The sequence below is a fragment of the Xyrauchen texanus genome, chromosome 17 (assembly GCF_025860055.1).
Source record: "Xyrauchen texanus isolate HMW12.3.18 chromosome 17, RBS_HiC_50CHRs, whole genome shotgun sequence".
NCBI classification, from domain to species: Eukaryota; Metazoa; Chordata; class Actinopteri; order Cypriniformes; family Catostomidae; genus Xyrauchen; species Xyrauchen texanus.
Window position 1 is genome coordinate 21,267,650 of NC_068292.1, and position 119,361 is coordinate 21,387,010.

Genomic DNA, 119,361 nt, shown 5'->3' on the forward strand with positions numbered 1-119,361 from the left:
CATGGCAGTTGCTTCAATGCATTTAGGGGTCTGGTCCTGGTCAAGACAATCTCCTGAACTCCAAACTGAATATCAGAATGGGAAAGAAAGGTGATTTAAGCAATTTTGAGCGTGGCATGGTTGTTGGTGCCAGACGGGCCGGTCTGAGTATTTCACAATCTGCTCAGTTACTGGGATTTTTACGCACAACCATTTCTAGGGTTTACAAAGAATGGTGTGAAAAGGAAAAACATCCAGTATGCGGCAGTCCTGTGGGCTGAAAATGCCTTGTTGATGCTAGAGGTCAGAGGAGAATGGGCCGACTGATTCAAGCTGATAGAAGAGCAACTTTGCCTGAAATAACCACTCGTTACAACCGAGGTATGCAGCAAAGCATTTGTGAAGCCACAACACGCACAACCTTGAGGCGGATGGGCTACAACAGCAGAAGACCCCACCGGGTACCACTTCTCTCCACTACAAATAGGAAAAAGAGGCTACAATTTGCAAGAGCTCACCAAAATTGGACAGTTGAAGACTGGAAAAATGTTGCCTGGTCTGATGAGTCTCGATTTCTGTTGAGACATTCAGATGGTAGAGTCAGAATTTGGCGTAAACAGAATGAGAACATGGATCCATCATGCCTTGTTACCACTGTGCAGGCTGGTGGTGGTGGTGTAATGGTGTGGGGGATGTTTTCTTGGCACACTTTAGGCCCCTTAGTGCCAATTGGGCATCGTTTAAATGCCACGGCCTACCTGAGCATTGTTCCTGACCATGTCCATCCCTTTATAGCCACCATGTACCCATCCTCTGATGGCTACTTCCAGCAGGATAATGCACCATGTCACAAAGCTCGAATCATTTCAAATTGGTTTCTTGAACATGACAATGAGTTCACTGTACTAAAATGGCCCCCACAGTCACCAGATCTCAACCCAATAAAGCATCTTTGGGATGTGGTGGAACAAGAACTTCGTGCCCTGGATGTGCATCCCACAAATCTCCATCAACTACAAGATGCTATCCTATCAATATGGGCCAACATTTCTAAAGAATGCTTTCAGCACCTTGTTGAATCAATGCCACGTAGAATTAAGGCAGGTCTGAAGGCGAAAGGGGGTCAAACACAGTATTAGTATGGTGTTCCTAATAATCCTTTAGGTGAGTGTAAATACAAATGATAAACAATCATTTATATAACTATAATAACAATAAAATAAATGTGATTATTGTACATTATTATTTTTTATTATTAAAGGAATTATTAAAATAAAATAATAATAAAATGAGAGAAAAAAATTTCTCCTTGAGTTAAGTATCCCATTCACTTTTTCTTGATTCTTTAATAAAAAACACATATTTCAACACATCCAGCATGATAACACAGTGCCATACTGAAACAAACACCCACAGTACAGATTTTCACACTTCTAGAGACAACCAGATAAAAAAAAAATAAACTAGTGTTCATGAAAAGATGACAGGGCACATTGATAGCGTGATTCAATGTCCATGGGCACCAGAAAGATGCGTTGTCCGTCATCTGATTGGCTCATTCACCTGTCACTTTTACAATTCATCCCGTCTGCCTGTTACTCTTTCCCTCTCTTTGTTCCTCTCTCTGACTTGGCTTCTCCCACTACGGGCAGATGTTGAGGTGCTTTCTCCATCACCCTTCTCCTCTTTTACTACAATCTGTCCATCCGCTGCCCACAGGGCTTCAGCTTCTTCACGTTCCTGAGACAAAGTTAACATACTTTGTTACTGCACACATATAGCACTATTCCACATTTATTTCTTTGTTAGCCGATCACATTTCACTTTTTGTCCATAATGCCTGTTAACAGATCTGTTCAGCTTGTAATCCTAAAACATGGAAGGAAATTAGAATTGTTGAGCCATGGGTTTCCTCAGGAATTGGTTTTGTAAAACATCACTTTTTGATTTATAAGTAAAATAAGTTCTGATCTTGAAGAGACTTTCATGTTGTGTTATACAACATAAATTACAGCCATGCCCCAAATGTGAAGTTTCTGACAAGTTACTACATAAAAACTACAACTACCAGTGTTGAGGAGCAGGTAACTAAATGTAGTGATGCTACTAACTCAACATTTTTCAGTAGCATTTCATTAGTTCAACTTTTACAATAGTGTAGCTTATCCAGCAACTAGCAACATTTTCCTGGGAGTAGCACTGTAGCGTCACAAAACACTATATTTGTAATGTTGTATTGCGAATGCAATGGAGCTGAGAGAGTAAACACACACACTCACATAAACTGTCCTCTATCTCATGTAGAGCTGGGAAAACCAAATCATTTAAGTGACTCGGTTCTTTCAGACAGTTCATGTAAATTAACCAGTTAACATAAACTTTTCCCTTATATTTAGCATTGGGAAGTCCAATTCATTTTAGTGAGTCAGTACTTTTGGATGGTTCATGTGAGTGAACCTTTTCACAAAAGTGATTCACTGATTCTCTTGAGCCATGTGCAGATTTAAAAGGACCTTGCCTTCTTTTCCTTTCTGAAGCGAACTAGTTTTGCTCTTGTTTATCCCAATTTCAAATTCAGGTATACAAAACATTTTGTGTTTACTAGTTTAGTAGTGTATAAGAAGTCTAAAGTTATGTTCAAGTTGATGTTGTCATCCTACTGAAACATGGTTTTACTATAGTAACATTGTATTAAATATGAACGAGTATTGCGTAAGTAGTAAGTAGAAATATTGAAGTCTTTATGTAAAACGCACTGCAGCTGCACAGCAGACAGCAATGAGCGAGGCAGCTCGGTCATTGGCTGTGCTGCAGCAACTTGCTCGAACCAATGACGGGGTGAATCTGAACGCGTGACCAATGGGCGCGCTTCGCGCTCGCGCGCTCAGAGCCCGCCAAGATGGGCGTGGCTTAGGGCTATATATTAGGCTCCCTGTCATGAGAGTTCTTTAGGTTCAAGTGACTGAAGCGAACTGACCAAGCACTAGCACGGCAGCTTACGCAATACTCGTTCCCTCCTCTCAGGGAACCGAGGTTACGTTAGTAACCGAGTCGTTCCCTATCGAGAGGTCTCTCCTATTGCGTAAGTAGCTTACGCTATGGGAACACCATGCAAAACGCCGTGCGTGCTGACTTCGCTCTATAAAGCCAGAGGCAGATGCCTGAGCCTTAAAGCAAAGTGATTATTCCACGAGCCGGCCAACGGCGAGCTATATAATGGGAAAAATACAGAGCGCCTTTGCCCCAAGGAGGTCCATGGTGGGGCGCTCATAGTACAAACACAAGCACATATCTTATGTACTGAGTTTTCTATGTACTGATATGCATAAAAAAATCCTTTAAGTCAGTCAGAGACGGACCTATAAGGGAGGAGATAATGCTCAGCATATACATACTCCAGTCCATTCTATAGTCAGGCTGATAGAATGTTGGAATGCAATGAGGGGACCTGTAGGTTATAAAACCTGCTAAATGTCGAAGGTGAGGCCCAGCCTGCCGCCGCACAAATATCTTCAATGGGTATCCCACTCGTCCACGCCCACGAGGAGGCCATGCTCCTCGTAGAGTGAGCTCTGACGCCTAAGGGGCATTGAAGGCCCTTGGTTTCATAAGCCAGCTCTATAGCATCCACTATCCAGCGCGATATTCTTTGCTTTGAAACTGCGAGACCTTTAGTGCGGCCGCCAAAGCATACGAATAATTGTTCCGTCTGTCTGAACAGGGCAGAACGTTCCAAATATACTCTGAGCGCCCTGACCGGGCAGAGTAAATTAGCGTCGCTTTCGTCTGCTGGGGACGATAGTGCTGCCAGAGATATCACCTGTACTCTGAAGGGTGTGGAGAGCACTTTGGGAATATACCCGTGCTTTGGCCTAAGGACAACTCTGCAGTCGTTAGGTCCAAATTCCAGGCAAGCAGCGCTTGATGACAGCGCATGCAGGTCGCCCACTCTCTTGACTGAGGCGAGCGCCAGCAAGAGCGCAGTTTTGAGCGAGAGCTGTTTAAGGTGCACGGTTTGGAGAGGTTTGAACGGGGCACTCTTGAGTGCGTCCAGGACCGTGGCCAGGTCCCAGATCGGCACCGAGGGGGGGCGAGGAGGGTTCATCCTCCTAGCGTCTCTTAGGAAACGAATGATTAGGTCGTTTTTCCCTAATGAGCGTCCCTTGTCAGGATTGTGTGACGCCGCTATGGCAGCCACATAGACTTTGAGCGTGGAGGGTGTGCGGCCAGCCTCCAGCAGCTCTTGCAAGAAGGCGAGTACACTTGGTATCTCGCACGATTTGGGGTTCAAGCTCTTGGTATCACACCAGTCACTGAACACTTTCCACTTTTGGGCATATAAGCGCCTCGTAGAGGGCGCTCGCGCCTCAGTGATGGTCTCAAAACTCCACTGGGGAGGTTCTCGGGAACCCGTTGAGGGGCCATGCATGGAGGGCCCACAGATCGGGACGGGGATGAAGAATCATCCCGTTGGCCTGCCTGAGGAGGTCTAGATTGCATCATCTGCATCAGTTCTGGAAACCACGTCTGGTTTTTCCAGAGTGGGGCTACCAGGAGCACTGCACATTTCACTTCCCTGATCCGACTGATGACCTGAGGTAGCATCGCGATCGGGGGAAAAGCATACAAGGGGCGGCTCGGCCAGATTTGGGCGATCACGTCCGTGCTCTTTGAGAAGAAAAGGGGGCAGTGCGCATTTTCCCTGGAGGCGAAGAGGTCGACCTCTGCTTCGCCAAAGGTTTGCCATAACCACTGAACCGTCAGGGGGTGGAGAGACCATTCTCCTGGGAGAACCTTGTCTCTGGACAGCATGTCCGCTCCCTGGATCAGGGCGCCTGGCACATGCGCTGCTCTCAGAGAGCGCAGGTGGTGCTGTGACCATAAGATGAGCTCCCTGGCCATAGAGTGCAGGGAGCTTGACCTGAGTCCACCCTGGCGATTTATATACGAAACAACCGTCATGTTGTCCGTTCGGACCAGGACGTGTTCGTTTTTCAGGTACGGAAGCAGGGCTCTGAGAGCCAAGGCGACCGCTTTCATTTCCAGACAGTTTATATGTAGGCGCTTTTCCGGGTTTGACCAAAAGCCGGAAACAGGCCTGCCCTCGTAAAGGGCCCCCCATCCTATTTTGGAGGCATCTGTCGTGATCATTTTTCTCTGCGTATTTACACCCAGACTCACGCCGGTTTGATACCAGTTGACGGCTTTCCAGGGCGTCAGGGCTTTTGTACAGCCGTGATTCGCTCTGATCAAAAAGTGGCCCAAGCGCCACGCGTGAGTGGGGACAAGGCTCTTGAGCCAGCGCTGGAGAGGACGCATGTGCAACAATCCTAGCTGGAGTACAGCTGATGCCGAGGCCATGAGACCGAGCATTCTTTGAAATCGTTTGACGGGGGCGCGCGCGCCCGTTCTGAATGATGTTGCAAGGCGTAGAATAGAGAGTGCGCGCTCTGATCAGAGGCGCGCTGTCATCTGCACTGAGTCTAGCACTATTCCCAGAAAAGAGATATTCTGGCTGGGGGATAGCACGCTCTTTGCAAAATTGATTCTCAGACCCAGGCATTCTAGATGGCTGATAATCCAAGATCTGTGCGTTGTTAACTGACCCTCTGATTGTGCTATGATTAGCCAATCGTCGAGGTAATTCAGTATCCGCACTCCCCGCTGTCTCAGGGGGGAAAGTGCCGCGTCCATACATTTCGGTGAATGTACGGGGGCCAATGATAGGCCGAATGGTAGTACTGTGTACTGGTATGACTGTCCCTCGAGCGAATCTCAGAAAAGGCCTGTGATGAGCGCTATCGAATGTGAAAGTAAGCGTCTTTCAAATCCACTGATAGAAACCAATCCCGGGCGAACTTGCGCGAGGATATGTTCGGTTGTTAACATTCTGAACGAGCGAATCATTAAAGCTTTGTTCAGATGTCTGAGATCTAGGATGGGGCGGAGGCCACCGTCCTTTTTCGGGAGGAGAAAATAGCGGCTGTCCTGCCTCGCTCATAGAGGGAGGAACAGTTTCTATAGCGCCCTTCTCTATCAGTTTGAGCACCTCGGTGCATAGAACATGTGACACATCTTTCCTCACTTTCGTCTCGACCACCGCTGAAAAGCGGGGTGGTCTCGTGGCGAATTGAAGTGAGTAACCGTGTTTTATTATGTTCAAAACCCATTTCGGCATGTCGGGGATTTTTTCCCAGGCATTTGCTCGCACAGATATGGGCTGAATGCCGGCTGGGGGCATGTCGCAGTGACGTATGGGCCCCACCGGCAAATTGCCTTGTGCTAACACTGAGTTTACAGCTCTCAGAGGCGCAGGTGCGCGCTGAGCAGCCGTGTTGAGTGCCGAGTGCAGGGGTGCGTGTGAGAGTACAGGCACGCGCGCTGTCTCCGAAATGCTTGCAGCATGAGTTGGAGAAATGCTTGAAACTGTATGGACAGAGTTTTCGGGTGGGGGTGCATACATCGTAATAGGCACGCGCGCCACATTCATAAAGCTTCCTGCTCTTAGCGGGGAGTCTCTTGGCTCGTGCATCACATCTGTGATGCTTGCGGCATGAGACAGAGAGCTGTTTGAAACTGTATGGGCAGCGTTTATGGGTGGGGGTGCATATAATGTAGTAGGCACGCGCACCACTTTCATAAAGTCTTCCGCTCGCGGCGGGGTTTTTTTGGCTATGCATACAGTGTTTTTGTGTAGGGGTGCATGCAGGACAGCAGGCACGCGCGCTACATTTATAGTATTTCCCGCTTTTACTGGGGAAGTGTTTATAACTGTGGGAACAGTGCTTGTGTGTAGTGGTGCATACATGACAATAGGCACACGATCTACATTTATGGGACGTCCAGCTTGAGCTGGGGAAGTATTTGGCACTGTTTGGACAGTATTGATATGTGGGAATGCGCACTTTAGTGTGGACATGTGAACCCTTAGTGACACAGGCAGAAAATGACTCTTTTCGTGATTTCTGTGTGTCGCCGTTAAAACGGCGTTTGATTGCAGGTGAGCGAGTTCTGTGACTGGCCCATTGACTGCTGTACAGACATTTCCAGCCGCCTGTAAGGGGACTGGGTAATGTTTTACATGTTTTAGAGAGAGTGGTCCGGCCTTTGCGAGACACGTACTCTCTCTTTTCTTCCTATTGCTAGGAAGACTTACGAGGCTCGGGTTCAGCACGATCTTGGGCCGAGGACCTCGTTGCTCAGGCGGCTTTCTTCGACCAGCGGAATGCGGCGGTGTTGGCGTCCGTTTCAGGTCTGCTCTTTGGCTGGGAGACGGGAGGCGCCGCTCTGGCTCGCTGCTGCTGCTGAGGCAGTCTCTGGTGAGACGAGCTGGAGCGCTTGGGCAGGAAGTGACGCATAGCCTGCGAATCCTTCCGGGCCTCAGTAAAGCGTTCAGCGAATTCTTTTACCGCCGGTCCGAACAGGCCGCTTGGAGCGATAGGCGCGTCAAGGAATGGCGCCTTATCCGCGTCCTTCATCTCCGTTAGCGTCAGCCACAGATGACGCTCAAGGACAGTCAAGTTAGCCATGGCCCGACCGATGGATTGGGCGGTGGCCTTCGTGGCTCGCAGGGCTACGTCAGTGGCGCTCGCGCAGGTCCTGAAAGCCTCAGGTTCAGGTCCAGACTTCGTCCATGGTGCGGAGAAGTTTGGCCTGATAAACTTGTAAAACCGCCATTGAATGAAGCGCTGGCGCAGCTTGGCCGGGGGCGGCGTATGCGTGACCGGCGAGCGCTGAGGTGGATCTGCAGGGCTTCGAGGGATGAGAAGCTTTGGCTTTCCATCCAGCGGTGGAGGGTGGGCACAGATGGTTGGCCACGGCCTCCTCGAGGGGCGAGTTCCCTCGTAGCCTCTTTCTCTCGCGCCGTCCACTGTGGAGAGCGAGGAAGAAAAAGAAGGCTTGCGGGGCTTTCCACGACTTCGTGAGTTCGTCGTGAACCTCGGGGAAGAAAGGAGAGGGTCTCTGTCGAGGGGCCTGCCGGCGCCCCTGCAGGAACCACTCGTCCAGTCGGCTGCGGGCGGATTCTTCCGGAGAAGACCAGTCGAACCCGAGGTCTTCCACGGCCTTGGACAGGATGCGGACGATCTCAGAGTCCATGCTGGTGCCCGTGCTCGTGTCGCTGATGTCGATGGCGCGGGGTCGAAAGCCGAGCCCGGCCAGTCGGCGGATGCAGCGTCAATAGAGAGGCTGTCATCTTTTTCATCGTCATCCCCTGACGCGCCGAACGAGACGAGACCCACCGCTCTGTTGGAGGGGTGCTGGTCCGCCCTCGTGAAATGGACTGGCGGCGGGGAGATCTCTGGTAGCGGTGAAGCACGCGGGGAGGCCCAGGGAGTCAAATTCGGGGCATCCAACCTGAGTGAGAGCAGCTTCTGCGTGGTCCGGTCCCAGGCAGCGAGTGCAAATGATGTGACGATCCCCGTCAGGAAGAGGGCCTCTGCACGAGGCGCAGGCTGAAGGCATTTGCAACAACGCCTTGAAAATTGCTCTTTTACTAATCAAAAAGCGTCGCAGAGGCGAGCGCTTGTAGTAAAAGGATACAGCGTTGCGTGCCGGATGGCGTAGCAGAAGGCTTCGAAGGCGGCTGAAGGCGCCGGCGTCCTCTTAGCGGTCCTGCTGTAGGCTTTTTGACGGCGGGCGAAAGACTCCAACAATCCGGAGGATCCAGCGAAGAGAAGGTCTTTGCTGAAGGAGATTAAATCTAAAGAACTCATGACGGGGCGCCTAATATATAGCCCTAAGCCACGCCCATCTTGGCGGGCTCTGAGCACGCGAGCGCGAATCGCGCGCCCATTGGTCGCGCGTTCAGAGTCACCCCGTCATTGGTTTGAGCACGTTGCTGCAGCACAGCCAATGACCGAGCTGCCTCGCTCATTGCTGTCTGCTGTGCAGCTGCAATGCGTTTTACATAAAGACCTCAATATTTCTCGAGAAACTGAGTTTTCCCATAGCGTAAGCTACTTACGCAATAGGACAGACCTCTCGATAGGGAACCATAGTTTTCTGGCAGAAATCATTTATTTGAAAAGGTTAACCATTGTTGTACTACAGTAATACTGTAGTATCCATAAAGTAACCTTGGTTTTACTATAGTAATATTTTAGTTACCATGACTATAATAACAATGGTAATTTTGTGATAACTATGGTTTTACCACAAATATTGTTTAAATGGTTGTTACTGTTGTAAAACCATGTCCAATTTCCTGGGTTTGCCACTCTTATTAAATATATAACTACTAGTTGATGTTATTAAATAATAATTTTTACATATCTAAAAGAAATTCTTCCTAGCTTCAGAGTAGCTAGCTATCTTTTGTTAGTAGCTTGTAGTGTAGATCATTTTTTTTTTTTACAAGACTATAACACTGTACAAGACTGTAGTTTAACTATAATATGTAATGAGTAGCTTACAGCTTTAGAGGCTACAGTTTTAGCTAGTAGCTGTATGACAATTAGAACTAATGCTGTCTGAGGAACACAGCCATTACAGTTTCTTACCAAATCTCTGTGGTGCTTTTCAGTGGTGAACCAGAGTGCCAGTGCACATCGTCGACCAGCCGCAACTGCAGTAACACCATGAGGATTGACAGGTCCTGATGTAAAGCCAACAAGTCGTCCACAGCTTGGCTTAACCTTTGCCTGAAAGGGAGAGGCCAGTGTCAGTGAAACATTATTTATAAATAGAGTTAAGGCAGCTATATTAATTTGGTGAGAGCTCATGAAAATCTGCTGAATATGAATTTGAATGAAATAAAATTGTCAATATTGGGAAACAGTCCCTACGGTAACAGTTTTGGCATCTCGATCAGTGAAGAAGAATTCCCCTCCTTCAAAATCATCATTCAGGTAAAGAACAGCACTGCAAAGGCATTAATACATACAAATTATAGGGTATGTGCGTTACATAAAATTGAACAACTTAAAGGAAAAGTTCCCCCAAAAATAGAAATTGCCTCATCATTTACTCACCCTCATGCCATTCCAGATGTGAATGTGTTTTGTGGAAGAAAGAAAGTCAATCGAATATTTTTAGAATATTTCAGCTCTGTAGGTACAATGCAAGTGAATAGTGACCAGAGCTTTGAAGCTCCAAAAAGCACACAAAGGCAATCTATAAGACTCCTGTGGTTAAATCAATGTCTTCAAAAGTGCTATGATAAGTGTGGGTGGAAAGTTATAGTAAAAAAGGACTTAAATATTTATCCGTTTCTCATCCACACCTATTATATAAATTCTGAAGACCACTGGAGTCGTATGGATTACTTTATGCTGCATTTATATGCTTTTTGAGCTTCACAGTTTCAGACCCTGTTGACTTGCATTGTGTGAACCTACAGAGATGAGATGTTCCTCTAAAAATCTCTGTTTGTGTTCTGCAGCAGAAAGAAAGTCTGTCACATCTGGAATGTATGAGGGTGAGTAAATGATAAGAGAATTAAAATTTTTGGGTGAACTAATCCTTTAATGGGGCTTGCAAGACAGACTTGATCAGGCTTTATACAATTTGTTTATGTGCCGTTTGGTCTCTATATTTGAACAGATTGTTTTAGTAATTGACTAGATAGATGTCTATCAGGTCCATGTACCTGAGGTCTCGATGAGTGAAAGCAGGAGGTTCTTTCCAGCACTGCCTGGTTTCTGGGTCCAGGATGCAGTTGTCCACATGAACTGGATGAGAAAGATCTGAACGCCCCTCCTGGTGCCCTACACACACATACAGTCACATATATCCATGGAGCAAGAGGTCAAACTAGCATTCCTTATTAACCCTCACGGTCTATTAAAATCTTTACTGTTTTTATGTTTTTGACCCCAGAGACCCTAAAACAACTTTTAATATGTTCCTCTGACCTAATCAAAATGCAGTAGGCAGATATTATTAAAGCTTTAACACTCTTTAATAATAAAGTAGACATGTACTTTTCAGAACAGTGACTGGTATCCATTTTAATTATATTGTATCAGTTTGGGTTCACTTTTACCAAATATAAAAAATGAATACAAATACACAATTGAATTAACTTTAAAGTGATAGTTCACCCAAAAACAAAAATTCTCTCATGTTTTACTGACCCTTATGCCATCCCAGATTTGTATGACGTTTTTTCTTCTGCAGAACACAAAGATTGTGCAAGTGAATGGTGGCCAGAACTTTGATGCTCCCAAAAGCACATAAATGCAGCATAAAAGTAATTTACAGGACTCCAGTGGTTTATTTTCATGGCTTCAGAAGTGATCTAATTGGTTTTGGGTGAACAGACCTAATATACAATTACTTTTTACTGTACATCTCACCATTGCATTCTCTAGGCCTGATCATGATTTCAAGCTTGATTACAATTCTTGACACATGGGAAGAGTGCAAGATGACATTAGAAAGTGTAACTGAGCTTGAAATCATGATCTCCAAGGAGACTGCTGATGCCAAGTTTTATAGTGGGAAAGGAGTTATATTTTGGTCTGTTCTCAACCAAAACCGATAAGATTGCTTCAGAAGATATTGATTAAACCACTGGATTCTGTTATGCTGCCTTGTGTGCTTTTTGGAGCTTTAAAATTTTGGTCACCAAAATTTGCAATGTGTGGGCCTACAGAGCTAAAAAGCTCTGTTTGTGTTCTGCAAAAGAAAGATAGTCATAAACATCTGAGAAGGCATGAGGGTGAGTAAATGATCAAATAATTTGTATTTTTGTATGAACTGTCCTTTAAGAATTTGTACATTAATTATAAATCTTTGAATGAAAAATGTATTGCACTTATGTTTTATAATATTAACATAATTAATGTAACATTTTTCATGGAGGATGTTTGAAAAGTGTTATCAAGTTTTGTTAATAATCAGTTCTCATAGGATTATGAAAAGTCATGAAGCAGATCATTTTGAGCTAATAAAAGAGTGCAAATGACAGTACGTGTTACAGCACTACACATTTGTTATACCTGGGATGGCAGAGCGGCACACCAAGTGTGTGTAAGCAAAGTAGAGAGAAGAGTGACTTCTGAAGTACGAATGCATCAGAACCCTAGCAGTCTCCCCAAGCTCATGCAGCAGTCTGGCATCTGATTGGTTAACCAGCCCATCCTGAGCCAACTGGAAAACAGATGTATATTTTTGGTAAGCATTAATTTTATAAATCATTCTAGTTTATTTCATGAGTGAGTAATCTTCCACCTTAAGTGCTCTGAGAACAGTCAAACCCTCAAACTTCTCGTGTGGCGTGTGAGGAGAGCGTCGTCCCCGGTAACCATCACCCACAGACGCAGCAACCTATCACCAACACACGCAGAATGTGATTGGTAGGCTCTATATTGGTAGGCTGATGGGCCTTTCACAGAACAATACAGTAACTGACGGACAGATTTTTGGATGATTATTGAAAAGCTCACGGCAGCCAGCTGCATCACGCGATCACATTCAGATTTGGATAAAACTCCATCTAGCACAACACGATTGGTCCCATTCAGCACCTGATCATCCATAGTGATTGTTACACCAACCACAGGAACAGGACCACCTGGGGACAGACAGATAGATAGACAGACAGAATGCGTGAGAAAGACCAAGAGAAAGAGAGAGGAAGAGAATCAAATTCAGAATGAAGAAGAGAGAATTAGTTAATAAAAAGAATAAAGGAATGGCAGAAACAGTCCTTGTGCCTATGTCTGGGAAATCTTTTAGATTTTTCTGATAAATGTGATCTTTATTTGAACAACCTGACATCAATTCTTAATATATAGATTTTAGGATTTTAATCGATGCATCTTTTTCAGAGGATTTGTGGACACTTTTGCCAAAATTTATTTGGGAATCATCCTATAAGATTCCATTTGTTCAAATTAGTTAATTGGTTTACTTTTTTTTTACGTTAGTATATACAAATATAATTGTTCATTGTGCATTAACTAATGTTAACATATCCAATGTTTAGTTTTACAAAGGCATTAGTACATGCTGAAATTAACATTAACCAAGATTAATAAATGCTGAAAAAGTATTGTTCGTTATGACTAATGTAGTTAACAAATGGAACATCAGTATACATTTTTCCAATTATTTGCAGCATGCCTCCTGTCTTTTAGAGGTCTTTCAAAATAAATTGTGTCCACTGTTAACCTGTAATGGCCAAAGATATTTGAAGATATGCAAATGTAAAATTCAAGTCAACACTGAGCATGAGACTGCCACCCGTGGAGTCCCGAGTTTGAATCTAGGGTGTTCTGAGTGAATCCAGCCAGGTCTCCTAAGCAACCAAATTGGACAGGATGCTAGGGAGGGTGGAGTTACATGGGGTAATCTCCTTGTGGTCACGATTATTGGTTCTCGCTCTCAATGGGGTATGTGGTAAGTTGTGCGTGGATCGCAGAGAGTAGCATGAGCCTCCACATGCTGTGAGTCTCCATGGTGTCATAATAATAATAATACTAATTATAATGCGCTTTACTAGTACCCACAGCACTATAAACAGATGCCAATAAAACAAATAAAGAACAAAAGTACTGTAATAAGTACAAAACAATAAATCATTCTAAACAATACAACAGAACTAATCAATACAATAAAATACAAGTCATCTCAATCTATAAAAGCAATTTTAAAAAGATCGGTTTTTAAAAACTTCTTAAAACTGTCTAATGTGGGAGCATCTCTAACAGCAAGAGGAAGTGCATTCCATAATCTAGGTGCAGCAACTGAAAAAGCTCTCTCACCCATAGATTTAAGTCTATAAGGAGGCTGAAGAGTAAAAGAATCAGCAGAACGAAGAGAACAAGAAGGCATGTAAAGGGTAACTAAGTCACAGATATAAGAAGGGGCCGCTCCATGCACAGCATTGTAAGTTAGAGTGAGAGTTTTAAAATCAATACGTGACTGATCAGGAAGCCAATGCAAACTATAAATCACGCCTGTAATGTGCTGACATGATGGAGTAGAAGGACACGTGCTGCTGAATTGTGAATATACTGTAGCCGTTGGATAGATTTAGCAGGTAGACCTACAAATGCATTACAATAATCAATCCTGGAAGTAACAAATGTGTGAATAAGCCTTTCAGCATCAGGCAATGTAAGGAAAGGCCTAATTCTAGCAATGTTTCTAAGGTGATGGAATGCAGATTTTGCGATACTCTTAATGTGTGAATCTAATATCAAATGAGCATAAAAAATAAAAAAAAAAAATCACACCAAGGTTACAAACATGAGTAGATGGAACTACGGTACTATCATACATAATCAAATTGAAATTGCTACCTTTGTGAATAGCTACTGGTGTGCCAATGAGAAGAACCTCTGTCTTTGAACAATTCAGTTTTAAAAAATGATGGTGCATCCACATTTTTATTTCCTGAACGCACTGTTGAATTGTAGAGGTTGAATTGACTGTCTCAGAAGCGGAGGCAACTGAGACCTGTCCTCCGCCAACCCTGACTGAGGTAAATAAACGTGCCACCACTAAAACCTATTGAGCAGTGGGAATTGGGCACTCCAAATTGGGGAGAAATGGGGATAAATAATAAATAAATTATAATTTTTAAAAAACAGTGTGAGACACAATGTATTTTATGCACTGTAGCGATAAGGTGCTTATGTAATAATTGAAAAAGGCCGGGTTGTTGATGTAACTGAAATATATCAATAGGGAATCAAAAGGAATTCTGAATTGAAAGCTTGAGAATCAGAATTTAATCAAATCATGAAATCATCACAGATACCCAGCCATCCTTGTACCTGCATAAAATCCACTGTCATCCACTTCTTCCACTTTCTCTCCCTGCTTCAGTTTCTCATGAAGTTGTTCTTTCTCCACTCTGTGAGAAAGAAAAGGTATGAAGCTCCCAATTAATTTATCCCACTAATCTCCTTCCATAATTTTTGTCTTGCCTTGCCTTCTCACCTACAGGTTTCTCGCAGTGACTCGGGCACAACATCCTCGGGTGTCCACAGATCCTGCCAGGGACAGACAGTGAGACTGAGGCCTTTTAGAGTTAGTTTTATAAAGGAGAATGAAAGGTGAGGGGTGACACACTAAGAAAGAACACAGAGGCTTATACCGGGTCATTGAATTTAAAGTCCAAGTTTGCCATTCCAAAGTACAGCAATTTCTTCTCCTGCAGGGCTCTGCTGACATATATGGCAATTTCCTTTAAGAAAACAGATAACAAGTCTGTATTGATCTGCACCATTGACTCACCCATTCATCAATTAATCAAATAGACAGATCCATCTATAAATGCAAACCATATTCTTTCTAGCCATCTCCAATGTGCCATATTTACTCTCTCTGTTCATCCATCATCTCGTTTACCTGAATAGGACCTGTTTCCTGAGCCACAGTGTCGTCCTCTAGATTTTGGGTGTAAAGCTGCAGGTTACTTAGGGAGTCTGAATCTGTGGGGTAAAAGAGCAGCAAGGAGCGCAGGGTCTCCACTGCCCCCTTCAGGTCACCAGCTGTGGGACACCAAAGAGAAAGAATGAAAAGGGTTTTGTTGAATTAATAATAACTTACAAGACAGTGCAAATGCCCCTTCGCCTTAAAAACACTACTGACCAATACTACCTTAGCAAGTGTTGCCATCCGGCATATTACGAGACACATTTTTTCTAACGGAAGTCCTGCATGTTCTGATGGGTTAAAATTGAATTTTACAGAAATTATTCAAATAAATACTACAAAATACTGTTGCTGCAGAATTTATAATAGTGACACAAGGAACCCAGAGAGGATATATGCAGGTTTTATTTTACTTTTCCCACTTTATGAGCACCTTTTACTGAAAATCATCCATGAAAGAGAAACAATACAAAACAGTGTCCCCAAAAATGAACCCTGAAGAACATCACATTCATGAATTAAAAATGTAAATAAGCTCAAATAACAAAATCACTACCAACAACATCAGTGCTTACACCTTCATAACATCTCACCTTTGTACTGAGCAATATGAAGATGTTCCAGCTGCATTGGCAGGAAGTCCTCCAGAGCAGAAACCCGTCCAGGTCGAGTCGACACCAAGGACACACACATATGTTTGCATGACAGCAAGGAGAGAGAGAGGGCTGATGAGACAGAGAAAGACAGAATGTTTTCTGGTTTATGCCATCACAACAATTGGTTATGCAATTCAAAGAACATGGTGACAGACATGGCCAAAAATATGTAATGTAACTATTTACACTATTATGTGAATACATTTATTTGCAAATAAGTTAATATTATAGCACAAACAAAAACTATTTCTTAAACCAGATCCTAAATATTCAAATTCTCTGAACATTTACTCACCCTCATGCCATCCTAGATGTTTTTGACTTTCTTTTTTTTTCTACTGAACACAAATGGAGATTTTTAGAAGAATATCTCAGCCCTGTTGGTCCATATGATGCAAGTGAATGGTGGCCAGAACTTTGAAGCTCCAAAAAGCACACAAAATTTATACGCAATCTATATGACTCCTGTGGTCCACGACTCATTTTCCACAATCTTCTTCTTTTGTTTCTTGACGATTCACATTCTTCGTGTATACTGTCACCTACTGGTCGGGGATGGTCAAAGGTGGAGATTTATAGTAAAAAGGACTTAAATATTGATCTGTTTCTCACCCTCACCTATCATGTCACTTCCAAAGGTATTGATTAAACCACTGGAATCTTTTAAGCTTTTGGAGCTTCAAAGTTCTGGCCACCATTAATTTACATTGTATGGACCAACAGGGCTGAGATATTCTTCAAAAAAACATTTATTTTTATTCTGCAGAAGAAAAAAAAGTCACATCTGGGATGACTTGAGGGTGACTGATTCCTTTAATATTTCTTAAGAATGTCTTAGTCTTTATCACCTGCAGCTCTCTCGTAAGCCCCCTGTACAGAGTCTGTCTCTTCTGGAAGAACCTGTGATGCCATCACACATTGAGCTCTGCACTCTTCTGTCAGCTTAAGCATCTCATTCACACATTCTTTCCACATGTTCACTGCCTTCACCCAATCAGACGAGCTCTCAGCCAGGAGGGCTGCATCATACATCTCCTGAGAGAGATAAAGGAAGTTAGGAAGGATGAGAAGATAGGCAGATCCTACACCAACTGGTGTACAGTACAGCTGCTGTGGTTAAAGTGATGACTAATGACTGTGTGCTATGTAATAATAAAAAAAAATTGTGGAATTTGTGAATTCACAGAGATCAGAGAAAAGAGTGCAGAGAGTAAGGTTAAGGATAAGTATTTAATTGATACGAGTAGTCTCTGTTTAAATCTAGCACAGAGATAAAAGCCTGCTCAGCCAAGGTGACAGAAAATGGCCAAAATAACACCCTGCACAAGACACTAGAAACCACTACTTACACTACTTATGGTTAAAAGAGTTCTTCAGACCTCAGTAAAATGCACACAGAGAACATGAACTTCCATTTAAATTTTGCCAATTGTAATTATGTAGTGTGACTATACTCCTGTTAAAAAAATGAGTCTCTCTATCTATCTTTCCTTTCATCTTCTCTTGTTCTGCACTGACCCAGTGTTTCTCACGCTCTCTCTCTCTGTCCTGGAAGGATTCGTCTTTCACTCCTGTCATTCTCCTGTACTTCTCAATGTTGTTCCTCATCTCCAGATGACTCGGATTGGCCACAAAGAACGTGTGAGCAGCCGAAGCGGCTTTCTGCAGTTTATCCATCTGTACAGAATGGAAGGAGATACAAGAAGCTTTGATGAAAGGGTTTACAAACTTTCAAAACACTGACCTAATGACCTAGGGTCATCATGCACAAAGGCACTCTTTGCCAGTCTAAATGTTGCTCAGATTCAGTTATCCAGACTCATTCAAATATGTTAGGGATATGTGTATATTATTTTTGCATGATGACAAAAACTTAAAGGTGGGGTATGTGATTTGCAAAACGGCCAGCAGATTTTGAAAATACACAACTCATAAGGTCCTACCTTCTCTCCTCCAACGCTGGCCCTGACTCCACCCATTCGAAAAACATGGACGCGCAATCATGTACGAGCGAAAACTCAGATGCGCGAGAGCGAGCCAGGCTAGCATAGGTTGGAGTTTCTGCATGACGTCACCATTTACCTGCCAAGACCGTCAACATGGCACAACATTCAGCGGTAAGTTGCACCAGATATTATTAACATTCAACAGTCACATAAATCATTAGTATTGTTAGAAAATTGATGTTTTTGAAATGTAAATATATATTGTATAAATATAAAATATATAAAAATATATTGGACGTCCTGGTTGTCACCGAAGTTTATGGCTAAATATAGGGCTGACCGATATAACGTTATCAGATGACATTGTTATGCGCATCTCGTCAGTAAAACACATAACATAAAGTGCATTCATTGATTAGTAAATCGCCATCAGCTGCTTTCAGATGGAGCGGTGTATACTACACAGAGCCGTAGTTCACTAACAAGCTGGGCCGTGATAATGAAGGGTAAATTGCCCAGCTTGTCAGTGATGAACTACAGCTCTGTGTAGTAAATGCCGCTCCATCTGAAAGCAGCTGATGACGAACGGGACACGCGCGCCAGGGTGGTGGGGGGAGAGGGGCATGGTACGACCGTTTGATTGACACATTTTCTGTCCAATGATTCTAGATGGTCTTGAAAATGATCGGCTGGAGTTTTTCGAGTCCTGCCCGTTCCACAGATGATTAAATTGCTTAATTTTCATTTCAGTGCTTCTAATTTACAGCCAGTAAGTGGGTTAGGAATAGGATTTCAAGTTATTTTGAAAAAATGGTCAAAAAAGAAAATCACATACCCCACCTTTAATTTTCATACACAGACCTAATCATAATGATCAGTCATTGTACCTTGTAGTAGGTGACTTGCAGGAAGTTGTAGGGGTTGCGTGTTCCGAACTCGTACTCAATGTCTGAAGATACTGGGAGCAGGCCAGCAGGAGAGACGCTTTGACCCATGCAGAACCTAACACACTCAGCACGCAGCTGCATCCAGTCCAGTGTCCTCAGGTCCCAGAAACTACCCTCTACTGGGTCTACACACAAACAACAACAAACACTGTAACAAAGTCTTTGCATTCCAACTCAATGAAACACACTGTGATGTTGAAGCACAAAAACACTTTGTGCTGCTGTGAAAAGAATTGAGAATGACCCAAGTTGGAGAGCGTGTCATCTCCCGCTGTTAAACACTCGTCGTGACATTTTCGTCTAATTTGCAGGAGCATGTCTCGAGTGGAAATGGATTTCTCTATGAACTCCGCCGCTCGCTCCCAGTCCTCCATAAAATACGCCCGAACCCCTCGGTAATAGAGCTCGTCATAAGGGGGTAAAAGTCCGGATAAACTCCCTGAAGACAGTCCAATGTCTGCCGTGATAGTTGCATAGTTTAAAGTGAAGAAGAACGCTACTTTCAGCGCCACGTTTACAGCAGGGCATGTGTTTGAGCACAGCGCCATAATGTAGAGAATGTAGTTTGGATGAGAAGGAGGGCGGAGAGGAATGAGGGAAATACGTGCCTGGCAGCCAGAAATAAAAAGGGAAGAGGAAAACTTTTTTTTTTTTTTTTATTGAACAAAAAGCACAGGGGATACATGTATCAAGCACAGAAAAATAAAATAAAATAAAAATAAGACATTACACTCAAAATAAGCAAGGCAATAGGCTAGATAAGGGATAGTCCACTAAAAAAAATAAACACAATACACAAGACATGCATAGAAACAACAAATATACAAAATGAATACAAGTGGGAAGAGGAAAACTGAAGTCATACAGAAGTCAAAGAGAAGTCCCAAATTAAAGAAATAATTCACCCAAAAATGTAAATTCTCTCATCATATGCTCACGCTCAGGACATCCCAGATGTGTATGACTTTCTTTCTTCAGCAGAACACAAATACAAATTTTTTGTTGAATATCTCAGCTCTGTAGGTTCATACAATACAAGTGAATGGTGGCTAGCTCTGAAGGTACAAAAAGATATGAAGGCAGCATAAAAGTAATCCATAAGACTCCAGTGGTTAAACCCATGTCTTCAGATGTGATATAAGAGGTGTGATTGAGAAACCATCCAAAACAAGTAGGTGGTAATATGCACGAATAATGCGAAACACCAAAAAAAGAAAAGAAATAGAATATGAACGGGAAAGTGGACATTTATAGTAAAATATGGCTTAAATATCTATCTGTTTCTCACCCTCACCTATCAAAGTTCTTCAGAAGGCATGGATTAAACCGAGCAGAAAACGTGAACACCCAACAGAGCTGACATATTCTCCTAAAAATATTAATTTGTGTTCTGCAGAAGAAACAAAGTTATACACATCTGGGATGGCATGATGGTGAGTAAATATTTTGAGAGTTTTCATTAAAACTTAAATTTAGTGGAGTTTTGGGTTCCTTGCCACATTCTAAAGACAAATCATTTTAAGGTGAGTTTTTCAATGAAACTTCTCACTGAACAGGGCTCACTGGGAATTTGAAGACATCGCAGACGTACCATTATAATTTTCTGTAAAGGTGCATTGAAACGATTGTGACTGCATTGTGAAAAGTGCTATACAAATAAAAACGACTTGACTTGTCTGTGTGTGCTGATGGTAGGCTGTGTGGGGGGGAACAACTATTTTTTTTGCCTTTGCATGAATACCAAATACAACAATATATTTTGACATAATTTATATAGTGAGAAGGTTTGTTTTGGATCCAGAACATTTCATTTTATGAATGTGGAACTTCCCCATTGATTTTAACAATTGTTATAACAAAAGCTTTATCTTTTTTATCCCATGTCCAGTGAAGTATATCCAACACAACTGTAAAATAACAATACATTTCTGCATCCTTCTGAAGTTAAGTTCTAATGGCTCCAGGACATATATACCAGGCGGTGTGTGAAAAAAGCTCAGAGGGTCATCAGAGATATGAGTCATGTGCTGCTCTCACTGCTAGTATCAGGCAGGCAGTATCGCAGCATCAGGACCCACACCAGCCGACTACATGACAGCTTCTTCCACCAAGCAATCAGACTTTTGAACACTTGATCTCTCACGATCGATAATCAGCACTGCACTTTATTAATCATATATCTCACTCTGGACTGTCATAATTATATTCTCCACAATACAACTACTGTATATATATATATTTTTATATACTCTTTATTTTTATTGTTTTATTGTAGGCTATGTGTATTCTATATTGTGAATATTGTTTACTGTAATTGTATATTATTATTGTGTTGTGTAAGTATGTGTACATTTGATATGTTAATTGTGTTGTGTAAATATGTTGTTTATTGTAATTGGTATATGTCTTGTCACTGTCATGACTGCTATGTTGCTCGGAACTGCACACAAGACTTTCAACCACTGTTGCACTTGTGATTTGATTTGATTGATTTGATAATGCAGTAACATTTACCTGCTCGCAATTGCATTCCCAACCGCATGGGGCCAGTACTGTTATTTACCTGAGGACAAAATTTCCGCTTTCTCATGTTGAAAACTGTCATGGCGTCCTAGGTTACCGTCGTGCATCAAAAATAAGGTATCATACATTACAGATTGTCATTATAACTAACTGTTATGGTGAGAAAACAATTCTTTAACCCAATATTTATCTGAATCATGTAAACAATTAATTAATACTGGCAGGGCAGACGGCAACGTTTTGTATTTCAAAAAGTGCTCTGAATGAGAAAAAATATTTGCGCGCATTTTCTGTTTGTTACGATCAAACATTTGCTGCTAATGTGCAGTGTGAGAGTGTACAGCGCCCCTGGCCTCGAACACTCTGGATCATCAGCAGATTTTCATTGAGGGAAACAGAGAGAAAGAAGGGGACTGTCAGAGACTTTAACCGGACTGTATTCCAGGAGTGGGTGATCACAGACCGGGGGCCACAGAACCCAGGCGGGCAAGCGTGTGTAGGCAAGATCCGTTTAGCTAGAGATGACGGAGGTTAGCGAGATATTGATGTCGGTTCTGTCTACGATTCGGGTTCCGAGGCCCGGAGATCGCGTTCACAAAGACGAGTGCGCCTTCTCGTTCTCCAGCCCGGTGAGTACAGCAGCAGCAGCAACATGCGTCTTCACAATCACCGCACACTTTCTGTATTTTTGCTTGTTTGTATTTTAATTATATTACTGGTTTGCTTCATCAGCTTGCGAGCTGTGACATGCCGGGTGAAGTGCTAACTAACGTTCATTCAGTGCACGAGATATCGTCGATGTTGTCTCGGCACCAATTTTTGTTTACCATCTCAAATTATTCATTTCCTGTCATAACTTTAAATGACCCTTTAGCTATTCAATGTTCACTAGCTATAAACTAGATATTACGCTAACGTAAGCCAAGCCAGGAGCTTCAAAGTGTATTATTATCCTCTGCAAGTGGAAGTCTCTCTGTTTCCATAACATGCGCTTGGATGTTATTTGTGTTGCGTACATTGTGCGCGTGGTGATGACAAACAGTATTTTGTTGAAACAGCTCTTTCCATCTGTTTCAGGACAGTGAGGGCGGGTTGTATGTATGCATGAACAGCTTTCTCGGCTATGGAAGCAAGTATGTAGACCGACACCACGTCAAAACCGGTCAGAGGGCTTATCTGCACATCACACGGAGCCGAAAGACACAGGTAATCACACAGAAGTGCTGGGACAAGAGGATTCTTTCCCCATGCCATCATTCAAAAACATACGACGGACTATTCTGTGCATTTATGCCTAAAAACCATGTAAGGTAGACTGTCTAGTGTTACAGTAATTAATTAGCAATGTCATTGTTTCCTATAGGTTATCTATTATATTTGTTGTGAGATGTTACACTTACAGTAAAATGTCACCAATTGTGAACTAGACAAAATGTATTGCACAAGAGTTTGGCAGTTGTCTCCACTCTCATGGCATAAATACTTACCTTGTCTGGCTTTTTCTCAGGAGGATGATAACAATTCTGGATCAGATGATCCTCCAAAAAAGAAGCCCACACGACTGGCCATAGGTAAACCCATGCATTACTTTGCCATTTGTCCTTGATTCTTGTTTTATTATATTCTGCTTTCAACTTCATGGATTGTTTCTGCAGAATGGAAATTAAATGATTTGAAATGATTTAACCTTAAGGCTCTATGCTTTGTGCTCATTTTTTTTGCATGGTAAACAAAATTATAAGAGGACTGAGTCACTCAATTTATTTGTGAGACTGTTGTCTTCATTAAGATGTTAATCTTTTGTATTTTACAGAGACAGTAGGTAGTCTAACATCTCGTTCATTATATAGAGGTACTGGTATTTGGCAGTGTACAGGTGTTTTAGAAAGTGCAAGAGGAAAGCTATAAATGTTTATGGTCAAGATCTGTTACTTTTGAATAACAGTTAGTAATTCAGTTTAGTTCAGACTAAACCATATTTTATGAAACATTAGAAGCTTTAAAGCTTTGCATTTGTTCTCATGCATTTCAATTGAAGTCTTTTACCTTTCCCTTTATCAAATGTCATCTCCCAGGGATTGAGGGAGGATTTGATGTTGAGCAGGAGCATTATGAGGAGGAGGTCAAGGTGGTTCTCTTCCCAGACCGACAGGAAGTGACATCAGAGGATCTAGCCTCCATGGCAGATGTTGTTAAGGAGCGGGTGAGTTTCCTTGTATTTTCTTAAAACAATTTTACATAGTGTAAAAATACACTGTTCTAACAGTGATCCTTATATAGTTGATAAATATGGAGTTGATGTGTTTTAACCATCTTGTCAAACTGTTTACACTAGGGCTGGGCGATATGGCCAAAATTGTTATCATGATAATTTTTTTCATATTGTTCGATATCGATATTTATCACAATATACATTTACACATTGCACTTTCTTTTTTTTATTTCAAAGTTGATGGAAGAAAAGAAGAAAAAATAAATTCTAAACAATCAAAATAGTCTCTACAAAACTGCACAGGTGGTCCAGATGCGGCTAAAGCAGTGGTGTCTGTGGGATCTTTTACCAATTTTACCGTCTTTTACCGTTTATTAATTGAAAATGAATGTTAAAAGATCATCTGTGTGTTCTGAAGCATACTGACATCAGTCCAGTATTTGCTGGAATATTTTTAGATTAAAATGAAACTTTTGATTCAGATAACCAAGCATGGAGCATAGAAGCCCATGTGACTGTGGTATGATACTGAATGTGGGTTCAGGTGTGTCCCGAGAGAAAATATAGAAAGCGTTTAAATAAAAATGTAAAACACATTTGTATATTTTTATTAAAGCGAGAGACTAGTCTACCAACTAGTAATTTTTGTCTTTCCTTATCCATTCCAGACATCTAATTAATTTTCACAAAATTAGAACCGAAATAGATTTGTTTATTCGATTTGATTATTATTAAAGGCTCGTAACATGCTGATTAATAAAGATACATTTAGAAGGGAAAAATATTATGGCCTAAAAGGTGCTTTGACTCACGTTAACTCATGCGGTGCTTCATGTCTACACACATGCAGGGAAAAGAGGCAACGCATGCGGACCGCGACAGGGCATAAATGATGCATGTTTGGTGCTAGAGAACAATATTCAAGATTACAGCGCAGAAACATCAGAGCTGTTGTTCTGTTGCGCTCTTCACTAGAGACGATGAGAGGGCGCAACCGTTGTCATGAAGTCTTGCGGTGTGGATGGAATCAATCCGGTGTCCGACGTAACCTAATTGTTTGCAAGGCAGCTAGCATTAGCAAGTTCATCCAGTCTAACCCTACGTTACCACTGGTGCGTTGTGAGCGAAGCTGAGAGCGATTTCAATTCATTCCTATGAAAGCCGAGTTTCGTCCGCCCCAGTGGAAACGCAGCCTGAGAAAGCCAAACTGCTTGTGTTTTAGCGACACGGAGTAAATATCGAAAATTCCTCAAAAGCTTATCGTGGACTTTCTTTATCGTGATATATATCGATATCGTTTTATAGCCCAGCACTAGTTTACACCTTAAAGGAATAGTTCACCCAAAAATGAAAATTCTCTCATTTACTCACCCTCATGCCATCCCAGATGTTTATGATTTTTTTTTTCATCTGCTTAACTCAAATATATATTTTTAGAATATGTTCTCAGCTCTGCTGGTCCATACAATGCAAGTGAATGGGTGACAAAATGTTTATGCTCCAAATTCAGCATAAAAGTAATCCATAAGTCTCCAGTGGTTAAATCAATGTCTTCAGGAACGATATGATTGGTGTGGGTGAGTAACAGATCAATATTTAAGTCCTTTTTTACTATATATATTGATGATATTTTCTCCACTTTCACTTTCACATTCTTCTTCTTGTGTTTTTGGTGATTCACCCCCTACTTATAAAAATGTCTTGCAAAAAAGGACTAAAGTATTTATCTGTTTCTCAACCACACCTCTTATATCCCTTCTGAAGACATTTAATTAATCACTGGAGTCTTATGGATTACTTTTATGCTGATTTATGGGATTTTTGCAGCATCAAAATTTTGGCACCCATTCACTTCAAGAAAGTCATAAATTATCTGGGTAGCATGAGGGTGAGTAAAAGATGAGAGATTTTTCATTTTTGGGTGAACCGTCCCTTTAAAGTGTTTCTTTTTAGCGATTAAAAGCATGCAATAATAATTCTGTGTAGGCTATGTTTATAAGGAAGAGATGTTGATTCTCTCTGTTGTGTGTTGGTGGTGCTGTTGCGTGTTCAGGTTTCTCTGTCGATGGCGGGGCTGCTGGCAGCAGACTCTGTGTCACACACTCTGCAGGTGCAGCAGTGGGATGGAGAGGTACGACAGGAGTCTAAACATGCACCTGAACTCAAACAACTCGACAATGGCCTCAAAATCCCTCCCAGGTACACACAAACACACATTTAATATCTTTCTTGCGGGTTAGCAGTTCCTGCATTTAAAAGGCATTTATCTAATTGTCTCCTTTTTAGCACTTGGGCACAGCAATCTCAACATACTTGAAACAAACTTGTACATCGTTTATCAATTATGAAAGAAATGACATAATATGTTTATAAAACATTTACTTCCAGATTTATTACATATTCTGTGTAAACATCTCCAAAAATGGAGTTCCCAACCTTATGCTATGGGTGCGTATCAATCAGCTCCCTGTGTCGTGAATTAGTATATCGTCAACACAAATTCAGGTACTGCCAAGGGTGTTCATCCACTAAACATTTGGACACTTATGACTCAATCACCAGCGACGCATTTACGAGCTTGCATATTAAAACACAACTGGTATTAATCAACAGCATCACTTTATAAGCGACACTGTCATGTGTTTTTGTGGTAGAAAATAAAAAGTGTATTGTTATTATGAATGATAAATGACATAAATAAAATATAAAGAGGTGTATTATCTAACAACTCTTAATATTTAACAGATGGTCCTTTCATGGCTAGACCCTTTCATGGTCATTTTGGATGAAAGATGTTACAAACAACAACTCTTTTAAAGAGAAAATAAGGCTTTGACTTCTTGTGCTCATCTTCTTAAGACTTGAGAGACTTCAGAAGACTTGATGTCATTTCCGTTAAGGGAACATAGTGAGCAACGATACTCCTTGGTTTTTGCAGTGCATTCTGGTCATTTTTAGGGAGCGAACATTTCAGTGCACTGGAATGATTTTGCGATTGAGACAGCCCTAGAAATGGCTGCCTCCCTGATAAGTGCCCTGACTACTGAACTATATGTGTTGTGGCAACTTGTAATACTGAAAATATTTAACTTCAAAAGAATATTGTTAATTACATGTTTTACACTATTCAGTGTCTCCTCAACATTTGAAAACATATGCAATCAATCTTGATGTCCCTGATGTTCTGTCTTTTGATGTTTCTTTCTTTCAGTGGATGGAGATGTGAAGTCTGTGATCTACAGGAGAACTTGTGGATGAATCTTACAGATGGGAAGATTCTGTGTGGGCGGAGATATTTCGATGGCTCAGGGGGAAATAACCACGCCCTCTTGCACTTCCAGCAGACTGGATACCCATTGACTGTCAAACTTGGGACAATAACACCAGACGGAGCAGGTAACATCAGTAGAATCTACTGGAATTGAAACATCTGGTTGAATTATGTTGACTATTGTGAAGTATGTATTTATGATAACACTGTTTGTAATGTATATGTCTTTGCAGATGTCTATTCATATGATGAAGATGATATGGTATTGGATTCAAAGCTTCCAGAACATCTTGCTCACTTTGGCATTGATATGATGACTATGGAGAAGGTAAACTCGTTCAAATAAAGTAAAGTCAGTCATACTGCTTATGTACGGCCAACATGTTGTGTGTAAATAATTCACTTGGTAAATATGGTAATATGAAAAGATGTGTAAAATAGGCTTTGTCAACTGAAAAGTCTGGCTGTTCCTCTCTTTTAGACGGAACGGACCATGACTGAGCTGGAGATTGCGGTGAACCAGCGTGTGGGAGAGTGGGAGGTGATTCAAGAGTCAGGCACCACTCTTAGGCCCCTTTGGGGCCCGGGTCTCACTGGGATGAAGAACCTGGGAAACAGCTGCTACCTCAACTCTGTCATGCAAGTGCTATTCACCATCCCTGACTTCCAGACCAAGTGAGTTCCTCTTATTGTGTGTGTGTGTGTGTGTGTGTGTGTGTGTGTGTGTGTGTGTGTGTGTGTGTGTGTGTGTGTGTGTGTGTGTGTGTTAGTGTGTTAGTGTTGATGTCATGTTGGTTCATAGGGCTGCACAATTAAATGTATTTTAACCGAGATTATGGTTCCTGCCTCTCACGGTTAATAAGCATAACCATCTACGGTATTAGTGAGATAGCAAGCAGAAATGATCAGCCAGGTAAAGTTGCAAATTGTTGTTAATTTTCATTATAGGCTGTGTCTACGGATGATATACTAAATCACAAAATCTTTCAAAGTCCATTTCACCTCAACTGACCAACCACGCTCTCTTCAGAAGTTCGGCACTCACTAATCACTGTTTCACATTTGCACGTGCTGAAATACAGAACTGCAGATGTTTACAAAGTTTATCGTATGTGCGCTACTCAGTTGTTACAAATACTTTGAACACACATGAGGATAAGGGTACGGTGTTATAACAGTCTCAAATCGGTTCTGTGCTTGATGCGCATGAAATTAATTCCACCTCGTGCTCTGATTATGTGTCCTATCCAGCTGTCCTATGTGTTCGTGCATGTTGCAAATGTGTGCAGACCATGTTATATTTAAAGCGCTACAGATTTGCCTCAGTTGTACGTTTGCGTTATTCCAGAAATGTTTGGCGATTGCAAATGTCTAAACAAATCTAAAGTAATCACGTGGCACTGAGGTTTTGTGGAGGAGATGAGTAGGGCTGGGACGGTTACCGCATTACCGCAATACCGCGGTCACGTGACTCCAACCGCGGGTCTGAGCTTGTCAGCGTCGTCACCGCAAAAAACAAAAACAAAAAACATTGGCCTGCACATGTGTGCACGTTGTGTCTAATGACATGGATTCGTTGTGTCTAATGACATGGATTCGTTGTGTCTAATGACATGGATTCGTTGTGTCTAATGAGATGGATTATGTCTAATGATATTAGCCTACATGGATTCAAGGTTTTCTAAACAAAACTTATCAAAATATGGAGCAAATCCGACCTTTCGCGAGTTGGGGAGCGCAATGTTCCATGACACATAATAACATTCCATTTGTATTAGAGATGCGCAGATGGGCTATTATTATTTAATCCGCAACCGCATCACAAAACTCATCTGTCCGCACCAACGTTTTTTGATAAATTTTCAAAACCGCATCCGCGGCGCTGACTGTTTTAAGGTCTGAGCGATGCAAGGCGCTGCTGCCGCGAGGCTAGAAAGCTCTTGGCTGTTCTAGAAAGGAGACTTATCCAATGCAGCAAAGATATTTTAAAGGCTAAAGTCCCTAGTAGGCTATAGCCTATTGGCTATGTTGTATCCCCAGAATATCAGCAGTGAAGTCCGTTTCCGAAAATCCGTCCGTTTCTTCTCTGATCCAATGTAATGTATTTAATGCGGTTTACCGCTATACCGCGGGAATATCTTGCTTTTCAACCGCGGTTAGAAAACATCCATACTGCCCCAGCCCTAGAGATGAGGGCATTTCACCATGTATGGAAGAGGAGAACAAAACTGTTGTCACTGTCACCTCTGCTGGTAAGATACAGAAATAACAACACAGTCTTTCTTAAAGGGTAACTAAACCCTAAACCAACTTTTTTTAGTTAATGATCTGTAAGCATGGGGCTTTATTAGTACTGGTCATTGATTCAAGTAATTTTTTTGACATTTGTGTATAAAGTGTTTTAATTCTACAATATATGGTGTAAAAACATCTGAGTGCTGCCCTCTTCAGGTTGAACGGTGGCTACTGCAGTTGAGTTTTCCTATTGGCTGTTTGCGGTACTTCGTGATGTAAGCGGTGACAGCTGACGTCAGCAGGTTCCAGCTCACCACGGCAGATTCATGTACATGTCGTCTTGCGACCGTGTGAGGAATAATAATAACATAGATTCTGACAGCAGCTGTCAATTAATCCGTCACTACGAGTCTCAGGTGCCCCCCACCCCCCACCCCCGCTCAGCCCCGCACTCGGTTCGTTCCCTCTATCCCCGCCGGGGTCTGCCCACTTTTCCTGCATTTTCAAATATTTCTAGTGGGTGGAGTCAGACTCTGAGCAGGCTTGATAAATAATTAGGCTTCTGTCAAAATAAAGGCTTGAGACTGTATAGCAATGTTGCGTGCTAAATTATTTCTGAAATACAATATGTTACTAATGTATTACTAGTAGGGATGCACCGATCCGATACCTGGATCGGTATCAGCTCCGATACTGATGCTTTTAGATGGTTCGGGTATCGGCCCGACAAGCCCTATCCAAATCTGATGCTGTGTGTTAGTCATGTTCATTACTGTCGAGCTCCAAAAATTACATAAAAGAACCATAAAAACACAATTAAAGTAGTGTATATGACTCTTGCGTTTTATTCAAAGCCACTTGAAGATGTGCGATAGCACTTTGAATCATTAAAGACTGTGTTTAATAACTAAATATATAGTATGCACGTGCAGCGCTAGTGCGTTATTGAATGTCGCTGCTCTGAGACAAACACACTTGCAGCTATTTTTAGCCTTCACGTATTGCACAACGTTTGAGCACTACTCACGAACAACAATTTGAATAAGAAGCTAATTAAACTGCTATGAACTTGCCTATGAACAGACACATACACAATGTCCTGGAGAGTTCAGAATGTCAAAATAAAAAGCCAGAGGGTTTTAAAGTTAAAGGTGCACGATTTAAGTATATTACTGTTGTATTTAAAATTCTAAAAGTCAATAGTAATAATAACAAATTATAACAATATAAGTTTAATGGGTTCCAAAAAATAACTGTGAATGAAAAGTGAACTGATATATTTCAACTAAATTGAACTAAAAAAGAGATCTGATACAAGTTGAAGGTTTTTTGCAAAAAAAAAAAAGTTAAAAATACTTTTCTACTGAAGACTGGAATTACTGTTAATTTTGCTGCATCATTATCTATTCGACTAGTTAACTGAATATGAAGATTTTCTTGATAGTTTGTACATTTTATATTGAAATAATGTTTAGTTAAAGGTTTGTGTTTCTTTACATATAATTAGCATCACTCAGTAAGGTATAGATATTTCTAAACTGATTATGGAAAAAAACTTCACAGATATCAGATCGGTATCGTCTGATAAGGAGTTATCAGAATTGGATCGGAAGAGAAAAAGTGGTATCGGTGCATTCCTAATTACTATTGTGTATTGGAATATTATAATAATGTTAATAGTAATAATAGTATTTTAAAGAATGTATCTTAAAAGAGAACTCAAGTGTGAACACTCTACAGAGTAACTCTTTAATGACAGTAAAGCATGGGCAAAACATGACTTTATTTTGGTCAAAAGGAATCTTTTACTAGTTTGAGGTTTTAACACCTTGTTCAACATGAGAGCTACCGTATAATGTAATTTTGTTTATGTTTTTATTTTAGAATTATTATTTAAGCACTGGCAACTAATATTTTTTGTTCAAATTGTGCAGCCCTGTAACACATAATGTTTCTTAAAATAATCGTTATAAGTAATCGTGATTAAACTTTTGAGCAAATAATTGTGATTATTATTTTCACCATTATAGTGCAGCCCTTTTGGTCCATGAGTATTTCAGCCAGTGTTATGTTTATCTCAGGGAATGTCAGCCTCACTTGTGTCTTTTTAGTTTGCACATCTTTATATTTGTGCATTAGCTATGCCATGAATGTTGGGAATATGTACTGTACATGTTTTGGAAATGTTGCTGAAATAATGTTTTTTATATTCTGATGTCTCAGATACGTTTCCAACATTGATAAGATCTTTGATAAGGCACCTGCTGACCCCACCCAGGACTTCAAGACCCAAGTGTGAGTACCTGCAACACAGACTTTCAAATGCACACATACTTTAAAATATGAATGTGTTCAGTAGGGCTGCCCCCCGACCAAAGATTTTCCTATTCGACTAGTAGTCATTAGTTTAAGGCATTAGTAGGCTTCTTGTCACACGTTTATAATATAAATGTAATTACTTAAACATATATATATATATATATATATATATATATATATATATATATATATATATATACACATACTGACGATGGTCAGAGTGATCGGCAATAGCTGATGCCTTTGACGATGTCAAGACGATATTTGGCTCGTTTTCATTATTATTATTATTATTATTAGGCTATTATTAAATTAATATTACAAATAATTTGCCCGTAGACACAAAGACACTCATTTGAAGAAACGCACTTTATTGTGCCCTATTGTTCAGCTTTAGTCCTGTTGAAGACTCTGTAGTTGCAACATTCTCCCAGCAGAGGTCGATATATATCACTCCCTGATGTAACAATAGTTCTCACAAAAAATAAAGCATGGCATTTGTCATGTTACTTGTCTCTAATGCATATTGACTACCAAAGCATACCCCATTAGTAGAAAGTTGCTTTTATGATTTAATGTAGTAATCAAAAGATGCCTCTTCCCTATTTCAACTCTTCTCTGTCAGAGCAAAGCTGGGCTATGGACTTCTGTCAGGAGAGTACTCTAAGCCTGCCCCAGACCCTGGAGATGACCCCAATGCCTCCAATGAACCCAGGGTACACTCACACCTTATTCCAAGTTTTGACATTAGATTGTGGCTGAATGTAGAGTTTTCCTGCTAAGTCTTTCATAAAGGTTTCCCAACAATGTCTAGTTGCAAGTTGCATTATTTTGTTTGTACAGGGTGACCAGGTTGGTATAGCACCTCGCATGTTCAAAGCCCTGGTTGGACGAGGCCACCCTGAGTTCTCTACCAGTCGGCAACAGGATGCACAGGAGTTTCTTCTTCACTTCATAAATATGGTGGAGGTAATGGTGAAATAATTCTCTCATTGTCTCTGTCAATTATAATTTTTTTTCCCACTTTTTTGTGCATTTACAAGTTTTGTGTTTCTTTGATTTCGTCTATGTTGCCCAGAGGAACTGTCGGTCTGGCATGAATCCCTCAGAAGCTTTCCGCTTCCTGGTGGAGGAGAAAATCATATGCCAGCAGTCACAAATGGCCAAATATACTCAACGAGTTGACTATATTGTCCAGCTGCCTGTTCCCATGGACCAGGCAACCAACATGGGTTAGACATTCATTGGAATTTTTAGAAAAGTTTTTAAAAGTTTTTTTAAATAAAAAAATAATTTCTCTCATTTGTCACTTCCTGTTTATCAGAGGAGCTACATGAAGCAGAGCGTCGGCGTGAGGAGGCAGAGTCGTCGGGAGCCCCTCCCCCTTCTGCACCACGTGCTCAAATCCCATTTGCTGCCTGTATGGCTGCTCTCAGCGAACCAGAAACACTCACAGATTTCTGGAGCTCTGCGGTGCAGGCTAAAACCACTGCCACGAAGTAAGCAACATAAATTAATTTTCAGTCCTCCATAAATGTTATTGGCTGGGTTATTATAGTTTAAATTTTTGTTTTTTCAATTTGTCCTTTCATTTTTGTCCAATTTTTTTTGTTTATTTTTTTCATTAGTTTTTACTCCGTGTTTTTTAGATAAGTATATTTAGTTTTTGGGTTTGTCGAACTGATATCACAAAAATATGTTTAACACTGTTAACCCTCATATTGTGTTCAGGTCATTTTTGACACAATGGAGGTAATTCTTTTTTTTAAGTACCACATAGTTTTTAATACAGGAATCAAACTTTGCGACTTGTCAGGACTATAAAAATGAACAAAAAGATTGCATTTGCAGGTCAATTTTGACCCGGGCATCAACTGTGGCTTTACACAAAATGATATACAGATTTATTTTGTACATCTATGAATTAAATATTTCTTAAAAATACTTAACTTATATTTAGCTTCTTTAACCATACACACACTTTTATTGTGTCCCGATGGGACTGCATCATGTTTACAAACATGCAAACACACATACACTTACAGTTTCAAACAAACAAACAAACAGATGTAACAAACATAATAAATCAAATGTATCAAGCACACAGTCTAAATGGAAAAAATCCACATTTTACTCTTCAGCTGTCTGCAGACTGATCTGATGATGAACCAAATTACAGCACACTTGCATATTAATTATGTAAAAAATATATATATATATTTTAAATTGGCCCACTAATGTAAAAGGTATATGCAGATTCTGAATGCAAAAGAATGGGTACATTTCTCAAGGCCGTCTAGTGTTATTGCTATATTGTCGCATTTCCATGTTAAGTGAAGGCAAGTTGTAAAGATGTCAATTTTTATAATATACTGTGTATCACAATCAAATTATTTGTTCATTTTTATTTTAGCTAGTCATTTTATTTTAGTGGAGTCATGAAAATATATTCTATATTAGTTTTAAGTTTATATATAAAAGTTTTGTTTCACTTTACAACAATGTTTTCGGATATTTATTTTCTTCTTTATGTACTGTATGTAATGCTAAAGGAACCCTTGTCTTTTTTCTTTTCTTTTTTTAGTCATGTAGAGACTATTCAATAGACTTTTGTATTACTGGTGACTGTTTCTCCGCAGTCTCTCATCATCTATATATATATATATATATATATACATACATTCACCTAAAGGATTATTAGGAACACCATACTAATACTGTGTTTGACCCCCTTTCGCCTTCAGAACTGCCTTAATTCTACGTGGCATTGATTCAACAAGGTACTGAAAGCATTCTTTAGAAATGTTGGCCCATATTGATAGGATAGCATCTTGCAGTTGATGGAGATTTGTGGGATGCACATCCAGGGCACGAAGCTCCCGTTCCACCATATCCCAAAGATGCTCTATTGGGTTGAGATCTGGTGACTGTGGGGGCCATTTTAGTACAGTGAACTTATTGTCATGTTCAAGAAACCAATTTGAAATGATTCGAGCTTTGTGACATGGTGCATTATCCTGCTGGAAGTAGCCATCAGAGGATGGGTACATGGTGGCCATAAAGGGATGGACATGGTCAGAAAGAATGCTCAGGTAGGCCGTGGCATTTAAACGATGCCCAATTGGCACTAAGGGGCCTAAAGTGTGCCAAGAAAACATCCCCCACACCATTACACCACCACCACCAGCCTGCACAGTGGTAACAAGGCATAATGGATCCATGTTCTCATTCTGTTTACACCAAATTCTGACTCTACCATCTGAATGTCTCAACAGAAATCGAGACTCATCAGACCAGGCAACATTTTTCCAGTCTTCAACTGTCCAATTTTGGTGAGCTCTTGCAAATTGTAGCCTCTTTTTCCTATTTGTAGTGGAGATGAGTGGTACCCGGTGGGGTCTTCTGCTGTTGTAGCCCATCCGCCTCAAGGTTGTGCGTGTTGTGGCTTCACAAATGCTTTGCTGCATACCTCGGTTGTAACGAGTGGTTATTTCAGGCAAAGTTGCTCTTCTATCAGCTTGAATCAGTCGGCCCATTCTCCTCTGACCTCTAGCATCAACAAGGCATTTTCGCCCACAGGACTGCCGCATACTGGATGTTTTTCCCTTTTCACACCATTCTTTGTAAACCCTAGAAATGGTTGTGTGTGAAAATCCCAGTAACCGAGCAGATTGTGAAATACTCAGACCGGCCCATCTGGCACCAACAACCATGCCACGCTCAAAATTGCTTAAATCACCTTTCTTTCCCATTCTGACATTCAGTTTGGAGTTCAGGAGATTGTCTTGACCAGGACCACACCCCTAAATGCATTGAAGCAACTGCCATGTGATTGGTTGATTAGATAATTGCATTAATGAGAAATTGAACAGGTGTTCCTAATAATCCTTTAGGCGAGTGTGTGTGTGTGTGTGTGTGTGTGTGTTTAATATATATATATATATATATATTAAAAAAATTTTATATGATTGTCTCTCCATCTTAGGATCACTCGCTTTGCTTCATTTCCTGACCATCTTGTCATCCAAATCAAGAAATTCACATTTGGCTTGGATTGGGTCCCTAAAAAGCTGGGTAAATTACATTTTAATCAGCTATGTTCAATACTTATTCATTTCATTAGATTCTTACAATATTTGTTTTTAAAACTAATGCACTCAAACAGTTTGTTTTACTGATCAATGAATATACCTGATCACATTTTAGATGTGAGCATTGATGTTCCAGACACACTGGATCTGAGTGCGCTCCGTGCCATGGGACAGCAGCCAGGGGAAGAGCTTCTGCCAGAAGTGGCCCCACCTCCTCTCATGACCCCAGATGTGGAGGTTAAAGGTATCCTGGGTTTCTACGGCAACGAGGAGGACGACTCTCTCTACTCCCCACTGCTGTGTCAGTCTGTCTTTTCTCCTCTTTCCTACTATATTGGTCTTTTCATCTGTCTGTCACTTGAGCCTATCTTTCATCCCTTCTTCCTTTGCTTTCTTTCTGATTTGATTACCTTGCCTGCTTTTACTGTCCATTACATGCTTACTTAAAATACAATTAAGCTGTACTTTGTTTATAACAAAGTTAATATATATATATATTATACACTACTGGTAAAAAGCTTTGAAACACTTGACTGAGATGTTTCTCATGATCTTAAAAATCTTTTGATCTGAAGGTGTTTGCTTAAATGTTTGAAATTGTTTTGTAGACAAAAATATAATTGTGCCACAATATAAATGTATTTCTTATAAAACTAAAATTGTATAAAAAAAATACAAGTTTTTGAAATGTATTACTTGGACCAAATAATAAAGAAAAGCAGCCAATAAGTGCCCAACATAGATGGGAACTCTGTTTAAAAAGCATCCCAGGGTGAAACCTCAAGAAGTTGGTTGAGAAAATGTCAAGAGTGCATGTCTGCAAAATCTAGGCAAAGGGTGACTTTGAAGATGCTAAAATATAACACAGTTTTTATTTATTTTGGATTTTGTTTAGTCACAACATAACTCCCATAGTTCAATTTATGTTATTCCATAGTTCTGATGACTTTACTATCATTCTAAAATGTGAAAAAAAAATATAATAAAGAATGAGTAAGTGTTTCAAAAATTTTGAGTGGTGGTGGTGGCGGTGGTGGTGTGTGTGTGTGTGTGTGTGTGTGTGTGCGTGTATATATAAAAGCTCAAGCACAGTTAGTTTCAATAATTAATTTTCAATTTAATTTATATTATTTGATAATCATCAGATCATCCAATTGTGTCATTTTGGGTTGTGTCCAGTCTATGTAAATAATTCTTTTTACATCAAGACACATCTATAGATATCTCTCTGATTGTATGTTTCTCAGCTCCTGTGTTGGATGACTCTACAGTGTCTCAACTGTGTGAAATGGGCTTTCCTCTGGAGGCCTGTCGTAAGGCTGTGTATTACACGGGCAACACTGGCATTGATGCTGCCATGAACTGGGTGATGGGACACATGGATGACCCAGGTAAATACATGCATCATAGAGCAATGGTCTTATATAGTAGTGTGCAGATTTTCACTAACATTTCTCTGTGTATGATTGGCTGCAGATTTCTCTGCACCTTTAGTGTTGCCTGGCTCTAGTACCGGCCCTGGCACCACACCTACAGAAAGCGTACCTGAAGAACACCTAGCAACCATTGTTTCTATGGGATTCAGTCGAGACCAGGCGACTCGCGCCCTCAGAGCTACGGTGAGAGACATCAACTCTTTCTGAATCATAACGATGCACAATTTTGATGCACAGACTTAATTTTCAGCCCTATACACTGTTATTGATGATGATTAAATCATAAACTCCTTAATGTGACACTTTCAGATCATGTCTGTACTTTTTCAAAACGGTTCTGTTTTGGTAGAATAATGTTCTTGAGCGTGCTGTGGACTGGATCTTCTCTCATCTGGATGATATGGAGTCCATGGATGTGTCTGAGGGTGGTCGCTCTGAGGGAGGAAGTGAAGCCAGTCGGGAACCTCCTCCAGGACCACGTGTCCGTGATGGACCAGGAAGTAAGTTTATTGGTGTGGCCTCATTAAACAATGATTCTTTGTAAAGAGCTTAAAGAGATAGTTCACCCAAAAATGAAAATTCTCTCATCATTTACTCAACCTCATACCATCCCAGATTTGTATGACTTTCTTTCATCTGCTGAACACAAATTAAGATAACATAAGATTTTTAGAAGAATATTTCAGCTCTGTAGGTCCATACAATGCAAATGAATGGGTGCCATAAAATGTATGCTCCAAAAAGAACAAAAAGGCAGCATAAAAGGACTCCGTACTTCTTAAATGTCTACAGAAGTGATATTATAAGTGTGGGTGAGAAACAGATCAATATTGAAGTCATTTTTACAATATTTTTTATAGAAATTCTTCTCCCTGCCCTGTTGGGGGCAATATGCATGAAGAATGTGAATCACCAAAAACACACGAAGAAGAATGTTAAAGTTAAAGTGGAGATTGACTGAGCACTGTGGATAATTAATAGCAAAAAAGGACTTAAATATTGATCTGTTTCTCACACGCATCTATCATATCACTTCTGAAGACATAGATTTAACCAGAGGAGTCTTATGGATTACTTCTATGCTGATTTATGGGATTTTTGGAGCTTCAACATTTTGGTACCCATTCACTTGCAATGTATGGACAAGCAGAGCTGAGCAAAATCTTCATTTGAGTTCAGCAGATGAAAGAGTCACACATCTGGGTATATGAATATTAGTTTTTAGGGTAACCATTCCTTCAATAAAACTTTTCTAACCTACCCTAATTTATGCTCCTTATGTTTTTTCCTTTTATTTGTCCTGAAGAGTATGAGCTTTTCGCATTCATCAGTCACATGGGAACGAGCACAATGTGTGGTCATTATGTGTGCCACATCAAGAAGGACCAACAGTGAGTAAAGTCTCCTTTCGATCTGTGGGCTAGTCTCTCTGTTTCAGTATTCATACTGAATGCAGCTCTTCAACAATAACGTCTCCCTCACTATAAATGTGTCTCAATATCTCTGTCTCTTTTTGTGTTTCGTACAGGTGGGTTATCTTTAACGATCAAAAAGTTTGTGCCTCTGAGAAACCGCCTAAGGACCTGGGCTACCTGTACTTTTACAGGAGAGTGGTGGAATAGAGTAAACTCTAGTGTAGCATTTCTGTCTCACACACATATACACACACCAGAGCTACAAGGAAAGTAGGCCCAGACAGACACCTGCTTCTGATGGTGCATTTTAATTCAAAGCACTTCTCCCTCAAATATAATTACTACCCATGAGATCACAAGAAGCCAGAAGTAAAATAATGGAGGGAAACCTAAAAATAATGTGTGGATTAGTGTTCTTACTCAAAACGCTTATGTTGTACAACGCCTTACTGCACGCACACAAACTAGTCTCCTTCGTGCCTCCTCCTGATTGGATAGTGGCTGTTGTGACATCATTGCTTTTAGAGCTAAGCTCCACCTTCCTTCCCCTTATATGTTCCAGAATGGTTCTGCAAATGTTCAATGACAAGTAAATATCACTAAATCACCAAAAACAGCTAAATATTACATATTGGATATTTAAATAAAAATAAAAAAAATGCAAAAGGTATTGTGTGGTTTCTTGTTTTTCCTGTTGTTTTGTTCACCTTTTTTGTTCTTTTAAATAATAAAAATGTGTCTCTTTGCTTCTTTTGACTAAGTGTACTTTTACTGTAGTAGTGGATTAAGGATTTTTCAGCTAAATGCAATGTGAGCAATAAACTCTAGTATTGATAGTGGGATCATTCTATTGTTAAATCAAGGTTAAAGCAAGAAACTGGGGCACGAGTAAACAGCACCAATGACATTATATTTGGTTAATAAAGGAAAGTTTAAGTGTGACTTAACAGTCATATTTCACTGCTTGAAAGTTACCTGTTATAAACTGCAGTGTAGTAGCCAGAGCAATTGGTAGCTTATGTGAAAATGCATTTTATATGCACTGCAGCATGTATAACTGTATAATATATATATATATATATATATATATATATATATATATATATACACACACACTGTATATAATTATAGATACAAGATAAATTCTTGGAACGAACCCTAATTTTAAGGAGCTCCCATGGAGAACTGCAAGTGAGAAACAGGCGTTTTCTGCCATATATTGGCATGTGCTCTTCGTTCGAACAGCATTTTTTTTTTTGTCTTCTCTTCCGCTCTGCTCGTTTCTTCAGTTTCTGGTGCAGATTGTTTGCGTATTGGCATCTTTCTCACACACGCAGATTTGTAGTTTGCCAGCTGGACTAAAAGTGCGGAACGGCTTTTTCAAACGTTGACATAATTTTCAGCATCGTGAGTATAAACATCAGAACTCTGTAAGACCTTTCCATTTGGAAAAAATAATAGGCTGTTTAAGATAAACCAATCACTAAAATTAATTGAATTTGGACTAAAAACTATTAATTATGGTTTGTTGCATGTGGTGAAAATAACGATTCGTGAATGGCAATTTTAAACAACCAAAAGTATAAAAAACAATATATACAAATTCTCTGTCACGCTCGATGGACAAGTCGTGATCATTAATATTTATATAGTTTTGTATTTTCGTTAAGTTAACTTTAATGCTTTTTAATATACGTTCTCTCTCTTTCTCTCTCTCTCTCTGTGTGTGTGTGTGTGTGTGAATAACATTTTCAAAAATAATAACAGCAAACATTTTTACTTTGGGAATCGAATTTTTTAAATTACGAAATGCACAATTTTTTATAAAAAATAAGATTTTGCTGGATGTATTAAAATATTTTGTTTAGCTTGTTTATCCTTAAGATTTCAAAATTGGATTATGTTTTTTATCTCAATTTATTGAAATCAGTTTAATGTTAATCATTTAAAATTATGAGCATAATTTTCTACACAAAATGTTCACTTAAAAATGTGATCATGAAAGAACGAAGCAAAACTAAAGTGAAGGAAGTTGCTTTTGTGGCCTTTGCCACATAGATGTTTTACACTTTTTTTCTTAGTTGAAAAAAACAAAATAAAAAGAAACATGATGCATATCAAGCCTCACGCCTTTGTTTATGAACAGTAATTTATCAGCCATTGGAAATCATAACTCTGTTGTTTTGGTTTTAAAATATATAATTTTTTCATTTGGATTATTTTTCACATTTATGTTTTAGAAATAGGAACAGAATGTCTTCATTCAAGATCTTTATTCTCCTCTTTGGTGAGCATAAATTAATTAATTGAGCAAAATATAATACCTATGATTTGAAAACTGTCTGTAAATACTCTGCATGCACTCTTTCTGTTATATGTACAAGTCATTTATTCTAAATGAAACTGATAGTACGTCCTCTTTAGTTCTCTAGGTCTCCCTCTCTTTAAACCTCCCTTCCTCTTTATCCTTCTCTCTGTCAGCCCTGTGGATATCCTCTGGAGAATGTGATGATGTGTTTTATAAGCAAGCTGGGAGTGACATTTCCTTGTCTTGTGGTGTACCTTCAGACCGTGAAATAGAATGGAAATTTAATGATACTCGCATCTTTATCATTACTGGCAAAACAGGAGCTCGACGGAAGGGTATCAGTTTTTCTTTCCTCTGAATACAGTTTGTTGCAACATTTCATTCATCATCATTTACAACCATTGATATAACAATTTTATTTGCTTTGAATAAAATATAATGCAGTTATGTGAGTTGTCACACTATAAATGACTTTATTTGTTAAGGCACTTCCAAAGCTGTAGAACATATTATTTCTAAAGTGCATGTAAATGGAGACAAACTGAAACTACCCAAACTGGAGACACGTGACTCAGGAGTCTACTCATGCAGGCACATGCAGTCAGAGAAAAAATACACTGTGCATGTTGTATCAGGTGAGAGAGGACAGCAACAGAGAAACATATATATATATATATATATATATATATATATATATATATATATATATATATATATATATATATAAATGATATAATTTACTTGATTTTTCACATTTACCCCCTTTGTTCTTCCTCAGTCTTTGCTAAACCACCACTAGCATCTCCTGGGTCTGGTGTAGAGTTGCACTGTAACATTGAAGGAGAACAACAAGCCACAGTACAATGGCTGAGCCCCCTTGGCAAGCAATACAGTGATCAAGTAATTTCCCTGAAATCCGTGACCTCAAATGATGATGGCAAGTGGACATGTCAGGTCAAGGACTTGAAGATAAATGTAACATTGGCTGTTGTTGGTTGGTATTCCTCTTAACTATGTTGTTATTATACTACATTTATTAAACATAAAAGTGTTTTTGAATAATGTTAGACATGATCCATTTTATTATTGTTGCAAAACACTAAATTGCACATTTTGTGCTGTGAATAAAATGTGCGGGTCTCCAACAGGTCTCCAGACCAAAGATGTTGAAGTTCTTCAAGGGGGCAACATAGTGCTGCCCTGTTCTCTCTCTAACAGTATATCTTCTCCGCGTGTAGTGGGTGGGAATTGGAAGGCTGACCATTTCGCCACAGACTCTTTCCCAGCACTAGAAAACTCATATGACAAAGGCTTACACTGGAATGGCAAGAATACATCCAAAGTCAGATTTACAAGAGGACAGCTCACCACCAACTTTGATATCAACCTGATTAATGTGAATGCCCTATATGTTCATCTGTGTTAATGTTTGTTTATTTGATTGGCATGAACAATATCTGTTTTCATTTCATTTTGTGAGTCATTTATCCTCTGATTCGCTCTCTCTGTCAAATTCAGGTACAGCGTAGTGATGAAGGTATCTTTGTGTTTACAGTGGAGTTTGAGGGTGGATTGAAGCAAACTGCCAAGATGACTTTGAAGGTTATAGCTGCTCCTGCAGGTACATCACAGTGCAACAGCACTGCATAACATTGCAATCTGAACTATGAATCCCATTCCAGATTTGCAGGAAACAGTTCTGTCTGTTTGTAATGATTATTTAACAGTCCCCAGTGTGAATGGGCCTGGTCAGGGACCTTGGACCAAGGATGTGTTAGGTGTTAAGTTGTGGGTCTGGATTGCTGTAGGAGCAAGTTCTTTGGTTCTAATTGGACTTATCATCTTGACTGTTCTTGTCCAACGGAGGAACAAACAAATGCAGGTGAGAAAAAGAAACAAAGAAAAAAAGAAAGACAGAAAAGAATGAAGAGGCTTATTAAATGGGTTCTTTCTTTACTGTAGAGGAGGGTAAGAAAGCTGAGATCCATGCGCCAACCTCTTACAGCTAAAGAATACTGCCAATGCAACAGGTATCTCCTACAATTATTCTACAATGATACAGTGATTTGGTCACAGTGAATTTGCTGTGCATATTCTTTTTTCTTTTTGTGCACTATTGCACATCTGAGGTTGAGTTGATACAATGACACCCGGGACGGAGAGGTTTGGCGACCTTTGTGCTTGCACATGTTAAGTTTGTACATTTGTACAGAGATGATTTCACCTCTAAAGAACTAAATTACTAAAACAGCAATTGCGAGTGGGGTGGCCAATGGGGCCACGGCCAACCCTGGCCACCCCTTAGCTCCGCCACTGAGTATCAGGCACAATAGCGCCACTATAACACAGGCCGCCATCTTGATTGTTTTGGCCTCATTTACTTCCACTGTAAACGCCTCACTGTAACTTTGAGTTTTTTTATAGGGAAGGAGAGATGAGTCCAAATTAATATTTATGGTAATCAACATTATGCCACAAATGCGTTTGACGTGGCTTAGCTTGTATTGAACACAGAATATCACTTATATGGACATATTCCACTAAGTTTGACAACTAGAAAGTATCCAAATACATTTTGTCTAAATTTTATAAAATCTATATTATTTAATAATCTGAAATCTAACAAATTAATTTTTTAAATGTTTTGACTGATAATAATGCTTGTGCTATGTTTCTTTACAATACATGTCATTTGGTTTGGTATTTGGATATATAATGCAAAGATATGCATACATTTTTATTTGTGGCTTAAGTGTTCAAAAACCTTTTGGGGTCCCTATACTGTACCCTTAATAGTTCTGATGTTGTCATTTTCATTATATTCATAAAGAATTGATTTAATCTCACCTTATTCACACCCCATCATTTGACTGTTGAGGTAAAAAAGGGATGTTTTTTTTTTAGACTACTGTTTTAGATGTGTTATAATATGTGTTTCTTTTAAGATCTGAGAGAGAGGTGGTGTTGGGAAAGCAAGTGAGGCCAGTTCCAGTCTCCAGACAACAATGTAAAACACACACCAGTCCAAAACCATATAACTGATGTGTACTGGAGAGGGGAAGACTGCAGTCACTGAGATACACAAATTATGTGGCACACTGGGCCAGTGCTTTTAAAAATGCATATTGTATACAGACAAATTCTACTAACAAATGAGACATACACTTGTAAGCTTTGCTGTAAAATGCGAACACAGGCCTAATACCTAATGGTGTTGCACGTTTGATTGTTGCCTTTACAATATTGTGCTAAATATGTCATGTAAATGTTTCAGAACCATACTGTTGAATGATCATAATGTTGAATGTTTCAGTTTTTGTTTCATCAATAAAACTTTTAATACTCTTCAAACATGAATGTGTGCACTTATGGTTGTGTACATGGGCGGTCTCTATTTCCCCACATTTGCACTATGGCTTTATTGAGCAGATTATACCTTCTCCTAAACTGGTGCAGCTGGAATTGTTTGAGTTCACAGGTGTATACATAATTGTACACACACAGCTGTTCACAGACGTCAAAACAGATTGAACAAATGACAAAAAATATTCAGTATTTTGGTATGGCACACAAGCTTGACATGTAGCACTTAAAAGGATATTTATTCCCTGCTCCATCATTTTGAGTTATTTTGTACTAGAGACACATTTTGAGTTTTATGCATGAAAGGAAAGCATTTAAATGATTACATTTCAACAATGGTTTGGAGTAGAAACATTAAAATCATATTGTTATAAAGTGTAGACTTTCTTCTTTTAAGGTGAATAGAACTCAAACTGTTTCTGAAATGAGTAAATGTGTTTCTGGGTGAAAATGAATCCAAAGCCATCTTTTCAGTGTAAAGTTGGCACAGAAGCTGCATCTGAAGTGGCAAACTATATTAGAAAAGGTCTGTTTACACAGACTGCTTAATGCTGCTCAGAGGTGATGGAAATGCATTTACACAGCAATTACAATTGCATAAATAATGTTATGTCATGTTCTGAGAAAGAATGCATTATATATATATATATATATATATATATATGTTGGGAGGGTTAATTCTGAAATGTATTCCACTACAGATTACAGAATACATGCTGTAAAATGTTATTTGTAACGTATTGAGATTACTCAATGTCAGTAAAGTATTCTAAATACTTTGGATTACTTCTTCAGCACTGGTAGATTTTTTCACTTGTTTTGACTATAAAAACTGCCAGTACAGTAAGACAAAATGCAGATAAAAATACACTCTCTCCTAATATCAAAGGTCTTACTAGAATTTTTTTTATTATGATCTAACGTGAATTTTCTTGATAAAAAATATGATCGTGTCTGGTAACATGCATGTAAAATGGCTAGAAATAGCATTTTAGCTTAGCGAAAAGCTGACAAAAGGTTTATTTCTATTTCTTCTGCTTCAAACTTACTTCTCTGTCTGCTCGTATGAATGTAACACATCATAAGAAAGTGTTTCACCGCTGTTCAAATGCACTTTGGATCATATCATTTATATGTATACATTTTTCCATCCGAAAGCACTAAATATTAAATTAAACAAATGACACTAAAATGCAAAGTAATCTCTTCAGTAATCAAAATACTTTTTGAATGTAACTGTAATCTAATTACCAATTATTTAAATTGTAACTGTAGTGAAATATTTTTAAATACGTAATCCCGTTACATGTATTTCGTTACTCCCCAACCCAGTATAGATATACATACACATATATATATATATATATATATATATAAAATGTAAAAATAAATTATGAAATATTCTCTATCATGATAACAACAAAGTTTAATGTTGCTCTAATGCTGCATTTCATTTACACATAACCAAATTAGCATCAGAGCTGCCTACAGTATATGGACTGAGGTGAGAGCAAGCTTAATTTTAAGCTGGCTCAAAAGACGCTGTGTAAATGATGGAGAAGGTCACATTTTCATTAATACATTCAGATTATTTTAAGTATGAAAGTGTGCGTTCATGTGAATGTGTGTGCTAGCATAAAGGGTGACTTGAAAATGTGTTGCAGGCCTGTTAGAGGAAAAGCGAAGCTGTTTTTCAGGAGCTTTACAGATGGCTTGCTGCAGTGTGACAGACATGTAGAGGCAAGGCCAATGTAATAAAAAAGGAACAGTGACATTAGGAACAGAAGTACCAAACTAAACTAAAAACACTGGCACACAATACCACAGACAGACAGATGTGTGTAGAGCTGTGCGAATCACGTTGCAGTTTCCTGTCCTGTGTGTTTGACAGACTGTGTTTGGAAGAAAATGTCAGTGTAGCTCTCTGATCCTGAACAGAACACACACACACACACTCATCTCTTCAGCACTGTAAGTATTGCTCTGTAACTATTATCATCATAAACAATGTTACTTATTGTGAATTAGCCAGTATGCTACAGGTGTTCTTGTGTGCGGTCAAAGGTCTTTTGTTGCGACGCTTCTCTGACTGACACAAAATTTGAGTACTACAAATAACAAGCACATAACGATGAAAATGCAGTTTTGTTTGTTAATATGTTTTGAAGCAACTTCTTTGTTGAATTAAAATCATATGGCCTTAAGTTGTATTTGTGTGGGCTACTGTTTTATGGTGTTTTAGATGTTTCAGGTGTATAGCAATCATTGTACAGACTGATCAAAATTTAACAGCTGAATGATAAAATGAAAAACAATTTAATGAGGTTTATTTTGGGGGTGTGTTTGTGTACAGGTTATTTACACATAAATATTTGTTTTTGAGGATATCATATTGCACAATATTTTTGTGTGTTTTATTATCTGTGCTTGTTCATATGGATTCTTGTAACATGCTTTGTAGTTGGCGTAAACATGCAAAAGTTGAATGTGTCAAACTTCACTATGTGTAACATCAACATTAACAGTTAATAGATCTTTTTACGATCACTGGGGTCAAAACTTGCAAAGACATGTTCTGCAGGCCAAGGACTTAACATGTGCACTTGAATTCAGAAATGTGTTCAGTGTTGTTGATGACTCTTTTATGATTAGTGAAAATGTGTCCAACACTTCAAGTTTTATTGTATTTTCATATTAGAATTCTTTAGTTAAGTTTAGCTAAGCTAAGTTGTCTGTGTTTTTGAAGTTTCAAAAGTTATATGATGCGCCAATAGCTCACACGATCGTATAGAATCAGTGAAATAATACTTTCTAGTTTGTTACATTTCATTTAATTAAAAAAATATCATTTAGGCATAAAGTTATTATGAATTGAACAGTTAAATATTGTACATTAAGGAAAAAGTGAAGAACTGCTCATTTTGTCAGAAATACATTAAACATGATTCAGAAAATGAGATGATTAAATACAGCGATTAATTTGGAAGAGGTATTTTTCATGTTTAAGTCACTAACATAATCACCAAAATCGATTTATTGGTTCAGTAGTTTCTATGTAATGGACTGCTTTAGAAAGTTTTTCCTGTTGGCTGTTCTGGGTTTGGTGCTGTCTTTCGCACTAAACAGCAATGAATCCTTTTTATTTCATTTTTAGAGACACCATCTTCATCCCCCATCCAATATCACTGGTGACAATTCATCCATATTAATTGCAGCATTTATTCTGTTTTCACTGCAGAGAAAACCCATTTCTAATAGAGATACAAACAAGAATACGAATAGAATCGTGCTGTTTAGACATGGCCGTCATTAATGATAATGACTTGGTTTTGTTTGTGATTTTCTATGTGAGGATGAACAGGGAGAGATAAACACTGAGATTTAGCACATATGAAATGATGTTGGCTCTTTAGACTAAGACAAAAATTGTGTCAATCTTTGTGATTAAAATATTGAAAAAAGGCATGCACACCAATACATTTATAAATGTGGTTGCAGGATCCACAAATATATATATATATATAAAAAGTAAATAAAGGAATCACACACATGGGGACAACAACATGAAATTTGAGGAAGAGCAAAATAGCTCAAAAAAATCACTTAAAATCCTGAGTGGTGCTACCCTCAGGTGAATAAAACTGTCACAGTCATAATCCAATGTATAGTTTAGAGTCTCAGAATTACAAAGCAAAACATGCAAGCATGTCAAAGATATCATGTTGTCATTTTTGTTTACCAGGCTATAATACTCTGAAGTGAGTATGATTGCATATAACTGGAGAAAGTTATTTTATGGCTTTTCTATGTTTTTATTTATTTTTTGTCATGCTATTTTCATTTTGAAATCATTACAGCATTACAGACATTACGCAACAATAAATCCCATTAGAAGCATGTGGCAGAGAATTTTTATTGTTGGACTTTTATTACATTTTTGGTGACTTTGACTCGTTCTGTCCAGGCATGATGCACTTAGTGAAAAATAATCTAATTACATAATAAATCTACAAAAGTATCTTCCAAAAAGTCAAATCAACAAGAGAGATTTTAGCTACTGCGCACAGAGCATACGCGTCAAAATCATTGCCATATTTTTACTGACAGCTATTTTAGCTAGAGCAGTCTTAAATTTCACAATGTAAAACAATAGTCTATCAGCTTGACAGTTATTTTGTATCCAGCCATTTGCTCTTTAAAACAGCAGCCTGTTGATGAGCTGCTCTCGTTCGGTTAGAGAAACTTATCTCTGAATTGTAGGACATACACAGGTTGCATAAACAATGCCCTCTACACACACGGACACACACACACACACACACACACACACATATACATACATAATGAAGAAATTATGAATCAAATGTAGTATGAGTAAAGATCATCATGGTGCAATCATAAAATCCAGCATTAGCTGTTTGTGTATGCATTGTGTATACTAAATGCATTACACTGGATAATGCAACGCATTAGACACATGCACGGTTAGTGTCTCACACAAGCATTAAATTTGATCTCTGTCAAAAAATCCATCTAAACTATAAGTCTTCTGTGTTATCATGTAGTATATCTGCACAACGAGAAAACAACACGTTGTATTGTAACTTTTTGAGGATCATGATGCACATTCAGGGACAGAAAATATAGTATTTTTTATCAACTACACAAAAGTGTATACACCGCAACTTGCATTCTTCATAGGGAAATGTGGATTGTAATTAATACCACAGTTCCACCTAGCACATATACTGTATACATTTATATCTGCATAAGAAAGAGTAATTGGACAATGTAGATATGTAATATGCCACGTGAGTCACTAATGTAGTGTACAACAAGTCTCAACGCCCCCATAAGAAAAATGTGCCTTCTTGTCCAGTATGAATGATGATAAAAAGACATGTATTTTTATTAAATATTTAACAAGTAATAAAAAAAAATAAGTGGATTAATAAAGTAAAAATATATAAGAAGTTTGTTTTGATTTAATACCATGTAATAAATGCAAGCATACTGTATGACAAAAAGGCAACGGGTGAGCTATAATGATATAATGGTATATTGGTCAATATACAATATCATATAAGCAAATACTTTTAATATAGCACTTTATATTTTGAGTAACATTTAAGTGAAAATGACTCCTTTGGCGTTTTTGTAATATGTTTGTATTTTTAAAGACTGCTGCTGGTAGTAACAGAACTGTGAACATGTTGGAGGAACAATGTTAGTGCAGGCTTATTTCACAAGTGAATCTCTGTTGTGATTGGTAAACAGTCCATGTGGGCCCAATTAGCACATCATTAAAAACAAATCCATTCCTTATGGAAATCAAATTATCGCATTTTCAGGTATTCTGCATTTCCCCCCTCTGCTAACTTAACAGTGAGTTGTGTGGCCTTTTTATACAGAGCAGGTGTTTCTCCGACATGTTAGGTCAACGTACATCAAATCTATCTTGTGTGATCTACCTTTGGTCACCGCACACAATCATAGATCAGGAAAATGTCTCAGTGCACAGCAACAAAAAGGTGTTAAAGAAAGTACTGTAATGGTGTTTGTTGTTGTTTTGGGCCTTTTAGTCCATTGTACCCCTTCTGTGAAGGCTTTCTCTTCACAGGGGTGTAACATGTTTAGAGCATAAATGTAACCGAAATCTCAAGCGCATTAAGTTAGGACAGATCTTTTTCTTATTTCATATAGTCAGGTAGCTTGAACACTTATATGTAGCCTAAGAATATATTAGAGTGTAATTATATGTGTTAACAATTGATTTTAAATATATTTAGGGATCTGTAGATAAAATAATCAGACACCAAACGATCCTCGTTTAATTTAATGTGGCTGTAAATGATGTAAATTAAAGCAGCAATAGTTTTGGAATCATGAAGAAAGTTGAGGATTATAAAGCACATAGTAATATATCTGAGCGCTCAACCAAGGTGCAAAATTAAACAGTGTGATGTCGAGCATCCTGCTTCCAGAATACATAAATAAAAGTAGATTCTGCATATTTTCTCAAAGAGTGAAAAAATGTGTAATTAGACAAAAAAATTAAAGAACGAGAGTGTTTAATGGTTAAGGGGTGGTCAGAAAATGGTTCAGTGTCATATCACCATGGGTGTGACGCCTTCGTTTTTATTGGTGCAGTAGTTAAGGTGTTAATGGAACAGGCATTTTGAAAAGTTTAATAATTGGAGAGTTCAGCTGTGTTTTATCAGTTTATTCTTTGTGTTATTCCTTGTTTGAATACTGCAGTAATGCTTACAGAAAGAGTGAGTGATTTTCATAATGAGAGAAGGAATTCCTTCTTTCACATAATGTGTCATACAGACATGTTTCTCTTTTTCTCATCCTCTCACTTTAGTTAAGTCCCCCACACAAACACTACACAAGTGTTTTCCTATCTGACCTTTAGTTTCAGTCTGGATTGAATAGAAAATGTAATTAATGAGAAAGAAGCTAACAAACATCTCCAGAGCATGCAAATCAAATATGGCTCAATAGGTGTTCTGCTGTTATGGAAGAGGCTTTAAACACATTACATTTTCTATTACATTCTAGTCTGCTGTTTAAATATATATATATATATATATATATATATATATATATATATATATATATATATATAATCTTGTTTTTAAACCACATGTAAGGTGACTCATTCACCTCAATACACTAAACAGGCATCATCATGACCAGATGTCAACAATGAAAAGCTTTAGATAAAGTTTAAAGTTAAGTGTGATGTTTTTAGCCAAAAAACAAAAATCTCTTTACATTTTTAAATGTATATTTTGCAATCAGGAGAAGATATTCCTGAAAAGGAGAGCAAGTATTGATAGGAAATCACATTGCTGATGAAAAATTACAGAAAATAAGTATGACCTGGTTTTACAGGAATTTCAATGAAAATATTTTTCATAAAACGGCCATTTACAGATTTCAGCAGAAAAACAGTGAGAAAGCCTGAAACAAAATGACGTGAACGTAATAATTGTGTAATGGAAAATAATCATATTCTGTACAGTCAAGTTTCGAAAGTTGCTGACTACAATTTGATCTAATCTTCTGTGCATTAACCTAAAAATAAACATTTTCGTTAGCATCAGACCAAATGTCAGTAATCTCTCTCTTTCTCTCGACGACTCTTTCCACTGACATTTAGCCAGGCTTGAATTTTTAACCTGCAAGACTTACTTCATTAAATGGAGGAGGTTTGTTACTGAAAAGAAGCACAAAAGAGATTAAAACAATTTGTCTTTCTCTGTAATTTCCACAAACTTTTCCAAAACAGGGCATTTGTGTGTGAAAGCCTTACATTTGAAAATAAGCAGCTGTTGCATGCATCAGTGATCAGTCCCTCATGGCTTCCATCTTAACCCTCTTCAGTTCTCTGCATGCACGACGCCTCTGAGTTTTCACCATTTCCTACAGCCCACAGTCTAAGCAGATGTGTGTGAATCACTGAAAGTTTCTAAGGATTCGATTTGTGTGAGGGATCCCCTGTTAGTCAGACAGCAATACGAATCTCCCACTATACACACAATCTCTGGCCATGTGCGGTTGAGCTACTTCTAGCAGATTTTAGTTGTTCGCAAAATGAAAAAAGGGCAGATTGTTTGCCAAAAATATTATTAATACAAGGTAGGTAAGATGTATGGGTAAAGAACACATTAGCATGCTTAAGTTCTTGAGTCAAATACACAAGGAAATGACATACTGAAGGGGAAACACATAACGAAAACCTGTATGGGACATATTGAAATAAATCGCCCACAACCGCCTCTTTCCCTGCTTTCTATCTTTCTTTCTGTAATGATTATGTTTGCTGTCTTGACAACTTTCAGTCTATGTGAGTAATGAGGGATCCCTCTAAATTGGGTCTTTCCTTATAACACAGCACACAGAGGCAGAGAGGAAAGAGACAATCAAGAGATAGATAGATGCATGCTACTAAAGGCTAGCTAAATGAGCACCAAATGCTAGCTGAAGTCTAGTTACTATCCTGAGATTTGACTTTAAAAGACACCTAAAAATCCAATTGTGGTTTTATTCTATAGCAAATTCTGAAGTCATAAGAAACCTCAAAGCTACCAACATATTAACATATTAAGGTGAACAACGATCTAAACGACAAAGAGCTTTGTGACGTTTAACTTATTTATTTTTTATATGTGAAAAAGATGAGCAGAGCATGGCAGGAAGAGAGAGACTGACAGAGAGGTGAAACCTCAGACACAGATGTGAGGCAGGCAACTTGTTTGTTTCAACCTTCATGTGGTTCCCCTTTGCAAACCACCCCTGTCAAATATGCTCTTCACTACAGTCTCTCTCTCTCTCCCTCTCTCTCTCTCTCTCTCTCTCTCTCTCTCTCTCTGGAGAGGAATACTTTATTTACTCTTAAAAATAAAGGCTCCAATTCTACCCATAATTATTTTAAAGACTAATGCTACTGGAGAACCTTTAAGTTCCAAAGATAATTTGTTATTGTCTAGAGAACTCAATCAATGCACTTTTGCTTTAAAGAACCCAGAAAACAATACACTGATCTAAAGAGCCCATAATAGAACATGAAGAAATGTTTTATCTCCCAAAAACCTAATAACCAACTCAAGAGTCGTACAGCGGAAAATAGTTCTGTACTAGAGGAGGGTTATTCCGTCAAACCAATGGTGCTACAAAGAATGATTTAAGAGCCTTAAGATTGTAGCTTGTATAAATGTGTTTAAGGAAGACTTGCTCATGACTTATTTCGGGGATCTAAACTCTCTGAAACACATCTAGCACAATAATTAGAATAAGAATGAAAATGTTTGCAAGTGAGTTTGAGGAACTTGACTTGTGAAATTCATTTTTTGCTGACTTGACAATTGGGGATCATAAAAAACTGACATAATCAATTTTATATCTATATTTTGCCTCTAGCAAAAGCGTTCTCTTTTATGGACTATCCATCATGAAGCATGAGCTTCTATCTTTTAATTCTGTTTTTGTATTACTGAGTAATTTACTAGTGACACAGAAACGTTTTTTCAAACAATGAAATGTATGAAACTAGAAGAGATGTAGTGAGCACGAGCTATGTTATAAAATATGAAAAACATTAACTTCGATGTATGCAAGCCATTGCTTTGTCTAAAAGGAATAATCTATATTTGAAATACCCTTTTTATTGCATGCTACATGAGTATGTTTTAAATGAGAATCATTGGATTCACAGGATTCAGACGAAGTTATAAAAGTCTTACGTGTGTTTTCATGTCTTTTTCACATACTGTTCTTTTTTTCTATTTTCTAAGCATTTCCTAACAAATCACATTTAAATTCAGAAAATAAACAATACTGGTTTAATTTTTATGACTATATTTACTTTTCCCCTTAATATCTATTTGGGCTGTAGACAGTTGAGAACGTGATCCATTGTAAAGTCTGGATCTGTTCTTATATGTTGATTCAGCACATTGGAATAATTTGTACAAGTTATATAATTCAAGCATCTTTGACAGGATCCTGTGCAAAAGTACATGGAAATAGTTGTTTATTGTAAACAGTAGTTACATGCTGTTACTCCACCAGCATTTGCCAGAGCCGCACTTATGCACTCCGGTTCCGTGTGCCAGGTGAATATTAGACTGAAGCATTAAATCTCTTTAAACAGATGATTTACACAATCTAATGTAGTCATTTATGCAACAGAGAAAGGGCAATGGAACGATTTAATTTGAGAATAGAGGAATAGAGAGAAATTTCAGTTTTCATTAGATTATTCTGTTCTCGTAGGGTTAGGTGCTGAAACGGATGTTAATTTGCTGTGTTTTTTAAAAGCACTGTAAAAACAATGTATCAGGTAACCTAAAAATATGTTTCATTTGGCAACATCTAAATTATCTGGTTGTATTCAAGTCAAAAACATTATTTCAAATTAATAAATGAACCGGTTACACCCAGTGTGCAATGCGTTTCACGTTGGGTTAGATCTGGTAGAAAAAGCAGTAAAAACTACAGATTTTTTCAATGTGAAATTGAATTAAATAACTTATCAATTGCTCAATAACACTAATGGTTTCTAATAGGAAATTAACATATAAAAGCACATGGACCTGGTAAAAGTCAATTATACCACGTGTTGATGCAAAAAAATAAAAATCTACTTAAAAAAATTAAAAACATGCAAACAAAACATAAAATGAAACGATGGCCGTGTAAAATAAAGAAGAATTAATTGGGTTTCTGAGTATTTGTTAATCTCTGAATGTACATGCATAATATTTCTCTTTTCTTGTAGGTGAGAAAGACTCTTGGAATAATTAAGTGTCAATGTCTTTTTTTCTCTAGTTTATCATTAAAGAAAACACCATGAATTTATACAGCAGTTGTTGTCATTACAACTTATTGAAGTTTTCATGCATGGACATATTTGGGACAATGTCCTATGCTTTATGGATTTATTTGGCTTATTGAATTGGTATAAGAATACCATAAAGAATACGGTCAGAGAAGTACTGAAGTTTCATTGTCAAAAGCATTCATAACTGACAATTCAGATTTTCTGTGGAAGGAGGGGAAAATCTTCAACCAAAGAAAAAATTTAATATTCTAACAATAAAAAAATCTATTTCAACAGCCTTGTGCCAATGACTGGACGTCTTCTTTTACCCCTTAGGCCAATCAGACAGAGGGGAGGCGTCAACAAAGTTGAAATAGAAATATTTTGGCCAGTAAGTGAACATATCCGCTGCACAACTTTGAAGAGGAGCGATAGTGTTTTGCTCATAAGGTGAGTATTTCTACACATGCGTGTACACTTAATTTAAACGCATATTATCTTTATTCAACACATGCAAATTGTATTCAGTATTTATCATAGATACATTTTTTTATTTCTCTTTTCTAGCTGTTTTTGTAATATATGCAGTCCGCATTGTAAACTTGATAAAATATGAGATAAAGTAAAAAGTAAAGTAAACTGAACATGGATGATACTTTGCTCTCTTAACGTTTTCAGTTCAGTTGCTATGGCTTAAAGTATATAGTAAAACTGTAGTTCCTTTTAAAACTTGAAGCTGTGAAAATGAGCCACAGAACTATCATAACATGAACAATTAATAACAAATACAACAAGATCTAGTTTTTCTTTGCGCTCAGTGTTTAGCACTAAAATTAATTTAGAATTTATTTTGAATAATTTCTCTCAATAGGACTCATTAATAAAACATTTACGAACCATGTTTAACCTCTCCCGTCAATTACTTGTAAGGTATTTAGACATTCAAGTTGATGGACTTGGTACTGTTCCCCTCCCTTCTTTTCTTCATCTCTCTATCTGTTTGCTGTTTAACCTCCATCCTGACCACAGCCCTGATCATCTGTCTTTCTGGGTTAGTTCTTCAGGTGCGCTCTCTTGCTTTCTCTATCTCTATATCTACATCTATCTTTTATCTTTCTATATGTGCTTCTCTGTTTCTGTTTCTCATTCTTTAAAACTTTTCCCTCATTTCTTACACAATGTGCTCCACTCGTCACTTAACAAATTTAAATTTTATTCTATCTTTGGAGACATGGATTTACATTAGATCTAATTAAAGACAATTTTACTCTAGAATCAAAGCAATAAAATGTATTTAGACCTTATGTACAGATGGTTGAAATATAACTGTATTATAACTGCTCGTCTTAACAAATAGTTTCATTCCGCATTGCACCCACTGACCATTGAGGAACTGCACTGATAACTGATTTCACTTCTCAGTTGCTGAGACAATGTGCCGAAAAAGGTTCTTTCTCATGCTGGGATTCACACAATTTACGTTTAGCCAAATCAAAATTTGCATAAACAGCCTGGACTGTGAGGCCCCACAAATATTTAGTATTGTACTCCCAATAAAAGTTAATTATTGGCTATTTCTGCATTATTTTAGAATTCTTCCAAATTTTCATACTTTTAATAAGAATGTTGGTGTGAAAAGAAACTGTTCTGTGTAGTATACTATTCTAGGCAACTATGGAAATTAAACTGAAGCAGTTGCATTAGCTTATATTTATCTTGAAATAATATGTGCTTCATCTGAGAACATCTAAATTATGAATAAAATTATTTGTAAAGATTTTTTTATGGAAATGTGAATAATTTTAATTTGATCAAGTGTGCCTTAAAATATCTAAATACAATCAGTATTGTAAATAATAGTCACAGACCTAAAGGGTTTACAGCGTGGGGTATCAATCTCTTCACAGGGAGTGTAAAAAGAAAGATTTATGTGAATCACATACACATTTGAAAAGTGCAAGAAGAAACACAAGATCAGATATAACAGACATAATGCACACCACACTCCCAGCCTTGCTATGCCACCAGCAGCACCATGTGGTGTACCTTTTTCGTTGTGTAAGTGAGGAGAGATCCGCCTTTCGTGGAACAAGGGAGGAAGAGAGGGGGTGTTATGGAGGAGGAGGTGAAGAGGTGAAAAGGAGCGGGATAACAATCTACTCCCCGTACAATCTCAGCCCACTACAGACACACCTCACGGCTGCTTTTTCTTGCTGCATTTCAAACTGTTTTTCTTTGAAGTTTCTTCACTGGCACTCCTCTTGCTTTGTGTCTGTAACCCATAGCCCACCACAAAGCTTTCTTCTCCCCCTCACTATCCTCTACTCTCACTCTTTCTCTCAATCACTCAAAAAATCTGAGCCCACCACAAGCCCCTTCCTTCCTCTAAAGGCTTCCCATTACTATTGCATTGGTCTATCGCTATGAAATCAGTAGTGTCTTACTGAAATGTTTTACAGATCAACCTTTGCCCTTTCTCCATCCATTCTGAGGACAGAATAATGCTGTGCTGGATACTAATATCTCTGCTTCTCCAATTTCTTAAAGCACAAGGTAAGTGTGGCAAATATCTTGACAGTTGTTATTGTATATTTCATGGAATCAGTAGCAGCTTATTTAAGCAATTTGTGTTTTTGTGCCTTTAGAAATCGACATGATAATTTACGCACAGGAAGGAGAGACTGTTACCCTACCCAGAGATAAAAGAGCAAATGAAGAGAATGTTTATGTGAACTGGTACTATAAATCAGATACCACAGAAATTATCAGCAGGAACCCTCAGAGTGGGATCAAAAAGGGTGAGGTGCAAGTTTTTGTTTAAGAGTATATGCATGTTTGCATATTTGAACAATAGATAGGCTATCATGTTTGTTATAACTGCACATGTTTATGCCATCTATAGGGACCTGGACGCGCGTCTCTCTGTTACCAGATTTCTCTCTCCAAATCTCACCAGTGGAGGATTCGGATTTTGACATTTTCCGCTGTGAACAACACGTATTGATAGAAAAGTTTACCAAGACTTACAGACTGTACCGTGGTAAGACAAAGTACACAGAAAGAGAGCATTTCACATTTTTATATTTCAAATTATGCATTGAAAACATTAGCCTCTTCTAAAATGATTCATCTAATTTGTTTCTTTTTCAAATATATTAGAAAAATGGTACATACATTTGAGTTTAAATTTGGACTCAATACATTATTTAAATTAAATAATTTACAATAAAAGAGTGTAACAATGAGAACTGGTGTACTGCGCCACCCTGCGTCATACTGAAAAAGAGAAATATTAACAGCATACTTTTACACAAATAACAACCTGTTTACACGGTAATGTAAAACTAGGATAAAACTATACACATCGAATAATACGATTTTACTTCCTTTAGCTTTGTCTTATTCCATCTTTTTCTCTCTGTTTTAGTGTCCATACCCAAAGTGCCAGCTGTGATGGTTGGTGCCTCTCTGACTATGAATTGTGAATTGGAAACCAGTCCAGTTAGTCGTCTCGCAACTGTATCTTGGATTCAACCAAACAACTCAGCATGTAAACTTGAAATAATTTCTTACCCTAAAAATAAAATTTCAGTTCAAGGTGTGCCCAGTTGCGCCAGTGGTGTTTGGAAATGCAAGGTGACGTATAGAAGTCAAGAAGCAGAAGCAACAACGACTGTTTCTGTTATAGGTGAGACAGCATGAGTACACATTGACTTTATGTACTCTATATATTTTGGTGTATTGTATGTTTATAAACATTGTACACCGTATTTATTCTCAACCTCCACATCTCTCTCTCTCTTCTTGAGTGTATTAATCCATCTACAGAAGTGTGATTCCTAAATTTCTTTTTTACATTCTCTCATCTTCACTCAGCTCTTTAATTCAGTTTTCATGGAACTCAATTACAGATTTTTACATTTAAAGGAATATTCAGGGTTCAAGTTAAGCTCAATTGACAGCATTTGTGACATGATGTTGAATACTTCAAAAGTTCATTTCAACTTAAAAAAAAGCAAAAATCTGGGTTACAGTGAAGCACTTACAATGGAAGTGAATATGGCCAATCTGTTAATGGTAAAATGCTCGCTTTTTCAAAATTATAGCCACTTGATATAAACATATGTGTGTTAATATGATTTTAGTGTGATCAAATCGCTTGCTAATATTTTAACGATATTTGTGTAATCGTAAAAGTGAAATCTTATTATTTAATGTGTATAGTTTTACACCAGTTTTACATCACATCGTGTAAACAGGTTGTTATTGATGTAAAAGTATGCTGTTATTTGTGTAATGTTGTATCTTCATTGCCTAACGCTGTAAACCGTAAAAAAATGATTTAATCAATTTTACAGCTCAAAGAATTCATGTAAATGGTTAAATTATATTATTAAAAGCTTCACATTTCTGCCTTTAACATCTCCAAAAGTTTACTCCATTCATTACCATTATTATTATTGTTATTTTTCTTTTTTTTTTTAAGTTGATACGAGTCAAAATATTTTTTTGTGGTAGTTAACACTATGCCGTAATAAGCTGTCGATTATGCTTAACTTGTGTTGAACCCGGACTATACCTTTAAGAATCTGAACTCTAGCACATTTGGATATTGTCAACATGTGAATTGTTTTAAGTAGACTGATTAACCGTACAGAATAAGAATGAGAGTTTTTGTTTCCTTACACTTATTCAAAACTTCAAAAATAACAATGAATAAAATAAACAATAAAGATACAAGATGGACAGTGAGGAGCTCCAAGGAAAAACCTGTATATTAATACTGTGTGACAATGTTTGTCTTTGTGGGTCATTTTGTTGCACTGCATGATGTTCTGTTTTGGTATTACTTTTTTTTTTTTTTTTTACATTTGTAATATTCATTTTCTACTGTTTTCTTGTCTTTTCCTCCAGATCTTGCCCCTTCTCCACCAGATCCCATTTATACCTCTGTATTACACCACCCCTCTACAGTCGACATCCCTTGTTTTTTGTCATGTAACATCCCCTGGTCCGTCTTAACCAATAGTGGTCTCCTGGGGGGTAGCTGGAGCGTCACTCAATTTAGTGTGCAAAACAATCAGACTTCTCGATCTCTTCTCAGCCTAAGTTTTCATCCAACGATTACATGGAACGTCACAACTGGCTCATACGTTACGGGAAGAAATGTGAAAGACCACGACCTATCAATTTATAAGGTGCCTGTATCGGAGAAGATCAGGGGGGTGTACACCTGTAGTCTGAAGTTCATGAGCAAGACCCTCAGCAGGAATGTAAAAGTGGAGGTTCTGCGGGGTAAGTGAAATAACACAATGAATAAAATAACAATAAGGAAGTCGAAAGAATTATTGCAAAAACATAGCTGAAAAAAAAAATAGGGGTGCCCGGGGCTAGTTGTCAGACTTTTTACTCCAGAGGATATTGAGATTACGGGTAACAATTTACCATAAGGTTGTATTTGTTAACATTATTTAACACAATAGTTAACATGAACTAACTATGTACAATAGCATTAGAGCATTAATTAATCTTGAATAATGTTCATTTTGAAATACACAGTATACATCTGTTATTATTTTTTTACATTAAAGATTGTATACATTTGCATTACTTAATGCATTATGAACTCACAAGGACAAAGGATAAACAGTAGTGTTTTGATAAATTAGCATAATGCATTATGGATAATGCATTATTGCTATTATTCAACGCACGTTGACATTTTATGGGCCCACAATAGCGGGGCATGTCGTCATAATAATTTTTTCTGAGAACACAATTGAACTTTTTAAAATCTACCTTAATTATATAGCTGTCCCTGCCTGAATGCATGCTAGAGTGGTTTATATTATGTTTAATTGTTTACCTAACAGCTTTAGCTAAATTATGATGATATTGGACATTTAGTGTGGAGGACAGAATTCACAAAATGTATTCTATTTTAAAGGCACTTTAATTTTTTTATAATTTAATTTTTTCTCATTCAAATGTTTTACTCATGAAGAAATGAATAGTACTGTTAAAACAATATGTTTAAGAATACATTCATTTGAGATGAACACATATGAAGAACATTTCTTCTCATTTATGTCTGTAACCCCTCTGTAATTTGACACTTTCTCTTGTGGAATAAATTAATCTGACAGCTCATTGTGCTAAATGGTATCAGTAACCGAAAACCATCTCTTTTGCGTTTAGCTAAATGTAGTACATGCATGCACTAGGTGTCAGTATAAGTCTAGTGCAAAATAAATGAAAACACAGTGCACCTCTAAGACCATATTGAACTAGGTGTTACAGGATACAAAAACACTGCTAGAGAAAACATTGGTTTAATTTGACGTTTGACTCAAAAAATCGGTGGTTACTAAAATATAGCCCTTGTGACAACAACCCTGGTCTCTGCTATATTTATATTGAAGTTTCAGAGACTTTTCATACTGCAGTTACATAACATGCATAGTGTAGATGAGTAAATGCATAACTGATACAAACATTTAATTGGATTATTTAATAAGAAATCTCTATATTTCTCCTTTATTTTTAGTGTTGGTGTCCTCTACTGTGAGATCTCCACTATATGAAGGTCAAGGGGTGAATCTGACATGCACATTAGGATATCCTATGACCTCTGACCTCGAGGTGAAATGGAAATGTCCAATTCGCTCCACTCTTCCCTCACTCAGCTCCTCTCCTCACCCTGCTAATCTGTCCATCCCTGAATTGAGACTGGAGAACAGCGGGAGATGGATATGTGAACTCTGGAAAAATGACAAGATGCTGACATCCGCTGAGCACATCCTGAAGATTGGTGAGAGAAGTGAAAGAAATAGAGAAAGAGTGATGCATGTGCTGCGAAATGCATAACTCTGCTTGTCAATAAACTGTTTTGCAGAGAAAGTACCTGTGGACATCTGGCTTTGGGTTGCCGTCAGCAGTGGAGTTGTGGTCTTCATCTTGCTACTTGTTATTGCCATCATAGCCATTCGCAGACACAAAAAGGTTAATATGCACTCAAAGCTGAGTTTTACCCAGTTCATTACAGAGGACTTGTCAAAAATCAAACAAAGACACACACACTCGACTGTCATCCACACACTTTTTGAAAGATGAAACTGAAATAGATTTTATGATTCTTCTCAACAGATGATAATGTACAGGCGACGCAAGACCAGGTTCTGCTGCTGTAAAAAGTGAGTTTAATGGCCATTTGCTATCTTGTCTTGAACTTAAAATTATAGTTCACTCCAAAATGAAAATTCTGTCATCATTTACTCACCCTCATGTTGTTAATGTAAGACTTTTTTCTTCCGTGGAACAGACAGTACAAGATGATTTTAGACATAATGTTAGGGTCTCAGTCACCATGGACTATCATTGCATCTTTTTTCATCCAATGAAAGTGAATGGTGACTGAGGCTGTCAGTCCCTGCCCCGTTCACGCATGCAACCAGGTTAATTACAGGAAAACCAATGGGTTGCCTTCACTGTTAAATGTACCACATGTGCTGTTCACACAGACCATCAGTATGGAAATGAAAAGGTAATGATAAAACTTCTTATTAAGGGAAATTGCCAGAGCAAAATTTACCAGTATTTTAAAAATGGTCATGTTCACACTTGACCTCTAACCTGAAATTTGCAAGTAATTTTCTGGAAAAGGCTGTATGTGTGAAAGGGGCTTTGTGTTCCTTGGAAGAAAGAAAGGCATATGGGTTTGAAACAACATGACGTTGTGTAAATAACGACAGGTTTTTAAATCATCATCATATTTGATTATCTTCCTCTCTCTCAGTCCCCAGCCAAAAGGATTCTACAAGACCTGAGGATCTTCTTCTTTTCATATTTATAACTGATGTTATAAATTACCATTTTGATGTAGAGCTGTCTGAATAAAACCTCCCAAGCCAGTGACTGCCTTCATTGTGCAGATGATATGATATTTCTAATTTAAATCTTGTATCATACTCTCATGACCACATTGTAAATATTTGAACATACTTAATAAGAGGCAGTATAATAGGCAGGATAAAAAAAAATATGCTTGATCTCTTTAGGTGTAAATAACATGATACAGTATGTGATGGTATGTCCTACACTGAATCACTCTGGAAAAAAACATTCAATACAATGTAATTGAAGCTAGGCACTGTGATATGCTATGCATTTTAGATTACAACTTTGTCCACAATGCCAAACAGACGTCCTTAAAATTTCTTGAATATACTGCTGTTTTTGTTTTTTTTTTTTTTTTTTTTAGATGACCACCTTGCTTACTTATCTCCTATGCTCTGAATGGTCTATGAAATGTATACATTAACTTTTGTTTTTGATTTTATTTTTGTATTTGTATGACTGTGTAGCACCCATAGCTGATTTTTGATGCTTAGCAACATTCTGTTTTATGTTAGGGACCATTGTCTTCTAGTAAAAAGATGGCATTTTATAATTTAACTTGAAAAATATAAACATTTGTACCCTACTACTTTTATTATTGGAAATCATTTCATAAAAAATAAGGCACTCGAGGCTGTGCCATCCTGTGAATTCTTCACGTCGTGGCTAAAACATTATTCAGCTATGACTATCTTCGCAATATAACAACCTCACAATATTCCAGATACATTTGTTTCTCTCCATTATATTGTTTTCGGGTTTCACCTCCAAAAGCTTGTTTGGTACCATTTAACAATCATATCCCCTCATGTACCCATTCAATATGTACAGAACCTTGCTTCGGGAATTATGGTCTTCATGGTCACTTCATAAGCTGGATCTACAAATCTGTCTACCTTTGTTAAATATTTTATCAGGTTTTGCTCCTAATTTTACCATGGACCATAAGTAGTCATCTAGGGCATACGTAGAGCCGCCAGTATCTACAAACGCGATGCAGCAGCACCGTTGAGTGAATTGTATTATTATTATTATTATTTGATAAAGTGTAAAGAGATTATCTCTAAACGCTCATGGAGCAGCGGGAGCGCAACTGATGGCACAGCCAAGACAGACAGTCGGACTAAGCTGATCCACCAATCAGAACGTTCATTTCAGACGCGAGAAGACATTTGCTAACCAATCATATTTTCCGTTTCAGTAAAGGGCGGGACGTTTCCAGCGTCCAATGCTTATATATATATACTTTGTGAAAAAACTGCATGTTATTGCACCCGTGCTATTTATTATAATATTTTTTTTACACATTTAACATCAAGTTACCATTCTTAGTTGTCCAGTACACCACGCCAGCAAAAAACCTTCCCTGATATACATTTTGAATATCATGTGGGACTATAATTACAACATCCAATGTTTTTTTTTGATGAAATCAAAAAAAGTATATTTTTACACATTTTAGATATGTACTGTATATAAATAAATATATGCATGTTTTATGACCATTGTTTTTTTTTTTTTGAGTGCTCCAAATGTTTGTTTGTTTTTATTTCCCCCTTGCTTTGTTATTTGAGCGCTCCAAATGTATATTTCTTTAGTCCTTGTGGTGGAAATTCTGTAATAAAGACTCTACTAAGTATTAAATGAACACACTTTCAAGTGTGTTCAAAACCATACAGAGAATTCTCTCAGGTAATGAGCCTCCAACCTCCTCAGCATATATAGGCCCTAAGATGCAGCTGGGCTCAAACATTCTGCACCTCTTACATGCTGAAGCACACACAGTAAAATTTGTTTCTCTGTGTGGTTAGCGCCCCCACCCTTTTGACAGCTCTAACCTCAACACTGTATGTTGGAGTTACTTGTTAGATTAGCAAGGTGTTGTACAAGGCCACTCTGGTCTCCACAGGTGTAGAGAGTTTGAGTTCAGTCATGCACACAGAGAAACACAGAAAAAACACAGTATATGAATGTATTCACTTAAGACTTAATATAGATTGTGATTACACATTACTCAGTATATAGTATTAACATTTCTATTACAGTCCTCCTGATGTTTTATGAGTGCTCCAGATGTTGTTGTTTTTTTAATACTTTTTCATGGGTGTCCAGAACTGTAATGGTGGTCTGGGTCTGGTATCAATAAAGACAAGTTTAAGTTAGATATTTTTCTTTTGTAGAGTTACATCCCAGATAATGATTAAACATGCAAACTTAATTCTCAGGATTTTGGAGAGCATACAAGATAATACCTGATTTCCTAAACTGAATCAACAGCTAATCTGGAGATGACATCAGTAAAGTGACCACTGAAGTTCTTCTTTGAACTGACAAACTGGGACGGTCCCAAAACTACTACCATTTATTTTTTGGCAGTGGGCATCACACACTCTAACAGCTGAATTCCAAAGACTGTGCAACAGAGCAGACAAGTATACAGAACAATTAATCCACAAGAGATAATTCTGATGTGCTCACTTTGCTTATTGGAATTACCAAGCCCTAGTATCAAAACTTTAACAAGTCATAGTTTTGACAAAAACTGTTGGAAAAAATGACCATTTGATTATTATATGATATTGATTATCACCTGTTTTAATCAATTACTAAAACTCTTACGTCAGTCCCTCCTCCAGGATTACATTCAGGACCCTGGGAGAACACAGTTTTGCACCATTGTGTGTAGGGCACTGCTGACATCATCATGGATGAACTGGTTGCTATCCCCAGCCTTCTGAAGAAGGACAGTGGCAGTGAGCCTCAATTGTGAGTTCATGCCACTCTTTAGGTGTTGATAGAGGTGCCCCAGTGTTACACTAGCCTCCCTCGAGTAGGCAGAGTGAAGATTCTTAACCTAGATGATGGTGTCTGATTTAGTTCTCCTAAGCATTTCCTTTTGTATTTCAATAAGTTTTGTCACATATCTTTGAGAATGTCATTTTATGTAATTATTTAATGAGATGCACTGTTAAATACTGTCAATCACCTGTTTCGAAATGGCAAGGCATGACATCAAGATTTTCCACCAGGATGCCCTGCTGATGTTCTGTCATGATGACTTGCATTAGACACAAACCTTCCATCTTCTCTTCCATATTTTTGAAACGTAAACAAATTGTTTAAAATTTTACAGTCTGAATGCCTTCTTTACTACTTTATCTCTATCTAAAGAAAGCCTGTATTGCCCTAAAGCCTTTCTTGACTGTCTGTTCTCAGCAGCTGGAGGGCTTTTCTGGACTGAATAGTCATCTACTGTGTTCTTTATGCACCTTAACTTCTCTGATGTCTTTCTGCACCTTTATAACCCTGATGTCTTCCTGTACTTTTATTTCGCCTCTGATGTGGAACACAGTGGTGACCTTTTTGGCAGAGTTATTCATCTTCTGGTAGGGATAGGTGGAAACTAAAGAATCGATATTTCCAATACAGATGTGGTATCAAGAATTTTGATCCTCACATAAAAATACAGATTTTGAAGTTATTTATTTTATTACAAGTGATCTTATTTAGATTACATGAAAATTAATGCATCTCATACGCTTCAAAAGTGAAAAATAAATAAAGAAATTATACTAATTATATGAGTGAATTGCTGCATGGCAAGATTTTGTTACAATTAACCATGGTTTTATTACAGCATTACTGTAGTATCCATATGGTAATTTGGTTTTTAGTAATAGTAACCATATAAAAATATCTATGGTTAATTTTGTGGTTTTATATGTTGCTTATACTTACACATTTTTAAAGGGTAAACAAAGCAGCCTAATAATTTTCTGTTTAGGCCCATAAATAAAAACATATTGAAGTAATAATAAAGTTACTAATTTTATCCAAAGAATGCATACAATTCAGTTTAATAGAGGCATCAGTATTGGTATCGATGTCGGCGATATTGGACTAAAAGTACTTGGTATCAGATCGAAAAGAAAATAAGTGGCATTGCCCATCCCTATCTTCTGGATGTCCACAGGCTCTGTAACTGTAACTGGCTACTGAACCAACACAAATAAAAGTACTCAATGAACTGAACAAACCCTATTTAGAGTAAAACAATAATCAGTCTCTAAAGTATATGTATACCATAATGATTTATGTAAGTGTACTTACAAAAAAAGGTCACTTGGAGGTCAATAGACCAATTGCAGTAACTATTGGGGCTTTTCCACTGCACAGTATGGCCCGACTCAACTCTTCTCACTTTTTGGGGGTTTTCCACTGTGGATAGTACCTGGTACTTTTGTTAGCACCACCTCAGTTGAGGTTCCAAGTGAGCCGAGCTGATACTAAATGTGATGTCAAAACCCTGCAGATCACTGATTGGTCAGAGAGAATCGTCACTTGATTTGCGAAATGACATCAACCCGCTAGTTTTAAAGTTAGCACCAGCGATAGCAGTATCATTTGTTCACGCCACTTTCGAAATTGTACAAAGAAATGGCAGTGAGCAAAAGCACGCCGTGGTCAATAAACGAGGTGCAGATGTTCCTCTCGTTAGTAGCCATGAAGAGGATCCAACGAGAGCTGGATGGGGCAACGCAACTATGACGATCAGCCTATAATCCCACCCAAGTTGAGGCTGGAATAAACTGCAGTGGAAAGCAAGCTCAGCAGCTCAAAGGTGAGCAGAGTCAAACCGTAACGCAGTGGAAAAGTGCCATATGTATACCAAATGTTGAAAGTGGTTCAAAACTCACAATTTCTTTATATTTCAATGTAAACAAAATACCACACAAATTTAAATATATATGAAACTATCTTTTTATTATTATTAGGGAATGCATTCCACATATATTTATGCATTTAATCAACAACGTTAAAAGAACATTATAATTTGAAATATTGCAATGAAATAAACTTTTACTTACAATAAAGTAGCTTCTGTCAATTTTTCCCCCTTACAAATGTACATTTGACTCGCTTTTGCTCTGCCATTCACCCAGGGTCTTTTACCACCGCCTCTTCGACCACCGTCTGTGAAGCCTGGAGTACACCTGCTCCCAATACAAATTAAATGGAAAGCAGTGGAAATAATCACTATGTCAATGCCCCTGGATGGGCAGTTATACAGGGTGTTTGATGAAACAATCAACAGTCGGGAGGAGCGGTTCACCCAGGCCCTCTGTGATGGAGACTGACACCAAGGAGAGTGGCGCCTCTCGGTTTGGTGGTGGAGTGGTGGTGGTGGCGTAGTGGCTAAAGCACAGGGCTGTTAATCAGAAGGTCACAGGTTCTAAGCCCATGGCCACCACCATTGTGTCCTTGAGCAAGGCACTTAACTCCAGGTTGTTCCGGGGGGATTGTCTCTGTAATAATTGCACTGTAAGTCGCTTTGGATAAAAGCGTCTGCCAAATGCATAATTGTAAATGTAAAATGTAAATGTCGGTTTGAGGCTAAATGAGTTGGTTGAACGGCAAAGAACAATCAGTGAACAAATTGCAAAGTCAATTCATTGGGAGCTAAGCAAAGCTGTGGAGAGTGGCTCATCACGGTTTGAATGACAGATCCGAGCCCTGTGTCCAAGGATGTGCAGTTGAACAGGAGGTTTGATGAAAACATGCAGTCGGATATGTTCTCCAAACTCTTAGCCATGGTGACTGAAGCTGAGGAGAGTGGATCAGATCGCGGGTCCAAAAACCGAGTTCTTTGTCAACAGTACAACAGGGACATTCTAAAACGCTTAACGTGGCTTACTGTACTAATACAGTGATATTGAAAGACCAAACTCAGTACACATCATATTAATAAACCATACTATGTATAAAAAAATATGATGAGTCCAAAATATGAACGCAAAGCATTACAACCAAGAAAAAAATTGTATATCTCTGCAACAGAACATCGTAGAGATTTCCGGTTTCGGTCATCAAAAAGTAAAAACAATTACCACCATAACAAATTCAATGGAAATTTGAAACATTTTAAAATACAGAGCATTTTGGGGGAAACAAACTGCAGATAAAAGGAACACAGCAATGAAGGGGTTCAACTCTAAAATATCAAACTGCAAAATACACACTCACAGAGAAACACTTATGCACACACATATGATCAATAATGGTCAATCAATAATTCAGTGACAATATAGGAACAAAGCACACATCAATGAAGGGGTTAAACTCAAAAACATCAGGAGTGTATATTAGACACACCCAGTCATATGTAAACACATTTATAAACACATATACTGTATACAAACAGTGTAATCATATGCTGATTTTGAGTAAATAACTATGGTGGAAAACACATTAATCAGCAAGGTTTGCACAAATCTGTTTATATTTATATAGAGCTTTACAGGCATCTAGTGGCCACACCATAGTATTACATATGATTTTCTTAATTTCTTTCCACCAGATGGCACTAATATGTCTTCATTGGATTATAAAATATTTTTTACTTAAATATAGCATTAATTGAAAAATAATTTCAAATGTGTTGTCCTAATATTTTTAAAATAAACATTATGCAAAACAAATATACTACATTAATTTTATTAAACAAATACACTTATGGCATTCAATCTGTTTTGAATGGCTAACAGTATGTAAGTGTGGCCCAAACGCACTCATACATACACATACTTATACACACATACTGTACACAGACAATGAAAACATAGGCCGAGTTTGAGATTGAAAGGCTGGACTGCCTGCACATTTTAAGTCTGACTTTATCCTGTTTCAGGATTGTTGAACTCAGAGTCATATTTAACACAGTTTACAAATTCAGCAACTTACAAAGTACATATACATATACAAATGCATACCTTTTTTGCACACTTTGAACATTTTTAAAAGGCTTGAACTCTGACAATTGCTGCTTGCAGCTATATATATATATATTTTTTTTTTTATCTTCTGAGCTAAAGAAGAACAATTTATGACAACTTGGTTGTCAGATATTAACTGCTGAATTAAAATTTGTTCTTTAAATGTAATCTTGACCAACCATGACCTATTTTTTAATAAATATCAAACATTTTCAATATTTAACTAATGTGAGGGAAAAAATTAATGTATACAAACATGGGTCATGCAGATGGCTTACAAAAGACTTATAACAATGAACAATGTCTTCATTTTTTTATCAATTATTCTAACATTTATTAAAATTATTGTTTCAAAGAAGAAGAAAATCTAGGGATACATTTAAAAAAAAAAAAAAAAATATATATATATATATATATATATATATATATATATATATATATATATATATATATATATATATATATATATATATATATATATATATATGTGTAACTTTTCAAATGTTTCCCATGATTCACAGACCTGATCTGGGCCACACACCTTCCACCAACAATCAGCTCTCAAGTTGTTTGCCGTCTCGTATGCAGTGCCGCCATTGGCTCATCTTTGGCTGACGGGACGCATGCCGTTGCCAACATGAGGCCATCAGTGCCAGCTTGAGGCCACACTCAGTCCAAGTCCGTCTGCCATGAGGGAGGTAGCATATCCATAGGTGTGTTAATAAAGGGCGAGCCCCATGGCGTATCCGGAGGTGTGGTTATAATGAGTAAGGCGCATGGCATATCCAGAGGTGTGTTAATAAAGGGCAAAGTCTACAGCTCCGGTGACCTCCATTGGACTGAGGCTGCCAGATGAACACATCTCTTTTTCTCCTCCTTCTACCTTCTACTGCAAGTGCAGTGCAGGTTTCAATTCTTGCCTTGCCATATCCTGTCCTGCAGAGCTGTCATCTCTTCCAACAGGCCCTTTACCTTTAGTTCATCTCTCAAAAATCTGTTAGAGCATTTTTTTATCTGCTAAGTTTACATTTTCTATCATGAGATCATGCAATTTAGGTTTTACCACTGAATATTTTAATTGTTCCTAAACTAATTTAATCATCGACAATGGGATACTTTTAATAATTTTATCATACACTTTAGGTGAGCAACTTATATTGTGTTTAACACAAAAATTATTGAGACTCATTATATTCCCAAAGTTATCCATAACATGTGTCACGGACCATGCCTTTTTGCCTCCACTCATCAATAAACAAAGATTTTCTGTTCACTGTTATACATCTGTTATTTCAGATTGACATGTTATGTGGGCTACATTTATATTTGAAAATCAATTACCAATATAATAGTTGTTGGTGAAAAGCAGAAAATTTTACAGGGAGTTTAGACATTTCAAAGTCACACTGTAACATAAGAACCCGCGCGCTCGTTTTAAATCCTCGCGCGCACCTGCGCATGCAAAACGACCTATTGTGCGCGAGGAATCCTGCCGCGCGAGAAAGGTCATTCTTCCTTTGCTCGCGCAAACACCTTTTAATTTTGTCAGTCGTGGTGCAGGCCCTTGCTGTTTTGTTTTAACCTCAAATATCATTGGTTATTATCTTTTTCCGGAAGTCAGTTGTGTTTGGCTCCCTGTTACTACAAAGAACCATAAACTTATTACTTTATTTGTTGCTAATAACAGTGCTGATTTAATGTATACAAGTACTGTGCATCTTTGGAAGACACTTTAAAAACAGGTAGATTACTAGCTAGCTGCTGCATTCTTGTGATGTTGCTATATACAGTAGAACTTAAAGAACTGCCATGTATTTATTTATAATATATAATCTGACAATCTTGCAGTTGTTCTTTATAATTAAATGAAAAGTTGTGAACCCAGGAAAATAATTTATAGCCTTATTAACAGGATGTTTCAAAGTGTCTGCGTCTATATTGGTGACTTTAAACCACTGATTTCAAAGTTGCGATTAGGGGACTATCTTAATTTGCATGATGTATGCCACGTTAGATAAAAAAGTAAATTACTTGTATGTATAAATAAGCATGTAATATAAACATTTTAGAGAAAGCATTTTTTTGTTATCAGCCTAAATATTGCTATCTTGTCATTATGTGTGGTTGACAGGGTCATTGCTAGACATAAAGCTCTACTGGGGCACAAGCCCCGCATTATTCATATCGCTTTTTTTTCTTGAAAGCTTGCTGCAGGCAAAAAGTGTGCAACACAATGCACTATACAAACTTCCCTTGCTTAACCCATTATTCCTACACTGCAACAAGTACTGGGAAAGGTAAACATGTAGAGATATTAATCTTTATGAAAACATTTAAGTATCAACATAATGTACATGAATATACTCAATATGTTTTATGGCATAAAATGCATACACTGTATATACAAATAACAAAACTGGAGAGAAAACATTCTTGAACATTTGTATTCTTCTATATTACACATTACACATCGCTGTCAAGTAATTCTATGGAATTGCATTATCCAACGTCAGGCAAAACGGCAACTCAACAAGCCAAAATATAGTCCTTTTTAGTCGCTAGGTAATTAGCACACCACAGCCATATACTTCCAACTATTTATGTTGTGCTAGTGAATTAAATTATTAATTTCATATCCAAAAGATTGATTAATTGTCATCATACACAAATACAGTACTACAGAAGACAAACATGTGTTTATTTTCTCTGCATTTCCATAGAATTGACAGAGGTTTTCCTGAGACTTGATACTTTTTCATCTGATGTCTAAGACTCTGACGGCTGAGGATGTAGTTTGTTTATCAAGTCTTACCTCACTCAAACTCATATCTTCTTTCTGCTTCCCTGTGCCTGCTTCATCCAAATAATTTTCTGATGTCCATCTACAGGAGCAAATATTGTTTGAGTCAAAATAAGATAATCGGTATCATTTAGAAACATACTTTAGTTTCATCATGTTTTCATAGCTACCTCAATTCTGAGTTGCATGCAGACACCTGGATAGGGTTGCACCAGCTGTGTGTAAGTTCTCTTGTAGGTTAGGACATAAAGTTCCCACTAAGGGCTTTCTAGTTAGTTTGTAACTAAGTCTGTGCTTAATTTGGTTGCACCACCTGTTCTTAAGGCAAGATTTAACTAGTAGCCTTGATATTTGTACACAGAAGTATTAAAAAGCTGTGAATTTCAGTCTGAAATTGCTACGGTTGATGTTCAAACCTTGTAACCCATAAATATCAGCTGTAATAAATTATATCCCCATTAAAATACGATGCGTAATACAATTAGATTGAATAAATAGTATACTTGCTCTGTGTAAATAACAAAATATAGGTATCTAAAATAAACAAGGTGTGATAAATAAATGCTAATACAACAGACTGGAAAAATAGAAATTTATTCATTTTAATATCTTATATATTTCATATATGTTGACACTTGACACCGGACGATGCACCCTGAAAACTGCACAGTTTGAACGGTTTCATGCTGAAGAGCACTTTAAAGAACGTTTTTTATTCTCTCTCTTGTAAATGTAAATGAGTGTAAATGACAACATCATCATACATGTCGAAATGATTGATGACTATCACGCAAATATGAGCACATTGATGTCATTAAATGAGTCCGCTTTTTTATTCCTACCGTAATTCCTGGTCAGAGGCCTCCGTAAATATTAAGTTCATAGGTAGGGTTACGTTCTACCTAAGTTTAATGGTGCAACACTCAAATATTTAGTAGTGCATAAAATGTGACTTCGTGCCCATTTACGCCACAACTAGGCTAAGTTGTAACATAGGTATAGCTGGTGCAACCGGCCTAGGGATTGTGTGTGTGGCTGTGCACGCTGCAAGGGCTTTGCTTATAGCAAGCGCACAGGCGCATGACGCACGGACATGGATTTCTGCATCGGATTTGTGTTCTCGGTTAAACTGCGTTGCTTTTACAAGCTTTTATGGGTGGATTACTGTGTAGCATTTAGATAGATTCATTTCTTTTTTCTGGGATTATCAATCTAAATGAATGCACTGACAAATAAAGTAAGTTGTTAAAACTCAAACTTATAGATTTATACTGGGGGCACGTGCCCTAGTAAAAGGGTTCTAGTGATGCCCCTGATTGTGTTTTATATGCTTTCCATCCCTTGTACAAGGGTTCCTACCTACACGTGGCCCACAGCCATGCTTTTAGGCCTGAATTGTGCCTACGAACATCCCCACGAACCACCCACACCCCGGACATGCTCGTTGACTTCCGCCAGGGCTCGGGCTGACAGCGGCTTGCCTCACAGCCAGTCTGCTTATCCCCTTGAGCTGGATGATGAGCTCACCTCTGCATCGGAGAGTGTTCCGGCGTCTGACGCGGAAGACTTGATTGGGCTGCTGCCCTCGGGTCGGCACACCCAGTCTGAGGCTGACACCCAGATGGCCGACATGCTTGCCTGGTCTGCCTTCAGCGTGGGGCTGGACTGGAACCCTCCATCATCCCCACAGCCTTCAAGGCTGGATGATTGGTTCCACGGGTCTGGGAACCACTCACAGCCATGCCCCCCTGGTTCCTTTCTTCCCGGAGGTGCATGATGAACTGACGAGATTGTGGATGGCACCTTTTACTGCCTCTTACGCTCTCACTACCCTCAATGGCGGAGCGGCCCACAGGTACTCGGTGGTCCCCCAGGTGGATAGGGCGGTTACGATCCACCTGTGTCCCAAGAATGCCGCCACCTGGTGGGATCGCCCGGTGCTCCCCACCTAGGCCTGTAGGATGACGTCGTCACTGAACTTCAAAGCCTGCAGTGCTGCTGGACAGGCCGCTTCCGCCTTGCATGCCATGGCCCTCATTCATCAGGCCAAGGCACTCAAAGATCTGCACTTGAGTAGTCCTGACCTCAACATGTTGCAGGAACTGCGCTCAGAGACTGACCTCGCCCTCAGGGCCACGAAGGTCACAGCGCGGACACTCGGCAGTCGATGGCCACCCTCGTGGTTCAGGAACGACACCTTTGGCTGAACCTGGTCGAGATGCGGGACGTGGATAAAGTACGCTTCCTCAGCACCCCCGTCTCCCAGTTCGGCCTCTTCGGCGACACCGTAGAGGACTTTACCCTGCAGTTTTCAGCGGTGAAGAAACAGACGGAGGCCATTTCCCACATCATGCCCCGCCGTGCCACTAGCATGGGCTGTGCTCTGTCTGCTCTCCTAGGGCATCCTTCTGCGGCTTCCAGAAAACGAGCAGCTCCGCCTCAACCTGGGCCCAGCTCTCAGCCCCTGTCTCTCGAACATCCTCCAGGACGCGGAAGGCTCATAAACATTCCTGAGACGGACGACCCAGAGACCAAGACGTTTGCTCCGGAGCTGGTAAGCAGACCACTCCGTCTCCCAGTGGATGACCAGGAGGAGAATCCTCAGTTAAACAGTTTGTTTTCTTTGTCGCACCCCATTCGGTCTGCAGTACCCACATTCTCAATAAAAGAGCAATTTCCTCTGTCTCTAGGTCACCTGGCCCGCAAATGCCGTTCTCATGGCATCCCGGTGCCACACCTCAACAGTCTCGGCACACCGGACTCAGACCCCCTGCCTCCGGACTCTCGACTGCTGTCACCCGGCCGGCCGGTTCTGACGAGTCCAGAGGATGCCTACATGAGACCTACTGCTCAGTCACTAACCCGCCCACTGCTGGGTGAGCGGAGCAAGGTAAGTGCTTCGAGTCTTCTCTCAACACCAGAGCCTCGGGATGCGCTTTTGCCTCCCGACGCCACATTGCCTGCTCCGCCCTGCTGCGAAGCCCCACCGGGTACATCAAAAACGATCGTCCCCTTAGTACCCCTCGCGCAGAGCTTGGACGCATTGCTTTCACTTCCCAACCTGTCGCACTGGTTGGCCAGGACCATCCGACTCGGCTACGCGAATCAGTTTACCCGGCTCCCGCCCCACTTCGGCGTTATTCGCTCCACCTCTGTGCACAACGAAGACGTCAACACACTGCATGTAGAGATCACGACCCTTCTACTTAAAGACGTGATAGACACTGTCCCTCCAGTCAAGATGAAGTAGGGTTTCAACAGCCCTTACTTCATTGTACCCAAGAATGGCGGCGGCTTACAACCGATCTTGGTCTTGTGAGTTTTCAACCGGGCTCTGCACAAACTCCCGTTCAAAATTCTCATGCAAAGACACATCTTAACTTGCGTCCGGCATCAAGATTGGTTCACAGCGGTAGACCTGAAGGATATGTACTTCCACGTCTCTATCTTGCCTCGTCACCAACCCTTCCTACGGTTCGTGTTCGATGGCCAAGCGTATCAGCACAGGGTCTTCCCCTTCGGCATGTCCCTTTCACCTCGCGTCTTCACGAAGGTCGCAGAGGCAGCCCTTGCTCTTTGTCTGCTTTAGTGGACAGTGGAAAGGGAACTCTGTCTCCAAACAGAAGGGGAAGGCGTTCTTTTCCAACTCCTATTCTTTCAGGGGGAAAAGACCACATGTGGCCTGAAAACCCATGTGATGTATTCCGCCACTCTTTACCTCCCCCCAGCCTGGGCAGGTGGTGGCCTCCACGGGGTCTTTTCCCCCTGAAAGAATAGGAGTTGGAAAAGAACGCCTTCCCCGATGCGTGTGATAGTGTTAAGATGGCCCCAGCCACTTTAACACTGTGCGAGAAACATAGAGAGAGAAAAGGTGCGGCTTGCTCCCATGCTTGGCACGTCGCATTGTTCCCTCCTTCGGGGTGCCGGGAACGAGAAGGTTATGACGATTTTATGGGCTGTTGGGGAAGGGTATGTGCAGTCTGACGCGGCCTGTCGCTTTGCGTCAGCAGCGCACTTACACGGTTCAGTGCATAGCGTGATTAAATATGGACCCCTAGTATCGCTTCTTCGAAACAACGTCGAAGTGACCGACAGATGGGGAATGTCTAGGTTACTGTTGTAACCTCCGTTCCCTGACAAAGGGAACTAGACGTTGTGTCCTCCCAGCCACGACGCTGAACCGAGCCACTGTTATGGCCGAACCTCATTCTCAGCTCCTCAGGGCAAAATCCTGAATGGACCGGCGCATTTCCCTCCCTTTATACCCATATGTCTGGGTGCAGGACATGCAAATTCTGTCTGCCAATTTCTCAAGTTCAGGGATGTGCGAGGCTCTCAAGAGAGACCCCTAGTGTCGCTTCTTCGACACAACATCTCGTTCCCTTCATCAGTAACCTAGACGATCTCTTTTGAATATTTTTGAAAGATATCACCCTGTGTTTTATGACCGGATCACACAAAAGTAATAATGTTAAAATAAAATGTTCAATAACCAGCAGTCTATGTTCTCTGCACATACCTCCCCTATTGATCAGCCATCCTGCTGAATCGACTGTCTCGATTTGCCACTTACTGGAGTCTTATTACTGGAGTACTACAATTAATAAAAGATAAATTGTTCTATGCAGTTCTACCTAACATCACAAGAATGCAATAGCTAGCTAGTAAACGTACTGTTTTTAAAGTTTCTGGCAAAGATAAACATTATATATTATGAAGTCAGCCCTATTAAATGAAAAAAATTGCAACACAAATGTAATTATAACTCACATGCATAGGGTCCCTTGATTGAGCCATGTCTCTCACAAAGAAAAGGTGAGTTTGTTATGGTTCTACATCATAAAAGGGAGCCAATCACAACTAATTTAGGGGAAAGGGGAATAACCAATGAAATTTGAGGTTACACACAAAACACTAAGAGCCCACACCACGACTAATGAAATTAAAAGATGTTCACACGAGCAAAGGCAGAAGAATTATCTTGCTCGCGCGGCAGAGGTTTCCTAGCACGGGAGAGGTTGTATTGCATGCACAGGAGATTTTGTGCGCACAAGGGTGTAAAACGAACATGTGGGTTCTTCCTGTTTCCGCATGCAGCAATGAACAACTGTGCCCGAGTGTCAGTAATGCAAGCAAGGGTTTCCTCGCGTGGCTTCAATTTATCGTGCGCACGAGCATCAAAAATGTGCACAGATTATTGGCACTGATTTACCACCACAGTGGTGGTTAAAATTGCTACTGCGCATGAGCAGACTGCGGAGACTGCCTATTGATTTCAATATGATTTTTTTAAACACTTTTATGCTCTGAAATAGTTTACAATGGCTTTCCAATCATCAAAATATATGAATAGGCTACACTTGATTAAATGTACCATTGTCTTTGATATTTTGTAAATAAATTTAAGTTGCACTTAATGGACTTAAGAGCGGTTCAAAGCTCTCATTAATTTACAAATAGAAACTATTTAGATAACAATGCTTTTGGGAAACGTGCCTTAGAGATTAAGTACTAATTAAATGCTACTAACGTTCTACTTAGTGTTTCGGGAATACCAGCTCATGTCTGTGACTTACCGTGCTCGGTTTGCTACTGCTCATGCAGATACAGAGCCTGGCGGATCTCTGCAGGATTCTGATCCATGGTAAAGAAGTCAAAAACAAAGAACAAAAACAACATCAACCAAAAATTGTAATCTTTACGTATTTGAACCCCAGCAGTTATTTGTTTACATTATGCTTTCTTAATTCAAACGTTTTAATTCAACTTCAATGTAAATATTTTAAGTCTTAATTTAAATTATTTTTATAATAAAATTGAATTTAAACCTCTTAAACTGACAGTTAATTTGCACAGTAACCTACCAACCCGGGGCCACATTTCAAAAATAGTTGCTTAAATTATATAAAATGTATTTTAAATCATAATTTTAAATTCAAACTATCAGCTGTTAAGTATTCAAAATGTGGCATAGTTGTCAGTGTTTTGGCTGTTTTATCAGGTTTTGGCCTCTAGAGGTCCTAACGGTGCTATAGTGCCCTGCTTATTCTATTTTGTAATTAGTGTTATTGGGTACACATGTGTGTCATTCAGATGTGTGTATTTAAGTCACTCTGTTGCATAGCCTCTTTGCTTGGTGTTTAGTTGTTCTAAAGCCGGTTGCCCAGTGTTCGCTAACTCTGAGACATTTAATTTCTCTTGCCTGTGGATTGTTCCCTTCTCTGTTTATTTTTTTTGTGCTTTATACCTTTGGGAACAAAAGCCCATTTGGACTAATTTTGTGCTTTGAGGATTACTTTTGATGATTTTTACATGAATTTTGATGATCTCCTCTTCTCATCTCCAGTGGCTCAGTGATTGAGAGTCTGACTTTCACACCAGAGACCTGAGTGCTAGTCCCGGCTCTGACAATAGTGGGCTAAAGCACTGAACTGGTAAGCACAAGGTTGTTGGTTCGATCCCCACGGCCACCACCATTGTGTCCTTGAGTAAGTCACTTAACTCTAGGTTGTTCCGGGGGGATTGTCCCTGTAATAAGTGCACTTTAATTGGTGCAAATCAAATGAGTTAACCAACGTTTAATGAATTAAATGACAAAATTTACATATTACATATAAAAAATTAGACTTTTCTGCCAAGGATCTCTCGTTGTCATATGTACCTTGTAATAAACTTTGAATTGTAAATCCTGTAGGTCAATTAAAAGTGCAGTGTTTGAGAACATTAAAGGCAACATCACCCCAAAATTAATGTTGTTGAACTGAAAACAAAGCAATAACCACAAAGTAATTACTACAAAATTAACATCAACACTGAAATAAGAGCGTGCGTTTTATCTGTCAATCAGACGCACATGCATGTTGCATTCGTTACTATAGCAACAATAAACTCATCATGCCATGGAAAGCAGGTGAGCTGTGTTATAAAATGTTCAGTGTAAAAATAGAAATCAAATTAATCATGTTAAAAATTCATGTTTTCTTTTTTAAATACTCTGATGGTAATGATACAAATCATTACTCTTAGTTACAAATGGACTGTTTGATCCATGAGAATGTGAAGTTCAATGTAATATCCATAATATCTCAGCCTCCCCCTTCTTTAATACAGTTTTTATTTCGTTTTTTTGTTTCTAAAATAAAGAATCTCAAATACATAACGTCATAGCTTAAAGCTATGCAGCTCCTGTGTAAGTGTATGAACCACTGACCAGATTGGTCACGGCAGGTCTGATGAAGTTTTTAAAGATAATATTGACCTGGCTAAACTAATTTCATCAAACAGGCTCTTGCACCCTGTAAAATACCCTAATTTGGAATGTACCTTATTTGAATTCAAAAAGACAAAAAAAAAAAAAAAAAAAAAAAACAATGCACTCCTGGGAGGGGTGCCAAAGTTGCAGTTACTTTGAAGTTATTTTGTTTTTGTGATTATTTCAGTATGAATAGTTGAAAATGGTCATGTTTTATAATATAATATATATGTGTAACGACCCTTACGGGAAGGAGGACATGAAACGAGTCTTCAACCAAAGGTAAGGCTTTAATTGCCGTCTTTCTTATAACAATACACTACACTACAACACAATATAATATAATATAATATAATATAATACAAGTGCACTGAGTTGGCTTGTCGGGGCTCTCCCCCACTGGAGGCTCTGTGTCTGTTTTTATGCCACTCTCCTCGTGCTCACTGGAATTAGAGACAGGTGTTAGGCATAATTTAGCTCAGGTGTTAGGCATAATTTAGCTCAGGTGTGAGCGCCCTTACCGCTTTCCTCTCCCGGACGGGCGCTTGACCACGCCCCGCTGCCACAATATATTATTGAGTTTTCCTTTCCTTGTTTTTATTTTAGTTTTTTATTGTCCAGAAAGCTTGTAACCAGCGATGTCCTCATGCTTCTGCAGAACTCCCAGGTGTCATTCTGCCCTCTGCCGCAGCCTCTGCTCTAGCTTACTCCTATAATAATTTATAATTATTATTAATAATATTGCATTTTATTTATAGGTGCCTTTTAAGACACTCAAGTACACCTTAAGCACACTATTGATTGATAATGAGAATACTGCAATACAACCTAATGCAATTTAAACAACTGTTTTATAAACAGTCAATTACAGAAAGATGGTGTGATAAATATTATGTAACTTGTGTTATGACATGTCACAGTAGATACAAATGCAAATATGTCATTTTTAACTAATATGACAAAAAGCTAATATGTGAAGCTCATTTTATTAGGTGTGTGTGTATCAGTGTGCATCAGGTGAAGCAACAGTAGACACTGTTGTGCATTCTGATGGATTGTGCATGACTACAACAGCATGCGGAAAGTGTGGTTGTACTTTAAGTTGCACATAGCTGTTATCTGAAAAAAGGAAATCAAAGAATTTATAAAAGTGTGATCATTTGAAAACAAGGACATGACATCGTTTTTATATTTTTTTTGTGTTACCAAATCTCTTTTCTTATCTCTCTGATCTGTCACTTGTATCTGGGTTTTCATTTAGGTAGAACATTTTAAAGTTTAAGTTAATCTCAATGCCATATAAAACATAAAATGTAAGAAGACATTTTGTGTATGATGTCAAGAGCATATTTCCCTGTAATTTTGTCCAATACTACATTAAATTAGTTAAAATTTCATATGTTAATAAGCATGGTATGTTTGACAAAAAAAACCTTCAAACATGAGAACTTTTTACGAGTGTTTGAATATGAGGATCTGATCCACGTGCCTTGACAAAATGAGATTTTTGGGGTGATTTTGCCTTTAATTATATTAATAACAAACCTATAAAGGAAAGCTTTTTATGATGTGTTTGAACATGGGGAAGTGATGCAAGTGCTAGGATGATTTTTGAGTTGATTTTGCCTTTAATTTTTTCAAAAACTGTACATTTAAATTACTTGAAAATGTATACAATAACTGTCAGGGTCACTCTAACCTATAATCCTTTCAAAATGTGAGCAAACCTATAAAGGAAAGCTGAGTATCTGAATATGAGGAACTTTATCCAAGTGCTAGGATGCACTTTGAATTTTGGGGTGATGTTGCCTTTATTTTCTCAAACACTGCACTTTTAATTGACCTACAGGATTTACAATTCAAAGTTTATTAAAAGGTACATATGAATGACAACGAGAGATCCTTGGCAGAAAAGTCACATTTATTATATTTAATATTTAATGTCATTTAATTCATTAAACTTTGGTTATAAAATATTTACCTGCTCTATCCAAGAGTCTTAACCAGTCAGATTTCACATAGGCTAAATCAAACATATTAATAAACACCAGCACGTCACAGACACTTAATAAACGTGTTTTCGTCAATATAGTAAGACTCGCTCCAGGGGCGATTCTAGGGTCAGAGCTTTAGGGGTGCTGAGCACCCAATGAGCCCTACTGCCACCACCCACCCTCTTTTCACACAAAATAAAAAATATGTCTATTGAAAAATAACTTTATCATTTTAACATTGGTTCAACTAACTCCAAAATCCAGATTTATTTATTTATTTATTTTTTTGACCTTTTCAGAGCACCAGCTTAATTGTGAGAGTTCACACAGACAGCCCCCTGTAACAAACACAAAACCTTCTTCACTCAGCTGGTTTTCCTGACCGTTAACTCCATGTGCCTCCTTTTGTATCACAGTCATCAGATTGGTTAGATTAGATTCAATTTTATTGTCATTGAAGTAACAGGTACTTGGACAACAAAATGTAATTCATCTTCTGTAAATTATTTACAAAAAATGGTTCTTGAAAGGCTCTTTTTAGTGTGCCAAACTGAGTATGAGGGTATTGAGACAGCTTTAACTGTTTAGGACCAGTGTCCTTATCCCCTAAGTCTGAACAGCTCTCTTCTGTCTCTGCTGCTTTGGCTTGGTGGTGTCTTATGTTGCACTCCCTCTGTCTCTTAATTTCTTTCACTAGTCAATTCCCTCTCATCCCTTATGGACTCTCCCTGTTGTTTTCCTCCTTTATTATGAAAAAATGTGGTGTAAAATAATGTTACAAAAATTAAACGTAATATAGGCTACTTAATGCCTATAAGTTAGTATAGGAGTATGAGTAGTTACTGTTTTGCTTGCCAATATTCACTATATGTCAATTTATTGTTGTTGTTTCCTCACCTGGTTCTTCCTGCATGCTCTCCCTTTCCCTTTCTCCTTCTACATCTCCCTCTCTCTCCCTTGGCACTGACAATCATACACAAATATATTGTAGGCAGGAGAGTTGAGGTCAGTTTGTCATGTCACAAAAATGTTATGGAGACCATTTACAGATTCTAAGGATATGATCAAAAGGCACACAGAGGCGTAGCATTTTAAATGTCTTTATTATTATTATTGGGCTTAGAAACTTTTTTAAATCACAAATTCCTTTCACAAGAGAAGCTGTATTCTCCATTGAGGGTTTAAAATAAATAAAAGCAGGGACCATTGCCTAGATAAGTAATTTGATACAACAACAGATAGCTGGTTTACATTATCTGTTACTTTAGCTTAACACTTTTCAGAAGAACAAAAAACAAGACAGAGATCATTATGGACTGTCCCCAGTCTCTCACCTGAATCTGTTTTTTTTTCTTTTAAAGAACTGTCGTATGTCCATTGCTCACTAGAGAGAGAGAGAGAGAGAGAGAGAGAGAGAGTGTAATGCTAGGAGTTCAGGAGTTAAGCCTGGTTCAGGTTAAATCCTATGTGTGTGAGGACTGAGGAATGAATAAATACAGCAAAAGAAAAACATTAAACATTCTTTTATTGTCTAGTTTGATAGTCAGCCACAACTGAAAAATAACAGATATTAATCTAGGAATGAATAACAATTCATTTAAAAAGCCACAGTGAGTGTTTTCACACATACTGGTGGTATACAGTGATATGTTTGTTTTCCTCTGGTCCAAACGCCAGGGCTTCATGTTTCCATGACGACTGACCAGAAAAGACGCATGTGATGTCATGTTTACACGACTCCCGATTGTTAAAATGAGTATCAAATTAACGATAAACTTTACCAACAGAGACACACGTACGCACTACACAGGTACGCAGTTTATTTGTCGTGCAGCGCTGCTGTTTTTGTTTCACGCTCTAGCAGTTAATAAACAGAACTGCATGCGTCTTGCGGAAGAACATTGTAACCGGCTCTACTTCTCTCCGTTTATGACTATGGACGAGTATGGACAGGTCCTGTGCTACTCCACAGCGGTGGCAACCCGCTGGACTAAAATAGTCCAAAAATTAACACTTATTATAGGTGTACCATGGTGATTCAGGATACTGACTCCAGTACTCACCGATATGGAATCGGAACAACTCTAGGTAAAAGGAAAGACGTGTGAGACGCAGCTTTGGAGCAACTTAGTTGATTCACAACACTACATAACGGGTTCTCCCTCTGCGTGTGTTTCGCGCTGGATGACGGTCGTGCTGAGCGGTGCAGGTACAGAGGAGAAGTAGAAGAAGAGAAGAGGATGACACCATTTGCTAAGCGGGGGTGTTTTCATTTTCATCCTTAACACATACATTTTAAACCACAAACTACGGAGTATGTTTTGGACATTATTTAACCTTGTCAAAGACGAACAAAAATTTTAGAATAACAAAATTTCTTACTCCACGTTTTAGGGGTGCTGAGCTCCTTCTTAGGGGTGCTGAAGGACCCCTAAAAAGGGGCTAGACTCGCCCTTGACTCGCTCTCTTCTGTACTCAACAGGAGTCAAAGTCTTTCTGTTATATGGATTTTAATCACGGCTAAACCGCAGTGACCAGCGTGCATATATAAACTATATACAAATGTATAACGGTGAGTGATTTCAGAAAAAGAAAGAAAAAATACCTTTATTGGTATTTGCCATTGCCAGCTCGGGAAGATGCTCATGGAAGTTTTTTATTTTTCCTGTTCGGGCGTCATGTTCCGCCAATGAAGATGCGCCCAAACTAGCTCTTCTGATTGGCCAAAATTCTCTGAACAGTGCCCGCCTCCTGCCTCTACAGATGCACAACTCACTTTTGCTCCATATTTTACATTTCCTAGACATGTGGTGCAGAAGAGAGCGCACGGAAACCGTGTTTGAGACTTGTACCAGCAGATTCAAGCAGTTGTTGTTTTGTACTTGTGTTTGTGCGAGGAAAAAAAAATATTTGTGTGAAAATATTCTACAAGTGTGCAACTCTCGTTGGATGAATTCACAAACTGATTTGCAGATGAGCAAAATTTGTCCGTGACTTCACATTTTTTGATGCGGTTGTGTGAATGTGTTTAGCACCATATTTACTGCAACAACTGTAGCAAAAATGTGAGCGTATGAGTTTCTTAATTTGTGATTCGTAGAAAAGGATTTGTGCACCTGCAATGAAGAATTTGAGAAGGTGTAACTGTTGTGTTGTGTTTGTGGGAGAGAAAAAAAAATCTACAAGCTTGCAACTCTTAAAATTTCTCTGTGACTTCAAATTTACTGATAGGCCTACACATGTGCGGCTAATCTCTACAACTACAAATAACACTGTCACAGGTGCTCATTTGATTTGCACCAAAATTATCTTCATAATATTTTCCCACTCCTCTGCAGAACGCAGCCATTCGAGTGAGGTCGGATGGGCGCCTGGCATGAACTGCCCGCATTAGGTCACATCATTTAAATTGGATGAGAGAGAGAGAGAGAGAGAGAGATATTCCATGAGAGATGGTCACACTTCAGTTGAGCTCCAGATAAATGACAAAAAAATAAGAATAATTTTACCACAAAATGAGAGAAAAGTAGAAGATTTAACATAAAACAACGTCTAGACAAAGTTTTTGTTGGATTAGGACAGTTTTTATTTATTTTTAATTTTTTCACACCTGAATCTGAGTAAAGTTCAAGAGAAGATCATCACATGATTACCCTCTACAGAAGAGGACATTTATAATGAAAAGGATGACATCAAGCAACATAAACAACATAACAACTAAGAAAACTTACAAGAAAGAAGAGAGGTAAAGACATTTTTGAACAGAAAGTGCCATTTCATATCTCTCTGAGTTTTTGCTTAGAAGAACAGCACAAAGAGTCATTTTGGACAAAACTGAAACTTGAACTTTAAAGAAATATATATATATATATATATGTTTTTTCTCACAAAATCAGTGAAAGTCTGCTTTTTTGGCTTGTTTATTAATTTTTATCCCTTTATATCGTCACTGAGAGAAAATAAACAAAAAACTGGCAGTTTTTTCAGTTGGATGTTTACATTCTAAATCAACTATGGCCAGTGCATCATCCTGGCCCCGCCCCCAGAAGAGTTCTGAACACTCCAGCCACAGCACCAGGCCTAAACAACCCCCATATGTGGAGGCCATCCCACTCCGCTATCCTAAAGATGTCACAAATGAATCGGCACGGAAAGTCTACAAAAACAAAAGACTGACAGACAACCCAGAAACCCTTTTTGCAGACCTACATAAAGATGGCAGCATAAGTAACCTGATATTTTATACCAACAAGCCCTATGCATGGCACAAGGCCATAATTGCACACTACCCCTCTGCTGAAAGAAAAGGCATCTGCGGGGGTTTCCAGCTAAAAATAAGAAACGAGGAAGACACAACAACCACGACCGTAAATATCTACAAAACAACGGGTATAGTGGTGGTAAAAAGCATCAATGGTCTCTTTGAACAAGACTTCCTCTGCATCAAAGACAGAGCACAGAAAGAGACCACTACCAGCGACCAACTTATCCCTCCTGAGGAGTCAGTCTTCCACACCTTCCACACAGACGAGGATCAGACAAAACACAGAGACCCTTCGAGCACAGAACAGACTAAAGGCCCCCATCCACACTATTGCACTGACATGAGGGAGAGATTCACAGAGCTAGAGGGAGAAATGGTCCAGCTCAAGGAGATGATCTTCTCCCTGCAAACAGTTCAGACAACAGACCAGCAACAGCCCCACAGCCAAGCACAGAGATAGGGACAGCCTCAGGAGAGAGCTGTCTACACTACAGACTGAGGTGACGGAGCTCCAGCAGGAGAGAGAGGGGTTAAGGGCTCAGCTAGAGACACTGGAAACACGGTTCTTACAACAGACTGAGTTACACAAGGCCCAACTAACAGCAATGAGGATGGAAATAAGTGAACTGAGGCAGGACAGAGGAGCACAGCACAGCGAGTTCAGCTCATCAGAGGAACCGGTGGAGCAGGACACTCTTCACCCTGATCACAGCTCCCAAACAACAGAGATTCAGCACAGCCAGAATCCTCCTCTCCCATCAGACCTTTCCCTCACCTCACAACCAGCCTCACACTCAGAAGACCCCTCCACACTGACAGAAGGAACACTACAACCGGATGTCGCTATTTTAATTGATTCAAACGGGAAATTTATAGATGAAAAGAAGCTTTTTCCCAAACACAGAGTGGCCAAACTCTGGTGTCCGAACACTCAGAGTGCACTCAAATGGCTAAGTGTTGACAAACTGGGATCCCCAAGCCATGTAATAATTCACACCGGCACAAACAATCTGAGAGCCCAACAGGAGAGGGTGGCTACATCACTACAAACAGTGATTGAAAAGGCCTCAACCACCTTCCCAAATGCTAAAATTACCATCTCCACACTGCTGCCCAGAAAAGACTTCCACCCTGACACTATCCAGCGGGTGAATGCCCACCTCTCCCGCTCCTGTGCACTTAAACCCAATGTGTACCTGGCACACCACCCCACCCTGGACCCCTCATGCCTCTACGACCATGTCCATCTGTACAAGACAGCTGTTCCTGTCTTCGCCAGGACCCTAAAAGATGTGGCCCTGAGTCGGAACCACAACAGCACCCCCAGGAGCAACAGAGCACAACAACCTCCACCCAGACCTGTAAGAAAGCACAGTGTACCCCCAGAGAGAACATCCAGAAGACTTCAGTCAGGACAACAGCATTCTCCCATGCCGAGACCATCCCAACCAGCACTTGAGCATTTTCTCCCAGCCTTTACACCCTCAAATTCAGTGCATCAGGCCAGGCCAAAGCCCCTCCTGCCGACCTCATACCCTGCAGGCCCCGGGCAGACACAGCTATGCTCAGATAGTGAGCAGAACATCCACAACAGCACCAGAGCAAGCCACATCAACAGAGCTAAGAGACATCCGTCAGATGCTCAACCTCATCTGCTCACACCTACTGTCATAGGTCAAAAACTTATCAACAAAATTATGACCCCATGGATAACAAAGCCTTTATCATTTCATGTTGGAACATTCAAGGCCTGAGATCATCTACCTTTGGCCTCAAAAGCAGTAACCCAAATTTCAACTCAGAAATCATAAACTCAGACATCATCATCCTGCAGGAGATGGACCCACCGGCTGCCCCAAAGGCTACAGAGAACTCATCATCCCATCCATTAAACTGCCTGGAGTGACACAAGGAAGAGACTCAGGAGGCATGCTTATTTGGTACAGATCAAATCTTGCCCATGCCATCAAAGTAGCTAAAACAGGACAATTCTACACATGGTTAGAAATTAATAAGACAGTCACCTCAACAGAGAAAAACATCCTCCTGTGTGCCACTTATATCCCTCCAGCAGAGTCTCCATATTTTAATGAAGACAGTTTCTCCATTCTTGAAGAAGACATTAATTACTTCCAGTCACAGGGAAGTGTACTGCTCTGTGGAGACCTGAATGCCAGAACAGGTGAAGAACTGGACACACTTAACTCTCAGGGGACACATACCTGCCTGGAGGAGACGTCCTCCCCACACCTATACAAGCACAGAGACACAATTATGATAAAACAACAAACAAAAGCGGAACACATCTTCTTCATCTGTGTCGCACACTAGGTCTGTTCCTAGTCAATGGCAGGCTTCGAGGAGACTCCTACGGTAGATACACCTACAGCTCATCTTTCGGTAGCAGTACAGTCGACTATTTTCTGACAGACCTTAACCCAAACTCCCTCAGAGCGTTCACAGTCAGCCCACTAAACCCCTGTCAGACCACAGTAAAATAACCCTCTACTTAAACAGAGCAATGCCCAACCAAGAAGCATCTAAACAAACCCAGCTCCACTCACTTAGAAACATGTATAGATGGAAACAAAACAGTAAAGATACATATCTAAGTACAATTAGTCAACCGAAAATTCAAGCCCTATTAGATCAATTCCTTGCCACTCCTTTCCCAGCACAATAGTGAAGGTACATACCTAGCAGTAGACAAGCTGAACAGAATATTTGAGGTATCAGCAACATTATCCAACTTAAAAACCACAAAAAGAAAACCAAAAAGACCACATGCCACTGAGAAATGGTTTGACAATGACTGCAAAAAACTTAGGAAAGAATTAAGAATCCTATCCAACCAGAAACACAGAGATGCTGACAATGAGAACATCCGTCATCTCTATCATGAAACACTTAAACAATATAGGAATACTTTAAGAAAGAAAAAAGAACAAAACACAAAAAATCAACTCAGGGAAATTGAAGAATCCTTAGAATCCGACCAGTTCTGGAAACATTGGAACACACTAAACAAATCCTACCATCAAGAACTAGCTATCCAGAATGGTGATGTTTGGATGAACCACTTCTCCAACCTCTTTAATAATGTAAACAAAAATCAGGAACAAAATGCCCTTTATGACAAACTAAGGGTTTTCGAATCAACCATCAAAGACTACCAGAACCCCTTGGACTCTCCAATGACACTAACCGAACTATTAGACAAAATCCAAACCCTGAAATTGCAAAAGGCCTGTGGTGTCTATGGTATCCTAAATGAAATGATTAAATACACAGACCACAAATTCAAATTAGCCATTCTCAAGCTCTTCAATATCATCCTGAGTTTAGGACAGATTTGACCCTAATAACTACCGTGGTATATGTGTAAACAGCAACCTAGGCAAACTCTTCTGCAACATCCTAAACAGCAGACTAGCCCATTTTCTCAGAGACAGAAATGTCCTGAGCAAGTGTCAAATTGGCTTCCGACCAAAATATCGCACATCAGACCATATATACACTCTCCATACCTTAGTTGATAAGCAAATTAACCAAAACAAAAGTAACATTTTCTCATGCTTTGTTGACTTCAAAAAAGCATTTGACTCCATTTGGCATGAAGGTCTTTTTCTTCAATTAATCCAGTGCGGCATTGGAGGAAAAACATATGACATCATCAAATCAATGTACACAAACAACAAATTTGCAGTTAAAATTGGTAACAAACACACAGAATTCCTCCCTCAGAGTCGTGGAGTGAGACAGGGCTGCAGCTTAAGTCCCACGCTGTTCAATATCTACATAAATGAGCTAGCGAGGGCTCTGGATCAGTCTACAGCACCTGGCCTTACTCTACTGGACACTGAAGTCAGATGCCTTCTGTTTGCTGATGATCTGGTGCTGCTGTCTCCCACTAAAGAGGGTCTACAGCAGCATCTAGACCTCCTGCACAGCTTCTGTCAGTCATGGGCCCTGTCAGTTAACCCCAAAAAGACAAAAATAATGATTTTTCAAAAAAGACCCAGCCGCCAAGACCAACATCATAGTTTTAAATTGAACGACATGCTCCTCGAACACACGCAGGACTACACTTACCTTGGCATAAATATTAGCAACACAGGAAATTTAAAAAAAGCTGTAAACGACTTGAGAGACAAGGCACGGAGAGGTTTTTATGCTATTAAGAGAAATGTCCAAATTGATATCCCAATCAGAATCTGGCTAAAAATAATAAAAACTGTAATAGAGCCCATCGTGCTGTACGGGTGTGAAGTCTGGGGTCCACTCACAGACCAAGAGTTCACTAAATGGGACAAACACCCAATAGAGACTCTGCAGACCGAGCTGTGCAAAATCTTGCTACGAGTTCAGCGCAAAACCCCAAATAATGCCTGTAGAGCAGAATTAGGATTATACCCCCTTGTAATAACGATTCAAAAAAGAGCCATTAAATTCCATGCCCACTTAAAAAATAGCGATGTACAGACCCTCCATCACAAAGCCCTGTCCTACCAAGAGCTGAAGCCAGAGAAAAATGCCCTCGGCCGATTGGTCTTAGAGCTGACGTCACAAACTGACAATAAAAACATAGCCAGACCAAACCAAATCATTCAAACACAAAAAGAGAAATACCTCAAAACATTGGACAGATGCAACAGCCAAACAGAGTAAATTGGAATGCTATTTGGCCCTAAACAGAAAATATGAATTGGCAGGATACCTGAATAAAGTGAGCGACCCTAAACTTAGGAAAGTCCTGAGCATGTACAGACTCAGTGAACACACACTGAGCATAGAGACAGGCAGACACAGACAGACCTGGCTGCCGAAGGAAGAGCGACTGTGTCCTCACTGCACAGAGAACCAAGTGGAAACAGAACTACACTTTTTGACATCCTGCCCCAATTATACAAATATTAGAGACACTTTCTATCCCCTTTTTACAACCTACCAGAAAGACTTCCACCAAAAATCAAATATGGACAAACTCCCACTCCTGCTAGGAGAAAGCCCAGCAAGCTCAAACCTGGCTGCCAGGTACGTGAGGTCCTGTCACGAAGAAAGAGCCTCCTGCAGGACAGAGCTACCAACCATACACCTAGAAACACTATTATAACTATTAGAAAATTAAACTTTTTATTGCAATGTTTATTTCCATGTTAATTTTTTTTTTTTTTTTTTTTTTTAAATAAAAACTACTTTATTTTTATTTTATAATTATTTACTTATTTGTATTGTATACTGTTATGAATGCTTTGGCAATGTAAAGATTTATTTTAAGAGAGAGAGAGAGAGAGAGAGAGAGAGAAATATTATTTAACAGAGAATTCTTATTAAAATGCTGGCAATGTTAAAGACTGAGGCATGTACAGACAAAGGCAGACTGTTGAGCCTCAGTATAGCTATATAGATATAACTGACCACTGTGTCATCATTGTGGGATAGGCTCTGTAGTGATGTCAGATGCAAAGTTTCTAGCTAAACCTGATACAATACTCTTATAGGCCTGCTGCTCAGTCATCATATTTTTTATTGATAAAATGTAGCAGTTTATTCTTTTCAATTCAACGCTTCTCACAGAATGCAGAAACATTCCCTATAAAGTAAGTTGCATGTGGTTCATTTAAGCTATCACCATATTGCAAGTTTTAGTCATTTACACCGAAGAACAATGTAAATATAGAAAATGTAAAACCTTTAGAAAGTTCACTTCAGCAACGAGTGGCCAACATGATTATTTATGATTGTGCAGTATAAGGAAGCTTATAATTCATGTCAGCGACTCAAGTCTCATTGAGTTTGAAGGATGATTGTGAAAACATTGCACATGCTTCATAAAATGAAACAAACAGATTAAAACCTTTTTCTTTGTTATTTGAATTAAAACGGTCTTGGAAACATTTACACACTTTAAAAAACTGTTAAATTACGTCTTGAAAAAAAAAAGTTTTAAAGTTTACTTGATGTAGCCTTTACCAACACTTTAAATCTTAAACAAAAAAATTCCAGCATAAAACATTAATTATTATATGGATGCAGATAATATAAATAAAATAAATAAATATAAACCATTACTTATGGGTGTATAAGGACATAATTGTTGTCTCCACCTTTGGGGGCGTGTTGAAGCGGGGCGGCAAACAAGCTAGAACTGCTATTGATTATATATAGTCTGAATATATATTTATAAATCTTAATATGGGCCTAATTGTAAATCCTGAAATTATATAACTCTGAATACATAACTTAATGTTTGGCACGTTGTAAGACACACACTAATTTTTCTCACTCACACACTTCCATATTTAATTATGATGATTACAGCAATGCTGCATGTGTGGTGCTACACAACTTGTAGTGCTGGCGAGAGTCAGATAGGAAGAGGAGACAAGGATAAGTCAATACATTGTAAAATCTAATAGCTGTCCATACTTACAAATTTTATTTTAACCTTACTTGGTTATTAACTATATGCACTTCTTACTGTTTTTTGTGAAGCAACAGTTACTTGCATGTTGAATAAAACAATTTACTTTACTTTTTAATGATCGTAATTTAAAATAAACTAACAACAAAGGAATAAATTACGTTATTTCGCCAGTGGGAGGCAGCATTGCACTAAATTGTGCAAAGTCCGCCTAGTAGATGGAGGAGAAGAAGCAGCAACAGCAAAAGCTAGGGTCTGAGCATGGGGGGGGACAATGTGCTGTTAACGTCAACGTGCGGAGGTGGAATGGCGCTGACTGAAACTGAGGAAAATTGGAGGGAAGCGTTTTGAGCCTTTAATTTCGTCTTTTGAAGAATAAACAGTAAGTTATCAACAAAGTATATGTACCAATTTGTGTTTCTGACTGCTGCTAATGTTAGAATGTGCCAGCTAATGTTTGCTAGCAGGTACAGGTATTGTGGCATAAGCTAAACTTTTTCGGGCGTTTAGCAGTAAACATAGGCTTTGACCACCACCATGGTGTAATGATATTCATTGATTGTGCCTGTTACTCAAGAAAGCCACTAGATGGCACTGTGTTTAGTGTTATGTCATGGACACTACACAAAGAACAACACAAACAGAAGTGTTAAAAGAATAAACAGACATGTTGAGATTGTATTGAGAAGTATTTTATTTGAAACACCGAACAAACATGGAACCAGGAGTGAACTCAAACTAAAAAACAGCTTGTTGTGAATGTGTTATAATGGATACCTTGAAACCACCAGTGAATTTGAAGTTCACAGGAAATGTTGACAGCATCTGGCGCAGTTTCAGGCAGCAATTTGAGCTATACATGGCAGCCATCGGGATGGACACGAAGCCAGAAGCACGTAAGGTTGCTTTACTACTGACGTTTGCTGGTCCACAGGCTATTGAAATGTATAATACCTTCGTCTTTGATGAGAACGAAGATAGAAACAAGCTTGATGATGTACTAGCCAAATTCACTGCGCACTGCTCGTCTAAAAGGAACGAAAATTGATATGATGTTCCGTTCACACATGCAGCAGCCGCATTCAGTATTTGATAGCTTTCTGACTGACCTGAGTCTCAAAGCGAAGACATGCAATTTTGACCTGCTAAATGATTAAATGATAAGGATCAGATTGTTTTTGGCATTTGTGATGCAACAGTCTGACAACATTTATGAAGAGAAACTTACTTTGCAAGAGGCAATTAAAATCTGTCAAGCCAGTGAGCTTGCCCAAATGCATGTGAAAACGTTAGGTGAGATGTGGCCAAAGAGCGTGTCTTCAATTACAGATGCCACAATTGGTGCTGTATCCTTCAAAGGAAAGAGACGCACGTTCAGAGCTGTAAAATAGAAGGATGGCATTTATAGTTGCAAACGTTGTGGTACCGAACATCAGCCCAAGCAGTGTCCAGCTTTTGGAAAACAGTGTGCAAAGTGTAATGGTAAAAATCATTTTGCCAAACAATGTTTTTCTAAAGAGAAAATGAGACAAAAAGAGCAATCTGTCAAGATGATAGATGAAACTGACCTGAGTGATAAATTTTTTGTCGGCATGGTAACCTGTGAAAACACTGGAATCTGAGAACATCCAGAGTGGACAGTAATCAGTTACTGCACAGAGTCCAGATGATGCTGTCAAAAGTGACAAATGGGTAGCACCACTACTGATCAATGGGGCACTGGTTACACTCAAATTAGATACTGGTGCAAAAGCAAACTTGATCAGCATGTCGGACATAAAAAGAATGACAGAAAAGCCGAAAATCAGGAAAAGTCAATACATCTAAAGGACTACAATGGACGAAGCATTGACATATGCAAGCTAAAAGTGTGAAAGACAAATTGCATCACCTGCTGTTCTCCATTGTTGCCGAGGAACTAGAGTCCCTGCTAGGTGACAAAGCCTGTGAGAACTTGAATCTTGTCAAAAGAGTGTACCACATCAACTATGACAATTCAGCTATGGGTACAAGTGACTCTGTAGGTGACATAGTGCAAAGCTTTGCTGATGTTTTTAAAGGCTTTGGTGTCTTGCCTTATGTTTACAAGATTCAGCTGAAAGAAAATGCACAACCTGTAGTGCATCCTGCACGTCGAGTTCCAGCACCACTCAAGATCGTCTAAAGAAAGAATTAGACAGGATGACCACATTAGGAGTCATCAGAAGAATTGAAAGGCCAACAGACTGGGTGAACTCCATGGTTTGTGCAAAGAAAGAGAATGGAGACTTAAGAGTATGCATGGATCCAAAAGATCTGAATGACAACATAAAGCGTGAGCACATACCAAATACCAAAACATGAAGAAATGTTGAATGAAATGTCAGGTGCCAAATATTTTACAAAGCTTGATGCCTCACAAGGATTTTGGCAAATACATCTAGACGAGGACAGTGTAAATTACTGTACCTTCAACACACCATTTAGTAGATATTCTTTCCTCAGATTACCATTTGGAATAGTATCTGCATCAGAAATCTTCCACAGAGCAATGGAGAATATCATAGAAGGACTTGGAGTCAGAGCTTACATTAATGACATCATCATTTGGGGATCTTCACTTCAAGAGCACAACAGTATTCTGACTAAAGTGCTGCAGAAAATCAGAATGAGTGGACTGAAACTAAACAGAGACATATGTCGATTTGGTGTGCAAGAACTTGTATTTCTTGGGGATAAACTGTCAGATCAAGGGATACAGCAAGACAGTGAGAAGATCAATGCCATTCTAGAAATGAAAATTCCCACAGATAGAAAAGGAGTACAACGCTTAATGGGTATGGTCAACTATATAGGAAAGTTCATTCCGAATCTTTATGCAAAAACATCATGCCTACGAGAACTCCTACAAAAGACAACAGATTTTGTGTGGACAGACAAACATGAGAGTGAATGGCAACAGCTGAAAATAGCGTTGACCTCTGCACCTGTATTGCAATTCTTGTTTGTCTGTATGTGAATCTGTGTTGCAGTCACTAAGACTGCCAACTAAGAAAACCAAAGTGTCCACAGATGCCTCCAAGAATGGTATTGGTGCAGTTTTATTGCAAGGTGATGATGAAATCTGGAAACCAGTAGCATATGCAAGCAGATCCATGACTGATTCTGAATGTTGATCTGCACAAATCGAGAAATCGTGTTTAGGATTAGTTTTTGGGCTGGAAAAATGTCATAGCAGAAACAGATCATAGTCCATTAGTTGCAATAATGAAAAAGAATCTCAATGAGATGACACAAAGGATTCACTGATTGAAATTACAGAGTTACGATCTCAATCTGGTGTATACGCCTGGCAAATACTTAGTGCTGGCAGATACCCTCTCATGAGCACCTACAATGAAAGGTATAAGTATAACAGAAGGAGATGTTGAGATTCATTTGAACATGGTGCACACTGCATTTCCTTTGTCAGATGCAAAGTTAAAGCAAATAGCACAGGAAACCAACAAAGACACTGAGTTGCAAGCTGTCATTGACAACATGCACAATGGATGGCCAACGGGTTCTTCCCCAAAATACTATGATATCAGTGGTGATCTTAGTGTTGTAGATGGAATTCTTCTGAAACAAAATAGAATCGTAATACCGCATAACTTGAGACAAGACTTACTACACAGAATTTATGATAAAAATGTAAAATGCAAGAGGAGAGCGAGAGACAGTCTTTTGGCCTGGAATTAACAAAGACATTGAAAATCTGGTGAGACAGTGTGATAGATGTAAAAAATTAAGAAATAAGCAAACCAAAGAGCAGATGACAATACCGGACTTACCAACATCACCCTGGTGTGTAATACATGCAAAATAAATTTTTGCAAGACATGGCATACCGCAGATTTTCGTCAGTGACAATGGCCCATGCTCCAGCAGCAAAGAGTGGCAAGACTTTTCAGTGCAATATGACTTCAAGCATGTCACTTCTAGTCCAGAATATGCTCAGTCAAATGGCAAGGCTGAGAAAGGAGTACATATTCTCAAGCAAATTCTGAAAAAGGTGCTGACAGCAAGTCTGATCCTTGCTTTGCTCAATTACAGAACTTCTCCATTAGAGTGTGGTATGGCCCCAGCTGAAATGCTGATGAATCGGAAACTTTGTACTACACAGCCATCTTGTTCAAAACAACTGGTCAGGACTGCAAAGCATCTAGCATCTATGGTGATGGATGACGTTGTCAGAATCACAAGTGATGAGAACTGGAGCAAAAAAAAGAAAGTAGCTCCAAGATTTTACACTGTGAAAACGGATGATGGACAAATCCTCAGACGAAATAGACGTGATCTGCTCAAGTCTGAAGAAGTGAAAGACTTGAATCAAAGCAATGCTGAGTCTGATTCAACTGCATTGTTCACAAGTGACTGCAACACAGATTCAAATACAGACAAACAAACATCAAACAATCACACATTTACTCATAAGATCTACAAGACACATTAAAAGACCTGATAGATTGAATATGTAAGAAATTTCAAAAGTATAGCAATGAGTAAATGTGAGTGTTTATAATTTGTATTAACTGTATATATAGTGTAAGTTAACGTGTTATAAAATGATGCTGAGTTTACTTGTTTGTGTTTTCTTTAAAGAAAATGGGATGTAATGAAGACTCAAGAAAGCCACTAGATGGCACTGTGTTTAGTGTCATGTCATGGATTCTAAAGAAGAACAACACGCAGAAGTGTTACATTTACATTTACATTTATGCATTTGGCAGACGCTTTTATCCAAAGCGACTTACAGTGCACTTATTACAGGGACAATCCCCCCAGAACAACCTGGAGTTAAGTGCCTTGCTCAAGGGCACAATGGTGGTGGCAGTGGGGTTCGAACCAGGGACCCTCTGATTAACAGCCCTGTGCTTTAGCCACTACGCCACCACCACTCCAAGATAAAAGAATCAACAGACATGTTGAGATTGTATTGAGAAATGTTTTATTTGAAACACTGAACAAAACACATGGATGGCAAGGAAACTTATTTTAAGTGTTCCAAAAGGGGGGACACCAATTTTAAATGTTGTAGCCAGATAGTGTTGTGCTTTTCCCCAATCGTCACAGCGAACACACTTTGATCGCTGTGCTGGCACAACGTTACCCATTTATTTTGGAAATGCTGCTTTTTTTTTTAGTATAGAAGAGCGGTCCCCAACCATGGGGCCATGGCACATTCGCTACCAGGCCGTACATGATACATCATATATTTTTATTAATCTGTAAAAATGAAAGAATAGCCTGAATATGAAAAGAATATGCTGTTATTGTGCTATTTGTGCAGTAATTAAGCTGCATATTCAGGGTATCCGCGTGTCCTTAAAAAGTCCTAGATTTACTTTTTAAAATGTAAGGCCTTAAAAAGTCTTAAATATCTTAAATCAATTATAAGAAGTCTTAAATTTCGCTTGCTGAGGTCTTACATTTGGGGGCGTGAATAGTGGAGACGCTTAAAACGTATCGGTTACCTAACGTAACCTCGGTTCTCTCTAGATGAGGGAACGAGTATTGCGTAGCCGGCCGTGCTCGCGCCACGAGCGACTTTTCGCTTCAGTCAATGAAAACCAGGGTTCCAGCCTACGAACTACGCTTATATGCACTCTAGTCACGCCCATTTTGGCGGGCTTTGTTGCAGTGAGCGCGCGGACGCCTCTCATTGGATGCGAGTTCGCCCAAGCTCGTCTATAGGCTGCAGCAGTTGCCGCAGAGCAACCTATGAGCTCGCTAGCTAGCCCGCTCGAGGTCTGCAGCTGCCGCACTGCGTTGACAATGGATACAAAAATTAAGGATAATTTTTTGGCTTCAATATCTCAGAAAAGATTCATCTTTCCCGTAGCGTAAGCTAGCTTACGCAATACTCGTTCCCTCATCTAGAGAGAACCGAGGTTACGTTAGGTAACCGATACGTTCTCTTACGAGAGGTTCTCTCGTATTGCGTAAGCTAGCTTACGCTACGGGAACCCATTGTCAACGCCGTGCGTGCCAAGCATCCACTGTATGAGCCCCAGGGAATTAAGGGGGGACCCGTGGGAGCCCTTATGAGTGGGGAAATAATATTTGGCCGGCAAGAATGCGGGTCATTGATTATGTAATACATAAGCACATAGTGGGAAGGGAACGACAGAGCGGCGGTGCCGGTCTGTGTGGAATGTGTCCCATCAGTGCAGCTCACCAGGGGAGCTGTAGCGTATTAAACCGCTAGTAGTTTTGCCTGCAGAGCGGGCACTTCCATATTGTAAAATCTGACAAAGGTGGAGGGGGAAGTCCATCCCGCTGCCACACATATGTCGTGAATGGAAATCCCGCTGGACCATGCCCACGAGGATGCCATGCCTCTAGTGGAGTGAGCCCTAATGCCCAACGGGCATGGCAGGTCTTTTGACGCGTATGTAGCAGCAATAGCGTCCACTATCCATCTAGATAGTGTCTGTTTCGAGGCGGCGAGACCTTTGGTGCGCCCTCTGAACGAATCAAAAAGCTGCTCAGAGCGTCTGAAAGCGGTGGAGCGCGCAGTATACAATCTCAGTGCTCTGACCGGGCAAAGGAGATTGGCGTCGCGTTCGCTAACGGGTGCTGGCAGCGGCGATAGGGAAATGACCTGTGCTCTGAAAGGAGTACCGATCACCTTGGGAACATAGCCGTGTCTAGGCTTTAAAATGACCTTGGAGTCACTTGGTCCAAACTCAAGACACGCAGCGCTGACAGACAGCGCGTGAAGGTCTCCCACACGTTTGACTGATGACAGGGCAGTCAGAAAAACGGTTTTGAGTGAAAGGTATTTCAAATCCACGGATTGAAGTGGTTCGAAAGGGGGGGCTTTCATAGTTTCGAGAACTATAGAAAGATCCCAGATAGGAACCGATGGGGGGCGCGGGGGGGTTCATCCTTCTAGCTCCCCTGAGGAAGCGGATGACCAGCTCGTTTTTACCCCATGACTGGCCGTGCAGGGGTTCAGCGAACGCCAAAACGGCCGCCACATACACTTTGAGCGTGGATGGGGATCTGCCCTTATCCAGCAGCTCTTGTAGAAATACGAGCAGCGACGACACCCCACATGTCCGCGGGTCCAGGTCTCGGTCGGTGCACCATTTTGAGAACACAGACCATTTTGACGCATAGAGTCTTCTCGTGGAAGGGGCTCTAGCGTGTATGATGGTGTTTATTACTCCTTCTGGCAGAGCGACGGGTAGTCGTTGATCACCCACGCATGCAGCGCCCAGCGCTCTGGGTGGGGATGCCAAATTGATCCTCTGCATTACCTGTGGCAATAGCGAGACGGGAGGGAAGGCGTAAAGCGGCCGTCTGGGCCAGTCCTGGGCCAGCACGTCCTCGCTTTTCGAGAAAAATATTGGGCAGTGAGAGTTCTCTTTGGACGCAAAGAGGTCTATCTCCGCTCTGCCGAATAGGTGCCATAACGTCTGGACTGTTTGAGCGTGCAGGGACCATTCCCCTGGGGGAATATTGTCTCTGGACAGTCTGTCCGGGCCGTCGTTCAGGTGGCCTGGCACGTGCGTCGCCCTCAGCGAGCGCAGGTGGCACTGGGACCAACTCAGTATGCGTTTCGGTCAGATGGAAGAGGTTCCTGGATCTGACACCGCCCTGACGGTTTAGGTAGGATACCACAGATCTGTTGTCCGAACGGACCAGGACGTGGTGACCCTGAATGACCGGGAGAAAGCGCACGAGCGCGTACTCGACCGCTATCATTTCCAGACAATTTATGTGAAGGAGCTTTTCCTGAACTGACCATAGGCCGAAAACCGGAGAGCCCTCGCAGACCGCGCCCCAACCCGTGTTGGACGAGTCTGTCGAGATGACTTTTCGGTGAGATACAGCTCCCATTGTCACTCCCCGCTGATACCATTCGGCCACTGTCCAGGGCTGCAGAGCTGAAATACAGGTCTGAGTCACCTTGATGGGCTGGCGGCCTGTGGCCCAAGCCCGGCGAGACGCGCGGGTGTTTAGCCAATGCTGAAGCGGGCGCATGTGCAGTAAACCCAGCTGAAGTACTGCTGCGGCTGAGGCCATGTAGCCTAGCACTCTCTGAACTTTCTTCAGAGGTGTGAGGCTGTTCATCTGAAATGACGCGGCTAGTCGCTGCACACGGCGCGTGCGCTGTGTAGATAAGCGAGCTGTCATTGCCACTGAGTCTAGTTCTATTCCAAGGAAGGAAATTGCCTGACTGGGCTGTAGTGAGCTCTTGGTCCAGTTGACTGCAAGGCCCAAACTGTTCAGATGACTGAGGAGAACTGTCCTGTGAGACAGAAGCTCCGTATGTGATTGTGCCAAAATCAGCCAATCGTCCAAATAGTTCAGAATTCGCAAACCCTGACTCCGCAGGGGTGCGAGCACCGCGTCCATGCACTTCGTGAAAGTACGGGGTGCTAAGGACAGGCCGAACGGAAGGACGGTGTATTGATAAACCTGGCCGTCGAAGGCGAATCTCAAGAATGGCCTGTGACGGGGATTTATCTGAATCTGAAAGTATGCATTTTTCAGATCGAGAGAAATAAACCAGTCCCCTGGCGCACATGCGCGAGGAGTTTGCTGGTTGTAAGCATTTTGAACGGTCTTTTTGCAAGCGCTTTGTTCAAAACCCTGAGATCTAATATTGGTCTGAGGCCGCCGTCTTTCTTGGGGACAAGAAAATAACGGCTGTAAAACCCCGACTCGCTCAGGGGAGGCGGCACTCTCTCTATGGCCCTTTTGCACAGAAGGTTTGCTATTTCTGAACGAAGCATGCACGCTGCTTCCGTGTTCAAAGTAGTTTCGAGCCGCGCTCTGAAGCAAGGAGGACGGCGATCGAACTGTAGCAAATAGCCCTGTTTTATTGTGCTTAACACCCATTCGGATATCCCTGGAATATCTTCCCACGCTTCGGAGCGTAATGTTAGAGGGTGAATGGCCAACTCGCTCTGATTGCCGCACACAGCACGCTGAACAGAATGTGTGAGCGCGCTTACTGTGCTTATGCTGGACTGCTCGCAGACAGCATGGACAGGCTGTTCTGTGAGTGACTTCCCGATTGAGGTGAATGGGGAAAGAGTCACGTCTGTTAAGTGATGCGCAAGCATAGCCACGGGCACGGGACTTACATACAGAGAAGTGTTTGCTGGCCGTGTGACAGAGCGGGCAGAGAATGGGCGCGCGCACGGATTCGTGGGTGCGTTTATTAACCCTAACACTCGAGCGGGTCGTAACCGCTTTTGAGTGTGCTCTGATGGGGACACAGAACGTGTAATGCTTGTGTGTAGAGGTGAACACTAGATCGTGGGCACATTTTCTACACATAAGGCTGGTCGTGTGACAGAGCGGCCAGAGAATGGGCGCGCGCACGGATTCGTGGGTGCGTTTATTAACCCTAACACTCGAGCGGGTCGTAACCGCTTTATGTGAGTGTGCTCTGATAGGGACACGGGACGTGTAATGCTTGTGTGTAGGGGTGAACACTGAATCGTGGGCACATTTTCTACACATAAGGCTTTATTTTGGGCCGCCGTGGAAACGGCGTTTGAGTGCAGGCAAGCGGGTAATATCACCGGCTTGTTGGCTGCTGAATCCACCACTGCAGTAGCCTGAGAGAAGGGGACTGACAAGGGGCGTACGGGACTTACATACAGCTGGCCGTGTGACAGAGCAGGCAGAGGAGGGGCGCGCGCACGGGCTCGTGGGCGCGTTTATTAACTCTAACACTCGAGCGGGTCGTAACCGCTTATGTGAGTGTGCTCTGATAGGGACACGGGATGTGTAATGCTTGTGTGTAGGGGTGAGCACTGGATTGTGGGCACATTTTCTACACATAAGGCATGTTTACTCTTTACAAGATTTCTTTGGGTCGCCGTGAAAACGGCGTTTGAGTGCAGGCAAACGGGTAGTATCACCGGCTTGTTGGCTGCTGAATCCACCACTGCAGTAGCCTGAGAGAAGGGGACTGACAGGGGGCAAATTTTTGACGGTGGTCCGGCCGTGGCGGGACTGAGCCGTCGTTTTCTCAACAACGCTAGGAGGACTTCGGTTGCTCAGGTTTCAGTACAATCTTAGGCCGAGGCCCGCAGGGGGGCGGCTGTCTGAGCGCGATCGAGGGCGGCCGCCCTGTCGACGCTGAGAAGTCTGGCTTGTTGAGCTGGGCGCTGTGAAGAGGCTCGTGCAGGAGGCTGGTCACGTGGGCGGCCTGCAGAGGAGCTAGCGCGACGAGGCAGAAAGAGATTCAGATCTGAAACAGCCTCTGTCTGTAAGACGGCCATGGAATGCAGAGCAGATGCGGCTTGGCCGGCGGCGGTATAGGCGCGGCCAACACAGGCGGAAGTAGTTCTGCAGGCCTTAGACGGGAGCACCAGCTTAGACCGCCATCTCGCGGAGGGCGGGCAAAGGTGCGGCGTGGAGTCTGTTGGGAGCCTGTTCAGGGGCGGTGACCACTCGAGCCCGAGGCGGTCGACGGCCTGTGTGAGGAGGCGCGTTAGTTCCCCTTCGACTCCGGCGCGGGTCCTGCTGGATTCCTGGGCCGAGGAGGAGGCGTGTGAGCCTGACCACTCCTCGCTGTCCGAAGCCATGATGGAACAGCCCTTATCCTCCGCTTCTTCGTCCGAGATGGCAGCAGAGCAGCCGCTCGGCGGCAACTGCGCGTCCCGAGTGGGCGGGGAGGGTGAAGGCGATGCTCGAGGGAGGGGCTCCGGCGAGGCAATCGCTTCTACCACTGGTTCCGTCAGCCTTTGAGAGCGGCGCTTTTTACTGCGCGGCTGAATGGAAGGCGGCGCTGCGGCTTCGGTCCTGAGCGCTTCGAGTCGAGCCCGCAGGGTCGACATCGGAAGCTCCTCGCAGAGATCGCATCCGCCTTCAGCGAGGGCGAGCTCTGCATGCCCCAGTCCCAGGCAGAGAGCGCAGATGACGTGGCGGTCTCCGGTGCTGAGAGGGGCGCAGCATGAGGCGCAAGTGGAGCGAGACATCTTTAAAAAGACGCTCGTACTCTTTTGTGAAGTTCATAAGAACTAGCTTGCTTTAAAAAAGGATACGTCGCCGGATGGCGTAGCTCGCAGGACGGCTGAAGGTGGCGAAGACGGCCGGCTTCTTCGAGCGCTGTCCACGCTTGCTTGATGCCCCTCAAACGGCGACGCGGCTTCCAGTTCAGAGATGCGAAGAGCTTCGCTGAAGAGATGAAAATCAGGGTTCCAGCCTACGAACTACGCTTATATGCACTCTAGTCACGCCCATTTTGGCGGGCTTTGTTGCAGTGAGCGCGCGGACGCCTCTCATTGGATGCGAGTTCGCCCAAGCTCGTCTATAGGCTGCAGCAGTTGCCGCAGAGCAACCTATGAGCTCGCCAGCTAGCCCGCTCAAGGTCTGCAGCTGCCGCACTGCGTTGACAATGGATACAAAAATTAAGGATAATTTTTTGGCTTCAATATCTCAGAAAAGATGAATCTTTCCCGTAGCGTAAGCTAGCTTACGCAATACGAGAGAACCTCTCGTAAGAGAACAGCAGAATCTGCGCGAGTCAAAATAATCTCTCTCTCGTGCATTTAGCAGCTGACGCTTGAGTTTAATGTGAGCGCGCGCAGGGAAGTGCATTCTTACTGAATTTACAATGTTACACATGTATATAAACCTGATAATCCGAAATGCAAATGGTGTTATTTTTCGCCTCTAACACTATCGCTCCTGCTTATTATCGACAAAGAGGTCAATGTTAAAATTTGCAAGCGCGTGAGGTTTGAGCGGCCATTTGACGCCTTTCAAATCGTTGCGCTTCCTTATTTCACATTACCTTTGACAATAATTGTAAAGCTGACAGAACTACTCAGCTGCAGAGTTACATCTGATATATCTCTCATCTCCATCTATGTCTACATTTAGGGCTGCCAACGCAATTGACATTGTTCTCACGCCACACATACCTTTTCTCACGCAGTGATAACATCGCAAAGAGGACACTGACAGCACACAGACAAGACAAAGCAGACTGCATGATGCAGCGAGTTATTCAGACCAATCAGTGTGGAAAGCAGCGGCACAGTGGCACTCCCTCTCCTCTTTCATAATTTAATCTTTTAACATTTTCAAAACATCTTGTCAACTTTAAAAATGCCTTTTTATGTAATTGATGAGTTTGAGATATTTCACTCAAAAATTTAAATTGTCATCACTTACCTTCATGCTGTTGCAAATATGTATGACTTTCTTATTTGAAAAACAAGATACAGTGACAGTGAATGGTGACTGAAACTAAACGTTTTGCTTAACATCTCCTTTTTTGTTCCATGGCAGACTGCAGTATCTTTGATTTTTAATGACAGTGACAACAAGGCTGTGCGGGATACACGTACGGTCTCTTCGATGAGATGCACTGCACTTTATTAATCATCATCTTGTATCACACACCGGACTGTCAAATATATTCTCCCCAATTCAACTACTTTATATTTGTATACCCTTACCCTTATTTTTTATTTTTATTGTATGTGTATTCTATATTGTGTGTATTGTTTACTGTACATTGTATATTATTATTGTGTGTAAATATGTTGTTTATTGTAATTGGTACTGCTATGCTGCTCGGAACTGCACACAAGAATTTCACCTACTGTTGCACTTGTGTACACAGTAGTGTGACAATAAAGTGATTTGATTTGATTTGAGTTTAATGATGTACTGCAGTTTAAAGTGTTTTTGGATCATTCCACAGACAAAACATTGAAAAAATATATTTCCAAAGACACTCAGTTGACAAAAAAACTCAAGACAACGTAAGTTGTGGAAAATCAGATGGGATATTGGAGCTTTTTACAGATTTACACCATGCATGCCATTGAAGAGATGGTAAGTCTATCCCTCACTTCATTTCCATTCCCATTAAAAATCAAACATGGCGCTACTGTGAATAAGTTCTATAGACCAATTCAATTGTTTACAAAGATGTCAGCGCATGCACAGTGAATGGTGGCAGAAAGCCCACTGATTGTTGGGTTAGATTAGAGGATTAAACGAAAGTATGACACACAACCGTCATAAATACAAGGGTCATTCCTGGGATTCGGTAATATTTCAGTCCCCTAGATTTTTGAAAGTGGTGGTTCACCAAAATTAAATGTTAAAAGCTTTTCATAATACTTTGGTATCTCCTTTATAATGAATGCAAATAATTATTGCATTTAAATAATTTTTATCATTAAAATTTTTTTATTTCTGTCTTACAGCAAGCATTTTGTCATGTCCCTGAGGTTCTTCGCTGAATTTGTACTTTGAAAATAATTAATAAAATGTGCACAGTGTCTATAATTTTTGGCAATAATGCAAGTATTTATGTGTGTTCTTTGCTTTTGAAAAGAAAAATAATTAAAAAATGCAAAATATTTGATAAAAAACAACTTATAAAGTTACGTCCCTCAGTCTGAACTCAACCCCGTCACGCCAACCATTCTCCGCCCATAATAATTTAGACTCCACCCATATGTGACATCATTCACAGGAAGTTGCATCATTCAGCTCGCTTCAACAGCATGGTGCAGAAGAAGGTGAGTGATATCACACTTTTTATTCATTTTTTGAGGTGTATTATAGTCAGGGAGGGTTACTGTCAGGCTTAACAACTCAAAACCATCACATACAATTAAGATGGAAAATGATGACTTTTCAAAATTTTATTTTAATCCATAAAAATCTAAAATATACTTATTTCATTGGCTGCCATGTGGCCCACTCTTCTACACCACATTAAGAGCAGTGGCCATTTTGAGCAAATAAACTCAACCCAATCACACTCAACCCCGTCACATATGTCATTGTTTGGGGGTTGTAAACTTTGTGACAGGGTTGAGTTATTCACTTAATTTAATCAATGATTTCAATTTAAAAGTTTAATTTCAGTAAATATATTATTACCAACTCATATTTTAACTCATATTTTTGTTATAGATAAAATATTTGATGTAAAATTTCCACTTAAACTTCAACAGGCATCCTAGTCAGAAATGGCACCCACACCAACAGCAGAGAGGCAAAGGCAGTTTCGTGCACGCAGAGATGTTGACCCAGAAAAAAGGGCACAGTACCTTGAGAGAGAGAAGCAGAGATGGAGAAGGAATGTTGAGGCAGGAAAGAAAAAACAATTAGTGACCTAAGTGAGAGAGCACAGCGTCAGAGGCGTAAAAAATGGAGAGCAGCATACACAAGAAGCAAGGAAAGAAGAGAAGCATTAAGAAACATAAGCACTCCACCACAAAGTCCTGAACATATGCCAGAGCTGCCACGACAGCCACTGTCAAGGTGAAGTGCAACAGGCAGAAGAATCATAAGTTGAGAGTAGAAAATTAGTTTAGAGCATGTGTAATTGTCTAATGCACGGTTCCCCAAACTGTGGTTTTTAAACCCATGGGGTATGTGAAGGAACTGCAGGGGGTTCGAGTTGATGAATAGCTAATAATTTATAAAATGGTAAAATTTAAATGAATCACTTGCTGGCACATGGAAATATTTTGAATCAAGTCATGGGAAAGGGGCCCCCGATGGTGTAGGAGGAGCATTAAAGAGAGCTGCAGACAGGTTGGTGGCTAAGGGCCATGACATCCAAGATGCACAGCAACTGTATGAAGTCCTCAGACAAACGAATACATCAGTGGAACTGTTTTTTGTGGAAAGCACTGATGTTGACCTTGCTGTAGAAATGATGCAGAGTCCTATAAAAGCAGTGCCCTCTTCAATGAGAATACACCAGGTCGTCACCCTTGCTCCAGGTGAGCTGATATGTCGTGATGTCAGCTGCTTTTGTTCAACAAAGAAAGACCTAAACTGTACATGCTTTAACACACAGCACTTCAGTTTTGGTCAGAACATACCAATGCCTGCACAGCCAGCACACAATCAGGAAAATCCACAACCCATGGAAGTGGAGAAATTGGTACATCCAGATGTTGGACAGTGGTGCATACTGAAATATGATGATGACCTGTACCGAGGCATTGTCCTTGACACAGACGAAACAAGTGTTCAAGTCAAGTGTATGCATCGTGTTGGACCAAACAGATTTTTTTGGCCTTCTCGTGATGACATCCACTGGTACCAATTTGATGAAGTCAATGAGATGATTCCAGCTTCACAACATGTGACATCTCGCCATGTAGAGGTTCTGAAGGAGGTTTGGGCCAGACTCTCAAGATAAAAGCCTGAATAAAGTGCCTCAGCCACACACACACACACACACACACACACACACACACACACTTGGTAGCTCAGCACTGTGGTGCCTCTATGAATAAATATGGATTAGACCTTTTGTTTCTTTACATTTGTTCAGGTATTTTATGCAAATGTTCATAAAATAACTATTTTAAAATCCTGTTTATGTTGAGTTTTTGTGTTAACATGGCATTTTCTTTTGTAATGACCCACTGATTGTTACTTATGTTATTATGAACTTTTATCTGCTGCAGTTTGTTTTATGTTACGTTATTATGAACTTTTATCTGCTGCAGTTTTGTTTTATGTTCCAGCACTGAGGAACGTTTTAGACACTATAGTGAATTTACCTATTGTGCCCATTTTATAAAAGGTTCTGTTTGGTAATCTATTTTTGTTTTTTCTTTCCAAAAATATTGAAAAGTTACTAACAACCGTACTGTCTGCAGTAGTTTTCTTTGTTTAAATTCTCACTGCAGTTCAGATAATAAAGTAAAAACGAAAAAATTAAATATGACTATGTCTTTATTACATGGTTGCCTAAAATAAAATAGTGTTTTGTTTGAGTCTCAAAGAGGAATTTTCGTATTAAACAAATACAAATTAAAAGTAGGCCAATGTGTCCTTTCAACCCTGTTACAGTATTCAACCCCATCACAGTATTCTCAACCCTGTCACATTAATATTTTTGGAAAATAAAATAAGGAAGACAATTAAAAATTAAAGCATTTCTTGCTGATTACCACCCGACATGTTAAGGGCTAACAAAGTAAAATTGTGGTTTTAGTGAAACATCTAAATTATTTTTTTTCTTACTAAAACAAAGAGACCACGGACAAACAATTTGGATATTTGTAACTTCCATCACATACAAATGTGAAAATTATCATAAATGTTACATGTGAAGTCATTGAATTGGTATGAGGGACACATGAGCAGTAGGTAGATGTTTGTTTTATAACAAGTTTTGTGTAAAATCCTGTTTAAACTAATTCAATTTTGTCCGTTACGGGGTTGAGAATAAAAGGTGTTCAAATCTGAAAAAAACTGAAAATAATAAAAAGTCTTTAATGCCTGAGATGGGAAAATATGATTTTTTTGAAGGTTTGATATGTACCTAATAATGTGGGGTATTTAGAAATGTAGTTAAAAAATTAAAAAAGTCCAAGTTGAAATATTACCGAATCCCAGGAATGACCCACAAACATATTCTTAGCGATACAATTACAATAATGAAATGAGTTGATAAAAAACATGTAATCATATTCGCTATAAATGTATGCTACAAAGTTGTGAGTTGAAATGATCTCAGTTCAGTCAGCTCTGTTGATGATCTTGAAGCCAAAGCAGTCAACTAGAGCCCTCGGAATCATTTTTCAACAACGTAATCCAATAAAAGTTGACTTTTTACGCATGGTTTTTGCCACCATTTCCGCGTTTGGCATAAGCGGTGAAGTTGCCAAAGCATTGGTCTATTCGTCATGTCTTACTAGAAAGCAAGTGACTAAAGAGAAGGGTCACAATATATGCTACATACTTTAGGCTACATTTAGAGTTTTAATGTTGAATTAACTTATTAATACATAAATGCACAATACTATATATATATATATATATATAAACATGTCCAGAGACATTGAAGTAGCCTCAGTTGTTTTGTATTTACCAGCTAATGAATTAATTCAGGGTTTTTTTTATTGATAAAGAGGTCTTAAATTGTTCTTTTATTTGACCTTAGAAAGTCTTAAACCTGCAGATACCCTGTACCTATCCCTAAATCAAACCCTAACAAAAGTTAACCTTGGTTTACTGCAATAACCATAGTATCACCATGGTATTTTGTAGTCATAGAAAGCACAAAATTAAATATGGTTACTATATTAAAACCATGGCTAAAAATTATAAGCAAAAGAAAAGTCACTAGAGGCAGTAGAGGTTGACTAAGAGACCCCCAATATGGTCTATTCAGACCCACCCAAAACAGTGTGCCAACTTTCACATCTTTCCTTCAAATGGCTGCCATAGACTTCCTTGGAGCAAGATAAAGTCCAGCTAAAAAAAAAAGCACTTAGTCCCATACTGACATTCAGCCATCTCACAATTGGTGTATCCTTCAGTCTCCAGGTTTTTTTCTTCTGCCTAAAAATTTGCATTTACTTGTGAGTGCAGATATATAGTTGACATTTCTCCATCATATTACCATGACAATATAATTGTTACACAAGTGACAGTCTTTTTATGGCAGTGTCATGAAAATGATTTTCCATCTTAGTATTCTCAGTTCCTCAAATTAAATGAGACCTAGCTCCAACACCTGCAGTCCATTCATTTTCATATACAGTGCATCCGGAAAGTATTCACAGCGCTTACATTTTTCCACATTTTGTTATGTTACAGCCTTATTCCAAAATTTATTAAATTCATTATTTGACTCACAATTCTACAAACAATATCCCACAATGGCAAGGTTAAAGAAGTCTGTTTGAAATCTTTGCAAATTTATCAAAAATAAAATAAGTAAGTATTCACAGCCTTTGCTCAATACTTTGTTGAAGCACCTTTGGCACCAATTACAGCCTCAAGTCTTTTTGAGTATGATGCTACAAGCTTGGCACACCTATTTTTGGGCAGTTTCTCCCATTCTTCTTTGCAGGACCTCTCAAGCTCCATCAGGTTGGATGTGGAGCGTCGGTGCACAGCCATTTTCAGATCTCTCCAGAGATGTTCAATCGGGTTCAAGTCTGGACTCTGGCTGGGCCATTCAAGGACATTAACAGAGTTGTCTCTGTTAACATTCCCTTTCTGCATTCCCTTTCTGCTGTCCCCCAAAGCAGACAAAGAGCTGCTCAGAGCGTCTAGTGCTCTGTGTGCGGTCCAGATAAATACGTAAAGCACGTACTGGACACAGCAGTGAAAGGGCTGGGTCTGCCTCCTCCCGGGGAGGAGGCAGACCCAGCTACCTGATCTACTGAAGGGCGTGGTAGGAGCCTTGGGCACATAGCCCGGTCGCGGTCTTAGGATCACGAAAGTATCTGCCGGACCGAACTCCAGGCAAGCGTTGCTAACAGAGAACGCATGCAGGTCCGCGACCCTCTTGATGGAAGCGAGCGCGATCAGCAGGGCAGTCTTGAGAGAGAGGGCCCTGAGTCCAGCTGAGTCAAGCGGCTCAAAGGGGGGTCTCTGGAGGCCCGTAAGGATGACCGAGAGATCCCAGGAGGGGAACAGGTTAGGCCGGGAGGGAGTTATCCTCCGGGCACCTTTTAGGAACCTGACGATTAAGTCGTGCTTACCCAGAGACTTGCCGTCTACCATGTCATGGTGGGCCACGATAGCGGCGACATACACCTTGAGGGTGGAGGGGGACAGCCTCCTTTCCAGCCTCTCCTGAATTCCAAGATAGCGGGACCACGGCGCCTGGCTTGAAGGAAGCGAGGCATTTCAGCACTGACTGAGCACGCTCGTTGGAGAGACGTGCTGTCATTGAGACTGAGTCTAACTCCAGACCGAGAAAAGAGATGCTCTGGACCGGGGAGAGCTTGCTCTTTTCCCAGTTGACCTGAAGCCCCAAACGGCTGAGGTGCCTGAGCACCTGGTCTCTGTGTGCGCATAGTAACTCTCGAGAGTGAGCCAGTATGAGCCAGTCGTCGAGGTAATTGAGTATGCGTATGCCGGCTACTCGGAGCGGGGCAAGAGCTGCCTCTGCGACTTTCGTGAAGACGCGAGGGGACAGAGACAGGCCGAAGGGGAGGACTTTGTACTGATACGCCTGACCGTCGAACGCAAACCGTAAGAAGGGTCGATGTCGAGGGCAAATTGAGACGTGGAAGTACGCGTCCTTCAGGTCTACCGCTGCGAACCAATCTAGATGCCGGACGCCAGATAGAATTTGTTTCTGGGTGAGCATTTTGAACGGGAGTTTGGACAAGGTCCGATTGAAAACTCGCAGGTCCAAGATCGGTCGTAAGCCGCCGCCTTTCTTGGGTACAACAAAGTAAAGGCTGTAGAAACCCTTCTTCGTTTCGGTTGGAGGGACAGGCTCTATCGCGTCCTTTAATAGAAGGGAGGCGATTTCTTCGCGCAGGGAATGGGCATGTTGGCCGTGTACTGCGGAAAAATGTACGCCCACGAAGGGGGGCGGAGACCTGGCAAACTGAAGTCGAATGGTCCGGTGCAGCCAGCGTGACGGGTTGGGCAGTGAAAGCCACGCCTCTAAACTCCGTGCTAGGGGCACCAAAGGGACGGGTTTTTTGGACGTACCCGGCGGGGCTTCGCAGCGGTGCGGAACAGGTAACATGGCGTCGGGAGGCAACTTGGCGTCCCGAGGCTCTGGCGCTGAGAATAAACTCAAAGCACTTACCTTGCTCCGCGCACCCGGCAGGGGGCGGGTTGGTGACTGAGGAGGAGGTCTGATGCTGGCGTCCTCTGGACTCGTCTGAACCGGCCGGCCGGGGAACAGTCGTGGGGCTGAAGGCGGGGACACCGCGTCCATGGAGCCGGGACTGTTGAGGCCTGAAAGCAGAGTGCCGTGAGAACGGCATTTGCGGGCCATATGCCCCAGAGACAAAGGAAATAGCTCTTTTATTGAGAATTTGGGTACCGCAGCCCCGCTAAGGGGTGCGGCAAATGAAAAACAAAGGATTCTCCTCCCGGCCCTCCACCGGGGGACGGAGCGGTCTTACCACCTCCGGAGCTAACTTCTTGGACTCTGGGTGCGATGTCTCAGGAGCGCCTGGGAGCCTTCCGGGTCCTCGAGGGGGTCCGTGAGACAGGGGGGTGCGCTTCCCGCGGTTTGCTCGACGCTGGGGCTGAGAGCTGGGCCCGGGTTGAGGCGGAGCAGGAGCTTGTCTTCTGGCCGCGGGAGGACGCCCTCGGCGAGCAGACGGGGCATGGGCCGTGGCAGCAGGCTTGCGGCGAGGCATGATGTGAGAGATGGCCTCCGTCTGCTTCTTTACCGTGGAGAACTGCTGGGAAAAGTCCTCGACGGTGTCGCCGAAGAGGCCGAATTGGGAGACAGGGGCGGTGAGGAAGCGAGTCTTGTCGGCTTCACGCATCTCGACCATGTTCAGCCACAGTTGATGTTCCTGGACCACTAGCGTGGCCATCGCCTGCCCGAGCGCTTGCGCTGTGACCTTCGTCGCTCTCAGGGCGAGGTCGGTCGCTGAGCGCAGTTCCTGCAGCGTGTCGGGATCAGGGCCACCCCCGTGCATGTTGCGAAGTGCCTTGGCTTGGTGGACCTGCAGGAGACCCATGGCAGGGCGGAAGCGGCGCGTCCGGTGGCGCTGTAGGCCTTCGCTGTCAGCGAGGAGGTTGCTCTACAGGTCCGGGAAGGGAGTACGGGGCGACCTCGCCAGGTGGTAGGGGTACCGGGGCATAGATGGATCGCAACCGCCCTATCCACCTGGGGAATCGCCGCGTACCCGTGGCGCGCTCCACCGTCGAGGGTGGCGAGGGCGGACGAGCCTGCGGTGTGACGAGTGGAGAGGGGTGCTCTCCACGAAGACGTCAGCTCGTCATGCACTTCCGGGAAAAACGGAACCGGGGGGGGCGAGGCTGTGAGCGGCGCGCAGACCCCAGGAAACAGTCATCCAGCCGTGATGGCTGTGGGGAGGATGGAGGGTTCCAATCCAAGCCCACGCTGTTGGCTGCCCGGGAAAGCATGTCGGACATCTGTGCGTCAGCCTCAGCCTGGGCGTGCAAGCCCGAAGGCGGCAGCCCAGGGGAGTCCTCTACATCAGATGCCGCGCCCTCCGATGTCGCGGCGAGCTCATCGGCTTCCATCGCAAGAGGGTCGGCTGACTGGCTGTGAGGCGAGTCGCCGCCGCCTCGAGCACGGACGGGAATCAACGAGCGTGCTGGGGCGTGGGTGGTCCGAGGGGGCGTACCCGGCGGAGCTGCACCCGCAGCCATCCCCAAATCGCCTCCATCGCCAGCCGCATCGTCCTCAATCCCGTGGGAAGAAGGAGCAATACGGGGGGCGGCTGGAGTGGCTTGCTCACGGTTGTAAGCAAGCCGCGACCGCAACGTTGTCATGGTCATGTTCTGGCAGTGAGAACATGAACCATCCACAAACGCAGCCTCGGTGTGATCACTACCCAGACACACGAGACAGCGCCTGTGGCCGTCGGAAGCGGAGAGCACTCTACCGCATCCAGAAACAACACAGGGGCGGAAGGGCATCTTTATAAAGACGCGTCCTTAAAACGACGTTCAACGCCGCTGTGTTTTGCTCTTTTAGAGGAAATTACTCTTTTAAATAAAATCACTCTTTTAGGGAAAAAACTCGTGAGAGTTTTTAAATCTGCACTGTCGATGCGCCCAGGGGCAGGAATGCACAGCCGTGCAAACAGGAGAAAGCCGCTGTTGTGCGCCGTGAAATCCAACAGTTATGTAGCAGAGGGATGACAGGAACTCGGTGTGTAATATGCAGCAGTTGCAGACACGACCATCGGCTCCGAAGAAATTTTCTGAATGAACTTCCGTATTTGTGCCGCTTAAATACCCGTATGTCCGGGGGCGGGACATGCAAATACTGGTTGCCAACTCTCATTGGCCTTTTTTCATAGTTCAGAGGTGAATATCGGCGCTCAAGAGAGACCCCTAGTGTCGCTTCTCTGACACAACGTGGAGAGAGCGACAGAAGGGGAATTTGTGTTACGTTAAATGAGATCAAACGACTATTCGACAACGAAAATGTTTGTCTGCAATTTTTTATTGTCGACGCTGTCGATAATGTTGACTAATCATTTCAGTCCTAGTTTAGAGTGGTCATTATCTGACTAGGTTTTGCATGTATCTTGGAACTCTTAAAGATGAGTCTTTAAAGCTGGAATCCAGAACTTCTGACTGAAGCGTTCACAAAGAATCTTGCAATCTGGCAGCTGGCAATCTTGTTCTGACATTATTTGTGCATAATTCTTGTAAGAGTAGCCTTTTCTTTCACTATAGCATTTTCAACATCATGACTCAAATGATGACAATACTCAACTATGCCTCGCCACCTCCATCCTTTTCTGCATAGTGCATAAAAAATTACAATCTTCAGGTTAGGGGTGTTTACCTTTCATTCCAACACACATTCATTCAGCTCGTTTCGAGGGCTGCGTGCTAGGTAGGACACGTCCTTTGAAGGCTACAGTATACTTGTTTAAACGAGACGGCCTTCGTGGGACAAACGGAAAAGGAATGTAATATGGTTTCTATGACAGCATGCCACTCTTTAACAAGCGCGATCACTTTGAGTGAAAATGGAACAATGTCCCTTTACAAGGGAATGTATGAGGTAAAATTTAGTAAAGTAATAATGATGTAAAGAGAAAAGAAAGATTTTACAGGTGTACATTTGGTCTAATACTTTAATTATTTATTAATATATATATATATATATATTATACTCTCCACCTATCTATTGGTACTTCTAGGTACTTCAACTTGGGAATTAACATTTACTTGTGATTGAACATCACATTTATGGGCTAATTGGCGTAATTTTTTAGACATTTCCGTTGAAGCAAAGAATTGTGGGTTGTGACTGCCAACGAAGGATACACCTCATGCAGTCTCCGAATTCCTGTGAAAGAATGTCACATTCGAAGTGTCCTACTCACTTTTCTGAAAAGAGACAGCCTTGATGATGTATACGGCCAACAAATGTGACCTCCGGAGGATGCAGCCTTCCAAACCAGACACACTGAAAACCATTTTCATAATGAAATGCCACTATGGTGACTTTCCAAGCTACAGCTAAAAACACAACATAATCACACATGAAAATCGACATGTTGCTATCAAATGTTCCAGTACCCTGACATCAACCCCATTAACCTCTTATCTGTCATTTTTGCATCAATGTGTTTGATTTTTCCTGTGGTGCATTAATAAGATGTTGCGTCATGGGCAGTGTTGGGTAGATTACTTGGGAATTGTAATCAAGTACTGATTACAAATTACATGACTAAAATTGTAATTAGTAACAATCTCTTGGATTATTCTCTTTTGGTAATCTAATCTGATGCATTTTGTATTGCTTTTGGATTATGTCTGACCTAACTTTTTTTAATTTGATGTCACATGCATTTGAGTAGGATAACCTTGTACCTTGTAATATTTTCACAAAATATTTCTTTAGTGCATATAAAAAACATCATTAATGAATCAAAATATGAGAACTGACATGATTTTTTGTGTTTTGCTCACTATTTGTCTGTTAATGAGTGATATAAAAAGGTGGTTAAAGGGTCATGAATTACAAAAACACATTTTCTCATAGTGAAAGCGGTAAGGAGTTCCACCTTGAGAGGTTTGAACCAGAAGCATTCACATCGTTAACTCAAATCTTTAACCACTAAACTAATACCTTGTATCAATGTGCATGCATCCAGTATGTCAGTAACTGTTTGCATCACCTAATTTTAATGCTTTTTATTTTAATACAGTGCATAGCTTTGTGTACAGGCAAAACTACCACATCTGCCCTTTTTTATCTTAAGAAATATTGTAAAATTATAGATGAAAGGAATCCATCAATACATAATGATACCTGATTGAGTTTTCAGTGAGAGAACTTGGTGTAATACTTCCTCCATGACAGCAAGTTTTGTTACTAAATTGTTGCTATATATGTGTGCCAGAGGTTACTAAAATCACCTCAGAGTTGTGATGTACAGTACACTACTTCATTAGGTACACATGCTTGTAAACTTGTAAATTTGTAGACAATTTACAGCATGTCTCGTTTGACAAACCTTGATTTCAAACCTTTACCCTTTAATAAGGAGCATATTGTTTCTCACAAATTGGTAAATCCTGTTATGGTAAATCCAATGTGATGTTTTTGGTTGTTGTGGCTTGGTATTTTTAGGACACACAGAACTTTTATTTTTATGACCACAGGCATGGTCAGATTAACATGAGGTTTGCAAGAAAACAAAAATACACAGGTGGCATTGGTGCATGCACAAGTGCATGGTAAACTTCAACAGCATTTTAAGTAGTGGCAGTTTAAGATTGAAGTTAGGAACTTTTTTTCAGGACTGTGAGTCTAAATCTATCTAGATCTGATCTGCCTTTCCATCTTTAGCTACCGTAATGTAAACCTGTGCTCATTATTTCTCAGTTCGCTTTTTCAGCAAGGTAATGTTAGTTTTAAGTTCCACACTCGTTGGATATTCGGTTTCTCTTACCCTCGCTCTCTTCAGTCGACAATCTTACAAACAGGTCATTAGCACATTTGTTTTAAAGGGAGTATAACTATAATATATTCAAATATAGGGCATTCAAATTGGACTCAGAACAGTCAATGCTTGCTGTGGCTGCAAAATTATGCCTGAAATGCACTGATGCACTTTTGTAGATGTTAGGGACCATCTGAAATCTCCATTCACTATGCTAAAACATAGATGTCCATTCATTCAATTGACATGCAAGTTATACATGTTGTGTGTGTGGGGGAGGATACATGTTCACATTCAGAATGTTGTAGTAACTTCCCAGAGGATAGACCAATACAGCAGGTGAGATTATTAAAGTATGATCGATTATATTCATATTCAATTATTTTAGAAACTGTTCAATACATTTCTGTTAATACTGTATCTGCTTCCAGTAGGCTTAACTGGAGAGATGGCATAAAGTCTGATCGCAGACGGCAAGAGAGATCTCCACTATCTCTTCCTAGATCATGGTACTCATAAAATCGCTGTTGTAGAGAGGATGCTTTAACATCTGTATTATATCAAGTCTAGTATATCTGTCCTTTCTGTTAATTTCCTTGACATATTTTTAGTCATCTGCTCTGATGTACTGTTGCGTCCTGTGCCTCAATGATGGTCAGATGGTCAGTGTTCCCTCAAAGTCACTGCAGTTTGCATATCGTCCCAACTGTTCAACAGACGATGCCATCACCACCACCCTCCATCAGGCCCTCACCTAGATAAAAAGGACTCATACGTTCGAATGCTCTTCATAGACTTCAGCTCAGCGTTCAACACAATAATTCCTCAGCACCTGATTGTAAAGCTGAACCTGCTGGGCCTGGACACCTCCCTCTGCAACTGGATCCTGGACTTCCTGTCTGAGAGACCTCAGTCAGTTCGGATTGGGAACAGCATCTCCACCACCACACCGCGCACTGGGGCCCCCAAAGTCTGTGTGCTCCATCCACTTCTGTTCACTCTGCTGACTCACGACTGTGCAGAAATGCACAGCTCGAATCACATCATCAAGTTCATTAAGGCTGCACGACCGTGGCGGATCTCATCAGCAAGAACGACGAGTCAGAATACAGAGAGGAGGTGCAGCGGCTAACGGACTGGTGTAGGGCAAACAACCTGTCTCTGAATGTGGACAAAACAAAAGAGATGGTTGTTGACTTTAGGAGAGCACAGAGTGACCGCTCTCCGCTGAACATCGACGGCTCCTCTGTGGAGATCGTCAAGAGCACCAAATTCCTTGGTGTTCACCTGACGGAGAACCTAACCTGGTCCCTGAACACCAGCTCTATTACCAAGAAAGCCCAGCAGCACTTTCTTCAAAGGCTGAGGAAAGCACATCTCCCACCCCTCATCCTCACTACATTCTATAGAGGGACTATTGAGAGCATCCTGAGCAGCTGCATCACTGCCTGGTTTGGGACTTGCACCGTTTCAGACCGCAAAGCCCTGCAGAGGATAGTGAGGACAGCTGAGAAGATCATCGGGATTCCCCTTCCCTCCATCAAAGACATTTACACAAAACACTGCATACGCAAAGCAACCAGCATTGTGGATGACCCCACACACCCTCACACAAACTTTTCACCCTCCTGCCGTCTGGCAAGAGGTACCGAAGCATTCGGGCCCTCACGGCCAGACTGTGTAACAGCTTCTTCCCCCAAGCCATCAGACTCCTCTATACTCAGAGACTGGACTGACACACACAGGTGTCCTGAGTTGCACTTTAATTGTTGTCACTTTACACCTGGCTGTTACCTCAATAACTGCTATGTGCACAGAACACTCATCTCATAGTATGTTATGTTTAAATTTGGCATTTTTAGAAACTGTCATCTTTTTGCACTACTGTGTACTGGACGGCGCTGCACTGTCTCTCACTCTGCCTATTGTCCTGTAAATTTTTAGTAATTTATTGTACTGTCCCATACATTTTGCACACGTTTGCATGTGCACTTTATATAGGTATGTTATTTAGTCTGTGTAGTCTCATGTGGTCCCTATGTTGTTTTATGTAGCACCATGGTCCTGGAGGAACGTTGTCTCATTTCACTGTGTACTGTACTAACTGTATATTTACATTTACATTTATGCATTTGGCAGACGCTTTTATCCAAAGCGACTTACAGAGCCCTTAATACAGGGACAATCCCCCCGGAGCAACCTGGAGTTAAGTGCCTTGCTCAAGGACACAATGGTGGTGGCTGTGGGGATCGAACCAACAACCTTCTGCTTAACAGTTTAGTGCTTTAGTTTAGACCACTACACCACCACCACTCCTTTTGTATATGGTTGAACGACAATAAAAAACACTTATGTTTATGATATTCTGTTGCATTTGATTTCTACAAGACAAAGACACCCACCAGCTTTTTGTAATCAGAGTCTTCTCCATTTTCAATGCAACATCCAGTTGAAATTTTGTCTACAAACTTGATAGGAAACTTTGTATGAGTATTTCTCCAACTGGATATTTAATCAGATATTTCATTTTATATGAAGTGAGATGAGACCAGATATAAAAGTAATATTACTGTGATAATTCCCAGTAACAAATAAGTAGGACATCTTTGATATTTATTTTTTCAAAAACGTATCTTTTATAATGAACCCCAAGTTATGTTAATGCTGTCATAAATTGTTTTTTAAACTTGGAAATATTAACTATATTTCCATTAATACATAATTTTTTCACCAAAAGATTTTATTGCAATTATTCTATTTTTTTATTCCGTCTAATACTATTTTAAATTAATTTGGGAACTTCTTTAAATAATGTGACAGGAAAGTCAATTTGCAGTTTTTCATTTTATTTTAGTAAGTTGTTGCTAACTGAGTGACATTGGAGGTGTTAAAGAATACAATTAATTAATGGTTGTTTCAGTCAGGACCACTTGCATCAAGTGTATCAATTTCACTTTCATTTGAAGTAATCATTTAATTGTATGCTTCTTTCTGTTCTCACTGCCCAACCATGCATGGGTAGAGCAGGAAGAACATAACTGAATTCATAGTGAAAGTCCAATCAGAGGACAAATTCATTAAATCAGGATAAGAAAAACATAAAGTAGCATTGGTTGCAACAGGCAGGGAGGCAGAAAATCAGATGAAAAAAGCCTTTATTCAGAGACCATACAAAACTCCCTGAACAAGTAACAGGAACAGACAGAAAGCAGATGATCTAACACATGGTGTT

The 119,361-nt window shown here is 40.2% G+C and overlaps 3 protein-coding genes across 4 annotated transcripts; 2 read left to right on the forward strand and 1 right to left on the reverse strand.

Annotated features, from left to right (window-relative positions):
- Positions 1-1,274: 1,274 nt before the first annotated feature.
- Positions 1,275-19,437, reverse strand: LOC127657956 (prolyl 3-hydroxylase 2-like). Its single transcript, XM_052146988.1, has 16 exons — positions 19,103-19,437; positions 18,799-18,983; positions 17,484-17,642; positions 16,814-17,000; positions 15,903-16,034; positions 15,283-15,425; positions 15,029-15,118; positions 14,872-14,924; positions 14,706-14,785; positions 12,369-12,496; positions 12,154-12,249; positions 11,922-12,072; positions 10,568-10,685; positions 9,765-9,840; positions 9,480-9,620; positions 1,275-1,719 (listed from the first exon to the last, which is right to left on the reverse strand). The coding sequence occupies exons 1-16, from the start codon at positions 19,404-19,406 to the stop codon at positions 1,552-1,554; spliced, it is 2,211 nt and encodes a 736-aa protein (XP_052002948.1). The 5' UTR covers positions 19,407-19,437; the 3' UTR covers positions 1,275-1,551.
- A 2,058-nt stretch (positions 19,438-21,495) lies between these two features.
- Positions 21,496-39,109, forward strand: LOC127657843 (ubiquitin carboxyl-terminal hydrolase 5-like). Of its 2 annotated transcripts, none has more exons than XM_052146782.1 (20): positions 21,496-22,010; positions 22,459-22,587; positions 22,889-22,952; positions 23,457-23,584; positions 25,647-25,792; positions 26,805-26,989; positions 27,098-27,192; positions 27,346-27,539; positions 31,323-31,394; positions 32,044-32,134; positions 32,262-32,387; positions 32,497-32,650; positions 32,743-32,917; positions 35,404-35,492; positions 35,625-35,810; positions 36,757-36,900; positions 36,986-37,128; positions 37,295-37,445; positions 38,252-38,336; positions 38,474-39,109. In XM_052146782.1, the coding sequence occupies exons 1-20, from the start codon at positions 21,903-21,905 to the stop codon at positions 38,565-38,567; spliced, it is 2,559 nt and encodes an 852-aa protein (XP_052002742.1). In that variant the 5' UTR covers positions 21,496-21,902; the 3' UTR covers positions 38,568-39,109. The 2 variants fall into 2 exon arrangements, with proteins under 2 accessions (XP_052002742.1, XP_052002743.1); XM_052146783.1 differs by having other exon boundaries at positions 21,499-22,010; positions 35,625-35,753.
- Positions 39,110-39,657: 548 nt separating this feature from the next.
- LOC127657639 (uncharacterized) lies at positions 39,658-63,930 on the forward strand. Its single transcript, XM_052146504.1, has 20 exons — positions 39,658-39,767; positions 40,601-40,647; positions 40,842-41,003; positions 41,154-41,303; positions 41,447-41,662; positions 41,817-42,064; positions 42,187-42,289; positions 42,396-42,550; positions 42,631-42,698; positions 43,614-43,690; positions 56,373-56,494; positions 56,821-56,914; positions 57,007-57,159; positions 57,264-57,401; positions 57,789-58,049; positions 59,276-59,656; positions 60,909-61,172; positions 61,257-61,363; positions 61,508-61,554; positions 62,157-63,930. The coding sequence occupies exons 2-20, from the start codon at positions 40,614-40,616 to the stop codon at positions 62,185-62,187; spliced, it is 2,811 nt and encodes a 936-aa protein (XP_052002464.1). The 5' UTR covers positions 39,658-39,767; positions 40,601-40,613; the 3' UTR covers positions 62,188-63,930.
- Positions 63,931-119,361: the final 55,431 nt, after the last annotated feature.

Bases quoted from the DNA above. Each gene is read 5' to 3' on its own strand.
- LOC127657956 (XM_052146988.1), bottom strand. From the start codon at position 19,406: ATGGCGCTGTGCTCAAACACATGCCCTGCTGTAAACGTGGCGCTGAAA. The intron at 9,841-10,567 runs GTACATGGACCT...ATGCCTTTGCAG, and splicing joins TTCACTCATCGAGACCTCAG to TGCTGTTCTTTACCTGAATG. The intron at 9,621-9,764 runs GTAGGGACTGTT...TCTCCCTTTCAG, and splicing joins GAGATGCCAAAACTGTTACC to GCAAAGGTTAAGCCAAGCTG.
- LOC127657843 (XM_052146782.1), top strand. From the start codon at position 21,903: ATGACGGAGGTTAGCGAGATATTGATGTCGGTTCTGTCTACGATTCGG. The intron at 22,588-22,888 runs GTAATCACACAG...GCTTTTTCTCAG, and splicing joins CACGGAGCCGAAAGACACAG to GAGGATGATAACAATTCTGG. The intron at 32,651-32,742 runs GTTAGACATTCA...CCTGTTTATCAG, and splicing joins GGACCAGGCAACCAACATGG to AGGAGCTACATGAAGCAGAG.
- LOC127657639 (XM_052146504.1), top strand. From the start codon at position 40,614: ATGTCTTCATTCAAGATCTTTATTCTCCTCTTTG. The intron at 40,648-40,841 runs GTGAGCATAAAT...TCTCTCTGTCAG, and splicing joins GATCTTTATTCTCCTCTTTG to CCCTGTGGATATCCTCTGGA. The intron at 41,304-41,446 runs GTGAGAGAGGAC...GTTCTTCCTCAG, and splicing joins CACTGTGCATGTTGTATCAG to TCTTTGCTAAACCACCACTA.